Consider the following 144,179-nt stretch of genomic DNA (forward strand, 5'->3'; position numbering starts at 1 on the left):
TTCTCGCCTACCTCTCCCTGTCTATCTCTCTCTCTCTCAGCACCAATAGGAAGGCCCCTGGTGGTGCAGTGCGACCCTGCTTTGAACCTTGGAAGTGTTTCATCCTCTGCCAGCTACATCCTGTACTACACACACTGCCCCCATCTCTCCTTTATCAACCCCCTCCAGATGAACCCCTCCCCTCATCCTACACACACACACACACACACACACACACACACACACACACACACACTGCCCCCATCTCTCCTTTATCAACCCCCTCCAGATGAACCCCTCCCCTCATCCTACACACACACACACACACACACACACACACACACACACACACACACACACTGCCCCCATCTCTCCTTTATCAACCCCCTCCAGATGAACCCCTCCCCTCATCCTACACACACACACACACACACACACACTGCCCCCATCTCTCCTTTATCAACCCCCTCCAGATGAACCCCTCCCCTCATCCTACACACACACACACACTGCCCCCATCTCTCCTTTATCAACCCCCTGCAGATGATCCCCTCCCCTCATCCTACACACACACACACACACACACACACCTGCACCCGAGGTACGACAGATGAGATAAGGAGATGAAGTGTACTCTGATTAATACAGAAGAATCTCTTTCAGGACTGTAATTAGAGAGAGTGACAGAAAGGTAGAGTAGGGAGGGAATGAAAAAGAGGATGGAGAGACAGAGCGCCTGTAACCCGGGATGGAGATGAATGGATGAATAATGCATTCTGATCCATCTTTTATGGATGACTCTGTATTTGTGTTCTCCTATGGTGCTGCTCTGAAAAGAGGGAGGGTAAGTGGGGGGGGGGGGGGGGGCGGGGACACTGACAGCGGCTAGCCTGCGAATTTCACTGTCTCTCTCTCAATAGATGTGACAATCAATGGACAAGCTAAACAATTGCCTCATGCAAGTTTGAAAGAAACACAAGAACCATAAGATGTAATAATTTCCACAATCAGACTGTGTAATTCATTCTTCTAGTCGACTAGCCTAATAATTGTGTGCAAACACTGTATGGTCGGATGAAAGGTTTTGTGCCTACATTTTTACCGGTATTGTGACATTTTTGTATTGTATTTTTAGATGGCAGTAATGCTTAGTATTCATTATTTTAGTATACGGGCTAAAACAGATGCAACAAACAAATACAGTATCTCTGTTTCCTCTTAGTCACTAAATAAATGTTAACGTGCAATCAACCTTGTGCTCACAGCAGTACACAAACACAGTATCTATGGACAATCCATTAATAACAGTCTAGGAGGCCAGTCCAGGTCCAGACTAATTCCACATTGTCAATAGCCCCAGTTATCCCATTCATCTAAATTAGCAGTGTAGGCTATGGTCTCAAGTGCAGCTGTAAACGTTGTAATGATGTTATAGTAGGGTCCTGGGCCCCCGTATGTTGAAGTTTGTCCTGAATCTTGCCCTGGAGGCAGAACTGAGCCATTTCCGCTAGATGGGCCAGCTGCAAAGTCAAAATTGTCTATATCATAAAGGTTAGTTTTGGCAATGTGGTTAAGGTTAGGTTTAAAATCAGATTTTATGAATTTGTGCCTGTGCCAGCTAGTGACCACTCTGCAGAGCTGCCTCCAGGGCAAGATTCCTGACAAATGCCAACCTGCTGCCAGCTGCCCACACGTACCTTGGCATACTATCCCTAGCTGCAAACAAAACAAAGGTTAAGTGTCTTGAATATGTTGCATAATGTGGTGCAGTACTGTAACAATCTCTATGTAAGTTAAGTAGGCCATGTTAAACACTTTTATACAAAATCAACAGAACAGTTTTGAAGTTGATAATCTAGAGTGTAGGGCCCTTGGTAATTGATTGAAAGGTATTGTGCTGTCATTTGTTGCTAAGAGGGTAATAGCTTTTCCACAGCAGGGAAATCACAATGGGGTGCCCACTGTCCAGACTTATGGGTCTGATATAATAAACACATGGGCTATCCTCGCGACTGTAGTCTATAACTATAATGATGTAAAAAACAACAACACGGGGAACATAAGGTAGAACTCCACTCCCGTATGCCAAAGAGAGAAGATGAGATTGTCATTTATACGAACCAAAGGTCAAAACAGATTGAATTCTCCATGTAGAAGGGAAAGTAAAGCCAGAAATACCTTAATCTCCATGAAATGGAACTTAAAGGTTGGCTAGCTGCTCTGCTGCGAACTCCACTGGGAATTCATATCTTGGCTTACAAATATTGTGGAAACACAAAAATAGTTTTTGGCCATGCATACCCATTATCTAAGGCATCCTGGGGAATGGGTTAATTTTAATACCTCCCTCTCTCCTAACTCGTTGGTATCTGAAACTACGCTGGGGAACTGAGGTGGTGAAATGTTCTCTTATGATAGCATGTTGGACTGAGTTTAATTGACTTCACAGCTCTGACTGTCTGACACCTGAGATGAACTTTCTGAGAGAACAAGTTCTTTTTTGAGGCTCTAATTTAGCACAACTCCCTTATCTCTCAGGCTGTGTCCCAAATGGCACTGTATTCCCTTTGTAGTGCACTACTTTTGACCAGGGCCCCAATTTGGCTTTGGTCAAAAGTAGTGCACTATGTAGGAAATATGGTGCCATTTGGGACGCAATCTGTGCCATCCCAAAAGTCTCTCCAGTCACTTACATTTCATCCTTCTCCTACTACTCCATTCTTGAACCCTGAACCACCTTCTCCTTTTTTATTCCAAATGCACTCTCTCACTCTCACTCTCATTCAGGCAGTCTGTCAGGGAGAGAGGTAGCTGAGCTGTTGGAGTAGGAGACTCTACAGGTCTTAAAGGAGTGTGGAGGTCTGTACACCCTGCTCAAGAACAACCACCAGGTCTTCAGAGGTACGTGCAGTACAAACTCAGCATCCAGACTAGTGTTGAAAAATGATGACAACTTTCCCAGGGTTTTCAGTAGTCCCGGTTGGAAGACGACTGGAATCGGGTAGGAATACGCAGGAAATCCAGAATCCTCCCACCAAAATTTCAGGAAAACCTGAGAGTTTTGGGAATGTTACTAGAATGTTTTTACCCTAATCCAGACACTATCTCAACAAAGCTCTGAGCTCCATATATGGCTATAACCAGAGATGATATAGATCAAATTCTAATCAGAGATGATATAGATCCAATTCTAACCAGAGATGATATAGATCCAGTTCCAACCAGAGATGATATAGATCCAGTTCCAACCAGAGATGATATAGATCCAGTTCCAACCAGAGATGATATAGATCCAATTCTAACCAGAGATGATATAGATCCAATTCTAACCAGAGATGTATATGGATCCAGTTCCATGTAGTGATCTGGTAAGTATCCCATTTTGGCACCAAACATCATGTGAAAATAACATTATTTGCATTCTCACATGAAGGTTAATTATCTTGGAACGTTTGGTGTGAACATGATGACTATTTTGTTTGCTGCACTCTATATCAATGGTTCTGGCACTGGGTCTAACTACATGAATCATACTGAAGCAATTCAGGGATTATTGGAATGTCACACATTCAGATAAGAATGCTTGAAAAAGTAGATGGAATCTTCACCACTCTCAGCTTGAAGGAATTTTAATTTGGCAGTCTCTCAAAGCTTGCCTAAACTCTCGAAACTGGTCTAGACCTATTAGTAATATTAAAAGGTTTGTATTAAACCCCCCTCCTCTCTCCTCTCTCTCTTCCAGTAAAGGCGGTATGGTCCATATCCGGAACTGGCGGGTACAGACCCAGAGACCCAGAAGGCTGCAAGGTACCAGGACTGATGCTAAGCGGAAGCCCCTACTCTCTGGTGTCCTGAAGATCCGGGCCTGCTGGTTCAATGCCTACCACCCCCACGGATGCCCCCTGCCGGCCGAGGAGTGTGACTTTGCCCGTTGAGCCGACGACCTCCAACCTTCCACCAGACTACTCAAGAAACTGAAGAACTCAAATTAAACGCTCGATTCAGTTTAGACCGTTGACTTGTTTTTATTTATGCCATGAAACAATGGTACACAAACACCTGTGACTACAAAGTCATTTGTATATACTTGGTTGTAATTTATTCTAACTATTTATTGGACTTTTCAGACCTAAATCTGGTTAGATACGGTACTTTTGAGTTTTTAATTGGGGAGCAAGCTTTGCTATTTGTTGTGCACATCGCAAATATAACATCTAAAATATAAACATCCTATTGTCTTTATTACCTCACAAAAACAGGTCAGAAGGAAGAACATATGGGCTTAAAACTGTAAATGTCAGGGCCATTAATTATTTATTGGGTAGTGTTCGGGGGTGTCCTGTGTGCTGCTCTCTGTGTTCCCGCCTGTGTTCTTCTAACCCCTGGGCTCGTAACCCTGTGGCTCAAAGGTCATATGGAGGCAGTAGAGGGCCGACCCAGGGACCACCATGGGGTCAGGAGATGTCTACTGCCATCCAGGATCTCTACACCAGGCGGTGTCAGAGGAAGGCCCTAAAAATTGTCAAAGACCCCAGCCACCCCAGTCATAGACTGTTCTCTCTACTACCGCATGGCAAGCGGTACCGGAGTGCCAAGTCTAGGACAAAAATGCTTAATAGTTTTTACCCCCAAGCCATAAGACTCCTGAACAGGTAATCAAATGGCTACCCGGACTATTTGCATTGTGTGCCCCCCCCAACCCCTCTTTTACGCTGCTGCTACTCTGTTTATCATATATGCAAAGTCACTTGAACTATACATTCATGTAAATACTACCTCAATTGGGCCGACCAATCAGTGCTTCCGCACATTGGCTAACCGGGCTATCTGCATTGTGTCCCGCCACCCGCCAACCCCTCTTTTACGCTACTGCTACTCTGTTCATCATATATGCACAGTCACTTTAACCATATCTTTCTTATTTATTTTATTTATCTGTTATTTTACCAGGTAAGTTGACTGAGAACACGTTCTCATTTGCAGCAACGACCTGGGGAATAGTTACAGGGGAGAGGAGGGGGATGAATGAGCCAATTGTAAACTGGGGATGATTAGGTGACCGTGATGGTTGAGGGCCAGATTGGGAATTTAGCCAGGATACCGGGGTTAACACCCCTACTCTTACAATAAGTGCCATGGGATCTTTAATGACCTCAGAGAGTCAGGACACCCGTTTAACGTCCCATCCGAAAGACTGCACCCTACACAGAGCAGTGTCCCCAATCACTGCCCTGGGGCATTGGGATCTTTTGTTTAGACCAGAGGAAAGGGTGCCTCCTACTGGCCCTCCAACACCACTTCCAGCAGCATCTGGTCTCCCATCCAGGGACTGACCAGGACCAACCCTGCTTAGCTTCAGAAGCAAGCCAGCAGTGGTATGCAGGGTGGTATGCTGCTGGTATGCAGTGGTATGCAGGGTGGTATCTACATGTACATACTACCTCAATCAGCCTGACTAACCGGTGTCTGTATGTAGCCTCGCTACTTTTATATAGCCTGTCTTTTTACTGTTGTTTTATTTCTTTACTTACCAATTGTTCACCTAATACCGTTTTTGCACTATTGGTTAGAGCCTGTAAGTTAGCATTTCACTGTTGTATTCGGCGCACATGACAAACGTTGCTTTGATCGCAGTCTCTCCACAGACATCTACCTGTTTGTCAGTTGTGTTCAAAAAATGATTCTGCACATCTGTTGATTTGTAGGTCAGCCTAAGTGCCAGTCTCTTTTCTACTTAGCTATCGTTGGTTCGGCTAGCGCCTTGTACCTGTGACCGCATCACAGCCTTGCTAAAATCACATTGAAATGACATATTTGTCACATGCGCCGAATACAACAGGTGTAGACCTTACTGTGCAATACTTACTTACTTAACCTTAACCAACAACGTGGTTTTAAGAAAATATTTACAAAATAAACTAAAGTAAAAAAGAAAAAGTAACACAATAACAATGAGGCTATATGCAGGGGGCACCAGTACCCCTTCTGGTATTAAAGTTTAATAAACAGTTTTTGTGTGAATATTTCTATTGGGATTGGACATTTAGCATGAATGCAAACACACAACAAGCACTACATCTACTTGACTTTCCAATGGAGGACACATCTATTATCAATCTATGTGAAGCCTGCCACCCTCTTATTTTCCCAGCCATAGTTATCGATAGCGTGCAGAGCTCAGATTTGTTCTATTCACTCTCTTCCTGATCTGAAGGTGATGTTCAAAGGGACAGCCTGCCGGATAACCTTGCTGAGGCCTGTGGCTGTGTCTATGAATAGTAACAAAGATATATACGATTCTGCTTATAGGGGAATAATAGGATGAAAGTTGTCCCTAGAGGGCCTATAGACACTGATGTAATGTCAGTTTTGTAGGCGCCACAGGAGACGAGATGGGACCAAACAACACTATAAGCCAAACCCTCTAGCTGAGCATGAAGAAACAACGGTGGACAAAACCTAAATGATAGTGAGCTTCTCCCTGTAGGTGAAGGAGCCCTCAGGAGAATGACCTTCCTGGAAGGACCGGGGGAGAGATTCATGCTGAATTACACTACTATAGACATGATGGACATTGAATTGGCCCTGGGGGCAGATGTGTGCAAACTTGTAGTACTCATGAATGATCACTGTTTCCAGTTGTACACTGACGGGTGAGCATTAATGACCTGATCAAGCTACTACACCACAGCATCTCCACCTCCATCCCTTCTTATTTTCCTCACTTCCTCCATACACCTGAGAGAAATGAATTAATTAAGAGCCCTACCTGCATTGCAGGTCTGCCAAGATCCAAACAGCCCATCAACCCGCTGCATCACCCTGGCGAGGAGTGTGACGTGTCCAGGAAGTGGCACACAGACCCCCCACCCTCCCGTTTTTGCTCTCTCAGTGACCCATTGACCCCACCCCCCCATGGCCTTCCCGACCGGCACAACTAAGATTGATTGGCGCTCCCTCGACCGAGTTGATACCCCGGCGGTGTGTAAACAAACAAAGCATACGAGCCTGGCTTAAAAGAATGCATCACCACGCCAACTGCAACAAATAGCAGCAAATGAGTCATTGCCAAGCCTCCTTGGGTGTGTGTGTGTGTGTGTGTGTGTGTGTGTGTGTGTGTGTGTGTGTGTGTGTGTGTGTGAGTGAGTGTGTGTGAGAGACATGTCTGGCCACTCAGCTTTGAGGAAGCCCAGAGACTCAGTCTCTGCATCTGAGAAGAAAGAGAGAGAATGATGTAAAACAAAAAAGAACAGAGAGAGAAAAAAATTTGGCGCCGAGGCCTGAATGTAGGTCAGGGAGAAGTGGCCATCTTCTCTCAAAGAAAGATCACAAATGACTTTCCCCTTCATGTGTTATTCATTGTGTCACACACACAAATGTCTCTTGTTCATGGGAGCACAAACTGTCAAACCGCATCAACATCTATACTTTTTCTATGATTGCTATTTGGAGGATAGCAAGCAACCAGTTAGTTTCAGTTCATGTTGTTTTCTCAGAATGGAAGAAAGTGGTCTTGTCTGCAGTGTATATATATATTTTTTCAAGTGGTACATAGTAGATAATGTGGTATTTAAGACAAGTTCCCCTCAATGCAGCTGAAAGTTCAACATTTACCTAACTACCTACATCGATTCACTGTTCATCCCAACACGTGTACTTGTAGGCTACAGTATCGTGTGTGTGTTGTGTGCTGTGGAGGAGGGAGTCTTAAGTTTCTCCAGCTGGAGAAGGTCTCACTCTCTGGCTGGGCAGCTCAGACAGTTGGAACGCACAGCAATCCCATGTGGTCAGACTGAGGGTCATTGGCACCGAGCGGTTCACTAAACGGTGAACATCACACTCCAAAAAGACCCCAAGATTTATTGCTGGGTTGTTGTGGGGAATGTTTTTATGACTGAGGGGTTTGGCTCGTGAGTGAAATGAATGTCGTTCACACAAATAAACCTTCCTCAAAAAGTAACAGAAAATACATAAATCCCAACTGTAAAAAGATCACTAAAATATTTAGTCTACTGTTGCTTATCAGCATAAAAATAGCCACTTTTCCTAAAACAGCTAATTCTCATTTCTACATTTTTTTCTTCAGAACGAGTTAGTAGAATTCATATTTCCATCCCTTCCTAATGAGATGAGCCACAGTTTATGCAACAGCAGTAATACACCTAGTAAATATTGAATGTGAAACATGAGTCTAATGGCTTATTGTATAGGCTAACTCCACACTGGATATCCAGGGTCAGATCCAAACCAACAAGATAACAATTACAAAATGTCAATTAGTCATTATTTAATGAGGAAGTGGAGCAGTATAAACATGATTATCCATTTTGTGTGGTAAAGATGCACGAGAGATAGAGGTCGAGGTCGAGAAAAGTTCAGACACAACTCAGACGCTGTTACACAATGACCGTTTGCATTGCAGCTGGACTGGTAATATTTACACCCGTGTGGGTCCCAGTGAAGGGTTTGTAGGGTCTACTAGGCCCTGTTTCAAAACCTCGAGGAAGGAAGGATGCATTTTAATAGCATTTGAACATGGCCCTAGTTCCTCCTGTTAGACATTAAATACAGTGCCTTCGGGAAGCATTCAGACCCTTTACTTTTCCCACATTTTGTTACATTACAGCCTTATTCTAAAATGTATTAAATAAAACATATTCCTCAGCAATCTACACACAATACCCCATAATGACAAAGCAAAAAATGGTTTCGAAATTTTAGCAAATTAAAAATAAAGTATTCAGACCCTTTGCTATGAGTCTCGAAATTGAGCTCAGGTTCATCCTGTTTCCATTGATCATCCTTGAGATGTTTCTACAACTTGGAGTCCACCTGTGGTATATTCAATTGATTAGACAAGATTTGGAAAGGCACACACCTGATTAAATAAAGGTCCCACAGTTGACAGTGCATGTCAGAGCAAAAACCAAGCCATGAGGTCGAAGGAATTGTCTGTAGAGCTCTGAGACAGGATTGTGTCGAGGCACAGATCTGGGGAAGGGTACCAAAAAATGGCTTCAGCATTGAATGTCCCCAAGAACAGAGTGGCCTCCATCCTTCTTAAATGGAAGAAGTTTGGAAGCACCGAGACTCTTCCTAGAGCTGGCCGCCCAGCCAAACTGAGCAATCGGGGGAGAACGGCCTTGGTCAGGGAGGTGACCAAGAACCCGATGGTCACTCTGACAGAGCTCTAAAGTTCCTCTGTGGAGATGGGAGAAACTTTCAGAAGGACAACCATCTCCATCTCTGCAGCACTCGACCAATCAGCCCTTTGTGGTAGATTGGCCAGACGGAAGCCACTCTTCAGTAAAAGGCACATGACAGCCCTCTTGGAGTTTGCCAAAAGGCAAAGATGAACGGAGCAAAGTACAGAGAGATCCTTGATAAAAACCCGCTCCAGAGGGCTCAGGACCTCAGACTGGGGTGAAGGTTCACCTTCCAATAGGACAACAACCCTAAGCACACAGCCAAGACAACGCAGGAGTGGCTTCGGGACAAGTATCTGAAAGTCCTTGAGTGGGCCAGCAAGAGCACGGACTTGAACCCGATTGAACATCTCTGGAGACACCTGAAAATATGTAGCTGTGTAGCAACACTCCCCATCCAACCTGACAGAGCTTAAGAGGATCTGCAGAGAAGAATGGGAGAAACTCCCCAAATACAGGTGTGCCAAGCTTGTAGCGTCATACCCAAGAAGACTCGATGCTGTATTCGCTGCCAAAGGTGCTTTAACAAAGTACTGAGTAAAGGGTCTGAATACTTATGTAAATGTGATATTTCAGTTTATTTTTTGTAGTACATGTTTTTGTTTTGTCATTATGGGGTATTGTGTGTAGATTGATGAGGGGGAAAAAAACATGTTATACATTTTAGAATAAGGCTGTAACGTAACAAAATGTGGAAAAAGTTAAGGGGTCTGAATACTTTCCGAAGGCACTGTATATGCAAATGTTTTTATTCATTTGACACGGACTGTATGTACATCCTAAAGGGATAATTAGTAATTGTGCAACAATATAAAAGCCTATTTCTTTAATTTCTCAGTAAATGTATCACTATACCCTAATTATACTGAACAAAAATATGAAGCCAACATGTAATGTGTTGGTACCATGTTTCATGAACTGAAATAAAAGATCCCAAAAAGCTTATTTCTCCAGGCTCTGTCGCAGCCGGCCGCGACCAGGAGACCCATGGGGCGGCGCTCAATTGGCCCAGTGTCATCCAGGTTAGGGGAGGGTTTGGCCGGCAGGGATATCCTTGGCTCATCGCGCACTAGTGACTCCTGTGGCGGGCCGGGCGCAGTGCACGCTGACACGGTCGCCAGGTGTACGGTGTTTCCTCCGACACATTGGTGCGGCTGGCTTCCGGGTTGGATGGGCATTGTGTCAAGAAGCAGTGCGGCTTGGTTGGGTTATGTTGTTTCGGAGGACGCATGGATCTCGACCTTCGCCTCTCCCGAGTCCGTACGGGAGTTACAGCGATGACACAAGACTAACTACTACCAATTGGATACCACGAAATTGGGGTGAAAATTAAAAAATAATAAATAATTCTCTCTACTATTATTCTGACATTTCACATTCTTAAAATAAAGTGGTGATCCTAACTGACCTAAGACAGGGAATTTTTACTTGGATTAAATGTCAGGAATTGTGAAAAACAGGGGTTAAATGTATTTGGCTAAGGTGTATGTAAACTTCCGACTTCAACTGTATATATCACTCATTCTCATTATAATTATATGATGTATACATTTCAACATTACTGCAATGTTTATTTTAGCACATTTATCTGAGTTTCATGTGTATAAATCCAGTAGGCTGTTTAATCTATTGCCATGCCTTATGCCTACTGTAGTGTATAGCCCTTGTTGTTATTTACTTACCTGTGCTAGCTTATACAGCCGTGTCATTCATATTATAGCGGTGCTATAGCCTAAGTATTCTTTCTCCGCTTTCCATTCAGGAGCACATAGTTAATGCCAGTTCTCACTGGACATGATTCTCATTTATCTGAACTATGAGTGGTCTGTGGACATCTTCTTTCATTAAACTCCCCCTAACCTGGACATCCGCCTTATCCTTGTTCTGACCGGACATTCTGTAGTGGTTGCTACCGGCCTTAAGCCAGCACCTAATAATTCTTATTACATTCATGGTCCTTCGATTTTCTACAACCCTACCCCTATTTTTCAGCCAGCCATGGCTGCGCCCCTGCCCAGTCATGTGAAATCCATAGATTAGGGCCTAATGAATTTATTTCAATTGACTGATTTCCTTATATCAAATCAAAATCAAATCAAATTTTATTTGATTATGCGCCGAATACAAAAGGTGTAGACCTTACAGTTAAATGGTTACTTACAAGCCCTTAACCAACAATGCAGTTAAGAAAATACCACAAAAAAAGAGAGAAGAATAACAAATAATTAAAGAGCAGCAGTAAATAACAATAACGGGGCTATATACAGGGGGTTCCGGTACAGTGTCAATGTGTGGAGGCACTGGTGTCCAGGTAATTGAGGTAATATGTACATGTATGTAGAGTTATTAAAGTGACTATGCATAGATAATAACAGAGAGTAGCAGCAGCGTAGAAGGGGGGGTAGCCATTTGATTAGCTGTTCAGGAGTCTTATGGCTTGGAGGTAGAAGCCGTTTATGGCTTGGAGGTAGAAGTTGTTTAGAAGTCTCTTGGACCTAAACTTGGCTCTCCGGTACCGTTGCCGTGCGGTAGCAGAGAGACCAGTCTATGACTAGGGTGGCTGGAGTCTTTGACAATTTTTAGGGCCTTCCTCTGGCACCGCCTGGTATAGAAGTCCTGGATGGCAGGAAGCTTGGCCCCAGTGATGTACTGGGCCGTACGCTCTACCTTCTGCATTGCCTTGCGGTCAGAGGCCGAGCAGTTGCCATACCAGGCAGTAATGCAACCCGTCAGGATGTTCTCGATGGTGTAGCTGTAAAACCTTTTGAAGATCTGAGGACCTATGCCAAATCTTTTCAGTCTCCTGTTAGGGAATAGGATTTGTCGTGCCCTCTTCACAACTGTCTTGGTGTGCTTGGACTAGGGTTGCAAAGGGTCGGAAACCTTCCGGTAAATTTCCGTGGGAAGTTCAGCCCAGGAATTTCGGGAATTTTGCTTAAATTCATCAAAAAAAGTTAGCTTATAACAGTGAACCTTTTTTGTGGGATACACATAAGGCAATTCTAGGTCTTGTGGCATATTTTGGTTAAACTATCCCCAATTCAATGGAATTGCAACCCTCTGCATGCACAGTGCATTCTTCCATCACATGTGCAGCTGATTCTCAAGATCTTGCACACTAATGAGATGCTATTGAGCCCACACTACTACACTGTCTGAGCCAAGGACTACATGCTTTCTTGTACATTTTTATTACAGTGCTGGGTGGGGTGAATATATTTTATATGACATACATAATTTTTTTGTAACTAGTAAATAGTAGCCTACAGCAAAGTGCGTTTAAATCATTTCTAACTTGTTAACAATTTCTGCTAGTTAGTTTTAGCTACCATGTGGGTTTTAGCTTGCTTGAGCCTGCTAACTGAGGAGTGTTAATTCACTTGTTTCCATACATGTTTAATTTTAAAACATTTATCTTACAAAGGAGTTGTTTAATCTAACTGCTTAACTATTTATCTGTACATGGAATTGAATTTTATTCTTTTTTACTCATTTTTTCTAATCTTTACAGGAAAATGCCACGGGCACTATCTGATGTGTGGAGACATTTCACTGCAGCTAATGTAAAAGGAAAAGCTGTGTACATTTGCAAATACTGTGTCCAAATAATATGTAAAGAATGCAACAAAGGTGCAGAATCATCTGGCCAAGTGCATAAAGCTCTCTCGGTGCTCACAACAAGCAACCTCTGACAAAAGTCCATCTACTTCTATTCGGGGTGAAAATGATGAATCAGACACCTTATGGATAGCAACAGCTCATGGTCCTCATGGAATCAGATGTTTTTTTGACTCAAAGAAGAAACGTAGTCAGAGAAATGCTGATGAATGTCTTGCTCGAGCTGTGTATGCAACTGGTTCACCTCTGATGCTCACAGGCAATGTGTATTGGAAGAGATTTCTGAATGTTCTTCGCCCTGCATACACCGCTCCAACCAGACATGCTTTATCTACTAATTTGCTGGATGCAGAGTTCAACAGAGTTCAAGTGAAGGTCAAGCAAATCATAGAGAAAGCAGACTGTATTGCGGTCATCTCTGATGGGGTGGTCGAATGTTCGTGGGCAAGGAATAATTAACTACATCATCTCCACTCCTCAACCAGTGTTCTACAAGAGCACAGACACAAGGGACAACAGACACACCGGTCTCTACATTGCAGATGAGCTGAAGGCAGTCATCAATGACCTTGGACCACAGAAGGTATTTGCACTGGTGACAGACAATGCTGCGAACATGAAGGCTGCTTGGTCTAAAGTGGAGGAGTCCTACCCTCACATCACACCCATTGGCTGTGCTGCTCATGCATTGAATCTGCTCCTCAAGGACATCATAGCACTGAAAACAATGGATAAACTCTACAAGAGAGCCAAGGAAATGGTTAGGTATGTGAAGGGTCATCAAGTTATAGCAACAATCTACCTCACCAAGCAAAGTGAGAAGAATAAGAGCACCACATTGAAGTTGCCCAGCAACACCCATTGGGGTGGTGTTGTCATCATGTTTGACAGTCTCCTGGAGGGGAAGGAGTCTCTACAAGAAATGCCCGTATCACAGTCTGCTGAAATGTACAGCTCCACCAAGAGGATCCTCCTGGATGATGTATTTTGGGAGAAAGTGATAAGCAGCCTGAAACCTATAGCGGTTGCCATTGCACAGTGCCCCCCCCCAGAGAGAGAGCGAGAGAGAGTGAGATACTCCCGCCCATCCTTTATGTTAATTGATGTCATCAAAACATTGTGCCTCCGGCTCTGTGCTATGTTTAGAATAGAAACCGTCAAGTGGGACTGCATCATGTCATTAGTACAGTATGCTACAGACACTTTTTCTTCTCCATCTGTTCATGTTTGTGAGAATAACACCTCAAGATTTAGCCTGGTTGACAGTCTTTTAGTGCTATCATGCCAACTCCTATTCACTCATGATGCCAAACATGTTTGGCTTGACAATGGGCAATGGAGTTGGCAAGAGCACAAGCAGATCTGGTGCCCAAGCTACCTCAAGATGGTTTGCTTCTCAAATGAGAACCAGCACCGGTAAGGAACACTGCTCAGATAGAGGAAGTAGTGTTATCTACCGAATACCTAGATGCATATATGTTGCATTATGAGGAAACACTGGACTGAAAAACACAACTAGCCCTAAAGGGTAAAGAGAAAGCTATATAGTTTCATCAAGTTCCTCCACCACATCATAATTTCTAAATTTCTCCTCCCACGCTAAATCAAACAAACAATTATTGTGAGCCAGACAACCACAAAACACAGACACAATCGCAACAGTTGCACACAACACAAACCCGGGTTGTTTAGTGTTCTGACACGGGTTGTGTCCCAAGTTGCATCATATTTCTGTTTATGATGCGCTACCAGGGCCCATAGATAGTGACCTCTCTGCCGTCCATCCATTTAGCTTCACTGCTCATGTCAACGGCTCTAGTAGGAAGTTGCGCCACTCGCAAGTTCTAATTTTCAATTTTCCAAATAGTTTTTGGGCCCAAAAATATAAGCAAATGTATTGCCATAATTGATTGTCACTTTTACTTTGTGTTTTAAAGGAGAACTCGACTCAGAAATGAAAACCTTTGCTACATTAAAAAAACATTCAGCACAAAAATATTCCCTCAGTGAATATGGGTAACTGCTTATCATCTATTCCAGCAGTCTCTCTCATCCTATTAAATTGCTTTGTTGAGATTATGGATTGACGTATCTTTAAGGGATGAAATTGTTAAATGACTGTCTATTGTTGAGAAAGCCCTTGAGGCTACAAGATGTGAAAAATATTGCTCGGCTAACATTCTTCCTATTGGACTTTCCTTCCTTCAGTAGATACAGTGCCTTAAATGTATTCACAACCCTTGACTTATTCCACATTTAGTTGTGTGACAGACCAAATTTTTTATTGATTAAATTGAGAATTTGTGTCACTGGCCTACACACAATACCACATAATGTCAAAGTGGAATTATGTTTTTTGAAATTTCTACAAATGAATAAAAAATAAAAATCTGAAATGTCTTGAGTCAATAAGTATTCAACCTCTTTGTTATGACAAGCCTAAATAAGTTCAGGAATAAATATGTGCTTAGCAAGTCACATTAAAACTTGCATGGACTCACTCTATGTGCAATAATAGTGGTTCATAATTTTTGAATGACTACTACCTCATCTCTGTACCCCACACATACAATTATTGGTTAAAACTTCCTAAGGCTAGGGGGCAGTATTCGGAAGATCGGATGACTGACGTACCCAAAGTAAACTGCCTGTTACTCAGGCCCAGAAGCTAGGATAGGCATATATATATATATATATATATATATATATATATATATATATATATATATATATATATTGGTAGCATTGGATAGAAAACACTGAAGTTTCTAAAACTGTTAAAATAATGTCTCTGAGTATAACAGAATATTTTGTTTGAGGTCACAGCCCATTCAAATGCTTGTTTATGGGATATTCAAAGCAATACCTCCCAGATTGCAGTTCCTATGGCTTCCACTAGATGTCAACAGTCTTTAGAAAGCTTTTCAGGCTTGTTTTCTTTTTTAAATGAGCTAGTAATTGTAGTTTTTCAAGGTGGCTCTCATTTTGGACTGTAGTCTTGTGGTGCGCATGGATGAGGGCGCACACTTCGTTATTTATCGCCGGTACTGAACATACTACATTCCGTCTTAAATTGTATTGTTTATTTACATATTAGGGTACCCGAGGATTGATTAGAAACGTTGTTTGACTTGTTTGGACCTAAGTTTAATGGTAACTTTTGGGATTCCTTTGTATGCATGTTGAACGGGTGGATTACTGAATCGAACGCTCCAACTAAACAGACTTTTTTTGGGATATAAAGAAGGACTCTATCGAACAAAACAACCATTTGTTGTGTAGCTGCGACCCTTGGGATTGCAAACAGAGGAAGATCTTCAAAGGTAAGTGATTTATTTTATCGCTATTTCTGACTTTTGTGACGCCTCTGCTGGTTTGGAAAATGTTTTTAATCACGGTGTTGCGGGGCGCTGTCCTCAGATAATCGCATGGTATGCTTTCGCCGTAAAGCCTTTTTGAAATCTGACAAAGCGGCTGGATTAACAAGTTAAGTTTAACAAGTTTAAATGATGTATGACACTTGTATTTTCATGAATGTTTAATATTCCGATTTTTGTATTTTGAATTTCGCGCTCTGCAATTTCACCGGATGTTGTCGAGTTGGGGCGCTAGCGTCCCACCTAGCCCAAAGAGGTTTTAAGTCTCTCAGTCAAGCAATGAATTTCAAACACAGATTCTACCACAAAGACCAGGGAGGTTGTCCAATGCCTTGCAAAGAAGGGCAACTATTGGTAGATGGGTCAAACATTTAAAAAGCAGACATTGAGTATCCCTTTGAGCATGGTGAAGTTATTAATTACAGTTTGGATGGTGTATCAATATACCCAGTCACTAAAAAAAAATGCATGAGTCCTTCCTAACTCAGTTGCCAGAGAGGAATAAAACCGTTCAGGGATTTCACCATGAGGCCAATGGTGATTTTAAAACAGTTACAAATTTTAATGGCTGTAATAGGAGAAAACTGAGGATGGTTAAACAAAATTGTAGTTGCTCCACAATACTAACCTAAATGACAGAGTGAAAAGAATGAAGCCTGTACATAATACAAATATCCAAAACATGCATCCTGTTTGCAATAAGGTACTAAAGTAAAACTGTAAAAGATGTGGCAATGAAATTAGCTTTAAGTTCTGAATACACAGCATTATGTTTGGGGCAAATCCAACACAACACATCACTGAGTACCACTGTTCATATCCTCATGAGAGCCAGTTTCATCATAGCTCTTGATGGTTTTTGTGACTGCACTTGAAGAACTTTAAAAGTTCTTGATCTTTTCCGGATTGACTGACCTTCATGTCTTAAAATAATGATGGACTGTCATTTCTCTTTGCTTATTTGAGCTGTTCTTGACATAATATGGTATTTTCCCAAATAGGGCTATCTGCTGTATACCACCCCTACTTTATCACAACACAACTGATAGGCTCAAACACATTAAGAAAGAAAGAAATTCCACAAATTAACTTTTAACAAGGCACACCTGTTAGTTAAAATTCATTCCAGGTGACTACCTCATGAAGCTGGTTGAGAGAATGCCAAGAGTATACAAAGCTGTCATGAAGGCATAGGGTGGCTACATTGAAGAAGCTCAAAAATAAAATACATTTAGATTTATTTAACACTTTTTTGGTTACTACATGATTTCATATGTGTTATTTCGTAGTTTTGTTGTTTTCACTATTATTCTACAATGTAGAAAATAGTAAAAATAAAGAAAAACCCTTGAATGAGTAGGTGTGTCCAAACTTTTGACTGGTACTGTATATACAAGGCGGTGTCAGAGGAAGGCCCAAAAAATTGTCAACGACTCCAGTCACCCAAGTTATAGACTGTTCTCTCTGCTACTACATGGCAAGCGGTACCGGTTGTGCCAAGTCTAGGTCAAAAAGGCTCCTTAACATCTTCTATCCCAAGCTATAAGTCTGCTGAACAATTAATCAAATGGTCACCTGGACTATTTACATTGACCCCCCCCCCCCCCACCCCCTTTGTTTTTACACTGCTCCTACTCGCTGTTTATTATCTATGCATAGTCACTTTAACCCAACCTACATGTACAAACTACCTCGACTAACCTGTACCCCCGCACATTGACTCAGTACTGGTACCCCCTGTATATAGCCTCGTTATTGTAATGTAATTTTATTGTTACATTTATTTTTTACTTTATTATTTAGTAAATATTTTCTTAACTCTATTTCTTAAACTGCATTGTTGGTTAAGGCTTGTAAGTAAGCATTTCACGTAAGGTCTACAGCTGTTGTGTTCGGCGCATGTGACAAATACAATTTGACTTGATTTATTTGAACACAAAATGGATATTTGCCTTTCATCAAGCAGAGTGGTGGAAAAAGTACCCAATTGTCATACTTTAGTAAAAGTAAAGATACCTTAAGAGAAAATTACTCAAGTTAAAGTCAAAAGTTAAAGAGTCATCCAGTAAAATACTTCTTGAGTAAAAGTCTAAGTATTTGGTTTAAAATATACTTAAGTATCAAAAGTAAATGTAATTGCTAAAATATACTTAAGTATCAAAAGAAAAATAAACACATTTTCAAATTCCTTATATAAAGTAAATCATTTTATTAAAAAAAAATTGATTTATGGATAGCCAGGGGCACACTCCAACACTCACATGCTGACCACACCGATCAAATAAATTTTAAATAAATTTACACGCACATCTTATTCAATCATTGCACCCACACTGCTCGCGCACTCCAACGAGCGTCTACGTTGCCAGGCGCTAAAATAGAAGTTGCTTCTATTTGTGACGAAAGATGAATTGAGGTCGGTTGTGTTAATGCACCTTATTATGAAAGTTAGATGCCAATCGCCATATAAAGTCCAAAGAAGAAAAGCCTGGAAGGAGGAGAGGTGACTAGAAATGATTCGGTTGACCGTTTTATGTGTGGATTAATTGTTGGAGTAGAGGACCTTGTGCATTTCAGGTAAAATAACAACTCAATGTTTATATCCCAAGACAAATTAGCTAGCAACAGCAAGCTAGCTAGCAAGCTAGCTAAATAGGACAAAATAGCTAGAAACTGCAAGCTAGCTAGCTAAATTGCCATAAATGCTTAATGCTTTTCGACCTGTCCCCAAATTAATATAATTGGTTCAGAGTTTGTTTTGATATTTCAACCTGCGTGTCATGATCGCGTTTATTGTGGGGGGACAAAATCAATTTGCGGACACTTTTAACATAGCTGAGGAGATGGGCACACACTGGTTCGAATGCAACTCCCTGAAATATTCAGTGCAGTTTGAGGAGAGTGGGTATATGCTGCTCTGCATTAGGCTACCGTGAGATGGTGTTGAAATGATAATGATGTTAAACTGTAGAGAGCGTGGTATTGTTCTATAGGCCAACATCCTATCCAAATGTAAATCATCAAGTTATGTTATGATGACATGTACAGTATTATATAGGTTAGGTACGAGGAATGAGTTAAGACACCCCCACCACTTCCATAGCTCCTGTGCTGCAAAAATGTGCTCTGTTTAGCTTCAATATTTCTGCAGTCAGGATTGGATTGAATACCAGACTGGGTCATCTTCTGAAAGTAATTTCACAAAACCCTGATTTTAGGGCACAACCTGTATTGTAGCTGGCCACCATGTCCAGAAACAAGTCCATACTTTCTGGAAGTAACCCTGTTCAATACAATCACATTTTACCAGGATATTTTTTATAGTCCTTCCTGTTTTAACAGACTCCCCTCTTCCTCCCCTAGAGAGTGTAGGAAAGTGGGTGACGACGGCTGGAAATAGCGCCCGTCGAGAACAGATGAATGAACGCTGCACCTTGTGCTTAATTAAAGATTAACGAGAAATTGGTTGGTGGTGCGGCGGAGGTTTCTAGAAGCCTTAACTTACTTCCCTGATTAGACTTGTGTGTAACGTTGGTTAATACTGCATGGTCCTGCTGAAAAAGTAATGACATCCGAGACGGTGGCAGAATCATTCTTCTGATGACTGCCTGTGTGAAATTTAGAGCCAATAAAGTGTTCGTATGAAAACTAAAGTTGCCCCATTGCCACTACTAAATCACTTACTAAGTCAGTTTTTATGAAATTGCTTTGAATAAATAATTAGGACCTCCCAAGAAGCATGGAACAGGTTCAGTTTTTCTTCTCTCAGCAACAGTTATAATTAGGTAGCCTATGCTTGTGCCAGTGGAAAAGCTACAGTACACACTGGACCTTATTGGACCCAGTCGTTCATTGGTTTATATGCTGAACATGCTCATAATAACACTACAATATTTATGTTATATTAAATCACACTGCGAACCACACTCCAACATTCCTCGCCATTTATAACACATCCCAAATTATTATAACAGGTGACATAATGTAAGCTAGTTAGGAGGACTGTATTACGTAGGCCTTTATAATGTGTAATGATCTATTGCTCAGCAGTGTTGGAGTAGGACCTCTTACTAACTCTGGGCTGAGTCCTGAAGTCTGTATAGTAGTGAGTGGTAGTGTTGAAGTCTGTATTGTAGTGAATGGTAGTGTTGAAGTCTGTATAGTAGTGAGCGGAAGTGTTGAAGTCTGTATTGTAGTGAATGGTAGTGTTGAAGTCTGTATAGTAGTGAGTGGTAGTGTTGAAGTTTGTATAGTAGTGAGTGGTAGTGTTGAAGTCTGTATAGTAGTGAGTGGTAGTGTTGATGTCTGTATAGTAGTGTTGAAGTCTGTATAGTAGTGAATGGAAGTGTTGAAGTCTGTATAGTAGTGAGTGGTAGTGTTGAAGTCTGTATAGTAGTGAGTGGTAGTGTTGAAGTCTGTATAGTAGTGAGTGGTAGTGTTGAAGTCTGTATAGTAGTGAGTGGTAGTGTTGAAGTCTGTATAGTAGTGAATGGAAGTGTTGGTAGTGCTGAAGTCTGTATAGTAGTGAGTGGTAGTGTTGAAGTTAATGGGGTCAAATTGGGGTCATGATAGGGGCTGCACCAAATGTTTGATGTATTATAATAATTGATTTTGCTTATGTTGTATTAATAGAAGGGGAGGGGCTATGGGACCCCTCCTCCTCTACATGTATAGGGTCCTAGACTACAGATTAACAATATACACTGCTCAAAAAAATAAAGGGAACACTAAAATAACACATCCTAGATCTGAATGAATGAAATATTCTTATTAAATAATTTTTTCTTTATATAGTTGAATGTGCTGACAACAAAATCACACAAAAATTATCAATGGAAATCAAATTTATCAACCCATGGAGGTCTGGATTTGGAGTCACACTCAAAATTAAAGTGGAAAACCACACTACAGGCTTATCCAACTTTGATGTAATGTCCTTAAAACAAGTCAAAATGAGGCTCAGTAGTGTGTGTGGCCTCCACGTGCCTGTATGACCTCCCTACAACGCCTGGGCATGCTCCTGATGAGGTGGCGGATGGTCTCCTGAGGGATCTCCTCCCAGACCTGGACTAAAGCATCCGCCAACTCCTGGACAGTCTGTGGTGCAACGTGGCGTTGGTGGATGGAGCGAGACATGATGTCCCAGATGTGCTCAATTGGATTCAGGTCTGGGGAACGGGCAGGTCAGTCCATAGCATCAATGCCTTCCTCTTGCAGGAACTGCTGACACACTCCAGCCACATGAGGTCTAGCATTGTCTTGCATTAGGAGGAACCCAGGGCCAACCGCAATAGCATATGGTCCCACAAGGGGTCTGAGGATCTCATCTCGGTACCTAATGGCAGTCAGGCTTCCCCTGGCGAGCACATGGAGGGCTGTGCGGCCCCCCAAAGAAATGCCACCCCACACCATGACTGACCCACCGCCAAACCGGTCATGCTGGAGGATGTTGCAGGCAGCAGAACGTTCTCCACGGCGTCTCCAGACTCTGTCACGTCTGTCACATGTGCTCAGTGTGAACCTGCTTTCATCTGTGAAGAGCACAGGGCGCCAGTGGCGAATTTGCCAATCTTGGTGTTCTCTGGCAAATGCCAAACGTCCTGCACGGTGTTGGGCTGTAAGCACAACCCCCACCTGTGGATGTCGGGCCCTCATACCACCCTCATGGAGTCTGTTTCTGACCGTTTGACCAGACACATGCACATTTGTGGCCTGCTGGAGGTCATTTTGCAGGGCTCTGGCAGTGCTCCTCCTTGCACAAAGGCGGAGGTAGCGGTCCTGCTGCTGGGTTGTTGCCCTCCTACGGCCTCCTCCACGTCTCCTGATGTACTGGCCTGTCTCCTGGTAGCGCCTCCATGCTCTGGACACTACGCTGACAGACACAGCAAACCTTCTTGCCACAGCTCGCATTGATGTGCCATCTTACATTTACATTTACATTTAAGTCATTTAGCAGACGCTCTTATCCAGAGCGACTTACAAATTGGTGCATTCACCTTATGATATCCAGTGGAACAACCACTTTACAATAGTGCATCTAACTCTTTTAAGGGGGAGGGGGGGGTTAGAAGGATTACTTTATCCTATCCTAGGTATTCCTTAAAGAGGTGGGGTTTCAGGTGTCTCCGGAAGGTGGTGATTGACTCCGCTGACCTGGCGTCGTGAGGGAGTTTGTTCCACCATTGGGGTGCCAGAGCAGCGAACAGTTTTGACTAGGCTGAGCGGGAACTGTACTTCCTCAGAGGTAGGGAGGCGAGCAGGCCAGAGGTGGATGAACGCAGTGCCCTTGTTTGGGTGTAGGGCCTGATCAGAGCCTGAAGGTACGGAGGTGCCGTTCCCCTCACAGCTCCGTAGGCAAGCACCATGGTCTTGTAGCGGATGCGAGCTTCAACTGGAAGCCAGTGGAGAGAGCGGAGGAGCGGGGTGACGTGAGAGAACTTGGGAAGGTTGAACACCAGACGGGCTGCGGCGTTCTGGATGAGTTGTAGGGGTTTAATAGCACAGGCAGGGAGCCCAGCCAACAGCGAGTTGCAGTAATCCAGACGGGAGATGACAAGTGCCTGGATTAGGACCTGCGCCGCTTCCTGTGTGAGGCAGGGTCGTACTCTGCGAATGTTGTAGAGCATGAACCTACAGGAACGGGTCACCGCCTTGATGTGAGTTGAGAACGACAGGGTGTTGTCCAGGATCACGCCAAGGTTCTTAGCACTCTGGGAGGAGGACACAATGGAGTTGTCAACCGTGATGGCGAGATCATGGAACGGGCAGTCCTTCCCCGGGAGGAAGAGCAGCTCCGTCTTGCCGAGGTTCAGCTTGAGGTGGTGATCCGTCATCCACACTGATATGTCTGCCAGACATGCAGAGATGCGATTCGCCACCTGGTTATCAGAGGGGGGAAAGGAGAAGATTAATTGTGTGTCGTCTGCATAGCAATGATAGGAGAGACCATGTGAGGATATGACAGAGCCAAGTGACTTGGTGTATAGCGAGAATAGGAGAGGGCCTAGAACAGAGCCCTGGGGGACACCCGTGGTGAGAGCACGTGGTGCGGAGACAGATTCTCGCCACGCCACCTGGTAGGAGCGACCTGTCAGGTAGGACGCAATCCAAGCGTGGGCCGCGCCGGAGATGCCCAGCTCGGAGAGGGTGGAGAGGAGGATCTGATGGTTCACAGTATCAAAGGCAGCCGATAGGTCTAGAAGGATGAGAGCAGAGGAGAGAGAGTTAGCTTTAGCAGTGCGGAGCGCCTCCGTGACACAGAGAAGAGCAGTCTCAGTTGAATGACTAGTCTTGAAACCTGACTGATTTGGATCAAGAAGGTCATTCTGAGAGAGATAGCAGGAGAGCTGGCCAAGGACGGCACGTTCAAGAGTTTTGGAGAGAAAAGAAAGAAGGGATACTGGTCTGTAGTTGTTGACATCGGAGGGATCGAGTGTAGGTTTTTTCAGAAGGGGTGCAACTCTCGCTCTCTTGAAGACGGAAGGGACGTAGCCAGCGGTCAGGGATGAGTTGATGAGCGAGGTGAGGTAAGGGAGAAGGTCTCCGGAAATGGTCTGGAGAAGAGAGGAGGGGATAGGGTCAAGCGGGCAGGTTGTTGGGCGGCCGGCCGTCACAAGACGCGAGATTTCATCTGGAGAGAGAGGGGAGAAAGAGGTCAAAGCACAGGGTAGGGCAGTGTGAGCAGAACCAGCGGTGTCGTTTGACTTAGCAAACGAGGATCGGATGTCGTCGACCTTCTTTTCAAAATGGTTGACGAAGTCATCCGCAGAGAGGGAGGAGGGGGGAGGAGGGGGAGGAGGATTCAGGAGGGAGGAGAAGGTGGCAAAGAGCTTCCTAGGGTTAGAGGCAGATGCTTGGAATTTAGAGTGGTAGAAAGTGGCTTTAGCAGCAGAGACAGAAGAGGAGAATGTAGAGAGGAGGGAGTGAAAGGATGCCAGGTCCGCAGGGAGGCGAGTTTTCCTCCATTTCCGCTCGGCTGCCCGGAGCCCTGTTCTGGATGAGCTGCACTACCTGAGCCACTTGTGTGGGTTGTAGACTCCGTCTCATGCTACCACTAGAGTGAAAGCACCGCCAGCATTCAAAAGTGACCAAAACATCAGCCAGGAAGCATAGGAACTGAGAAGTGGTCTGTGGTCACCACCTGCAGAACCACTCCTTTATTGGGGGTGTCTTGCTAATTGCCTCTAATTTCCACCTTTTGTCTATTCCATTTGCACAACAGCATGTGAAATTTATTGTCAAACAGTGTTGCTTCCTGAGTGGACAGTTTGATTTCACAGAAGTGTGATTGACTTGGAGTTACATTGTGTTGTTTAAGTGTTCCCTTTATTTTTTTTGAGCAGTGTATATATTCATTGTAAGGTTTTAGAATTGTTCCACAGTCTTTAAGTCTCTGCCTCTTATAAAGAAATGGGGGGTCTGTGAGAAAGCATTTCAAAGATAAACATAGAGCCCTGCGGGGGAGTAGAAGAGATATGAGGCTAGTCAGACATACCTCTATAAATCAACTTGGGGGAGTGGACATTTACTGCTGAGGCCTTAGAAAACACTGGAACTATTGTATCTCTTGCAAGTTTGTATAGCTGTGTATTCATGGGCTTGTCTGAGGAGTAGCAGGTCATGACGTATGCAGAGACATCACATGGGGGTTGACTACAAGCATGATAAAAGCAACTTGGACTTTCCTATGGGGCAGAACTCATGAGACATCAGTTGTATATGTGATGTTTGATCTTTGACTTCTGTCTACAGCTGTATTTTGATTAAAATTGTTATGATTTATAAGTGCACATTTTGAGTGTTCCTTATTTGTTAAGTAAATGAAACGGAACACAGAAAAACAGAACCAACAAAGTCTGTATAGTAGTGAATGGAAGTGTTGAAGTCTGTATTGTAGTGAGTGGTAGTGTTGAAGTCTGTATTGTAGTGAGTGGTAGTGTTGAAGTCTGTATTGTAGTGAGTGGTAGTGTTGAAGTCTGTATTGTAGTGAGTGGTAGTGTTGAAGTCTGTATAGTAGTGAGTGGTAGTGTTGAAGTCTGTATTGTAGTGAGTGGTAGTGCTGAAGTCTGTATTGTAGTGAGTGGTAGTGCTGAAGTCTGTATTGTAGTGAGTGGTAGTGTTGAAGTCTGTATAGTAGTGAGTGGAAGTGTTGAAGTCTGTATAGTAGTGAGTGGTAGTGTTGAAGTCTGTATAGTAGTGAGTGGAAGTGTTGAAGTCTGTATAGTAGTGAGCGGTAGCGTTGAAGTTTGTATTGTAGTGAGCGGTAGCGTTGAAGTCTGTATAGTAGTGAGCGGAAGTGTTGAAGTCTGTATTGTAGTGAGTGGTAGCGTTGAAGTCTGTATAGTAGTGAGCGGTAGTGTTGAAGTCTGTATAGTAGTGAGCGGTAGCGTTGAAGTCTGTATAGTAGTGAGCGGTAGCGTTGAAGTCTGTATTGTAGTGAGCGGTAGCGTTGAAGTCTGTATAGTAGTGAGCGATAGCGTTGAAGTCTGTATTGTAGTGAGTGGTAGCGTTGAAGTCTGTATTGTAGTGAGTGGTAGCGTTGAAGTCTGTATTGTAGTGAGTGGTAGTGTTGAAGTCTGTATTGTAGTGAGTGGTAGTGTTGAAGTCTGTATTGTAGTGAGTGGTAGTGTTGAAGTCTGTATTGTAGTGAGTGGTAGTGTTGAAGTCTATATAGTAGTGAGTGGTGCCCAGTGGCTTTGGGATATGACTTGTGCATTGTTCCCTCGTTAGTTAACAGTGGCCCAGCACTTCACAGGGGCCCCAGTCGGACCCGGGAACAGAGTGGCCATGTCTCTGTGGCGTTGATGGATATCTTGATGGATGGCTTAAGTGGCGCGGCTGTCAATGGAGTTATTCTGTGTTAGATGCAGGCCAGTGTATAAGTGCCCGCTAGGACATCTCCTCCCCCTGGGTGGCGTTGTATACTGTACGTTGTGAAAAGGTAAAGAGGGAGATGGGGGGGGAGAACGAGCAGAGCAGATGTGCAAAATGCTTATTATGGGAAGAGCTGAGGGATGTTTCTTATAATTATTTTTTTTTACTCTGCAGCCCAGTAAATATGGTGTGTGTGTGTGTGTGTGTGGGCTTGTGAATGTGGGGGTAAACAGGTGGTGAAATGATAACACTCCTACATATCCGCTGAACAACAGAGAAGTGAGAGGAGGGCTCTTTCAAAGCACACCTGCTCTGCCTTTGTTCCCCTTGACAATTTACTGTCAGAGGTTGTAAAAGCCAAATAAAACAGAATTTCTCCAAACAACGAGCCCACAGAAAACAACACTAGAATATCGAGGACCGTGATCAGAAACCAGTGCTCAGGTAACATCATCAAATGTCACTTGTCAGGCATTAGAACTCAATCATAATGAAATGACACTTGTCAGGCACAAGTAATCAATCATCATCAAATGACTCGTCAGGCATAAGTAATCAATCACCATTAAATCTAATCTGCAGTCTTCCAATCATAGAATTCTATTTCTATGCTTACAAAAACCTGACTATGATGTAATGCAGACAGAAGAACAACATTCATCTATGTTACACTGAGCTCTGTTCGACATAATGATATAATTGCAGGGGGTTGTTAGGCCATAAGTCATTAAGTCATAATGTGAATGGGATCAGTATCGTGAAGAAGATGACAGCGTTGACCCGCACTTCCATTCCACTCCCTCTGTTGCACCCCCAAATGTAATATAGCCTACTGAACTTTTCTTCAAAGGCAATTAACATCTGCCAGATATTTCAGGTGGACAATCGGTATTTCAATCTGTATTCAAACAAACACATCAAACTTTGACGGTGGCCGTGCGACCGTTAATAAAACTCAAAACTTTGTCACTCCCACACAAATTACATGAGACATACATAATCCCAAGTGCCTCATTATGTCATTACACCATCCCCTTTTTAAAGCTGTTTAGTGGTGTTTTCTCCATCACTGGTCTATTTATTTTTTATTTTTTATGAGGCCCTTTTCATTGCCTTCTGTAGAAGCTGTTTGCGCTGCCTGCCTGCATGCCACTCCTGTCTGCTAGTTGGTGCCTGGGCTGGCTTCAAAGAGCTCCTGTCTCCTGGTGATAATGAATGCAGCGTGTCTGCCTCTTCGTGCCATGGCCCACTGTCAATCTGTTCCCACAATCTCCGTTTACACACTGTTACTGTGAGCTCAGCCCTCATGGTCCTCTTTCACTGTGTAGCTGCTATTGGGTTTTCCAGTTACCTTCGGAGTTGTGTTAATTGTGTTTTGAATGTCTTTTGTTGTCTATTTTCCTGTAAAGTGTATGAGGATGTTCAATCCTTTAATTATATAAATGTTTTAATGCTCTTTGAATATAGTTTGATTTGTTCACTTCCATGTTTGCTGTTAATGGTCAGTCGCTGAATGTACTCACTTCAACGCCCATCATGGCATGAACTTCTAGCAACTCTATGCCTCACAGGGAGTCAAGAGGACACAGTAAATATGGTGAGTCAGAAATGTGAGCTAATTCTATCCAATTAAAACGACTGTCTGTATGATGTCAACAGTTATGACCGGTCAAGACAGAGAGTAGGCTAATGCAGACGTATGGTATTAGCTAGAGTTGACTGAAGAATGCAACACATAGATAGATGGAGAAATAAATGAATAACGTAGGTAAACCGAGTCATCAAAACAAAAAAGGATCCCTTTCAAAAGTGACCACACTGTGTTATTGCCGGGTCGAAGGGATCCAACTGAAAAGGCATTATTTATGCCTCCTGCCCACCCCTACCTGCTAGCTCTCTCCACTCTGTTTGGTCTCCACATAAAAGAGGGTTGCCAGGTGAACAAAGCAATGGTTTGACAGGGCTTTGGCCACCTGTGGTTGACCAAACCGTTCAATCAGCAAGGAGTTGAGTGAGGCTGTAGTCATGCATGTAACTTACAATAAAGTAATTGGGTTATTAGAGAGAATCGTACCTTAGCAGAGGCTAGTGATGGTACCGTTTAATTAGAGAACTGTTATGAAGCGATGAAGTGATTCAAATATGATGTGTAATGTTTAGATAAAAGGCGTGGTTATAGGCCTTCAGGCTTGTGGCATACAAACAAACTTCTCTACCTGCGCCACTTGTCATACATACAGTATATTCTTAGTGCCACAGAATACTGTCAAAAGTTCCCCTGTTGCTTAGATACAGTAAAGATTAACACACATTGCTTCAATTTCACCATCTCAAGATTATGAGGGGTGAGCTGGTGACATAGGAATTTGAGACAACAGAGATACCTAAGAGAGGTCTCAAAATCTGTCTCAGTGAGAATAACAAGACCATAAAAGATATTTAGATCGACATCAAAACACAAATTCTTCTCTGACTCCCGTGTTGCCATGGGAACATGACTCATCAAAACAACTCACACAGCTTACCTGTAGCAGCTGGAGGCGACTCATGAGAGCTATTTTCACACTGCTTTGTCTGCCAGGACACTGTTAGGCAGTACTAAGCTTTGATTTTCAATAACATTTCACACCAGATGTCTCATAAAACACAGAAGAGACACTCACTCCAAAACTACTGGCTGGAGTGAAGGTTATATGGCTGTTAAGAATATTATTCTGTCAGCTGAGGTACTGTTCTGTTCTATGATTGTTTAGACTAGTTAGGACAGTTTGGGGTAAAATAATGATACGAAGTACTCTCAAAGGTGAGAAGCAACAGTCAAGGAGTGTGAACATGTAATGAATATGACAGGATTTCTCACTCCACATATCAGAGAGCCAATGCTGTTACACAAAATATCTATCTGTCTGAACATTCCACATGGTTGTGCCCTGTTGAATGTGGCCCAGATCAAAGTCCAATTTTGGGGTGGAATTCCCCTTTAAATATAGAATGCAAGGACTTCATTATTTTTAACGGATTGTTGTGTTCCAGTCTTTCTTCAAGTCTTTGTTATGCCATTTGCCTCTTTCAAGGTAGCTATTTAAAATGACAACCCGGTGTCTTGTTCACAGTCAACTGACAAATAAACAAAGGTTAAATAAAGTGTCACACATCTATGTATAGGCAGTTAAATGTCAGTATGCTAGACTTGGAAGCTGTTATGAGTTTATTGTTCTAGTGTCTGGGGTTTCAGGTATGTTGTCATACACTGCTCTGTAAGGTAGATATACTATAGGCAGGCCTCCCTGGCTGCTATTTCCTGTAAACAATACACAGAGCTGCCAATAAACATCAGCCTACCCCAGAGCCATATATTTATATGCTAAATAAATACCTATACAGCCAAGAGTGTGCAAAGCTGTCACCAAGGCAAAGGGTGGCTACTTTGAAGAATCTAAAATATATTTTGATTTGTTTAACACTTTTTTGTTTACTACATAATTCCGGATGTGTTATTTCATAGTTTTGATGTCTTCACTATTATTCTACAATGTGGAAAATAATAAAAATAAAGAAAAACCTTGGAATGAGTAGATGTGACAACTTTTGACTGGTACTGTACATTTTATGTAAATATATGGCTCTGGCCTAGCCTGTCTATAGCTGCACTCCCATTGGCTACGTTTCTATTACTTTCCATTCAGGTTCGAATGGCATAAGATATACTGTATGTTAAATCAGTGCCTTAGGAGGATGTTGATTGTATGTCAAAACATGACATTTTGTTGACTTCCTATAAGTGTATGGCATGCATCCTAACATCAATGTCTAGTATTGAGCTGTCTTTCCAATGCGGACTCTGACAACATTGATGAAAAACTGAGTGATTGGATGATTCCATAATAATCAAGTGAAGTATGACCTTCATTTGCAGAACTATAGGCCTACTTTCAAAGTGTCTCAAAGATCAGACGTTATGGTGTCATGTCCCTTGAGGGTGTGGAAGAAATGACAGGCATTAGGGTTAAATGACCTTATAACTTTATATCCCTAGCCCTCAGTAATACCTCTATCTCCTGAAACTGGCTCACTACTACATGGGCGGACCTCTGACCCTTTTGATTGGCTATATTATAAAATAAGCAGGGCCTCATCTTAGTTTATAGATGTGTGCCCTGAATGGTCCGATAAGACCTTAGACATATATTGGATTCACCTACTGTGCCCTCTGTAATTATTTGGAGACTTTTATTACTTGGCTCTATTCTCCAAAAGTTTGGATGTGAAATCAAACAATGACTTTGAGGTTAAAGTGCAGACTGAGCTTTAATTTGAGGGTGTTTTCGTCCATATTGGGAAAACCGATTAGAACTTACAGAACTTTTTGTACATAGTCACCCCATTTTAGGGTGCCAAAAGTATTTGGACAAATTCACTTTTTTGTGTACCCGATACGGTTGAAAATGCCCTCAAATTAAAGTTGCCAGTCTGCACTTTAACCTCATAGTCATTATTTGATTTCAAATCCAAACTTTGAGTATAGAGCCAAAATAAGAAAATATGCTTAACTGTTCCAATAATTACAATGTATTTCTAACTGTTTTATAATGTTTTTCAAACATTTATTATTTTATTTAATCTTTATTTAACTAGGCAAGTCAGTTAAGAACAAATTCTTATTTACAATGACGGCCTACACCGGCCAAACCCGGGAGACGATGGGCCAATTGTGCGCTGCCCTATGGGACTCCCAATCACGGCCAGTTGTGATACAGCCTGGATGAAGAAACGTGTCATTTTCCTATTGCCACTAGGAACAGACAGGGGTAAGGCATGTCACTTTTCTAACAGGCTCTAAAGTGTACTCTGCTGTAAGGGGATGCTCATGCCAACTACACTTGTAAGTTGTATCTATCTACATAGAGGCAGCTTTTCTTGGAATACATTTTTTGTATACTGTTGATTCTGTAGGTTTTCTCAGAAGCCTGCTGTTCTATAGGGGACTTCCCAAGATACCTTTTCCTTGACCCTAAAAGGGTTCTTCAGCTGTTCCATAGGATAACCCTCTGAAGAACCCTTTTTGGTTCCTGGTAGAACCCTTTTGGTTCAGGTAAAAACCTTTTGAGTTCCATGTAGAACCCTTTACACAAAGGGTTCTACATGGAACCCAAAAGAGTTCTACCTGCAACCAAAAAGGGTTCTATCTGGAACCACAAAGGGTTCTTCAGAGGGTTATCCTATGGGACAGTTGAATAACCCTTTTGGAACCCTTTTTTATAAGAGTGTACTTTCATGTACTTCACAAAAGGCTTCTATGTTAAGGTTGCTACAGTATAGGTACACACCAAATTACATCCCAGTTACATTGTCAGCCTTCGGGGAATAACGGGGAAATAACGCCACTTCTTTTGGTCATCTGAAGCACTTTAGTTACTCTACTAAGGTGCCATGTCTGTTGGTTTGTGTGAAGCTCAACCATGGTTACAAAACAGCTAAAGTACATTGTCTCACACCTGAATGGAAAGAAAGCCTGAACACCATGATGCACATTGCAAGCAATATAGAAGTGCAAACTCAATGCATTGTATTGTCTGACAGACACCTCTTCATTTCTGAGATCCATTTTTAGTTGGTGCCAACTGTGTGAATCCACCTGCTTGCTTAGGGGACATTACACATCCACTATTGTAAGTGGGGTGATGTCAACCCACTGGAGGCAACCTGCCTAAATGACTACAGACCCGTAGCACTCACGTCCGTAGCCATGAAGTGCTTTGAAAGGCTGGTAATGGCTCACATCAACACCATTATCTCAGAAACCCTAGACCCACTTCAATTTGCATACCGCCCAAACAGATCCACAGATGATGCAATCTCTATTGCACTCCACACTGCCCTTTCCCACCTGGACAAAAGGAACACCTATGTGAGAATGCTGTTCATTGACTACAGCTCAGCGTTCAACACCATAGTACCCTCAAAGCTCATCACCAAGCTAAGGATCCTGGGACAACAAACTAGATTGGTCCAAACACACCAAGACAGTCGTGAAGAGGGCACAACAAAGCCTATTCCCCCTCAGGAAACCTCCCTCTACAACTGGATCCTGGACTTCCTGACGGGCCGCCCCCAGGTGGTGAGGGTAGGTAGCCACACATCTGCCACGCTGATCCTCAACACTGGAGCTCCCCAGGGGTGCGTGCTCAGTCCACTCCTGTACTCCCTGTTCACCCATGACTGCATGGCCAGGCACGACTCCAACACCATCATTAAGTTTGCTGACGACACAACAGTGGTAGGCCTGATCACCGACAACGACGAGACAGCCTATAGGGAGGAGGTCAGAGACCTGGCTGGGTGGTGCCAGAATAACAACCTATCCCTCAACGTAACCAAGACTAAGGAGATGATTGTGGACTACAGGAAAAGGACCACCGAGCACGTCCCCATTCTCATCGACGGGGCTGTAGTGGAGCAGGTTGAGAGCTTCAAATTCCTTGGTGTCCACATCAACAACAAACTAGATTGGTCCAAACACACCAAGACAGTCGTGAAGAGGGCACAACAAAGTCTATTCCCCCTCAGGAAACAAAAAATATTTGGCATGGGACCTGAGATCGTCAAAAGTTTCTACAGCTGCAACATCGAGAGCATCCTGACCGGTTGCATCACTGCCTGGTATGGCAATTGCTCGGCCTCTGACCGCAAGGTACTTCAGAGGGTAGTGCGAACGGCCCAGTACATCACTGGGGCAAAGCTGCCTGCCATCCAGGACCTCTACACCAGAGGAAGGCCCTAAAAATTGTCAAAGACCCCAGCCACCCCAGTCATAGACTGTTCTCTCTACTACGGCATGGCAAGCGGTACCGGAGTGCCAAGTCTAGGACAAAAAGGCTTCTCAACAGTTTTTACCTCCAAGCCATAAGACTCCTGACAGGTAACCAAATGGTCACCCGGACTATTTGCATTGTGTGCCCCCCCCCAACCCCTCTTTTACAATGCTGCTACTCTCTGTTTATCTTATATGCATAGCCACTTTAACTATACATTCATGTACATACTACCTAAATTGGCCCGACCAACCAGTGCTCCCGCACATTGGCTAACCAGGCTATCTGCATTGTGTCCCACCACCCGCCAACCCCTCTTTTTATGCTTCTGCTACTCTCTGTTCATCATATATGCATAGTCACTTTAACGATACCTACATGTACATACTACCTTAATAAGCCTGACTAACAGGTGTCTGTATATAGCCTTGCTACTCTTTTTTCAAATGTATTTTTACTGTTGTTTCATTTCTTTACTTACCTACTGTAACGGCTGTCAATGTCGTTCTCCTCCTCGGACGAGGAGGAGCATGGATCGGACCAAGATGCGGAGGGATAAGTGTTCATTATTTAATGGCAAACCAACAAACACTACAAATTAACAAACTCTACAAACGTGACTAACCTGAAACAGTCCTGTGTGGCCCAAACGCTGACACAGGAACAAACACCCACAAACCACCAGTGAAACCCTGGCTGCCTTAGTATGACTCTCAATCAGAGACAAACGATACACACCTGTCTCTGATTGAGAATCATACCAGGCCGAACACAAAACCCCACATAGAAATAGAAACCTAGACCAACCCACCCAATTCACGCCCTGACCAACTAAAACAAATACATAACAAAGGAAAACAGGTCAGGAACGTGACAGAACCCCCCCCTTAAGGTGCGAACTCCGGGCGCACCAGCACAAAGTCTAGGGGAGGGTCTGGGTGGGCGTCTGTCCACGGTGGCGGCTCTGGCGCTGGTCGTGGTCCCCACCCCACCATAGTCAACCCCCGCTTCCGTGGCCTCCTCCCAATATTCACCCTCCATGTCAATCCCGCTATTCCAAAAGGCAGTAACAGACTGAGGGGTAGCAGTTGACTGAGGGGCAGCACCAGGATAAGGGGCAGCACCAGGATAAGGGGCAGCACCAGGATAAGGGGCAGCACCAGGATAAGGGGCAGCACCAGGATAAGGGGCAGCACCAGGATAAGGGGCAGCACCAGGATAAGGGGCAGCTCCGGACTGAGTGGCAGCTCCGGACTGAGTGGCAGCTCATGACTGTAGGGCAGCTCATGACTGTAGGGCAGCTCATGACTGTAGGGCAGCTCATGACTGTAGGGCAGCTCATGACTGAGTGGCAGCTCATGACTGTAGGGCAGCTCATGACTGTAGGGCAGCTCATGACTGGAGGGCAGCTCATGACTGGAGGGCAGCTCATGACTGGAGGGCAGCTCATGACTGGAGGGCAGCTCATGACTGAAGGGCAGCTCATGACTGAAGGGCAGTTCTGGCAGCTCCTGACTGGCTGGCGGATCTGGCAGCTCCTGACTGGCTGGCGGATCTGGCAGCTCCTGACTGGCTGGCGTCTCTGGCAGCTCCTGACTGGCTGGCGTCTCTGGCAGCTCCTGACTGGCTGGCGTCTCTGGCAGCTCCTGACTGGCTGGCGTCTCTGGCAGCTCCTGACTGACGGACGGCTCTAGCGGCTCCTGACTGACGGACGGCTCTAATGGCTCGGGACAGACGGGCGGCTCTGAAGGCTCGTGGCAGACGGATGGCTCAGATGGCGCTGGGCAGACGGATGGCTCAGATGGCGCTGGGCAGACGGATGGCTCAGACGGCGCTGGGCAGACGGATGGCTCAGACGGCGCTGGGCAGACGGATGGCTCAGATGGTGCTGGGCAGGCAGGCAGTTCAGACGGCGCTGGACAGACGAGCAGTGCAGGCGGCGTTGGGCAGACGGCCGACTCTGACCTGCTGAGGCGCACAGTAGGCCTGGTGCGTGGTACCGGAACTGGAGGCACTGAGCTGGAGACACGCACCATAGGGAGAGTGCGTGGAGGAGGAACAGGGCTCTGGAAACGCACTGGAAGCCTGGTGCGTGGAGTAGGCACTGGTGGTACTGAGCTGGGGTGGGAAGGTGGCGCCGGATATGCCGGACCGTGAAGGAGGACACGCGCTCTTGAGCACCAAGCCTCCCCAACCTTACCAGGTTGAGTGGTCCCCGTAGCCCTGCCAGTGCGGCGAGGTGGAATAGCCCGCACTGGGCTATGCAGGCGAACCGGGGACACCACCTGTAAGGCTGGTGCCATGTACGCCGGCCCGAGGAGACGTACTGGAGGCCAGATACGTTGGGCCGGCTTCATGACATCCGGCTCGATGCCCAACCTAGCCCTCCCAGTGCGGCAAGGTGGAATAGCCCGCACTGGGCTAAGCACGCGTACTGGGGACACCGTGCGCTTCACCGCATAACACGGTGTCTGACCAGTACGACGCCCTCTCACTCCACGGTAAGCCCGGGGAGTTGGCTCAGGTAACCAACCCGGCTTCGCCACACTCCCCTTTAGCCCCCCCCCCCCCCCCCCCCCAAGAAATTTTTGGGTGAGCCTCTCGGGCTTCCAGCCGCTCTGCCTTGCCTTAGCCTCATACAACCTCCTCTCCGCTTTCGCTGCCTCCAGCTCCGCTTTGGGGCGGCGACACTCCACTGGCTCTGCCCAGGGTCCTTTACCGTCTAGGATCTCCTCCCAAGTCCATTCCTCTTTTCCCCATTGCTGTTGTTCACTCCGTCCTTCTCCAATCCGCTTGGTCCTGGTTTGGTTTGGTGGGTGTTTCTGTAACGGCTGTCAATGTCGTTCTCCTCGCATGGATCGGACCAAGATGCGGAGGGATAAGTGTTCATTATTTAATGGCAAACCAACAAACACTACAAATTAACAAACTCTACAAACGTGACTAACCTGAAACAGTCCTGTGTGGCCCAAACGCTGACACAGGAACAAACACCCACAAACCACCAGTGAAACCCTGGCTGCCTTAGTATGACTCTCAATCAGAGACAAACGATACACACCTGTCTCTGATTGAGAATCATACCAGGCCGAACACAAAACCCCACATAGAAATAGAAACCTAGACCAACCCACCCAATTCACGCCCTGACCAACTAAAACAAATACATAACAAAGGAAAACAGGTCAGGAACGTGACACCTACACACACACACACATACCTTTTTTCCCCGCACCATTGGTTAGAGCCTGTAAGTAAGCATTTCATTGTAAGGTCTACACCTGTTGTATTCGGCGCACGTGACAAATAAACTTTGATTTGATTTGATTTGACACAGACGTCAATTCCACGTCTATTCCACATTGGTTCAGCGTAATTTCATTGAAATGGGATGGAAACAGCATTGATTCAACCAGTGTGTGCCCAGTGGGAAGTGTGCAATCCCCATTAGACTAGCCTGTCATACATGTACCGTCTTTTATGGATTTATGCACTTTCACTCTTCAGTAAGTCCTCATAGATCCTGTGAACAAAGAAAGACCATCAATCAAATTGCAGAGCCCTCCTTTAACGAGGTCACCGTCAGTGTAAACTCAGAGCTGTTATTACTTCAGACCTGTTGTCTTTAAATAGCAGGGCTAACAAATCCAACTACGTGAACTGTGCAATACCACACACACACACAGGACCCTTCAAATTGTGTCTCATTACTGCTATTGAGGAGTTATGTGAGCTATAGTACCTTTACCTCACCGGGGCTGGTGATATTACTAGTCTACAGTAACTAGCAGACTGGTTCAGAACTGGAAATGTTCAAGATTCAAGATTGAATACTTCATTGCCATACCAACTGAAGTGGTTGGGAATTTGACATAGTGCAGCTCATAAAAACCGATACAAAAGATTCATATTAATTTGCAGAGCCTATACATACAATAGCGACAGTACATGGTATTGCATACTGTATTTTATATTTTAACAGTACATTTACCATATTATTGATTGTAATGATAAGAGCCAGATGGACTCTGTGGGGGCTGGATTTGATTACGCCTTGTGGAATAATAACAAAAATGAAAAATACAATTGGACTAGCGAAAACCATAGCTATAAGAGACTGTCTGACCTTTATTGGACCCCATTGGCTGATGACTCATATCAGTCTGTTGTCCATTACAGTGCTGCTATTCTGGCTTTTGGAGTTCGGTAATATCAAAGCTGTTAAACTTCACTTTATGTTTGATAAAATATACTGTATTTACATCATTGAGGCTGCCGATGAGGCTTATAGTAGTAAGGTTGCACGTCATCATCATCATCAGGATGGGTTTTTCAGATCCCCATAGAACATTTACTTCATGAGCATCAGTGATGAGTTAATTAGTCTCTGGCATGTAAATCATGCTAGTAGGCTGCTAGGGATGTGCTCTACTTTCCCTCCAGATGAGGTAAGAGTCATCATTTTTAAATGGTAGGCCTCTCTTTAACATGCCCATCTCCAGTGAAATATTACATCATATTATAATGAAGGAATCTAACTATTGTGGCTGCATGGTTTTAAGCAATGAAGTCATGTGCCTTCTCTTCCAACCATTACTTCCTAATAGGCCATTATTGGTGATATGCATTTTTTTTTTACTACTAAACACGTGAGACATATTTCAGTTGTAACACCCTTACACAATTGTTCAGGGTTAATGAATAATTCATGGAGGTGAAACATATATTAGCCTGTTACCTTACGCGCCCCTCCAATGTGCACAGGGTGCCCTTTGCCCACGGGAGACGCACCAAATTATTGGATATCCCTCATGTAGGCCTATCATTGCGTCATGTGTCGCTTCGCCACTATCGACTTGGGAAAGTGTCATCAACAGATACGGATGAAGGGAAGTTGTTTCTGTGAATTAAACATAATCATTATATCTGTGTTCTGATGTGTATGACCTCACAAACACACTAGCAAATGACTAAAATAACGAATGAATCAATGGAGGAACCAAAATAACTTCCCAATGTTGTAAAACTCCATGGATGACGTCCTATTTTTCCTCACGTGATAGCTAATTGTAATATTAACATTCAAACGAATTTGCACTAAACAGGGCAGGCTCCAAACAGTCATCTTGTTTAGTACGCATGTTCTGCGCACAAAGGCAGTGGCGTGCGTCGCAGTCCCACTGTTTTCATGCTGAGGTAGTCGTAGAAGGGAGCGGAGATAAGAAACATTTGCCCATGTGTTACCCAAACGCTCAGTTACACATGCCATCAAATTCTGTTACAAATACTTGTGTGGTGTGGGAGTAGACAACTCTATTCCGTTAAAGAAACGAAATGGTCTGGCGCTCGAGGGGCGCGCGCGGTCTCCTCACTTCAGCACTCTGGACAGCGCTCCACCAACTTGGAGACGGCGAAACTTGGAGTTAAATTCTGGAATGAGGACCTTGGAGATAAACGACGGTGGAATCATGGTGGATATTAAGTGTATATTATCTACAGGTGCATGCAAAACGCAAGTGGACTTTTTCAAGTGAGACATGGACTTTGCGGAAATTATCTTCACGTTGTTCATTGTTGTGGTCGCAATTGTCTCGTTGTTGTCGAACTTGCTGGTGCTGCTATGTTTTGTCCAGAGCACCGAGATCCGCCGACAGGTACCGGGTATATTCATCATGAACCTGTCTTTTTGCAACATACTTATCACCCTTTTAAACATGCCATCGACATTGGTGGGGATTGTCAGAAACCACCAGCCTTTTGGGGATTGCCTTTGCCATACAGTGAGCTTTCTGGAGACCTTTTTGACTGCGAACACCATGTTGAGTATGGCAGCACTCAGTATAGACCGGTGGATAGCAGTGGTGTTCCCCTTGAGTTACTCCAGTAAAATGCGCTACAAGGACGCAGTGATCATGATGTGCTACTCGTGGCTCCACTCCCTCACGTTTTCCCTCATCGCCCTCCTGTTCTCCTGGGTTGACTATAGCCACATTTACGCCTCGTGCACATTGCATTTGAGCGAGGAGAGCGACAGGATCAAGTTTACAATTTTCACCGTCGTTTTCCACGCCAGTAGTTTCCTGCTCTCCCTGCTGATCCTGTGCTTCACCTATCTGAAGGTGCTAAAAGTTGCCCGCTTTCACTGCAAGAGGATTGACGTTATAACCATGCAGACGCTGTTCTTGCTGGTGGATATTCACCCATCGTACGTATGCTCCTTTACTTAAGGTGTGCGATCCATAGCCGTTACAATGGGCAATGTTAGCTTTACAGTAGGCTATAGGTTATAGATTCAAACCTGGGGAAACATGCTTACTGTAGGTGTTCATTTAAAAAAAAAAAAATCAATGTAGAATGTTTTGTCATTTATTCTGCTGGACTAATATCAGTTAATTCCTATTTTCAGTGTGAAACAAAGGTGTCTGGTAGAACAAAAGAGAAGGAAACAGAGAGCCACCAAGAAAATCAGCATTTTCATTGGGTCATTCATCATCTGTTTTGCTCCCTATGTTATTACGAGGTAAGTGGGTTTCCAGTCAACTGGGATACAGGCAGCTGAACAAACAGGAGTTTCATGCACCTACCTTAAACACATTATTAAATGGGTTATTATAGAGGTTATGAGATTAACACATCCCCAGGTGAACACACTTTGATAATAAAACTGGGTTTATGAACAGTAAAGATATAGGCTATCATCAAAGGGTTTACTCTGTTTAATAACTTTGCCACCCAGCAAAATAACAGAAAAATGATCAACAAAATTCAGTTGAAAGGTGAGGCAGGTCTCATGTAAGGTTGAGCAATGCACAAATAAAGCTTTAATTCAATTTCACCCAATGAGTTTTTGTTGTTGCGCGTTCATGATCTCCATCTGCATCTGATACATCCTTCATTAAACCATCAATTATCTGTCGTCATGTCATTTCACTGGACCACCATGAGATGACAGTTAGCACACAGAGGCATTCATTTCCACCAACACACAGCATGACCTAGAGCAGCTGATTCAAATAACCAATTTGTCATCAATCTTTGATTATTTGAATCAGCTGTGTTGTCATGGAGCAAAAACAGAGTTTGGAAAAGCTTGGCCTAGAGGGAATATAGTATTGTAGTTTACATTTGACATTTCAGTTATTTAGCAGACTCTCTTATGCAGAGTGACTTACAGGAGCAATTAGGGTTAAGTGCCTTGCTCAAGGGCACATCGACAGATGTCTCCTAGTCAGCTCGGGGATTCAAATCAGCAACCCCCCCCCCCCCCCCCCCACACACACATATTGCAAGCAAAACAGTTTAGTGGCACCCCTCTTGATAATGGAGATAATTTTGTTTAGTTTAGAGTTCATTTTGTGCAATTCTACACATTTTGCCATGGGCTGTAGAGAAAATGTTGCTATTTTAAAGCAAGTTTGCTGCAATTCTGCACATTTTGCCTTGAGGGGAGAGGAAAATTAGCTGTTTTACAGCTAATTTCCTGCAATTCTACACATTTTGCTATGGGGTGGAAATAAATGTTTGCAGTTTTAATGAGAATGACTAACAAAATCAAATGGGGGACCCCGGCCGGTAATTTGATAACACGTTTAGATAGCTGGCCACTAAACTAACTTAGCAATCAAACAAATGTCAGCTGACATGGGCTAATTGACTGACTGTCAGTGACTGACATAACAAGAGTAAAACTGCTGATGCACAACCAAATTTAGAAATTGCACCTCATGTATTCTACTATTCTGAGTCCCCCCCCCCCCCCCCCCCAAAAAAAAAAAACTTATTTGGGAAAATGATCCGAGGGCTTTCAAAAGGGGGGGCCGCCAGTTGCCCATCCCTGGTGTAGATAGTGTGTGGGTGTGGGGCTGAAAGGTGGGGTCTAGAGGGGGTTGGGGGTGGAATAACAAAACAAATGATGGAGAACAAATATAAGAGTAATTGGCATGACCTTTCACCCTCTGTACACCCTCTGGAAATAGTCAGAATGACCTGAAGAAGGGAAAATAGAGGATAAATCCTGGAAATAAGCAGCTCTCACTCAACTGCTTCATTGGCATTCCTGCATATACCTATGGGCAAGAATATAGTAGCAATGTTTAGTTTATACATATTTATTTTGAAGAAATATGTTCATACATTGTTATTTCCTAACGTATAAGGCTTGTTGCCAAAGCTTTTTCTGGCCCATCCGTAAATCCAAATGTATTCTATTCTACCTTGTAACCTTCGAGCCTCATGGCATTTCATAAAATACCAACTGAATTATCACCAAACACTCTCAAAAGCAAACAGAACAACTGCCTGCAAGATAAATACCATGCTTTGAATATTGGATAACTTTTGCCCTTTCTAAAAGGCTATTTGCGAACTCTAACTTGACCTCTGCCTTCTCCTCAGGTTGACCGAGCTGCTTCCCTTTGTGGGCATCAACCGCCACTGGGGAATTGTCAGTAAGTGCCTGACATACAGCAAAGCGGCGTCTGACCCCTTTGCCTACTCCCTCCTGCGTCTACAGTACAAGAAGGTCCTGGTTACCGTCGTCAACCGGTTGCTGCGCCGTGACCTGTACCCCTCATCTGGCCACAACAGCTCTCTGGACACGGAGAACGACTACTCTCTCCAGAGGATCAGTTAATGTCACCATTATGGACATAACAAATATACCACAGACAGACCCAAAATAAAGGTTTCCTCATGGAAAGAGGGAGGGAGGTGAGAGAGAGAAGGAAGAGCGCAAGAGAGAGAGATGGGAGAAAAGGGGATTGTAGGAAATAGGAGAGAGCGAGAGAGAGAGGGAGGGAGGTTGTGGGAGGGGAAGAGGTGGATAGAAGGAGACAGCAGGAAAACAGGCGGGGTAGACGGAGGAAGAGAGGGCAAGACGGATAGACTGCACAGAGAATGATCGCGTTCAGGGACGTTTGCTCCAGACGATATTGGTAAACAAGGGAGTCTGATAATCCATGATTCACTGGCAGAGCCACACACACACACACACACACACACACACACACACACACACACACACACACACACACACACACACACACACACACACACACACACACACACACACACACACACACACACACACACACACGCCCAGAGCCAGAATCAAATGAATCAATGTTATTGAATCAGCCAGGGGTTCGGTCGATTCATAAAGGGAGGGATCACTCCACTAGAGTCTGAATGCTAGTGGGCTCTTATAACATAATAACCTCTTTATAAAGGAGATGTCATAGCCACATTTACAGACCTTTTGACACCCATATAGAATATATGAACGTGCTATTAAGGTTATTAATCTCTCGTGGACAGATGCACGTAACATAAATGGTAGTAGAAGCTGTTGACAGACTGTGGGATGCCATGACTAACGAGGAACTTTGTTCCGGTACACTGATTTTTCATCACTGACCACTTGGACAAATCACGATTTTGCAGGTGCTCGCATCATTCGAATTTCAGAAGGGGAGGGGACATTTTGGGCCACAGACGTGCCCGTAACTGGCTGAGAGTTTTCATATAGAGGGGTGGAGACTTTGCTGGTCTCATTAATATATTTTATAACACATCTCCCCCAGAACTTAATGGAGGATCTGACAAATTTCGCAAGATGTTCTTTCTGGGTGTCCGAGGTTATGTACTGTCAACGGTACAGAGTGGAAGACGGGAAAGCTTAGCTAGCGGCTGACCAGTAGCCATTCGGGCACTGGTGCAATTTCAAGGGGCATCAATTAATTTCTTGAAGTTAAAATGTGAACTTTTCAATGAATGGTACTTGCTGTGGCAAATGCTGCCAACTAGATAGCCATGTTATGTAGCCTATGGACTGTGTTTTAGACTTCTACTGCAGTTGCTCACAATTTCACATCAATCACTGGATATTGATGCACTTTGTATTTCTCTCAGAGCTACTAGTTATAACAGCCAAAGGCAAATGCCATCATGTTTACTATGATAGCGTGTTGTAACTGAATGTACTGCAGGTATTAAGATAATTTTGACTGAAATAGATTTGTACTATTGTGTATATTGTAATACTTTATTCTGCCAGGTGATTGCTGGAAATGTTTATATGGATATTTATAAATAACAGATGTTATCTTTATCAAACTATTTTGCACTGTATGAGAAACCATAATATGTATTTGTTTAAATGATCTTCAAATAAAAAGAGACGTTCTATAGCAGAAGAATGTTATGTTATGTTCAAGTAAGTGCTTTAAAACACGTTATTGTGTTCGTGCCAGAATTCAATATATGACTGTTTGGCTTTTCAATAGTTGCTTTATCAGAACCTGATTATTTTTAGATGCACCAAGCACACATGTATTTCATTATGCAGGCCTATGCCACTTGCTGTACTTTGGCAGTGTGTGAGTAAAGCTGTTGGTGAAAAATGTACAATAAAGCTGTCAAATAACAAGCATCCTTTGATATATATATGGCCATATGACAAGACATGTAGAAGCATATTTAATATCTAATGCCAATCTGGGGATTTCATGTTGACAGATTCCTCACCAGCTATTTTGCAGGTGCGTGCCAGAGGCTGTTCAATGTTTGTGCCACCACACCTCAAATAATCCAATAGGAATGTCAAGTAGTAGGATATGTAGGGGAGAGTGGGGTAAATTGGACCATTTTTAAATTTTACATTCAGCATCACTCCTTCAAGGGCGATATAGTGTTCTTTCTAACAAAGATATATATATATATAGTGCCCTCCATTATTTTGGGGACAGTAAAGCATTTTTTTCTATACTCCAAAAGCTTGGATTCGAAATCAAACAATGACTATGAGGTTAACAGTCAGACTGAGCTTTTCATCCATTTCGAGTGATCCGTTTAGAAATGACACTTTTTGTAAATTTTTACGGGAGCAAAATCATTGGGACAAATTAACTTGTATGTGTATTAAAGTAGTCAAAAGTCAAGTATTTAGTACCATATTCATACCACACAATGACTCCATCAAGCTTGTGACTCTACACAAGCTTGATGGAGTCATTGATGGGGTTGGCAGGTAGCCTAGTGGTTAGAGCGTTGGGCCAGTAACCAAAAGGTTGCTAGATCGAATCCCCGAGCTGAAAATCTGTCGTTCTCCCCCTGAACAAGGCAGTTAACCCACTGTTCCTAGGCCGTCATTGTAAATAAGAATTTGTTCTTAACTGACTTGGCTAGTTAAATAAATATGCATTTGCTCTATGCTTTGGTTGTGTTTCAGATTATATTGTGTCCAATAGAAATGAATAGTAAATCATGTATTGTGCCATTTTGGAGTCACTTTTATTTTAAATAATATAGTATGTTTCTAAACACTTCTACATTAATGTGGATGCTACCATGATTACGGATAGTCCTGAATGAATTGTGAATAATGAGTGAGAAAGTTAGACACACAAATATCATACCCCCAAGACATGCTAACCTCTCACCATTACAATAACGGGAAGGTTATAATTTTTGGGGGGTATGATATTTGTACAAGAAGGTCCTGGTTACTGTTGTCAACCGGCTGCTGCGCCGTGACCTGTACCCCTCGTCTGGCCACAACAGCTCTCTGGATACGGAGAACGATTATACTCTCCAGAGAATCAGTTAATGGCAACATTTTGTCCCTTCTACTTTTGCTCCCCTAAAATGGGGGGATTATTTACAACAAGTTCTTTAATTTCTACACGGTTCACCCGATATGGATAAACTTCAACCTCATAGTCATTGTTTGATTTCAAATCCAAACTTTTTAAGTATAGAGCCAAAAGAAGAAAAATGCTTCACTGTCACAAAATATTTCAGAGGGCACTGTATTTCAGGATGTTGTGTATCCCTGGAAATCAGAATTAATGTAAACATTACAGATTTGAAAACATAGCTTGTCCAAAAAAAAGTGGTCTCTTGGCACAACATACCCTGTGTATGGGGTAAGTTAAGCAGCACGACAGGGTAAGTTGAGCAGCGGGACAGGGTAAGTTGAGCAGCAGGACAGGGTAAGTTGAGCAGCGGGACAGGGTAAGTTGAGCAGCGGGACAAGGGAGGGTTAAGCAGCGGGACAGGGTAAGTTGAGCAGCGGGACAGGGTAAGTTGAGCAGCGGGACAGGGTAAGTTGAGCAGCGGGACAGGGTAAGTTGAGCAGCGGGACAGGGTAAGTTGAGCAGCGGGACAGGGTAAGTTGAGCAGCGGGTCAGGGTAAGTTAAGCAGCCTACACATTTCTTAAAACCATGTCTATCAGAATCGGGTTTTCGTATTTTAATAACTACACATTTTTGTTCCGTTCCACTGTTCCGACCTGCAAAATAAAGTTCTGAACCGGTTCGACTTCGATCCCGAAAACAGAACCGGTTTACATTGTTCCAACTGTTCCTTTTTATTAATTGTTTTGTAATTTTACCCCATTTTTCTCATGATATCCAGTTACAATCTTGTCTCATCGCTGCAACTCCCCAACGGGCTCGGGAGAGGCGAAGGTTGAGTCATGCGTCCCCCGAAACATGACCCACCAAGCTGCGCTGCTTCTTAACACCTGCTCGCTTAACCCGGAAGCCAGCTGCACTAATGTGTCGGAGGAAACACCGTTCAAATGATGACCAAAGTCAGGTTGCAGGCGCCCGGCCCGCCACAAGGAGTGACTAGAGCGTGATGAGCCAAGTATAGCCTGCTGGCCAAACTCTCCTTTAACACGGACGACGCTAGGCCAATTGTGCACCGTCCTATAGGACTCCCAGTCACGACCTGTTGTGACACAGCCTGGGATCAAACGCCAGGCTGTATTGACACCGCAGCACTGCGATGCAGTGCCTTAGACCGCTGCGCCACTCGGGAGGCCCCTAACTGTTCCTTTTTAAACCTCTGAAATATATTTTTACATTAGCTCGACATCAAATTACTTCACCAATCAGTTCGAACAGAGCAGCTTGCTAATGAGTGGGCAAGCTATTGTTTACATGCGAGATGCGACTGAAATTTTGCGGGTGGGGAGAGAGTGGATGGAGGAGGAGACTTGGCCCACATAATTATACCTACGGATGAGTGGCTTCTACGGAGGACCTTTGAATATCTTTGAACTTCCAAGAGTTGGCTTATTGTTGGACCAGAGCTAGCTAGCTAACAAGCTTGTGTGTGTACAGCAGCACCAGAATGAAAAACACTTCTTACCTTTCTGTTGTTAACAAATTCAATGTGAAACGTGACAACTAACATTGAAACAGTTCATCCATTCTTCTCTAATTAAAAATCTATCCCTAATTTCTGAATCATGCTTGTAATGTCAATAGGCTACATTAGCCTAAGCTTCTGAGGGGAGGGGCAGGTAACCTACACACATACTGGCAAAGATTTCAGCTGGCAGGCAGACACTGGAATAAGTTTCTGAGTGACAGAGTGAGGGCTTTGCATAGGTGCCTTGTGGGACTTTTTGTGGGACTGAAAAAAATGCCCGGAATGCAAAATAACATTATTAACCGGTTCCCATGCTTTTAAAGTAATGGTTCTGTTCCAGAACAGTATAGATCACTTTTATTCCCAGTTCTGATTCTGTTCCTCAAAAAAACAATTTGTTTTTTGTCCCTGAACCGGCTCCAACCCCTGATTAGCCCACACAGCTACAAGGATGCACTTTCATTCTAGGTTTAGGACCTCATATTAAAGCTCATAGAGACCCCAACTGATGTATGCAATCTAAAAATAATTTACTTTGGTTTAAATACAAGCATCATGAAACCCATAACACAATAAATTCATTTGATTTGGTAAAAATCTGTTCTTTGGACCTAACTTTTTCCATGTAGTTTCTTCCTTCACAGACTCCATGAAATAATGATGTCTTCCTAAATATTTGATCAAATTATTAATTTTGTGTATGTTTTCCATTGAAACAAGTTGGCTCTATTTACCACTTTGGTCCAATTTACCCCACTCCCATATCCTGACATTCTTCAAAGCATATTGCCGATTGGTTGAAAGGGATCAAAGGACTGTCTCGAGTAAGGACTAAAGGACTGGAAAAATGTGCCGAGAAAACAATAAGTCGGTGCTATTCGAAATCATTGGGAAGTCCCTACCCCATTGAAGGGGGTTATGTAAGGGTTAAGGTGAGGGTTATGGTTACGGTTACGGGTAAGGGTTAAGGTTAGGGGTCGCCCCAATGATCCCGGATAGCACTGACGGAAAGAAATAGTGGCCTATTATTTTACAGTTAATGTCCACTGTTCACATAATCCAATACATACATTTAGAGGTAAGAAATTAAAAGGTTAACATTGAATAAAAAGGTGGTGGAAATGGTTGCGCAAGACGGTTTATTGTATAGGAATTGGTAACAGGTGTATTTCAGAAAGTTTACTTGCGCAAATTACTTGTTTTCAGGCACAATTCCACCTCCATCCAGCCTTCCATTTCCGTCCGGAACATTTTCCTTTGTAATTTGATAGTCGACCGTAATTCGTGTAATAAACTCACTTTTTAGGGAAGCCCAAAAAGTTTTCGTGCAATTAAGCACAGTAGCCTTGAGGTGCCACATCACAAAATATGGAATATTTTATACGGAGGAAAATGAAGACTATTGTTTTCCTGAATGCACTGGCAACAGTTGTTTGGTGTGCCCCTTCGCTCTGCGACCCCGAAGACGAATTTCTAGGTAAAGTAGGCCAACTCTTATTGTTTATGATAACGCACATGGTGTGTTTTATGCATAGGACGGACGTGATGGTGTTTAGGCTAGTTCTGAAATAAAAGTGCATGGTTCAGAAATATTTCATTATATCTCAGACAAGACATGCAAACTGTGATGCTTCTATTCACAATGTTTATTTACAAGCCAACGGGAACAACAATAAAAAATAACCTCGTGTCACAAATTAGTGCGAAATAAAGTGCTTATTTTTCTTTAGAGAATTATTATAGAACTGTAGACTATAAAGATTGAGGTAGATATTCATCACTAGTGAGAGGTGACCTGATCCAAAGAATGACAATTCTCAGCATTAATACGTTTTTACTGAAAGATAGACATTTGGGAGGAGAGATCGTGAAGCAAGATGAGAGGGTTAATAAAAAGCAGATTTTATAGTGCCACGATAACGCTGGTGATAAATGCGATTCTGCCATCTAGTGTTAAATGCATGACAGCAACTAACAATAGTTTTGTCTTTCAGGTATCTTTTGCAAAGAACCAGAACCAGAACAACGTATGTACATTTTATTTTTTTCAATAAATCCTTCAACTCATGTATATGTGTTGTTTGTAAAGCCTTGGTGACAACATATGCTAAGGTTATTATGACTTTAGGACCAACTGACTATTCTAAACCAATTGAAAGCATCCTAACATGATGTGTTCATTGCACCACAGTTAGATAGCTTAGAACTTACTGTTCATACCGAAAGAAGGCCTAAAGGACTGTACATTTATACAATTTTATCAAACCACAGGCTGAACTACCTATCACACTTTTGAAGATGCAGTTTTACTAAGTGATTAGGCTAAATGGGATATTATGGCCTTAAGGCCTCTCCGAGCTATCAAGTGTATTTTTGGATGATAAATGGCTGTATGAAATATTCACATTTTAATCTCCACTGATAATAGAAATATTTGAACTTGATCATTTTCGGTACTGCAGAGAGGTAGCTAGCTATATGAGACAATAAAGAAGTTTTAGACCAAGGGGTGGATTCTTCATGCATATCCATATGACTTCTTAATATCAGGTTTTGTTCATTTTCCATGCCAAGGATATGAGTAATGAGCCTTATTGTGTACTGAGCATCTTAGCTAGGTTTCTTAAACAAATTAACTGAGAACAAATGTAAAAGTACAAGAGAAAGAACAACCTGGCCAATACCCCTAAACATACTGATTTACAATGGAGAGAACATATGGTCTCAAAGCAGCATCTTGCAAGCAGGTTAACACTACGCCTACCTGAAAATAATTTATAACAAACCTATTGTTCTATGAAAATGTTGCCACCCACCTTACAAAAGCACCCAAAGGTCTCACCGATGTTAATTGCAAAGATTTCATGAAATTATGAGACAATAAATGGTATTATAACACATTGCATAATGATGAACCTATTGATATAACGGTATCTATTCTATACTTTGATGATTCAACACGGTAAGCTACATTCAGATAAGTCACTCACCATATAAGCTACATTCAGATAAGTCACTCACCATATAAGCTACATTCAGATAAGTCACTCACCGTATAATACTGAATTTGTCCTGCTCCTCGGTTGGCTCTTTCCTCTACTCAGCCAAGTGCATGGACATCATGATGAACTACTGCGACGACATGTCCTACACCCACACCGTGTTCCCCAACATCCTGGGCCACAGGACCCGCGAGGAGGCCGAGCTGGGCCCCGAGTACCTCCTCGTCAGTGTGGTCCACAACTTGCTCAATGGAGAGTGCACCCCGGACATCCGCATGCTAGGCTGTTCAGTGCTGGTGCCTCGCTGCGAGAAGGAGAAGGTTTGATGCTAACAAAGGATAACGTAATAATACAAATAAATCAAAGAAAATTGCACTTTATATATGTTCCCAACAATTTAATGGGTAAATCTAATAACTAACATTTTGATAATGCAGTGCCTTCTTCAGTAAAAAAAAAATCCCACTTTCAATAATTGAATAACGTTTTTCTTTTATAATGTAAGGTGCTGAAGCCGTGCAGGAGTACGTGCGAGGCTGTGAGGAAGAACTGTTACCACGCCTTCGAGGGCATCGAGATGGCCTGGCCATACTTCCTGGACTGTGACCGCTTCTTTGTCAGTGACCAGGAGGGCTGTTACGACCCACTGGAGGGCTTACGAGGTAACGACCACAGTTTAACTGGTGTGTCATAAAAATGACTATCAATATATGATAGTGACAACAGTATGACACTAACTGTGCAGTATGATGTTGGCTCAAATAATATTTTCATGCATAAAACAATCCCTTGAGCAAAATGTAAAACTAGAGAGAACCATGTGTGTCAATATTATTACAAGATTATGTCATTATAAAGAAAAATAACACCCCAAGCCCTCCTAATAACAGAAGTATATTGAGTGGTAACTGAGAATGCAGTTTCTATCCAGATTAATCACCTGGTTGCCACATGACTCCTTGTGGCACACCTCAAGAATGTACTTAAACTATTTATAGGTCAATTCAAATGCCTTTTTACATGAACATTCACAGTTTTTTGATGATTGTATTATGCCACAATCCTCTCAACACATTTTTTTAATGAACCTTTATTTAACTAGGCAAGTCAGTTAACAACAAATTCTTATTTACAATGACGTTAACATATCTGCCAATAATATCTTGCCTCCTACAAGATATGCGTTTTAACAAGTCTATGAATTCACACTGATAGGAGACAGAGAACTGTAGTATATGTTCACTAGAGCAGTGATCAGTCTAACTTGAGTTCAGTACAGTTTGTTTCTGCCTGTAGCTGCAAACAACCAACCATTCCAGCTGTGTGATTGCTCTGTGTTCATGAGTCCTCTCTTCCTGTGTACTCTCTCTCTCTCTCTGTTTATCTCTGCAGCTGCTCTATGCCACCATAAACAAGTCCTACAGGAGCCTATACTGACACAATAACAGTTAATGTAGCCATTTTGCTGAAATAAATCATAGATATGCATATTATATATATGATATGGGTGTAGATATACACACAGATGGTGGTACCACATTTTGCATAACAGCTTTTAGTGTAGTATGAAATCTGTTTCAAAAAATATATTTGATTCTAACTGAAACACAAGATGTCTGGCAAGCCTTGTAAGCTATGTAATTAATTCCATGCTGATATTTATTTTGAACAGATGTCTCTGGTCTTATGTTTCAACTTCATTCAGTTTCTTACCTTTTAGGTCTTGCACATTTCCCTAAATGAGCACATTTATACAGGGGAGACAGGGGCGAGAATGTAGACCTTTTCCACTTTATGTAATTTCTCTGTCTCCTGACATTTTACAGGGCTCTACTCGACATGAGATGAAAGACTAAGGCCTCATTTAATAATGGGGTATCTCGATATACACCCGATGAGGCACTTTATTGACGCATGGTTACGCTTTCAAATGTTAACTTTTCTAGGACACTGAGTCAAAAGTCACACTTGCTAGTTAATACAAAGTGTCATGAACTGGCTTGGAACACTATTGACCTTTATATCTTTGGTTACACTTCATAATAACTTCCACAAATAAGACATTACACTTATAACTGTTCATAGATGCTTATAAATGCTTTTCAAATCCTTATCATACAGTGTCACCATCTCTTGTTTATCCTAGCGAAACAGGAAGGTAATACCCCTGAGAAGCCTCATACTGTCATCCAGTTTAGCTATCAGTCTAATGCCCAGATGAACAGCATCCTGAAGAAGACTGCAGCACGATGCTCCGAAATCGCCATGACCTACAGCATTGGCCGCAGTGTGGAGGGCAAAGACCTGCTAGTGATAGAGTTCTCAAACAACCCTGGAGTACATGAATTGCGTAAGTACTAATGGTCCTCGGTGCACTACAGTGTGAGTCCTGGGAATGTTATTTCTTAAACGCTGTCATATGTCTCTCAATTAGGGGCTGATTCCAACATAGGAATTTACGCCATTCCTACGCACTTCAGTATTTGGTATTCAGATGTACCTTATTCAGTCACGTAACGCGCCATGCAGGTGCTACCTTGCACGCTCTGAATACATTTAATTAAACTGCTGAAAAGCCAGATAGATATATATACTTATTTAGGTTTAGGAAAGTATTTATGAATCATGAATTGGTTTGGAGAGCCTTTACGCACAAAAGAAAGCAGTGGTTTGATTCATTCTGAAAATGGCCACTTTCAGTTCAACCCATGGTAATGTGGGAACATTAGTGTACATAGAATTATAATAGGGAGAATAGTGTACGATACTAGACTATACCCTCGTCTGTTGGTTGCACTAACCATGGAACTGTGTAATGACACGGCCAAGTATTGCGGCATGCATCGGGTTCAAACTGTTACGGCTTGGTCTGCGCTCCGCTCCATAACAATTTCATTTGCTTACATGCCATTTTTTGTATATTATCGACTGTTACTAATGATCCTTAGCAACAACCACACGGCCATGACCGAGGAAGCAAAGGGAAACGATACAATGAAATTAAATGGAATTAATGTAGGCTAAACTAACTGGGAACTAACAGTAAATTGGCAGTTGAATATGTGTTTGTTATTAGGCCTACTGATGGTCGATACTGATAGTGGCTAATTATTAACATGATAGAAATAGGAGACAGAGAAAGCCGGAGTAGGCTATAATTAAGACATTCAGTAGTGCCTATCCCTGCAAGTTAAAAGACTGCAATTTAAACTCTGCATAATGGCACAGCATTTCATAAACTTTACTGTGGTAAAGTTGATATGCTTCAGTTTGCTGCCATATGACTGGTTTCACATTTATCTCCAGCAATTAAAACAAGTGTCATTTAGCCTATATTTACAATTCCTTTATCCAAACGGATTACTCATTTACCTAGCTCTTATCAAGTTGTAAATTACAGTGCCTGGAGAACGGTGTTATTTAAATCAAAAAAATTTAATAGATGCTTCTTCCACTTGAAACAGGTAGGTTCGCTGGACTTTATTCATGGTTTTCTCACACGTAAAGGTAGTGGAATTCCTCTTCTTTTGTGTTTATTTTATCAGGTAATTTGACTGAGAACACATTTTCATTTACAGCAACAACCTGGGGAATAGTTACAGGGGAGAGTGAACCAATAGGAAGCTGGGGATGATTAGGTGACCATGATGGTATGAGGGCCAGATTGGGAATTTAGCCAGGACACCAGGGTTAACACCCCTACTCTTAGATGTGTCATGGGATCTTTAGTGACCACAGAGAGTCAGGACACCCGTTTAATGTCCCATCTGAAAGACAGCACCCTACACAGGGAAATGTCCTCAATCACTGCCCTGGGGCATTGGGATCTTTTTCTAGACCAGACAAGAGTGCCTCCTACTGGCCCACCAACACCACTTCCAGCAGCATCTGGTCTCCCATCCAGGGACCAACCAGGACCAACACTGCTTAGTTTCAGAAGGAAACCAGCAGTGGGATGCAGGGTCAGAATATGGCGTTTCTGTACACACATCCGCCACACCGTCAATTATTCGAGCTCCACTCCAAACAAATAGCGGGTGAATAGCATGCTATTCTAATGCTTAAGTACAAGGTCAGAATGGACAGAGAGAAAAGTGCATCAAAAGGGGATTATGTTCCATTCCCGCACACTTAACACGGGTCAGAATCGGGCCCTTAATTATTATTTTGCCTATGTCCACAGTTCAACCAGGGACAATGTAACTTTTCTAAATGTTACACATGACTGTAAGCTGCTGTCTTGGTTAAGTCTCCATGGAAAACAGATCATTCATCTCAAGGGACTCTTTGGTTGAATACATTTAAAATAAGTCCCTATCCTGTCACCTTCTATCAACAGTTGAACCAGAGATGAAGTACATAGGAAACATGCATGGGAATGAGGTGCTGGGTCGCCAGCTGTTGATCTACCTGGCCCAGTACCTGTGTTCAGAGTACCTGCTGGGGAACCGGCGCATCCAGACCCTGATCAACACCACGCGTATCCACATCCTGCCCTCCATTAACCCAGACGGTTACGAGCTAGCTGCCGCCGAGGTCCAGGACACCATCGACCCTGAGAACGAGGAGGTAGGTTGAATCAACGTTGTTTGACACGTCATTTTAATATTTTGTTGTTTTATCACTGTGTAAAACAAATTGCATTTGCCAGAAAGGTATTAATGTATGTAATCAGTTTCCCAGCTTTTAAAAAAATTCAACAACAGGCCTCAATATTTGGTTTAAACTATCGCTGATTTCATATTACTTGACAGCGACGATCCTACAGTATGCTTTGACATGTCTGCTTTGACTCACATACCAACCTGACTACCACTGTATGAACCCTACAGGCTCAGAACTACAACAGCTGGACCCTGGGTCGAGGCAACGCCCAGAACATTGACCTGAACAGGAACTTCCCTGACCTGACTACGATCGTTTACAGCCGGCGCAGACACAGACGTTTCCGTAGCAACCACATCCCAATCCCAGACGCTTACTGGTTTGGTAAGGTACAGTATGAATTCCTAGCCATCCATGCTTGCATTTCGTGTGGGATTTTATACTTGCGGATAATAATACATGCATCAAATATTGTGCAATGATGACTGCTTTCAATGTAATTTGGATTTACATTTACATTATTTTACCTTTCCTATTTACAATGACGGCCTACCAAAAGGCAAAAGGCCTCCTGCGGGGACGGGGGCTGGGATAACACATTTAAAAAGGAAAATATAGGACAAAACACACATCACGACAAGAGAGACAACACCACATAAAGAGAGACCTAAGACAACAACATAGCATGGCAGCAACACATGACAACACAGCATGGTAGCAACATAACATGACAACAACATGGTAGCAACACAACATGGCAGCAGCACAACATGGTAGCAGCACCAAACATGGTACAAACATTATTCTGCACAGACAACAGCACAAAGGGCAAGAAGGTAGAGACAACAATACATCCCGCAAAGTAGCCACAACGGTCAGTAAGAGTGTCCATGATTGAGTCTTTGAATGAAGAGATTGAGATAAAACTGTCCAGTTTGAGTGTTTGTTGCAGCTCGTTCCAGTCAATAGCTGCAGCGAACTGAAAAGGAGTGACCCAGGGATGTGTGTGCTTTGGGGACCTTTAACAGAATGTGGCTGGCAGAACAGGTGTTGTATGTGTAGGATGAGGGCTGCAGTAGATATCTCAGATAAGGGGGAGTGAGGCCTAAGAGGGTTTTATAAATAAGCATCAACCAGTGGGTCTTGCGACGGGTATACAGAGATGATCAGTTTACAGAGGAGTATAGAGTGCAGTGATGTGTCCTATAAGGAGCATTGGTGGCAAATATGATGGCCGAATGAGAGCACCCTTACCTGCCGATCTATAATTTACGTCTCCGTAATCTAGCACGGGTAGGATGGTCATCTGAAATCAGGGTTAGTTTGGCAGCTGGAGAGAAAGAGGAGCGATTACGATAGAGGAAACCAAGTCTAGATTTAACTTTAGCCTGCGGCTTTGATATGTGCTGAGAGAAGGACAGTGTACCGTCTAGCCATACTCCCAAGTACTTGTATGAAGTGACTACCTCAATCTCTATGTGTAATGTATCTTCAATGTTAAATATCAAAGTTTGAATTGAGTTTTGATTACCAATCATCAAGTTTTAATTGAGAAGTTGACGATTGGTAATTGTTGTTAACCGTCACCTAACCTCACCTGTAGCCTGTTATGCCATCATTTCTTAAACCTGGGTTTTATTGATGTGCCCAGCTCAAGATGTTGACTGTAATTGATATGCTTGTCTTTATGTGTGTCATAATGCAGGTAGCTCCAGAGACATACGCAGTCATGAAGTGGATCAGATCCTTTCCCTTTGTGCTCTCAGCTAACTTCCACGGAGGGGAGTTGTTGGTGTCCTATCCCTACGACCTCTCCAAACACCCACTAGAGCAGAAGATGTTCTCCCCAACGCCAGATGAACAGGTAGGCGGGACTGACAGCAACATGTACAGTCAATAGGACAACAGCACACTCCAAAATGGACTCCACTCTATGATCTGAAGTGTGTCTGTTGCAGAGAGAAGGCCCGTTGATTGTTCATGCTCTACATATATAAAGATGAATTGTAATTTTTATTTCCTCGACAGTCGTCATGTAACATACATGTAAAGAAAGAAGAAAATGTATCTCAGCTGCTACCAAATCAAACTAATGTAACATATCAAATTTAAAGGTAAACGAAACTACCCATTATATTTTTTATGAATACGACAAAGATAATATATTTTATTTTTGGCTACAGGTATTCAAGCAGATAGCGAGAACATATGCAGATGCCCATGCCACCATGTCAGAAGGAAACTCTGGATGGTGTGAGAACTTTGGCAGCATCGGCCAGGACGGCATCATAAATGGAGCAAGGTGGTACAGCTTTGCCGGTGGTAAGTTTAAAAAAAAAAACGGTCAAATTTAAAATACAGTCCAGGACTGTTGAAGTGACGATATAGCGAGCGGGTGGCTGGTGGCACCTTCATTTGGGAGGACGGACTCATCTTAACGGCTGTAATAGAATGGTATCTATCCATTCATTCCATCACAGCTATCATTATCAAATCAAAGTTTCCTGGTCACGTTCACAGTTTATAGCGGTGCAGCGAAATGCTGATGTCACTAGCTCCCACCCATGCAGTCAAATGTCAAACAGCTAGAATGTAAAGAAAAGCAAGAAATCAAGAATGGTGTAACGGATGTGAAATGGCTAGCTAGTTAGCGGTGGTGCGCGCTAATAGCGTTTCAATCGGTTACGTCACTCGCTTTGAGACCTTGAAGTAGTGGTTCCCCTTGCTCTGCAAGCCGCGGGGCTTTTGTGGAGCGATGGGTAACGATGCTTTGTGGGTGACTGTTGTTGATGTGTGCAGAGGGTCCCTGGTTCGCGCCCGGGGCGAGGGGACGGACGTAAAGTTATACTGTTACAATGGCAGGAAACTGTTCTTATGAACCATTCTCCTGTGATTGAAATAGCTGATGTAGGCTCAATGAACTTAATAGGCAAGTTATATTATGAACTATGATCTTTAGTTATAGAGCTTTTAGTTATTGTCACTAGTTCGATTATGAAGATGGCGGTTTGTCGTTTCTATCACTGGTACGTTGTTCTTCCTGTCATGTGATCAGGTATGCAGGACTTCAACTACCTCCACACTAACTGTTTTGAGGTGACGGTGGAGTTGGGCTGTGATAAGTTCCCAGCTGAGGAGGAGTTATACACTGGCTGGAAGGACAACAAAGAGGCTCTGCTCACATTCATGGAGTCGGTGAGAGACTTTAAAGCCAGCATTTCATTCCAAAACATCACTCCTTTTCACAAATCTGAGACGAGTTCTCCACTAACCCTGCGTCTCAATGTTTACCAGGTCCACCGTGGAATAAAGGGAATAGTAAAGGATGCGGACGGGAATGGAATCAAAGGGGCAAGGATATCTGTCAGAGGAATAAGGCATGACATCACCACAGGTAAAGTCAGCCTCTCCGATTGGTCATTTTCACTAGAAAATGTCAGTATGATTCTGGGTGGTAAGCATTTGAAAAAAAACATCCTCACTCTCTCTCTAGCTGAAAACGGAGACTACTGGCGCTTGCTAACCGCTGGCATCCACATCCTGACTGCGTCTGCACCAGGCTACACCAGAGCCATGAAAAAGATCCACCTCCCGGCACGCATGCAGAAAGCAGGCCGGGTGGACTTTATCCTGCAGAAGGCTGTGGTGGAGCCTGACATGGAGGAGGACTATAGAATCCCATCCATGGGGACCTATGAGGACTTCGACCCCTACAACCAGTTTGAGCGCTACACCATTAGCGAGCAGAACCAGAACGGAGAGGAGGGGCAGGAGAAACCGTGGTGGTGGAGCTACTTTAGCCACGCCCATGGCTCCGCCCCCACCTGGCTTCTCAGAAACTAGCTCATCCCCTAAATATACATAGAATCCTCTATGGCTCCCACTATAGCCTCCTTTCTCAACTCTGGTCCCCGATTACCATCAAGGGTTGCACATACCTCCTACAGGTCAATACTAGCACACCTAATTAAATTAATCAAGGGCTTGATGATTAGTTCAATCACGTGTGCTTATATAAGGGTGGAACAAAAATGTGCAACCCTGGGGGTACTCCAGGACACTGCCCTACATGATCAAAGACTGGTTACTATTTAAGTTGAATATGATTTACATAATGCTATCATACAAGTGTCACATTTTAGTATTACAATTATCATCCGTTGCTGCAAACCTGTCGTAACTGAAGCAAAATATAAAATAGCTAGTTGTTCATGATAGCAATATGTAATCTTAATAAGTCATAGTTCATGTAAAGTGTTTTCTCCAAAAGCTAGCCTCCATTTTACAAACTTTTGCCCTGTTAAACTGCTTCACTTTATGACCATAATGCAACACAGGAAGGTTGAAAGGCTTCAACGATTTGTCTCTCCACCCGCACATATTTGTACGTGTTTATAATAAAACATTATTAAAGAACATTCATTAGTTACTATTACTGCTGTTTATGGAGTCCCACCCTACTGAAACTTTGTTAAAGAGAAGCGTTCTTAATGAGTGTGGTGCTTTCTAGTTCAATTTGACCTCACTTGCAGATTTCTACTATGAAGTAAGTTTACTTCATGATAATACGGTAAAGTATCTTCTTCTCAGATAGTGACTGTTGTACTTTACAATAATTGCCCCTGAAGTGTATTCACATGGCAGTAAATGGGAAACTTGTGTGACCGTCGTCTCCTTTAAAATATGTAATGAAACAGATTGGCCACAAGATGGCATCCTAATTCCATTTGTTTTCGCCCATGTTACATTTTCAACTGAACTGCCTTTCCAAGAAAAGCAAACCTTTCCAGCCAACCAATACTGTATCCCCAGTTCTGCCACATGGCAACGTATAGCATCTGTTAAAGAACCAGAGGCACCGTCAGTCTCTTATACCAGTCAACCAACCATGCTTTAAGAACCGGAATGTGTGTCATTTCACATAGCGCTCTGCAGCACTTTCTCCAGTGGATCTAGTTGATATCGTCAGTGTTTGTCTCACATTTTACCTAGATATGTGTCATTTCACATAGCGCTCTGCATCACTTTCTCCAGTGGATCTAGTTGATATCGTCAGTGTTTGTCTCACATTTTACCTAGATATGTGTCATTTCACATAGCGCTCTGCATCACTTTCTCCAGTGGATCTAGTTGATATCGTCAGTGTTTGTCTCACATTTTACCTAGATATGTGTCATTTCACATAGCGCTCTGCATCACTTTCTCTAGTGGATCTAGTTGATATCGCCAGTGTTTGTCTCACATTTTACCTAGATATGAATTGATCTGAAAAAAGTGTCAGTTCTATCTTGTAAATTGTTTTGCAACATGTTAATTTCTGAATATCATTCTGCCTACCCCTTTACAGTGCGCCTGTGCCTTGAAAAAAAAGAGTAGGATATTTGTTGTAAATGGTAGGATGCAGTATAGTCTTGCAATAAGGGATCGTCAAGGAGTGGCTATGCGTTCTATGGAAAATAATGAACGACGCGCTAGCGGAGTGGAACTGACCTTCCACTGAGTTGCATTATTTTCCAGAGAACGCACAGAGCCCGGGGTTGATTATCCCTTTTATACCATGGCTTGCAATATCTTACATTATTTAATACCATGGACACCATTCCACAGTATGCAGCTAGCGATGAGAATAAATGTTTTCTTCAATCTTCCCTCCAAACATTTGAGATGATGTTCAGTTCTGATATTTAGTAAACGGAGGCCTAATCTGATTTGTGTTTGTGTATATTTCCAGATGTCAGCACTTCTGGCATATCAATCTACAGTTGAACTGTGGCTGCTAGGCTGTTGTCACTTGACCCAATCTGACCAAACACCATCTCCTAGGATCACAACCCAAGGCCAACTCATCACTTATTGAGCAGCTAATGGTTATAATTTATAGGCATTTCAATAATGCATAAATATACATTCTGTGTCCGTGAAAGGGATTCTATACACAAATAATTAAATGACTTTAGTGTTTCTTTACATTGAAAGTAAAAGGCAAGGAGAGATTGTGACCCACACCTAGCCGTACATGGCCTCCCACAAACCCTAATGCATTCGTGACCAAATATGTTAGAGTGAATGAATCCCATATATAACATGTCATTATTTGCATGCACAAATCATACATTGCATAGTAAAATGAATACATTTGTATCAACAATATTGTAATTTAGGTGAACTATCTCTTGCTTCAGAAATGTTGTGCATTTATCATTTATGAAATTCAGTCTGTTATAAATAAAATAATAAAATACACATTGTTAAAGTAATCTACATAGTGGTAGGGTACTGTAAATTAGAACATAATTTATTCGTTTTTGTTTAAAGAGATACTTAAGGATTTTGGCAATGAAGCCCTTTCTCTACTTCCCCAGAGCCAGATGAACTCATGCATACCATTTGTATGTCACTGTGGGCAGTTTGAAGTATCCCTTTAAGTCTGGGGTGTAAACAGGATTATCAACTCCACTCTGTGCAGTTCTATGGAAATATACCAATTCCCAGGATCCGTATCACCCCCTGAATCATGGTATATTTCCATAGGACTGCACAAAGCATCATTGATGATTCCTTATGTAACGGATGTGAAATGGCTAGCTAGTTAGCGGGTACGCGCTAGTAGCGTTTCAATCAGTTACGTCACTTGCTCTGAAACCTAGAAGTAGGGTTGCACCTTGCTCTGCAAGGGCCGTGGCCTTTGTGGAGCGATGGGTAACGATGCTTCGTGGGTGTCAGTTGTTGATGTGTGCAGAGGGTCCCTGGTTCGCGCCCGGGTCGGGGCGAGGGGACGTACTAAAGTTATACTGTTACACTTACATAACACAAGAAAATATAGCATAAATTCCATGTAATTATGCACTGTGAACACCAGTGGCGGTCGGTGCCGTTTAAGATGAAGGAGGATGATTTTTTTCATGAGCATGGCCTTATTTCTATTACAGCACGTTGGATGACTGTCATTCATATTCCATTTACCCAGTTCAACGTAACATTGATAGGTTTAGGCTACGGCCAGTGGTGGAAAAAGTACCCAATTGTCATACTTGAGTAAAAGTAAAGATACCTTAATAGAAAATGACTCAAGTAAAAGTGAAAGTCACCCAGTAAAATACTACTTGAGTAAAAGTCTAAAAGTATTTGGTTTTAAATGTACTTAAGTATCAAAAGCAAATGTAATTGCTAATATATACTTAAGTATTAAAAGTAAAAGTATAAATACTTTTCAAATTCCTTTTATTAAGCAAACCAGATGGCACAATTTTCATAAAAAAAATAAAAAAAATGACACATAGCCAGGGGCACATTCCAACACTCAGACATCATTTAGAATCAAAACATGTGTTTAGTGAGTCTGCCAGGTCAGAGGCAGTAGGGATGACCAGGGATGTTCTCGTGATAAGTGTGTGAATTAGACAATTGTCCTGTCCTGCTAAGCATTCAAAATGTAACGAGTCCTTTTGGGTGTAAGGGAAAATGTATGGAGTAAAAAGTACTTTAGGAATGTAGGAATGAAGTGAAGTAAAAGTAAAAGTAGTCAAAAATATAAATAGCATAGTACAGATACCCCCAAAAGCTACTTAAGTAGTACTTTCAAGTATTTTTACTTAGTACTTTACACCACTGGTTACTATATGATCTAAAAATGCCCCTATACCCATCATGAGGTTTCTACAACCTAGCCTATGAATGAAAGTTTACAACGTAGGTGTACATAGGTCAAGAGAAAGATTTGAGGTGAGTTTCGAGAGTTTCTATTGGACAAATTATGTTATGTTTATTTCCGTTTCATTCTGTTTACTTCCGTTTAAGAAACGTTTTTCAACAGAATTGTCAGAATGAATACATCCCTGATCACACGCAAATAGTTCACTTTCATAGCCAAATACAAACAGCTTGTTGTATTCCTTCTCGCATCTATGTGCTCTCCTCCTCTCACCTTTTCCCTTCACTTGTGGAATTCAATGCACAACACATCAGCTGTCTGTGACCAGGCAAAAAAAACTTTCCAAGCCAAACCTTCAAATCATAACCGCTACACACAGCTTACATTGTTGTCACCATATTAGCTAAAGTGATGTCGTAGTCAACTTAGCTAATAGAACTAACACGTTAGCAGTTACACCGGCGGGCCCCGGTGGCAATAAAGTAGTCAAACCAAAAGTGTATCTTGACTTGGAAGAGTTTCAGTTTTGGATAGTCATAGCCAGCTGGCTAACATAGCATCCCTTTATTTGGCCTGGGTGTTTGAGTAGGTAGGGTAAACTAGCTAGCTGCATTTGCTAGCTAAGAAAGTGAAAGTGAAAAGAAATGACAAAATATATCTATTTATCTCTTTCTCACTCTTGCTCCTCCATTTTTTAATAAATAAATTCATTCAAAACTGTTCAACTATTGTCTTTCTCTCTCTTTGAGTCAGCTACTCACCACATGTTATGAAGAGCACTGCTAGCTAGCTGTAGCTTATGCTTTCAGTATTGGATTCATTCTCTGATCCTTTGATTGGGTGGACAACATGTCAGTTCATGCGGCAAGAGCTCTGATAGGTTGGAGGATGTTTATTATTACTGTGTAAGTCTTTGGATGTGGGTGAGAACCATGAGCCTCAAAGGTTTGTATTGAAGTCAATGTACCCAGAGGAGGACAAAACAGGGGCGGAGCCAGAGGGGTGTCCGGGGTGGCACTGGACACCCCTGACATCTGATTGGCCACCCCGGGTGCCACCCCAAAATTTCATTCGCTACTGGCAGTTTGATGCTGATTGACATCTCATTTCACCTCTTGTTGAAAGAAGACTTTATTTTGACCTTCGACGGCGCATTTTTCAAATCGAGGAAGAGAGAATATTAACGTTGGTTGCGAAATACAGAAGAAGAAGAATAAGAAGAACATACAGAAGAAGAGAGAATATTTCCACAGCTCCACAAGCTCTTTTCGCGATTGGCGAAAGCATCATATTTGAAGTAAGTTTTAAGGTTTAGCATCAGGTTTAGGTTTCCTGAACAACTTTTACGAAAGTTGAGTCACTGTGTAAGTTAACGTTAGACCTTTGGCTCCATTAACAGACAGTTAATCAGATAAGAGAGATCGGTTCCCAATTTATCCTAACATTATGTTTACATCTGTGCTAGTAATACACGCATATACAGTTCAGTGTTGTAAGTTACAGTATACAAATGTTTAGTTCATGTGGGATAACTAGTAGGCTACAGCTGTCAGTGTTCTGCAAGTTAACATTCAGCAATTTGAAATCCATTAACTCAGTTAGATTTCCGTACTTGAACTCAACACGAACAATTGTTATTATCAATCTGTTAACGTTACTCAAAAGATTACCACATTTTGCAGATAGCCTGTTTGTTATCGTAAAGGTGTAAGAAATTATAGCTAGATAAATTACTTACTGCAGCGTAGGGCTAGACATGATCTAACTAGTAACTTAGGCTGGTAGTTGATTTTAAGGTACAGTTATGATAATGGGGATTTGTAATTAAGATTGGACTAAAATGTGGGTAATTGGATGCTTAGATGTAACCATAGACTGTCTTATTTTTTTGCATAGGGTTAATTCAACATGAAAAGAAAGGGTGAGATATCAGACTTCTGTTCCAAAAGGACCCAATGGTAGGCCAGGCCTATACTTTAAACTACACATTTTAGATAGCAGCTGTTAGTATCTAATCTAGTGGATCCCTTAATTATACATTTCCATAGAGATATGACACATTATTTAACGTGTATTTCAGACATTTCAAGATCCAGAGAACAGGGTCCTGTACAGCTGTATTTGAAAACATTTCCCAGAACTCAGCATGGTACTAGGAATGGGGCTTTCAACAACTCCTGGTATAAGGACAATTCATGGCTTGAATATTCTGTAAGTCAAGATTTTACTTATTGTTTCACCTGTAGACATTTTTCCCTGCCCAATACACCTGAATCTGCCTTTACATCACAGTCAGTCACTGTTTAAAGATTCTGGGTTTAAGCTCCATTCGAAGGCAGAGCATCATATCAATGCTATGTATGCTTGGAATCAGCATAAAAGTGCTATTAACAGCAATTCATCAATGTTAGATGTCATAAATGAGGACCGGAAAAAGAAAGTGGAGGAAACCTGTACTTACATTAAAGAAATTGCAGATGTACTCCTATTAACAGCCACTCAAAATATAGCGCAGAGAGGTCATCGAGAGTCTGATGACTCTCACAACAAGGGTCATTTTTTGACAAATAGCAAAGCATGAACCTCTCATAGAGAAAATGATGAATACATGTGGCAATGCTAAGTACACAAGCCACCAAATCCAGAAGGAAGTTCTTGAGGGCTGAGCTGAGATGGTACAAAGTAAAGTAATAAGAGAAGTAAAAGAAAGTGAAGTTTTTAGTGTAATTGCAGATGAAACAAAAGATTTAAAGAAAAAAGAACAAATGTCTTTAGTTGTGAGGTACTATTACAACGGGGCCATCCACGAAAGCTTTTTACACTTTCAGTCAGCCGAAATCTCAGATGCAGCAGGTCTCACAAAAATGATAATTGATTGCCTTGAAAAACATGGTCTGGACTACAGAAATAATCTTTTGGGGCAAGGCTATGATGGTGCATCAGTCATGAGCGGAAACCATTCTGGTGTGTTTGCACGGATTAAAAACAGTGCAAGATTTGCATTTTATGTGCACTGTAATGCACATTGTTTGAATTTGGTTCTTGTCGATGCTGTAAAATCTATGCCTGAGGCAGTTAACTTTTTTGCTCTCCTGCAGAAGCTTTATAACTTTGTATCTGGCTCGTACGTTAATCTCAAGTGGCTTGCAGTTTAGAAAGAGCTGTATCTACAGCAGCAGTCCAGGGAACTACAGAGACTTACGGATGTAAGGTGGGCATGCAGATACAGTTGAAGTCGTAAGTTTACATACACTTAGGTTGGAGTCATTAAAACCCGTTTTTCAACTACTCCAGTTGAAAGTCGGTTAGGACATCTACTTTGTGCACAAGTAATTTTTCCAACAATTGTTTACAGACAGATTATTTCACTTATAATTTACTGTATCACAATTCCAGTGGGTCAGAAGTGTACATACACTAAGTTGACTGTGCCTTTAACAGCTTGGAAAATTCCAGAAAATGATGTCATGGCTTTAGAAGCTTCTGATAGGCTAATTGACATAATTTGAGTCAATTGGAGGTGTACCTGTGGATGTATTTCAAGGCCTACCTTCAGACTCCGTGCCTCTTTGTTTGGCATCATGGGAAAATCAAAACAAATCAGCCAAGACCTCAGAAAAAAATTATAGACCTCCACAAGTCTGGCTCATCCTTGGGAGCAATTTCCAAACGCCTGAAGGTACCGCGTTCATCTGTACAAACATTAGTACGCAAGTATAAACACCATGGGACCACACTGCCGTCATACCGCTCAGGAAGGTGACGCATTCTGTCTCCTAGAGATGAACGTACTTTGGTGCGAGAAGTGCAAATCAATCCCAGAACAACAGCAAAGGACCTTGTGAAGATGCTGGAGGAAACAGGTACAAAGTATCTATATCCACAGTAAAACTAGTCCTATATTGACAAAACCTGAAAGGCCGCTCAGCATGGAAGAAGCCACTGCTCCAAAACCGCCATAAAAAAGCCAGACTACGGTTTGCAACTGCACATGGGGACAAAGATCGTACTTTTTGGAGAAATGTCCTCTGGTCTGATGAAAAAAAAAATAGAACTGTTTGGCTATAATGACCATCGTTATGTTTGGAGGAAAAAGGGGGAGGCTTGCAAGTCGAAGAACACCATCCCAACCATGAAGCACGGGGGTGGCAGCATCATGTTGTGGGGGTGCGTTGCTGCAGGAGGGATGGCATCATGAAGAGAGAAAATTATGTGGATATATTGAAGCAAAATCTCAAGACATCAGTCAGGAAGTTAATGCTTGGTCGCAAATGGGTCTTCCAAATGGACAATGACCCCAAGCATACTTCCAAAGTTGTGTCAAAATGGCTTAAGGACAACAAAGCCAAGGTATTGGAGTGGCCATCACAAAGCCCTGACCTCAAACCTATAGACAATTTATGGGCAGAACTGAAAAAGCGTATGCGAGCAAGGAGGCCTACAAACCTGACTCAGTTACACCAGCTCTGTAAGGAGGAATGGGCCAAAATTCACCCAACTTATTGTGGGAAGCTTGTGGAAGGCTACCCAAAAGGTTTGACCCAAGTTAAACAATTTAAAGGCAATGCTACCAAATACTAATTGAGTGTATGTAAACTTCTGACCCACTGGGAATGTGATGACAAAAATAAAAGCTGAAGTAAACCATTATCTCCACTATTATTCTGACATTTCACATTCTTAAAATAAAAGTGGTGATCCTAACTGACCTAAGACAGGGAATTTTTACTAGTATTAAATGTCAGGAATTGTGAAAAACTGAGATTAAATGTATTTGGCTAAGGTGTATGTAAACTTCAACTGTACATGGCATGCCGTAATCTGAGGGACAGGCTTCCAGTGCTACAGGATATCACACTTGAAAATAATGGCGAAAGATCAGTGGAGGCAAGGGGCCTTCTTTCTCAGATATATTTACATTTTACGGGGCTTTTGGTTACCTTTTGTAAAGTGCTTGGTGATGCCAAATGTCTTTCTGACATGCTCCAATCAAGCTCTCTTAACCTAGCAAGGGCTGTGGATCTAGTAGGTGCCCTTACAGACACATTACAGGACTACAGAAGTGAGGGTTACTTTGGAGAACTATGGAAAGAGGTTGAAAAGATTGCAGAGCACTGCGAAATAAGTGTACAAACAGTGTGTAAAAGACAGCGTTAAACAAGCTTAAGATTTCATGACTCATTGATGATGGGCACTGTAGGACAGAAAAATAGTGACCAAAGTGATGGTGAGAGCTTCCAAAGAGCTATCTTTTATCAGGTGCTTGACAGTCTCACAGCTGAGCTGCAGAGGCGTTTTTCAAAGAAGAATTGCGAGACAATGGAAGGGTTCCAGTCTCTCAACCCAAAGAGTACAACATTCTTGAATGAGGAGCCTGTGTTTGCCTTTGCTCAGACCTTTGACTCAGATTTAGAGGACCTCAAACATGAGGTTCATCAAACCAAGCGGCTTCTTGATAGGAGAGAGAAAAGTGGAAGGGACAGACCATCTTCCTTGACTTTGTTGTGTTTCTAGAACCTTATAAAGAGGTCTTCCATTAACTATTTTGACTTTATAAGATTTCTGTTACACCAGTCAGCACTGCTTCTTGAGAGATACGCTTCTCAGCTTTAAAACTGATTAAAACCCACCTTAGGACAACAATGGTTGATGACAGGTTAAGTCACCTCGGAATTCTCAGTGTTGAGTCAAGGAGGGCACGCTCCCTCAACATGGATGAGTTTGTGAAACATTTTGCCAGTTCTCACCAGAACCGCATAATTATGCTGGTTTAAATCTACCTAGGATAATTTGGCACTTAGGCAGTCCCTCTGGTCATGATTAAAACCTGCACTGTATACTAGCTAGTACACTGACATTCTAAAATGATAAATCCAAAGGGTATCATGTCCCACAGATTTAATTTGGTCTTGATTAGGACAATTCCAAAACTTTTCTTTGCTATTAGTTAACATAATGTATATGAGCATAAATATGATACTGTAAGTTTAATATTGATGGGTACCAAATGTTTTTTTATTTTTCAAGTCCATTTCTGCTTGATACCTGGTGTATCAAATTGCAGTGTTTTTTTTGTAAATAAACTATGCAATGTATGTAACACACAAATGCTATCTTATCTCCTTGGTGCTTGAGCTTTATTTTCTGAAACTATTGTGGATGTTCAACACTTATAGACCCAGATTATATATTCATCAAAACAGAGTGACCCAAGTCTCTCCAGTATGTGTGTGTGTGTGTGTGTGTGTGTGTGTGTGTGTGTGTGTGTGTGTGTGTGTGTGTGTGTGTGTGTGTGTGTGTGTGTGTGTGTGTGTGTGTGTGAGTGTGTGTGAGAGAGAGAGAGAGACAGAGAAAGAAATTGAGCTGCAGTTCCGAGGTAGAGACATTGACTATTCATAGTATGTTAAAGAATTCTAGTGAAGTAAACCTTCTGGACCACACTATCTGCCACATTGAAGAACTCCGGGTTAAGTGAATTATCACTTCTACCTCTAATCAGCAATCATAGAATTCATTCATGCTCCTTAGATGCCAGGTTAGGGTTACACACTAATTTTCTGTCATGGTCTATGGACCCTCTGAAGTAGCCTTGGCAACCCCCTGGCCACCCCATGTATAAAACTCTAGTTCCGCCACTGGGACAGAAGCTAGCTAGTCCTCCGACTACACCATGGTGCTACTCTACAGAGTGCTGTTGAGGCTACTGTAGACCTTAAATGCAAAACTGCATTTTAATAAATTATTTGGAGACGTGAATATATTTTGTATAGTTTTATCTTAATGTTTCACTGTGTTTTTATGAAATTCACTGAGGAGGATGGTCCTCCCCTTCCTCCTCTGAGGAGCCTCCACTGGTGGACCCAGTAGACACAGAAGCACTGCAGGCCTACCGACTTTTCGGCCTACACTGGCATTGATGGGCTGTTCTTGTCCGTCTGACTGGACTGATGCTCAAGACAAACTGAACAGTGTGCACTGTTCAAACTGCAATCTCAAGGGCATGATGCCAGCCAAGGCCTTCCTTTCCTCTCTAAGTAAAAGAGAGGGAGTTATGGGAAGGTCACATGCCTCCTAGTGGGTCTGAGGACAATACTGTATGGGACCTGCCCTCCCCCAGCTACCCATGTGAGGTGGGGTCCTGGTTCACCAATTACTTAGGAAGGCTGAGAAAGTTGCGTGGAGCTGCCCTATACTGCCATGTTATATTAGCATCAGGCTGCTTAGGCCGGTAGAGGCTATTGCAAAGTAAGGCTTCGGTGCAGTTCAGTGAATCTGCTGCTTTTATTCCCAAAGCAGTTGTCTCTCCCCAAGCCATGTCTACATTAGGACTAATTATGAACACAACTGTCTAGATAGTTAGAGCTTTCAGGAAAACTATGAAGTATTTCACTATTGGTATTTAGATTCAATGCGAGGATCACATTGATAAATAGAGTACTGTAGACCTACTGGGGATGTAAAAACAAAATAAGACATAATTTATGGTACAATAAGGTCATGTTTATAATAAGTTGTGACTTCATGTTTTCACATTTTGGTGTGCAGAGGCTATGCCCTAACCCTTTCTTGTTTATAAGAATGTGATGAACTCAGTTGCCCACACAGTAAAAACAAACAAACAGTCTCCATATATACTTCCATACATTTTTTCAACTGGTACCCGGGGGACCTTCAGACGAGTCTTGTGAGGCCTTTCCTAGAGCAAAACATGTACGTGTTCGTGAGAGTCTCCTCTTTCCATAGGGGTTTCATATTAGTTTGTAAGCCAACCTGTTTGGACGCTACAGACGATTTTGTGAGAATACCGATGTCTCCTGGTCTGACAAACACCGCTCCAGCTCTGTCACCTTTCGCCGCAGATGCAGTAGAGCGACATCAGCGGATGCAGTGGATTGAGAAGCATCCAATGCATCGACCTTAGGGGTTAAGGCGCAGTGCAGTCAAAAACGTGATTTTATATACATTTCAACACTATGAGGTTGGAATAATACTGTCAAATTGTGAAAATTATTATAATGCCCTTTTAGTGTAAGAGCTGTTTGAAAAGACCGCCTGCATTTTCAGCCTGTTTTGGTCAGATGGAGTTTTGTAGCATCCAAACGGGTTGGCTTACAAACTAATATGACCCCCCTATGGAAAGAGGAGACCAATAACAAAGAGAGTTCCAAACCTCTCTGCCAATAACAGATAGATTTTAGTTTTCCCCTCCCCACTTGCATTGCTCTTTGTTAAGAAGCAATTTTTGTTTCTTTTTGAAAATTTTAATTGAAAACAATCACAGTAAGATACGTAATTGTTACCCAGAAATGATTAGATATTGAGATAAAAACAGCTGCATTGGACATTTAAATCTGTGGTGGGGATGTGCCTTTAATTTCCAGACCACCATTTCACTCAACCCCCCCATTCTATTCACATTCAGAGGCACCACCAGTCTGGGTTTGGTGGAAAGTGGAGCTCCGAGCCGCTCCTCTCAAACTCTCCCTGCGGCCTCATTGTCCTTCACGCGGTACCGCTGAAGCCCTGCGATTGTGGCTAGATTAACTTTTTATGAGCTTCACAAGGGCGATTCACTGTGCTCAGCCAAACTAATATAATTGCAAAAACAGCATTTGATTTCCTAATAATGGCTCAGTGTCACGTCCAATTCAGTCTGCTTGTTCAGCGGCAGCAATTACTGAATCGTACATGTGCAGACAACTCCTCCAGCGGGCGATAATAAGCCACTTTCTTTGTTAAAGACCCTGAACAAACTTGGGCGAAACATGTGAAGCAGAGATAATGCGCCAAGTCGAGCGTGAGCTCATACAAAACCAGCAGATCATTCGTTGTTGAAAACTCCTCAACTATAACAAAAGCTGGTCCAACTGGGTTAAGGTGATTCCACTTTAATAGTGTTGGGATCCCTGACCACAATGGAAATATAACAAGAGAAAATGCCGCTGCTCGTTTATGAAAGTCACTTCCTTGAGAAACTAAAGAGGGCGCTTACGGCTTGATTGACCACCAATGGTTTATGAACCGGGAAGGCTTAAGGAGGGTGGGTTTCTATTGGTTTATTTGGTGTTCCCTCCAGAAGCGTGACGGCCGGAGGTCACTGTGCAGAAAGGCCTGTCCATACGCGACCCTGAGACTAATTCGACCCCCTTTTGAATGATCACTGAGATCCATCCACCATGTTTGTTGACATACGGGTCTTTATTACGTTTGTTTTGATTTGTCTTTGAAACGCTCTGCTACTTCTTCCTTGTTCTGGATCAAAGACAAAGGCGAGGCCCTCCAACGAGTGGGCCCTCGTTTCTTTCCCCCAGGCCCGAACCTGACCTTAGTACCCCCCTCCTCTTGGCAGAGGAGCCTCTTAAAAGTGTGAAAGATTAACATTAACACTGACATTGACATGTTAACCCCGTTCAGGTTTACCTACTTATTTCAATTGGTAACACACTCAAAACCCTCTGAAATGGGAGGTATAATTTGAATGAAGGATTCATTTAGCCATATTGTACTCTCAGTTTATACACAGTAGGCCTATGGGTTAGGTGGATTCAGAATACACATTTTACAAATTCATACCTTTCTGAATTTAATGTGAAATGAATTTTTAAGACAAGTCCCCATTGTCTGCCCAAGCCCCATAAACTACAGAGAACCTTAGCGGTAGAATTTGGTTTCAAAAAAGTTTTTCATAGGAAATAGAATACTGCTGGAATGTGTGGAGTTACGCGTAGTTAAGTATTTGACTGATGACAGACACACAGCATCAAACTACCTCTCTGTAACGTAGACATTCTATTATTCTCATGTGAGATCCCCCTTGAGACAGATACTATAAAACCCAGAGGAAAATTACTACAGTCTTCCTCCATCTGACAATAGCTGTATGCCGTACGATACGTCCAGACATTTTACCAAACACCTGAGAGGGCACTCAGTTCACAGAACCCAGATGGCAGCAAGGCGGAGCAGTCTATCCCAACAGAAGGTCTGAGGGACCTTAGGCACGACCACTTCAGATCAGTTTGCAACAAGAGAAACATCCTCACTGACTTGAGTCTATAATAGCTCGCTGTTGGAGAGTAGTGTGTAGCTAGCTTTATTGAGGCTAACTGGAAGAAGGCATATATTCCTTATAAAGAATAAATTAATGGTTCGTAAATGTGACATGTGATGTTGTATAACTATTGCTAGCAATTCAAAGTAACTTTATGTTAAGCATTTATAAAGCATTCATAAGTGAACTCTATAATCATTAGTGAATCATTTTGTCTAGGAAGATGCAATGAATGATCCCACTGAGCAAGTATAGTATTTCATTGTTTAAAATAACAGACGCTTTGAAATCTATTTACATGCATCCACAGTCCAACCAAATTCACCAAGGTTGAATAGATCCATGCCTCGAAGCAAATGAAGTTCAAACAATAAAAATGGACTCTGAAGGCCGTGGAAACATTAGGGCATTGGGGAAGATAGTAATTAATGCATATGCGGAAGGTAAAAAGTAATCATTGGATCATATGCTTGAGAGAAAATAAATTTACAATTAGTAAAGTAAACATAGCATGAGATGAATTCCACAGTCCACTGTGCCTCTATCCTTGGTGTGTGTGTGTGTGTGTGTGCAGGCTGTGTGTATATATATATATATATATATATATATATATATATAAAATACATGAGCATGTTAAAGGATTATACAATACACCCCTAAAAAAATGCTATTACAATACACAGCCATTTTGGTACGGTAAATAAGCTGAATTCCTTATTAATAGATCTACGACGTGGGTTATGGTGTTTTGCAATAGAGTCCTATTTACATTAAACACTTTTGATCAATAGGGCGTACTTTTTGCCTTTTATGAATGTACTTGTGCATTAAATATTCAATTCAATTGGATCCAGCCCTGAGGCCAATGGTGTTCCAGCCCTTTTTGATCACAGAAGTTCTCACGCACTTACATAGCACATTAACCTTCCACATACATGCTTGTGAACATTATGCTTGCTTTTGAATACAGTACATTTTTATTTCTTTAGGCTATGCATTGTACTGAACACTCAAGAGTGTGCACTTTTCCCACAGTGCAATAATGAATAAATGCTGACTGTATAAAACACCTAAAAGGTAGATGATTAGCCTTTATTGGTAGTGTCAATGTGCAAAATATAAAGTGATTACTTACCATATCACCGTTTTTGTCAGACATGTATTACATTTTACAAGCGGTTTTAGTGATTCCAGGCAGACATTCGGTCACTTTTCACTAGAGCCACTTTGGTGACCTGTTGTTGTGGTGGACTTGGCATCAGATGGAGTCCTGTGATGCACTGAGATCGGAGATCAGGTGTCAACAGTCTGTCTGACAAAGATTTACAGTGTCTGCTAAAACTGGATCCTCTTTTTGGGGAATGCCAGTGCCTGCAGTATTTATATTTTGGCTTTTCTACATCAGGTTGTATTCATAATTGTTGGAGAACGCAGAATATTCTGGCATGTCACCAACAGTCTTCTATTACAGCCCCCATTCATGTTCAGTTTCTTGCTTTGGCTTTAGGGTTTAGTGTTCTCAATATCTTGACATGTGTAAAAGCTTTAAGATCGTGATGATATCAGTCTTGTCTCTATCTTCGCTGGCTTTAAATAAATCAGTGCCAGACAATAATGGCCTTTATTTCTTTTAACATAATGACAACATTCTGCTATGGTATGACCGGAATGTATCTGAAATTACTTTGGGTCTAATCCAGTGTCTTAGAGAATTTTTATTTTACCTTTATTTAACTAGGTAAGTCAGTTAAGAACAAATTCTTATTTTCAATGACGGCCTAGGAACAGTGGGTTAACTGCCTGTTCAGGGGCAGAACGAAAGATTTGTACCTTGTCAGCTCGGGGATTTGAACTTGCAACCTTTCGGTTACTAGTACTAAAATGACCGATTGGGAATGGCTATGTGGTGTAGACATACTTGTTATTTTGAGAAAAAGGCCTATACCATTCACCTGGCAAGCTTCCTAAAATGCCTTGTAACAAATTACAACAAGTAAATTGCCATAAACTGACATGAGCTATGATAAGGATAATGACAGGTGTCATGTCATCTATAATAGAGTCGACTAGGTGAGAAATCTGTCGATGTGCCCTAACCCTAATTGCTCTTGTAAGGCGCTCTGGATAAGAGTGTCTGGTAAATTACTAAAATGTAAATAATACACAGTCGACTCACAGTTGATGTCAAATGTTAGTGTTCAGGCGTTTGAATGGCCTGAATGTTCCCGAGGCAGCCCGTAGCTGTGACTGTGTCATGACTGAACAGACGGTGCAGAGGTTTGCCTGTCTGAATAAGCCATAGGGGCTAAAGCAAGAGCTGACATATGTGTCCTCCCAACATCAAATGCATCACGTACTGTACAGCACTTCATCCTCTGAACTCAGCCCCTTAGCGCATAGGCCTGTGTACATTTAGTCTTTTTGCATAATGACATGTTGAAATCTGTGGAGGAGGATTTCTCAGTGACCTCTGATTTTCAGAGCGAATAACTAAATACGCATGGGAGGGACTGTGCTAATACACTGAAGCGCATACAGACAACTGCTTTCTCTTTGTGGGGTGCTCTCTCCTGCATATGTGAGCTATTCGAAGCATGGCACAGTCTAAACACGGGCAAATGAAGGGGCCGGAATAAAACATAAAGCGCAATCTAAATAAGTGTTCTTGATCTTAATGCACATTATCGCCGTGTCCCACGGATAAAACACTTAAAAGTGAGTCAGGAAGAATAGAAAAGCCGGAGGGCTTCGGAAGCTGGGTACATGTCTATGATGCACCAGGCTACTTTAGCTGTCATGCAGCAATATCTCAGTGCATTCGCTGTGTGCAGTGAGGCTTGGCTTAAGCCATTTAGCAGCGCCCTGGTTAACTGAAACCGACAAAACTTCTGATTCCAGCCTGGTCTTAGAATAACACCCCTGGCGAGTGTGAAGCTGTCTTTGTGTATTTCGTCCCAGCATAGCCCCATAAGTGCATTTGTAGCTGACAGAAATACAGATGACGATGCCTTATGATGTTACCAATGTTGCCCAGAGAGGGAAAGTAGATGACAAATACTCTAAGAAAAGGAGGAATCATATCTGGCTGATATAGTTGTAAGGTTTGGGATGAGACTTGTACAATGGCCTGCGGAGAATGCAAAGCCAAGGCTCTGAAAGTGCCATAACAAAAATAAAATAAGATGGCATTTGGAGCCAATGGGTGCTGTATAGGACAAAGGTGTGGCTAGTTTCAGCCAAATATTGGCCAAGATTTGCCTGTTAAATAGAGTAGCCAGATCAGTAAATCGTAAGATGTGATGTTTACAATCAACTGGGGAAGTATAATGGTCCAATGTGCATGTGAAATGAATTTATCAAGCACTAAATTTCCCTGAACATAACAAACAGAGCAAGTGGTACAGTAGTTAATGAAGTAAAACCACCAGCCAGTTGAGTAGATTACTTTAAACTGTGGCTGCTAAGGCTTACAGTAATGTCCACCGCAGCAAAGTATACATACGTGCTATTGAGTTCATTTTGTCAACTTTCCTTGGCAATCTCCTGATTGTGTTAGATAAGAGAGTGAAAATGGTACTAATGATGTAGTGTTAGTGGAGTACATTAGAAATGTGATGATAGCTACAACAGCAGGGGACCCAATACTGAGCCCTGTGGGTCATCACTGTTATAAGGCTGTTAAGCCAAACGTCTGCATATAATCCCCCTGTGCAGTGAAACTGATTTTTAAAAATCAGAAGATTAAGCAAGCTCTGCCTACATCTCTTTGTGTGCGGAGTGCGGACCTATTATATTTGTGACTTGTTTCAGGAAACTAAGTGTATGTCGCACGTCACAGGAGAGGCATTTAAAAGTAAACATGTATTTTTTATCAAAATGCGTTTTTGTCATTAATGCCTTCTGGAACATGTGAACTTTCATGTTCCTTAATAAAAAAACATGTATGCCATTTGTAAAGACCAATAAAATTGTTAAATTATGAACCTAGTTGGTTTAGCCACGGAAAAATACAGGAACCTTCCCGGCTAGCCATGATAGGCTGAGATAATGGATGGGCTGGACATGCTGAGAGATGAGTTCGGATTGGTCTGCCATGTAGCATGCTTCCGTCTATAACATGAGCTGTTCAGTATGTGTAGGTAATCCTTCTACAACAGCTTTTTTTGAAAAATATAATTAAGAACTGTAAAAGTGTTGCTACAGCTCTCCACTTTCTTGGGGACGATCGTGCCATGCTGACTCTCTCTGACTCTGAAAATGAATCAGACGATGAGGAAATCCCTGATTTAGGTAAAAACTTGTTCATGAACCAGACATTGTAGAGTCTTCTGAAATGGCAATCAATAGTGTTATTGTCACGGAAGAAGTTGACCAAGTTTTGAAATCAGTGGAATGCTGGTGGAAGCAGAGTATGATAGCTAAGGAGATGGAGAAAATTCTGGCGTTTGATTGCAAATACGTGGAGGGAGTCGAAAAGAAAACACACATTAGGCTGTTGTATAGAACACCTCCAGATTACATCTTCAAACTAAGGGCAACTATGGCACCCGTGACAGAGAGGGAGAAGCGATCATCCATGTATTCGGGTAAGAAAGTGTAGCTAGCTACATTTGGAGATATTATACATTTCTAATTTTGTCAGAAAGTTGTTTTAATTTCAAATTAAAGTGTACTGTTTGCTAACTAGATAACGTTAGCAGGCTGGCCTTGCTAGCTAAACGTTACATGTATGATCTGTGTAGTAATATTATTCCTATCTCAGCAACCCATTTGCATTGCTAGTTATAGCCTAATGTTAGCTAGCTAGCTAAAATTGAATCTAGTTGGTAAGCTTTAGCTACCTGCAGTTTCATGCTTGGTGGCTAGCTATGACAATCAATTTGTATTGTTAGTAGTATGGGTTGGGATTATTGCCGCATTCAAAACAACTGGGAACTGGGAACTCTATAAAAATCTCAGACTTACGACTTCAGTGAGTTCAAAACAACTGGGAACTCTGGAAAAAAACTAGCTCCAACTTGGAAAAATAGTTTTGAAAAAAAAAAAAAAAAGTTTTGATCCAACTCTGAATTCCAACTCGGGAACTCAGGCCTCTTTTTAGTGCCCCGACCTTCTGCCCTGAAGAACACTGGTGTCATGATTTGACTTTGTATTTTTCCAAGATCCCAGTTGTCTTGAAAACACCATTAAATTCATTATTTATCTAGCTAGCTACATGTCTTAACAAAAGACTCTTCGCCAGATGATTACATGACCCATCAAGTTAGCCAGGTGTGTCTGGGGGTGATTACGGTCATCTATTGTATTTCATGAACATGTGTACACTTAGCAAGATGTGGCTGGTGGGTGGTTATAGCATTTATTTCACATGACCCATCAATTTAGACAAGTGTGTCTGGATAAGAATCATCTAATAATATTTATACAATATTTATCTGGACACTTTATTTTTGATATTGCTACTATGCAAGTAACCATTTTACTGTACCGTTTACACCTTCAGTATCCTGTGCATGTGACAAATAAACTTTGATTTTATTTGATATAGTGTGTGTTTACCAGAGACAGTAATGTGAAGAACACAACGTGCACCAAAGTCAGATTAGGCTATACACTATATTTACAAAAGTCTGTGGATACCCCTTCAAATTAGTGTATTCTGCTATTTCAGCCACACCTGTTGCTGACCGGTGTATAAAATCGAGCACACAGCCATGCAATCTCCATAGACAAACATTGGCAGTAGAATGGCCTTACTGAATAGCTCATTGACTTTCTAACAAGTCAGTTAGTCAAATTTCTGCCCTGCTAGAGCTGCCCCTGTCAACTGTAAGTGCTGTTATTATGAAGTGGAAACATCTAGGAGCAACAATGGCTCAGCCGCGAAGTGGTAGGCTACACAAGCTCACAGAACGGGACCGCCGAGTGCTGAAACGCGTAATAATAGTCTGTCCTCATATGCAACACTCACTACAGAGTTCCAAACTGCTTCTGGAAGCAATGTCAGCAAAATAACTGTTCGTCGGGAGCTTCATGAAATGGGTTTCCTTGACCGAGCAGCTGCACACAAGCCTAAGATCACCATGCGCAATGCCAATCGTCAGCTGGAGTGTTGTAAAGCTTGCCGCCATTGGACTCTGGAGTAGTGGAAACGTGTTTTCTGGAGTGATGAATCACGCTTCACCATCTGGTAGTCCGACGGACAAATCTGGGTTTGGCCAATGCCAGGAGAACACTACCTTACCCAATGCATAGTCCCAACTGTAAAGTTTGGTGTAAGATAAATACTGGTCTGGGGCTGTTTTCATGGATTGGGCTAGGCCGCTTAGTTCCAGTGAAGGGAATTCTTAACGCTACAGCATATAATGACATTCTGGACATTCTGTGCTTCCAACTTTGTTGCAACAGTTTGGGGAAGGCCCTTTCCTGTTTCAGCATGACAATGCCCCCGTGCACAAAGCGAGGTCCATACAGAAATGGTTTGTCGAGAACGGTGTGGAAGAACTTGACTGGCCTGCACAAAGCCCTGACCTCAATCCCATCGAACACCTTTGGGAGGAATTATGAACCCCGACTGCGAGCCAGGCCTAAATCGCCCAACATCAGTGCCCAACATCACTAATGCTATTGTGGCTGAATGTCTCCGCTGCAATGTTACAACATCTTGTAGCCTTACCAGCAGAGTGGAGGCTGTTATAGCAGCAAAGGTGGGACCAACTCCATATTAATGCCCATGATTTTGGAATGAGATGTTCGACGAGCAGGTGTCCACATACTTTTGGTCATGTAGTGTAGGCCAGAGACTAGATAAATAGTATTTTTGCTACTATTTTCACCACTTTTAGTTGTGGAATCTTTGGTTGTTTACTACACTACCTTACTCTGTTCAGCACATGGCCTCACATGTGAATCCTTAAAGAGATGGGTGTGGATAAGGCTTAAGAGGATGTGAACGATGCTGAATGGGTGTAGACAAAGAAGAGCTCTCCAGTAGGTGTACCAAAACATTCAAAAGCCATTTTCTCAAAAGTGGGGTTACAAGATTATCAACTTTCAAAGCAGAATTTCTTTCCCAATGTTCCTCAACTGCAGTGTATGATATACCATGTTCTACCTCCGAGTCTCTACTTTTAACCAATATATCAAAACAATTGTTTTTATTTTTAATTTTGCTACATATGATCGAGCCGGTCGGTCACATTTTTTGTTTATCACTTGTTCTGTAAATTCATCATAGGAGCTGAAATGAGTACTGACTGAATGTGTTTATCATGGAATAGTCCATTGGCCGGAAGTGCTGCTCGTGGATCAGCTTCCTCTACCCAAATCCAACCTTACCTGATTTACTTAACAAAAGGCACATCTCAATAGGTGGTCCAGGTGTCCTCTGACATGGCACAAGTGGGGAGGGGCCTTTCCTGTTTTGTCCTTAACTGCTCCTTTATTGTTCCCGCAAACAAGGGAGGAGGCCAATGATATCAGAGCGTACCATCAGACCAACTCCCTGATTTGCCAACAGATTTTGGCAATGAGGCGCTTTATCTACTTCCCCAGAGTAAGATGAACTTGTCGATACCATTTTTGCCTTTTTGTCCAGTATGAAAGAAGTTAGACGTAGTTTCGCGAGCCAATCCTAACTAGCGTTAGCTCAGTGACTGGAAGTCTATTGCTATTTGCTAGCAGCTAATGCTAGTTAGCAACTTCCTTCAAACTGCACATGGAAATAAAAATGGTATCCACGAGTTCATCTGACTCTGGCAAAGTAGAGAAAGGGCCTCTGCCAAAATCCCAAACTATCCCTTTAAGTGTGTGTATATTACGTAATTTATACTTTGGATATAGTTTAAAAATTAATAGTAAAAAAAAAAATTGCTGGATACATCTTTAATATTAGGAGCTGGACCAGCTCTTAAAGACAAAATACCTATGCCGATTTTAAGGCAATAACTTTGAATATGCACCAATTGCAAAGCCTGGCATAAACTTCAATGTACACATTTGTCTAAGCATCAGTTTCTTTCAGATACACTCTTACTTCCTGTTTTCTGAAGTTTAAAATATAAACAAGATAATGATATTGATGAGGATTTTTAGGTTGTGATAAGAGACAAAAGTAGTACTAAGTCCTATTCCTTAAAAAACTAAGAAACATCGACATGGTTGATATAATGTTAAGGACGGCACCTTTAAACCATTCCAAACGCCCATCACTTTGACACAGAATGGCTGTACTTGTCAAAGTATCTCATCTTAACTGTTGCCATGCCACCCTGTAGTTGTTATAAAGGCATAACATAACACACAAGCACTGAACCCAAACAATTTGTAATATAAATATTGTAAAAGAAAAAGAGCTAATGCTCGTCGTAGCGTGCACAAGCTAACAAGTTAATTAAGCGTAATCCTCTGCACATGAACTTTAAGCTCGTATTATTAGTCAAACGCAATCTGCCGTTAGGTGCAGTGAACTAATTATGTGATGATAAATCTTCTACGGCGTGAGGTCATTTCTCAATGCACTTTAAAGATCGCAGAGGATATGGCAGATAACTGCTTGAAGCCTTTGCGAGTCAGGCTGCGGCTAGGCTAAATGTGTCAGCCAGTGTCAGGCCAAATCAATATACGCTTCCCAGGGTTCCTTTGGTGCTGTAATCCAGGCCTTGGTGGGCACTGACCCCAGGGGATTCCTGAGCGCTTGTTTTCTTGACCCTTTTTTTCCAAGAGCAACTACACTTATGAATATGATGACAATGAGCAGAAGCTAATTACTTTTAAAAAGCACAGTTTGTCTGTGCGCTAAATCACTTAGCTCATATCTGAGATACTATTAACCTCCCGTTTTACCACTGGACAGCTAACGTAAAGGGCTGCTCATGGGAAATGAAATATAATGGTATGTTCTGCTTTACACATTACACTTTAATTGTGAACATGGTATGTCAGGAGTACAGAACATGTGTGCACCATGTTAGGCCAAAGAGCCTAATTTGATGAAAATATACTTCAGACAAGGAATTTGAAGGACTTAACAGAGCACATGAGGATAGTTATGGGAACATGGAGCCCCTCAATTGTATGCTATGTACTGCATTCACTTGTTGCTACTGAAGCAATTTTGTGTGTAAAATATCCCCTTCGGACATACATTAGTGGTTAACCGCCTGCTCCCAACTCTTCGTACCAATGTCAGTGTGTAACAAGAGGGTGCACCGTAGTCTTAATTTGAGCTATATAGATATGAACTGCACGTTGCAAAGGCTTACCATCCCGGGCACATATTTATTTGAGAGAGCGACCCATTATCTTCCATCTGATTTCACAGATCCCATTAAGCTATAATCTTGTATTATCTGCCTTAAAATAACAATAGAACAGTGTGTGATGCATCATTTTTGTATTAACCCTATGAAACAAGAACACGCTTATAACAAATAGCCTATGGAAAAAAATGCATCCAGCAAACAGAAGTCAAACAAGGTCAAACCTTGGCCAATTACACTCATTTAAATGTTGTATGCTAGAAAAAAAATTGATTCTAAAAGTTGAAGTGCAAGTGAGAACAGATTATTCAAATCATTCATTGCAACTGGAGTTTATCTGAATTTGTCCTCAACGGACAGCCAGAGTTTCATCCTTTATTTACCAAAATAAATAAATGGTCACACTTTATTTGGATAGATGCTCTACAGATCATACTATCAACAAACTATCTGTTGATAAGCAACTGCTTGCTATGGTTATGGTTAGGGTAAGGTTTAGAATAAGGGCTAGATTAAGGTTAGGGCTAGGGTTAAAGCAGGGTTTAGTGTTAGTAGATAGTTAGTTGAAGTGTTATTGATAGTCTGTAGAGCATCTACAGATGGACTATCCAAATAAAGTGTTACCAAATAAATTAATCCATCAGGAGGGATTGGAGGCAGGGAGAGAGGGTTTCCTAGAATGTTACAACCCCCCTTGTAAGTGCTACTCACCCACTTAAGCCATCAGCTGTGTCATAAAAAATGTAAAATTCACGATTTTAAAATGGAACATGATTCTGTTCCGTGCTCTGGGGGCACTGAAGCGCATGCTTGCATATGGAATGCATTTGGTCATCTCCCTGGCAACAGGGAAGGAAAGGTGCACTAAGTGAAACAGGAGAAGATTGTTTTTATTCTTTATTTAAAGAGTTATTCTAGCCAGTGAGTCATACTGATGCCCTGCTGATGTAAATCTACCTTGCTCAATTGAGGCTTTTGTGGAGTGAATGTCTGAGGCATACAGCAAGGCTCTGTGGGAGAGTAAACCTCTTCATTCAGGGCTGCCCGTTTGTTTTCAGACAGGTTTGTATTATGGTGAGGATACTACAAAGCTACACTAATCACAATGACAGCAGCTCTGGAAGTGTGATGAGGTTATAATGAGGTTATAATCTCATAGGTTATGATGTCACATTTGGTAATGTTATTACCAGTGGCGTGTAAGGGAGTGCGTAACTGGCGGCAGGGAAGTCAGGCGCAGGAGAGCAAAACTGGGGAATCAACTGTGCAGTTTTATTCATAAAACCACCGGAAACCAGAACATCAAACAAATGGGTACAAAACCCGTCGCGCACCAGAGAAAACGTAAATATGCACTTACAATAAACAATTCCGCACAAAGACATGGGGGGGAACAGAGGATTAAATACACAACATGTAATGAGGGAATTGAGACCAGGTGTTTGGGAAGACGAGACAAAACGAAAATGAAAAGTGGATTGATGATGGCTAGAAGACCGGCAATGTCGAGCGCCGCCCGAACAAAGAGAGGAACCGACTTCGGAGGAAGTCGTGACATGGCGACCTGTCATTCGGGGCAGGTGGGGCAGAACCCCACATTTTTGGGGGGCTTGCCTGTTTTGCATGTTATTTTGGCATTAATACATTTCACATATCAGTTTGCAAACAATGTAAAAAAATAAATATATCATTGAGTTAATAAAGCCGCATACAAACATGGTCTTTTTTTGTTTTCTTGAGTAATGCAGCTCCAAAATGCAGGTGTTTCAGCCTAGCTCAGTGCTTTCTGTGGCGGTGGGGCAAGCCAGCAGAAAATACGGAGCTTTGCGCCGTGATTGGCTCAGTGTTTTGTTACTTATAGGGACACTACGTCACTGCCAAGTCTAAGGGTAGAGCTCTACAATTCTAGCCCCTTGAGTGCTGCCATAGAGTTACATTAGAAGTGCCCATCCAAGAAGGCTCAAGGTCATTGGCCACAGATAAAATTACGTTATATCTACAGTTGCTTTGATTGGATTGATTATGTCAACATCATACTTTCAAACTCTTAGCTAGCAGTCATCAATATGAATCAAGTCGACAATCTACTGGCAAATCCTATTTAATCCTTGTCATATGAAGAGAAATTATAGATTAAATGTATCGGTGCTCATCGGCCATTGGAAGTAAACATTACACAACAAGTTGGAAATCGCAAATTCAACAATGAGTGGTTTGGAAGGAATCAGTGGCTAACTGCAAGCATTGCAAATCAATCATTAGCCAGCTATTCAGTGGAGTGGCTGTGTGGTCACAAGTCTAAGATTAAGGGTCTCTTTTCCTATTTTAAAATTATACACATTCAACATTGGCCATGCTGTCAATGAAGCATGACTTGTGCCGTGCTCAAAACAACTGTTAACACGGAACTGCAAAATCTGACTTTAGTGAGTTCAAGACAACTGGGAACTTGGGAAAATAAGTTTTAAATTTTCATCCAACTCGGGCAACCCGGGTAAATAGAGCCCCCCGGCCTCTTTCTAGAGCTACGGCCTAAAGATCACTGATGTCATCATGATTCAACCTTTTTTTTCTCCAAGTTCCCAGTTGTCTTGAAAGCACCATAAATCCAGAGAATGCCAGACATTGATGACAAAATAGTGGTGCACATGTAGCCTATAACCTGTTTTTGAGAAATGTAATCATTTAATATTGTAAGAGCTTTCATTGTCTGCTTATATGCCCCCTTTATTTATCCTATGGTTCTGACTTGATGTACAAGGAGAACACTAAGAACGGCCCTGTCGCTGTACATTTCAAAAGTGCTGAACAAAGTTATATTGACTACGTCCGTCCTAGTTCGCTCATTAATGTCTTAATCGAAATTACGGATTGCCTCTTATCCGCTTGTCATCCACTTATGCCATAGTTTGTACATCTCAATTGTCAGTAGAAACCACATTTGTTTAAGCAAGTCAGCCATATCAGCTATGTTTTGAGTAAATGAGGCAGTAAATGAGGCTGAATGAACTGTTTTGCTGCCAGACAAGGCTCCGCTGATAGCCAGGTGGTGGTAGTGGTATAGTGCAATGGTATAGTGCAATCAATGTATTGTTTAGTGTTGTGTTGTGGCTTTGCTACCACCAAGATTTACCTGCTAGAATCGCCACTGGTTATTACACTGGTCGGTGCTAACATAGTATGGCATTGGATGAAGCGCAATGTTAAATTCAAATCTCCCTATCATCATATCTAAGCCAATATGACACCAAAATCGATGAAAATTCGCAAATCCACTTGATTGGACAACACACTCCTCACCTCTGGTCATGAGAACCGAGAACCACATACCGGATTTTAACAGGGTCATTAGCATTAGCGGGAAAAAATGATAATATGGGCCGACCTAACTCAATATCTAGGTGTTGGATAAGAACAAGACTACAGCATCCATAAAGTGAACCATTAGACTTGTCACCTTTCAGAAATAATTAGTTTGTAGGGGCAACAGTTTTGATTAAATATATAATTTATCGCTCTCACATGCTCAATTTTTCCAACGATGTGCTACCTTTTGTACCATCTCTGACAACACTGACATATAGGTACAGTCGTGGCCCAAAAAATTGGCACCCTTGCACTTTTTTCAAATAATGCACCAGAAAACTGTTGAAATTAAAACATATTTTGGTGTCCACATATGTATGTCTTCGATGTGCAGTTGAGAAAAAAAAAACACATTCGGAATAATTGACTAAATCTTAGCTAATTCCACAAAGAAATCCTAAAATGACCTGGACAATATTATTGGCTTCTTCTAGAAGTAGTTAGAAATAATTAGATTTCAAGCAGGCGATTCTCATTTACTTTAGAATTGAACTCACCTGTGGTGAGTTGAAGGTGCGTGCAGTATTTAACCAGTTTGAATAGAGAAAAGGACTCATTCTCCTATTTTGTATCACTGTGTGTACTGCAATGAGCATGGACAAAATAAAGAAAACCAGAGAACTACCTGAGGAGGCCAGACAAGATTGTAGCCAAGCATGGACAATCTCAAGGCTATAAGTTAATCTCCAGAGATCTTGATGTCCTTGTTTCCACCGTACATAATGTTATCAAGAAGTTTAAGGCCTATGCTGTAGTCAACTTCACTGGACGTGACCGCAAGAGAGAACTTGATGGAAGATTGCAGCGAAGGATTGTTCGAATGGTGAAGAAAGCACCTCGGTCAACTGCCACACAGATTCAAGCTGACCTTCAGACACAAAGTACGACAGTTTCAACTTGCACCATCCGTCGCCACCTCAATGAAAGGGGGTTATACGGTAGGAGACCCAGGAGGACCCCACTGCTGAGATAGAGACATAAGAAAACCCGACTGCAATTTGCCAAAACACACCTGAGCATGCCAAAATCCTTCTGGGAGAATGTCCTGTGGACAGATGAGACCAAATTAGAGCTTTTTGGTAAAGCACACCATCTCTATGTTTACAGAAAACAAAATGAAGCTTTCAAAGAAAATAACACCTTCCCTAAAGTCAAACATGGAGGAGGGTTTAGTTTTGGGGTTGCTTTGCTGCCTCTGGCACTGGGTGCCTTGAATGTGTGCATGGCATCATGAAATCAGGTGAATACCAAGGTATTTTGGAGCGCAATGTCAGAAATCTGGGTCTACGTTGAAGATCATGGGTCTTCCAGCAGGACAATGACCACAAACACACTTCAAAAAGCACCCAGGAAGGGTTCAAGACAAAACGCTGGACTGTTCTGAAGTAGCCAGCAATGAGTCCAGATCTAAATCCCATTGAAAATTCACGTAGGACGTAGACGGCGGAGGACGTAGGACGTAGACGGCGGACGTAAAGGTAATGGCGGACTGAACGAAGTTATGTAGAGCACCTCAAGATAAAACATAATATTCGAAATATCTGCTAAATTAGACTAAAATATTAGCACTAAATAATCTGGTGGGTGATAACCTTCAATCTGGATAATAACACAAAACAAATCCTAAGACTAGAGACATTTATCGACAAATATTACGAAAACAAGCAACACCCAAACATGACGGAGAATAAGACAGGGGAACCGAATCAAAAACGAAAACGTGACTCCTCAACCGACACGGATGATCTAATATTCTCAACACCAGCAATGGTAAAGGTCGAAACCGATCTGTTAAAATCAATAAATGACAAACTGGGTATACTTGAATTAGTTAGTAAAGATATAAAAGACTTGAAGGCAAGCCTAGAGATGAGTGATGAAAAAGCTGCGACATTGGAGAAGGAAACACACGCGCTAAAAGTGACGGTCAATAAGATTGAAACCGAAATGAATGAATTTAAAAAGGAGAACAACGTTCTGAAAGAATGCTTACTGGACATACAAACTAGATCCATGAGAGAGAATTTGGTACTTACAGGTATCCAAGAGAAAGAAGGAGAGGTTCCTGAATCTGTAGTTAGAGAGTTCCTTTTTGCAGCGCTTCAGATTCCACGCGAAGTTATCGATAAGATCCAACTTGAACGTGTACACCGCCTCGGACAGAGAGGGCAGAGGTACGAACGCCCAATCGTTGCCAAATTTGCTTCATTTAAAGATAAAATAATGGTTAAAAGCCTGGGTAAAAGACTTGCTGGGACCAAAATTGGCATGAATGATCAGTTTCCGAAAGAAATTGCAGAACGGCGCAAAGTTCTGTATCCAATTTTCAAAGAAAATAGATTAAAAGCGAAACGAGTAGCTCTCGTCGTGGATAAACTATATATTGATAACCAGTTGTTCAGAGACACAAAGATTACTCCATGGTTATTTTAAAAATTACAAAGTTCTCATAGATGAGGAAAATAAACACAATTCAAGCCCGGTTACTGATTGTAACAATACAATACAAAATATAGCTTTTCTATAAATCTTCACATATAACTAATTGAACACAAGCACTATTTCTACATAGTGAAGATAAAAACTAAGTAAACAGAAGGCACAGTATGTGTGGATGGTGTGGTGTGTGTTTATTTTTATTTGTTATGTTTGGAAAGTCGAGTGAGTGAGTAATGAAATAGTTGCATATCCCAGAGCCAGTGTATTGCTGTGGGCCGGGTATGAGAGGGCTTTCAATGTTGTTCAAATGATGGATATACTTTTATAATGAATTATACGTCTTATTTATTTATTGTCCTATCATGGGGAACTACATTTTTAAAATAAATTATATCTAATTATTTATTATCCTATTTTAATGGTACGGTCCATGGCCCTATACCCTAGACACCCACATGAATGGCCCAGATACTAAGGAGAAGTCCCTAACTGTTTTATGTGCATGCTGTAAACGGTCTGTATGCAGCCAAAATGAGGACAGGGACCATGAGCAGCACTGCCCCCTCAAGATTCTGAGCCTGCTTGGCAGGGTTGGTCCTGCAAAGCCAAAGCCCCCTAAAGGGAGAGCATAATAAACAAGGAAATTCTCAAAGCTGCTAATGAGAACCTTGACGACCTTGTACCTAGCCGGTGGGGATTCCGGTGGGGTGCCCCCACCCAGGCAGTGGCAGTGCTGGCAACACTAGCTGCAGTAACCCATGGGGAGGGGGTCACACTCGGACATTCAGAGAGGGGGTATATTATTGTGCCCCTGGTGGCACGAAACCAATCGGACTGCATGGAGATGCTTGGGAACATGGTCAAAATGGATGACCGTATTGTGGGTGTTTCAGGAAGAAGGTGTACATTTGACCTCCATCATCTAGGATGTGACAATGGTAAATAAATCTCTACATTTATGCTCATTTTTTGCGCGGTCTTGCAGGCCTTCTCATGCAGCTGCAACTGCAAGTACATTTGTAAATCATGACCCATCTTGAGTTGGGCTCTGGGATGGTGCAATTGTTGAGAGGGTGAGCTTATGGTTGTGTGGGGGTAAGGGCTGAATGTGTGTGGGTGTATGTGTGTATCCCACAACTGTTGCGAAGGAAGAAGTAAAAGATGTTAGGGACTATAGAGGATGATTCACAGCAATATGTAATAAAAATCGAGGTGAGGGCGATGGAAATGCATTTGGCAATGGATCTGCTTCGGTTCGGTGGATGGTGCTGTGTGCACTTTTCGAAGGATGGATCCCAGTCGGTCCGGGGCTGTGCGATGCGGGGGGTCGGGGGTGGTCTGCCGGGCATTGGGATGACAACCCAACTCGAGATGGGGGCTTTTGGCGGGTGGAATAGTGGGGACCAATTGGAGGTTTGCTTAGTGGAGATGCAAATGTCATGGTACAACTATATAGACACTCAATCATTATGTTACTTTTTAATAGGACGTTTACAAACATATATTTTGATAAAAATAATTGAAAGGTGTGTCTCATTATGGTAAGTGGTGAAATAAGTATAGCCAGTTACAATTGTAATGGCTTAGCAGATAATAAGAAAAGACGATCAGTATTTACCTGGCTAAAAGAGAAGGATTATAATATCTACTGTTTACAGGAAACCCATTCGACAGTTTTAGATGAAGTTTTGTGGAAAAAGAACTGGGGGGGCAAAATATATTTCTCCCATGGACAAAGAAATTCAAAAGGGGTGATGGTTTTAATTAATAATAACTTTGATCCAAATGTGCAACTTGTCCAAACAGATCCTCAAGGTAGATGGATTATTTTAAATATGTTATTGGACAATAAACATATATGGCTTATTAACCTATACGGTCCGAATAATGATGATCCAAGCTTCTTTGACAATATATATAAGAATGTATCAACTCTACAAGCAACACTAGACTCTATTATTATAGTGGGAGATTTTAATACGGTCTTAAATACCTCTATGGACCGGAAAGGAAATCACACTACAAACTATCACCCTCAGGCACTTAAGGAAATCAGGAATGTCATGGATGTATTGGAATTAGTGGATATATGGAGACTTAAATACCCTGACCTAGTGAGATATACATGGCGGAGGCTTAATCAAGCTAGTCGCCTTGACTACTTTCTTATATCATTCTCTCTGGCACCAAAAGTTAAAAAGTGTTTGATAGGGGACAGAATGCGGTCGGATCATCACATAATTGGCATATATATTACTCTTACAGAATTTCCACGTGGGCGAGGATATTGGAAATTTAATCAAAGCCTACTAGATGATAAATTGTTTAGAACTAGGACAGAAGAATTTATAACTGACTTTTTTAGACATAACATAGGTACAGCAGATCCCCATATTGTATGGGACACTTTTAAGTGTGCCTTTAGAGGCCATGCAATTCAGTACTCATCTATAAAACAAAAGCAATTTCGATCAAAAGAGTCCATATTAACAAAGGAAATTGAAGGACTAACAGTACAGTTAGATAACAATAAAAACGGTACCATAGAGGCACAGAATAAGTTAGAGGAAAAACAAAAAGAAATGGAGGAACTTATTCAAGAAAGATCCAGTGTAATATATTACAAAAATAAAGCGAACTGGATGGAATATGGGGAAAAATGCACCAAATTCTTTTTCAATCGTCAATATAGAAATGCTACCAAAAAAAACGTATTAAAACTTGTTACAAATGATGGAGTCACGCATGATTCACCAAATGATATTTTGAAAGAGGAAGTAAAGTACTTTAAGAATATATTTTCGTTTCAGGCTCCTCCATCTCCACTAACTGAAACTAATTGTATGGATTTTTTCCCTAATAATAATGTAAAATTAACATCTGTACAGAAAGACTCATGTGAAGGCCTAATTACAGAGGAGGAACTACTTGATGCAATTGGGGCCTTTAAGGATGGGAAAACTCCAGGACTGGATGGCATACCAGTGGAAGTATACAAACATTTTTTTGATATACTCAAAGGACCATTATTAGCTTGTTTTAACCACTCCTATATAAATGATAGATTATCAGACACGCAACAAGAAGGTGTGATATCATTATTACTGAAACAGGACCCAAGTGGTATATATAAAGATCCAGTCCATTTAAAAAATTGGAGACCTCTTACACTTCAGTGTTGTGATGCAAAAATCCTAGCAAAATGCTTGGCGCATAGAATAAAAAAAGTTTTGTCAGATATTATTCATCCTAATCAGACAGGTTTTTTACATGGACGATACATTGGAGATAATATAAGGCAAGTACTGGAAACAATGGAACACTATGAAATATCGGGGACACCAGGCCTGGTTTTCATAGCTGATTTTGAAAAGGCTTTTGATAAAGTACGACTGGAGTTTATATATAAATGCCTAGAATATTTCAATTTTGGGGAATCTCTTATAAAATGGGTAAAAATTATGTATAGTAACCCTAGGTGTAAAATAGTAAATAATGGCTACATCTCAGAAAGTTTTAAACTATCTAGAGGAGTAAAACAAGGTTGTCCACTATCGGCATATCTATTTATTATTGCCATCGAAATGTTAGCTGTTAAAATTAGATCAAACATTAATATTAAGGGATTAGAAATCCAGGGCCTAAAAACTAAGGTGTCATTGTACGCTGATGATTCATGTTTTCTTTTAAAACCACAACTAGAAACTCTCCACGGCCTCTTAGAGGATCTAGATACATTTGCTATCCTCTCTGGATTAAAACCAAATTATGATAAATGTACCATATTACGTATTGGATCACTAAAAAATACACATTTTACATTGCCATGTAGTTTACCAATTAAATGGTCTGACGGTGATGTGGACATACTCGGTATACAAATCCCAAAAGAAAGAAATGATCTCACTCCAATAAATTTTTATAGAAAGTTAGCAAAAATAGATAAGATCTTGCTACCATGGAAAGGAAAATACCTGTCTATTTGTGGGAAAATCACCCTGATTAACTCTTTAATCATATCACAGTTTACCTATTTGCTTATGGTTTTGCCTACACCTAGTGACCTGCTTTTTAAATTATATGAACAAAAAATATTCAATTTTATTTGGAACGGCAAGCCAGATAAAATTAAAAGGGCCTATTTATATAACGAATATGAATTCGGAGGGCAGAAATTATTAAATATTAAAGCATTAGACCTCTCACTAAAGGCATCAGTCATACAAAAGTTATACTTAAATCCAAACTGGTTCTCTAGTAGATTGGTACGAATGTCTCATCCTATGTTCAAGAAGGGCCTTTTTCCCTTTATTCAGATTACACCTGCTCACTTTCGGTTGCTTGAAAAGGAAATAATTTCCAAAATATCTTTATTTTTTAAACAAGCCTTAGAAAGTTGGTTGCAATTTCAGTTTAATCCACCTGAAAGGACGGAACAAATAGTACAACAAATCTTGTGGTTAAATTCAAATATAGTAATTGATAAAAAAACTGTATTTATCGAAGAAATGTTTAAAAAAGGTATAATTTTTGTGAATGATATCATAAATAGGACTGGTGGAGTAATGTCACACATGCAGCTAACACAGACATATGGAAATGTCTGCTCTACCCAAAATTACAACCAATTAATTGCGGCATTACCACAAAAATGGAAGAGGCAGGTGGAAGGGGATAAAAGTAAGGGACTTGTATGTCGGCCTTATATTAAAGAACATAAATGGTTAAAGAAAAGTGTGATAAATAAAAACATATACCAATTTCATTTAAGGACCAAAAAACTTACAGCTGTGCCATATAAATTGCAAAATAGTTGGGAAGAGATTTTCGATGTACCCATTCCATGGCACATGGTTTATGAATTGATACGCAAAACAACGCCGGATTCAAAACTTCGAATTTTTCAATTTAAATTATTGTACAAAATTCTTGCAACTAATAGAATGTTATATATATGGGGGATACAATCTTCCCAGCTCTGTAGATTCTGCTGTGAGGAGGCAGAGTCATTAGACCATTTATTTTGGTATTGTCCGCATGTAGCTCGTTTTTGGTCACAGGTCCAGGAATGGTTGAAGAATTGCAACATTTGCGTAGAACTAACGCTACAGATAGCAATACTGGGGGATTTGAAAAGCCATAGTCAATCAATCAATAATATAATAATTATTTTAGCAAAAATGTTTATTTTTAATTTACAATCCGTGGAAGCTATGAGAATAGGAAGATTCAAATCTTTTGTGAAGCATCACAGCACAGTTGAAAAATATATGGCAAATAAAAATCCGAAATGGATGATGTTGGAAGATAGATGGGAAAGGTTGAGTGGAGCTGAAGGGTGGGACTAATAACAAGATAAACAATGTAGGGCATACGGGATCTGTGAAATGTGTATAGGTGCGGAGCTATTGTGAAATAGCACAGTTACAAGTGGAAATCAAACTGGATGGACAACAGAAATAGAGGAAGGACTAAGAACAAACAAGAGAGAACTATTATAAAGTAGACTGTGTCTGTAAAATGTGTATAAGATGTATAAATTGAAGGTAAAAACAGAAATGTTTATCAGTTTACTCCAATTGGGGGATCGGTGGTAGGGTTTGCGGGGAATAATAATAAAGGTATACTCTTTAAAAAAGTATGTATGTCTATGTAGGTATGTGTATGTATATGTATGCATACGTGAATGGATATATATATTTACCCAAAAAAATATGGGGGATTGGAAATGATGCAGACAATTACATTGGAAGCAACATTCTTTCCGCAATATTAAGCTGATCCACCCCCCAAAAAAAAAAAAAAAAAAAAAAAAAAAAAAATCCCATTGAAAACTTGTGTAGAAATCTGAAAACAGCAGTTAGGAGAAGGCCCCGTTCTAATCTGAGAGAACTGGAGCAGGTTGCACAAGAGGAGTGGGCCAAACTTCCAGTACAGAGGTGCAGGAAGCTCATTGATGGTTATAGGAAGCGCTTGATTGCAGTTATTTTGACCAAATAAATTAAGTCTAGAGTGTCAATATTTTTTTCAATGCCATTTCTGTTTTTTATGATTTAAATGGATATATTAAGTTCTGAATAAAAAACAATGGTTCTGTAGTATTAACAGTGCAATACAGAATTGTGGAGACCAAATACTTTGTTCAATTTCAACTTATTTTTATGGAAAACTGAGTCACTTGAAAAAAGTGCAAGGGTGCCAATATTTTTGACCACGACTGTAGGTAGTTAGCTAACAGCCATGGAAGAGGGTGAAAGGATTAGCTAGCACTTCCAGCTGTCAGATAAGGAAGAGTAGGCTACTCTGGATAGGGCAGGTACATTTCTGGATAAGGCAGGTACCTTTTGTGGGAGGACATTATGAAACTATTCCCCAGTTCCAGTCCCTAGTGAGAAAAACTGAGGACAGAGAGATATAGAAACATAATATTCAAGGCTGTCTAACTTGAGTATAATGCAGCCTGCTTCTTTGTGATGTTTTCTGTCCTCATATACAGAGAAACCCTGTCTGCAGATGAAGAGGTCACAAAGAATGTCCCAAGAGAGTAAATGAACATTGTTGTATGCCGTGGATTATGTGTACCTATGTTAGCAAATTTTGTGAACAAAAATACAATTTCAAATCAAATCAAATCTTATTTGTCACATACACATGGTTAGCAGATGTTAATGCGGGTGTAGCGAAATGCTTGTGCTTCAAGTTCCGACCATGCAGTAATGTCTAACAAGTATCTAACAAGTAAAAGTCACACAATGTATAAACCTATTACAACTGGAGCATGCCAACCCCGCTGAGTGTGTACGCTTCTGTTCCAGCCCAATACTAACACATCTGATTCAATGTATCAAAACGAATTAGTTAATAATCAAGTGTGCTATTGCTGGGCTGCAACAGAAGTCTGCTCACCAGTAGATCAGTGATCAGTGGAGCGAGGTTGGACACCTCTGGTATTTACTTTTTTTTGTTCACCTGAAATTATTTTACTAATAATAGCCTACTTGTTACTAACATTTTGAACTTCTACATATGCGTTAACTTACTTGTACACTTTGAACTTATATAAAATTGTTGATTCTTTGAAGTTAAGTTAACAATAAAAAACAGTTTAAAACTTAACTATTATTCAAGATGAACTCGTGTTGATGTTTATTAATCACAGATCACAATCCTGCAATAAAAAGGGGAATGGACTCTGTGTCTAATTTGTCTGTATGTCTGTGTTGTATTCTCAAATGAACTTGACCTTTTTGTTCAGTCATAAGCTCTCCAATTAGTTTTATTTGATTGGTACTATTTTTATAGGATATCAGCCATGTAAACCCATTTTGCATCTGATAATGGCATGCAACGCCAATGCAGCCATAGACCTACAGAGGTGGTTCCCAACTCCAATCATCCAGTACCCCCAACAGCCCAACTCGTCCTCCAGTACCCTCAACAGCCCAACTCCAGTCCTCCAGTACCCCCAACAGCCCAACTCCAGTCCTCCAGTACCCCCAACAGCACACTTTTGTTGTAGCCCTGGACAAACATACCTGATTCAACTCATTGAGGGCCTCATGATTAGTTGACAATTTGAATCAGGTGTGTTTGTCCAGGGCTACAGTACAACTGTACTGTTGGGGGAACTCGAGGACCGAAATTGGGAACCACTGGCCTACATTATGATGGCATCAGCCTTATGGGCATTTGCAATGCACCCCTTGACATTGTGCATCTGAAGCAGAGAATAGCTTAACTCACACACTTTTTTTTTTTTTACATATTGTTCAGCTATATGTTTTCAATTTAAAAACGATACCAGTAGACAATGTATATGAGGCGTATCATTATACTAGATTTTGTACACGCCTTGTGCTGATGTAATGGGAATTCTAATGTTTGTGCTGTTCTGCTAACCAATTTCGGTGTTCATGCAAGTGGCTGACTTTACAAATCCTCAATATCAGTGGCTGCAATTTGGCTGTATGCCCAGACCGTGTTTTGAGAATGAACGAACGATATCTCAGTTTCAAGGTATCAGCTTAGAGAGAAGAAGCCTTGTGAGGTGTTGGTCTGTCACATGAATGAAACAAAATGGTAATGATGAATTAAATAAGGCTAAATCATGCAAATATAACTTGTCTGTGTATAGTCACATATAAGACAACTGTTGGGTCTGCCCAGGAAGAGCTCCTGATTTACATGTGTACTATGGTGCATTGAGTTGGTTGGAACCTCTCCAGCGAGCCGACAAACAATGATTCATTTAAGATTGACTTCGAGTGTCCCTGTGTAAGAATTTTTCTGCAACACTGACATTACATTTTTTTGGTGCAAATCCAACCCTTGTAATCTAGGTGGTGAAACGTCTGGAAGCAGGAGATGGGTTCCTTATCTTAAAACACACACAACTAGTACTACCAAGTCCAATGCCAGATACACTTGGTGGTGCCACTGTGATAACGAAGATGGTTTGCCTAAGACTACCACAACAATTACATTGTCTATGCATAATGTGTCACAAGTGTAGAGAGGAGTAGGCAGTCGCAGGTTTAGACCTACTGAGTTTATTAAAGCACTATATATAAAAAGCTGGACGAAAACCAAAGTGCAAAATTAATCAAGTACTCAGGAAAATAGTACGAGCGATTCCTCTCAGGAAAACAGAAACATTTACAATGACTGACAAAGACAAATGACAGAGGGAGTATATATATACAGGGATAGAGTGGGGATTGGAACCAGGTGTGTGTAAATCAAATCTATTTATATAGCCCTTCGTACATCAGCTGATATCTCAAAGTGCTGTACAGAAACCCAGCCTAAAACCCCAAACAGCAAGAAATGCAGGTGTAGAAGCACGTGTAATGATGACGAGACAAGTCCGGGGTTGATGAGTGAAGGGCGTTTGCCAGCAGCAAGTTTGGCAGCAGCTAGAAGGCCGGCGATGCCGAATGTCTGAGCTGGACAGGTGGGGGAGCCAAAGCGAAGGCTGGTGTGACAATGTGTTTAAATTGTAAAGAAAGAAAATTGTTGGTCATTTTTATTCAATGGGGCACGGCAAAGCAGAGATGACAAAATACTTTTCAATTCACCCATTAAACATTATAGCCTATTATTAAAGTACAGTATGTTTACAATATCATAAACAATACTCTAACACGTTCCAAATGACATTTTATATATTCATATGGTTTAAGGGGGCACTTTCTTCATGACGACTTGGTGAAGGTGCTCTACTCAAATGGCACAACATAATCATTCATAATCACAATACAGTATATACAGTGCATTCTGAAAGCATTCAGATGACTTGACTTTTTCTATGTTACAGCCTTATTCTAAAATGGATTCAATATTTTTTTTAAACTCATCAATCGACACCCAATACCCCATAATGACAAAGCGAAAACAGGTTTTTAGAAAGTTTTGCAAATGTATAAAAAATAAAAAAACAAAATACCTTCTTTACGTAAGTATTTAGACCTTTTGCTATGAGACTCGAAATTGTGCTCAGGTGCATCCTGTTTCCATTAATCATCCTTGAGACGTTGCTACAACTTGGAGTCCACCTGTGGTAAATTCAATTGATTGGACATGATTTGGAAAGGCACACACCTGCATGTCAGAACAAAACCCAAGTCATGAGGTTGAAGGAATTGTCTGTAGCGCTCCGAGACAGGATTGTGTCAAGGCACAGATCTGAGGAAGGGTACCGAAACATTTCTACAGCACTGAAGGTCCCCAAGAACACAGTGGCCTCCATCGTTCTTCAATTGAAGAAGTTTGGAACCATCAAGACTCTTTCTAGAGCTAGCCGTCCAGCCAAACTGAGAAATCGGGGGAGAAGAACCGTGGTCAGGGAGGTGACCAAGGACCTGATGGTCACTCTTACAGAGCTCCTCTGTGGAGATGGGAGAAACTTCCAGAAGGACAACGATCTCTGCAGCACTCCCCCAACCAGGCCTTTATTGTAGAGTGGCCAGACGGAAGCCACTCCTCAGTAAAGGGCACATGACAGCACGCTTGGAGTTTACCAAAAGGCACCTAAAGGATTCTCTGGTCTGATGAAACCAAGTTTGAACTCTTTGGCCTGAATGCTGAGCGTGAAGGGGTCTGAATACCTTCTGAATGCACTGTAAATATATAATTTTAATAGCAGGACACTGTAAAGTCCATTATTCCACTCAAGAGTATGAATTAGGCTGTTTGAGAAGGTTTTAATCTTAAGCAACCTGTATACACATTGTTTGAAGTACAATACCAACATAGTTATTACTCTAGTAGGTCAAAGCTGTGTGCTGGAAAACCTTGGTAGAGCATGGGTGGAGTAGGTAATGTGGTGCTCATGTGAATTGTTTTTATTTTTCCGGCTTCAGACCAATGCCTACTTCTCACTTAAAACATTGTTTTTTGTTTTTAATTGATATGGTTTTTACAGTTTTTATTTATTTCACCTTTATTTAACCAGGTAGGCAAGTTGAGAACAAGTTCTCAATTACAATTGCGACCTGGCCAAGATAAAGCAAAGCAGTTCGACACATACAACAACACAGAGTTACACATGGAGTAAAACAAACATACAGTCAATAATACAGTAGAAAAAATAAGTATATACAATGTGAGCAAATGAGGTGAGATAAGGGAGGTAAAGGCAAAAAAAGGCCATGGTGGCAAAGTAAATACAAAATAGCAAGTAAAACACTGGAATGGTAGATTTGCAGTGGAAGAATGTGCAAAGTAAAGATAGAAATAATGGGGTGAAAAGGAGCAAAATAAATAAATAAATAAATACAGTAGGGGGAGAGGTAGTTGTTTGGGCTAAATTATAGATGGGCTATGTACAGGTGCAGTAATCTGTGAGCTGCTCTGACAGCTGGTGCTTAAAGCTAGTGAGGGAGATAAGTGTTTCCAGTGAGGTGATTATGCAACATTATTATACAAATCAAATGTATTTATATAACCCTTCTTACATCAGCTGACATCTCAAAGTGCTGTACACAGCAATATTTTAAAGTAAATGTACACAATAATGCAACAGTAATAATGTAGTTATTAGTATTTATTTCATGTTATAGCTGATTTTCCAGAGGGAAGCGAAAAACCAGAAACCCATTTAAGCCAGTATGGAGTAAACTGGAAAATACTTCCCTGATATATTTTAACAAGGCAATCGAGCAAGCTCCTGGAAAATGCACAAATCTTCAACATATACCCATTAACTATTTACATGAAAATGTACTTTAAAGTTAACTGAAGAAAGGCCTAGTACTGAATTAACTCCAAACAAAAGTGAATTAATACAACATATAACATCTACAACCAAACTTACATTCATCAGACAGCACATTCTGGCCAAACAATTCAGGGATGGCCACAATTTCTCTTGAAGAGCTACGCAGTTTTTTTTGGTTCATGCCCAGTTCTACCACACCTGATTCTACTACTCAAGGTCTCGATGAACAGATGAGGTTTTGCTTAACAGCTGAGGAGTAGAATCAGATGGTGTATTGCTGGGCTTAAACAAAAAAAAAACTGCATAACTCATGATACAAACACTGTAACAAATGCCAAATGCCAAACTGCTGAGAAACATCTGTAAAATACAAAGTCATTAGACAAGTACAAAACCCTTAAAATGATAAACATATTTACAAATCTGAAATTGGAAAGGTGCTCTAAATCCCTGAATACAAAACTTCAGCTACAAATGTCCTAAGTAATGCTGTGCACAGCTGTCCAACTCCAGTAAAATAGCACACGTCCTCATTTACAAATGGCAGTATAAATATGAAAAAGGTGAGAGTACTAACAGATTTGGAACACAACATACATTTTAAGTATTGATAGTGTGCAACGTACCATGTGTACTGCGTGCATTTTAATCGGCATAAGCTGTTTGTTAGCTCCACATGGGCCAGCCTGACAAATTTCCTAGCTTCTCGAATGCTGGAAAGTGGTGCCAGAAAATAAGAAACATGAAACTGACAAGGAGAAACATTTGCAGCATGGTTTGCTGCAATCTAAGAGTCTGATTTTGTCCATTTAAAGTAAAACGGATCAAACATAATTTCTGACTGGATGACAGCTAACGTTGCCGTGATGTGTTAATAGCATAGACTAATGCTTTCGTCTTTCACAATGCTCATTATCAGTCGCTCACCACTGGTCTGTTTGCATATTAGTTGGCTGTCTGGGCGGGTGAAACTGACATACTAGCCTACTACTGACTGTATTTAACTTACCTGTAAAGGCTCAGCTAGGTCGTTGTATCTTCTTCAATAAGATGATTCCGGCCTGTAAAAAATTAATCAGATATATGTAGGCCTAGTAGGTCTACATATACGCCTAGACAGCTAGCTGGTTAGCTGCTAGCTAGTAGCCTACGCCAAATCAATTCAGATCTGCTAATTATTTCAACTGAACTATATCAGACAAATCTGAGTAATCTGAAAATACAATTTAAAAAAAATTGTGAATATAACCAGAATTTTCTTGTATGGTGATGATTCATCGTTTTATGAGTCATTTTATGAGTTGTTGGTGGAAATGAGAGATATCAGAGATAAGGGAGAGAGTGAAAGTCTGACAGGAGATCCTCTCAGAGCAAAGATAACACCTCACAACCATGCACATAGAAATACAACAGGTAGAACAGATTAGACTTGGTGCTTCAATGGGAATGTTGTCTATAATTTTTTTTGAAACATACAGAAACTTGTTTATTGTCCTTGCAAGTCTAAATTGTACATTTAAAGCTGCCCTGGAACGGGAGGAAGAAAGGAATCTGTGTATGATATTTTTCAATTGGAATGACGTTCTATTTATTACACATCTATACTAATGTCAGCATGAAAACTGTGGCTTTTTGGGAATTTGTGAATCCAATGGTTGGAGAAGCATGCCAGGGCGGTCAGAAAGCATCACAACCTCTCCCTTGACTACTGTCACATTAGGTGGCTCGGAGAGCAAGGAATGAAGTGGGGCAAACTGCTCCATGTTCTGTGCCAGCAGAGTGCCTGTGCTGCTGCTCCCCATGACATCGTAGTCCTCTACCTCGGTGAAAACGACTTGGCACACAAAGGGGACAGCCCTGGTGAGTCAGATGCACACTGATTTGGAGGTAGTCATCCAAATGTTCCCGGGACAACGGTGGTCTACTCTGACATTGTGCAGCAGAGGAGTTGGATGTTCCAGTGGGATGAGAACATCAACAAGTGCACAGAGATGGCCTGGTGCTCTGTCAACCAGCTGGTTGCATTTCTCCTTGACAGGCGCATGCCCACAATCCGCCACCCTGCAGTGTGTCCCTGGGCAGTACCGTACAGATGGCGTGCATCTCACGGATGAGGGCAATGACCTCTTCCTTGAGAGTCTGAGAGCTGGTCTCTCCACCGTCCTAGCAAGACGCAAGCAGTAGTACACAACACCACACTCACTGTCACTTGCCTGCCTCTCCACAAACCCAAAGGCTCTTTTAATAAATGTAAATAAATGTGTGACGGGAGGGAGGGGGCTGTCAAAACTATGAATTAAAGAATGGTCCAAATGTCTCCATTACATTATGAAACCTGTTCTTAACACATTGACTTCGACAGACCATTTAAATGGACAGTCTGGAAGCGTTCGTTCAAAAATTATACTTTTTTTTTCTCACTCAGTACTGATTACACATTTATTCCTCTTGCTTGGTAAAAATACAATTGTCTAAAACACTTGATTTGTTGAAAACAGACTAATTTCATCAAGTAGCTAACCAAGTTAGCAAGCGTACATTTTTTTTTGATTGCACATAGCAGGTCAAGCCAGCAATCAATGATTCTAATATTGTAAAATACTTGAAAGTACTTCTTAAATACTTTTTTTGGGGTATCTGTACTTTACTATTTATATTTTAGTTATCTATTACTTATACATTCCTAAAGAAAATGATGTACTTTTTACTCCATACATTTCCCTGACACCCAAAACTAGTCATTACAGGAAAATGGTCTAATTCACAAACTTATCCCTGGTCATCCCTACTGCCTGTGATCTGGAGGACTCACTAAACACATGCTTCGTTTGTAAATTATGTCTGAGTGTTGGAGCGTGCCCCTGGCTATCCGTAAAAAAGAAAGAAAATGGTGCCGTCTGGTTTGCTTAATATAAGGAATTTGAAATTATTTATACTTTTACTTTTGATACTTAAGTATATTTTAGCAATTACATTTACTTTTGATACTTAGGTATATTTAAAACCAAATACTTTCAGACATTTACTATAGTAGGATTTACTGGGTGACTCTCACTTTTACTTGAGTCATTTTCTATTAAGGTATCTTTTACTCAAGACAATTGGGTACTTTTTCCACCATTGGTTTTACCTGGATGCACCATGTGCAGCATCTGCATCCCCTGACTACTTTTTATTTGTGGATGGCGACTTCAGATTTTCTGGGAACACACTGAAAAGTAACTTGACACTGTGTTGACCAGTCAGCACAAATGTGGATTAAAATAACAACACGAAGGCAGGAAAGGGAGCCGGAAATTAAATTAAACATGTTTGAAAAAGCAATGCTGTCAGTCGAGTCTGGTAAATTGTCTGATGCTAGCATGCACAACTGAGGTTCTGTTTACATGTGTGTTTGGGGTTCAACCATTGACTATATGCAGTTCAACATAGTGTGAAGGATGGTTTTGTTCTCTTTTTAACAAAAATATATGCCTTATAGAAATAGGACATGTTAATCACAAAACATAGCGTGACTGCTGAATAACAAGAAAACAGGAACTGAGCAGTGTAGCCACCGACGAATCAGCTCAAGCTTCACAACAAACACTTCCGGATATCTGGATCCTGTGTGCTGTGAGGCTGGGACCAGCTTGGGCACCACCGATAGGCTAGCAAGTTTAAACCACGCTAAGCCTCTACTGTGACAGGCCAACTCTAAAGTTGGAACTACATCTGTCACAGTATAAAAGAAGATGTCTGTACTATTTCAGTCAGTTCTCTGCTTTACCGTGGTGATACAGTTATGTTAAATAAAAATACTTAAAGTATATTCGGTGACTTTGAATCACATTTTATCCTGATACCAGATTCGATTGACGCAACCTTTTACAATAGCTAGTTTATGGTTTCTTAACAAAGTGATTTGTTTTCTCGACTATAGTTTGTCTTGGGGCCTTGCTTGTTCTTAGTTGAGGAAATGTAGCATAGCTAACTGCTGTGTTTGTCCTGCCAGAAATATGTCTACCTCGTCTTACTGTAGCTTGGTCTGTTCAATACAAATGAATGTGAGTAGTGTGGCAGTTTCCCAAAGTTTAGTAATTTGAAACTTAACGTAACTAACTTTAGCACTCTGTGTTTTGTGTAAGAAAGTATGATATATTGTGGTGCATGAACTGACCATACGCGTTAGCTAACGTTACAGTCTCCATTTACTGCATCTTGCCTATGCCGTTCTGTACCATCACTCATTCATATATCTTTATGTACATATTCTTTATCCCTTTACACTTGTGTGTATAAGGTAGTAGTTGTGGAATTGTTAGGTTAGATTACTCGTTGGTTATTACTGCATTGTCGGAACTAGAAGCACAAGCATTTCGCTACACTCGCATTAACATCTGCTAACCATGTGTATGTGACAAATAAAATTTGATTTGTCTTATGCTGGCTAATGTTATCTAGCTAGCTAACGTTAACTGGCTATCATAGCAGCCAAGGAGGTTCGCTAGCTTATTCATGCATATTTGTTTGTTCTCTGATTACATGCAAGTGTCTAGGTCATCAGTTTAAACATGATCACCTGGCAAAATATAGCTAGCAAGCTTTCCTCGCTTGTTGGCTAGCTACCTAGTCAACGTTAGCACTCAGACTGATATAACCTTACATTAGCTAGCTGGATAGCTACCTAGCTAATCAAAACAAAACCACATTCATTGGCTAGCTACCTACATTTGCCTGTTCGTTAACTAGCTAACTTTCAGCTTACTGGTCTTAGCTAGCTACAGAGGCTAGCTGCTAAACTTTGGACAAGCAAGCTAATGTTAGCTAGGTAACGTTAGCTAGCTAGCTACCTAGCTAATCAAAATATATGTTTGCATTAATTGATTAACCTTAGCTTGAAAACCACCATATAAAGGGCTTGCAGTTGATGTACGATGACTCCTGGTGGCTATGTTGGAAGACCACCGCATTCATTCTTCTGACAACAACAGCCAAGTAGCTACCCCAAACTGAATGATAACAGTGCCTAAAACTATTTGATTACCCGCCACAGTAATTTTCTGTCAAGTATTTGGCTGCTCTAACAAGACAGGAAAGACAACTGTAAAAAAGATATGTTTGCAGATTCTCCGCAATCATGAAACACCATGTGACACCAATGAGATGACTCAAGAACTGTCAGGAAAGCGAAGAAACCTTTTTGCCCGTTAACCTCTAATTCCTCCCAAACCCGGATCCGGGAGCACCCCCATCAGTAAAAAAGCTGACTAGCATAGCCTAGCATAGCGTCACAAGTAAATACTAGCATCTAAATATCATTAAATCACAAGTCCAAGACACCAGATGAAAGATACACATCTTGTGAATCCAGCCATCATTTCTGATTTTTAAAATGTTTTACAGGGAAGACACAATATGTAAATCTATTAGCTAACCACGTTAGCAAAAGACACCACTTTTTTTACTCCACCAGTTTTTTACTCCATCAGTAGCTATCACAAATTCGACCAAATAAAGATATAAATAGCCACTAACCAAGAAACAACTTCATCAGATGACAGTCTGATAACATATTTATTGTACAGCATATGTTTTTGTTAGAAAAATGTGCATATTTCAGGTATAAATCATAGTTTACCATTGCAGCCACCATCACAACTCTCACCAAAGCGACTAGAATAACTACAGAGACCATCGTGTATTACCTAATTACTCATCATAAAACATTTCTTAAAAATACACAGCGTACAGCAAATGAAAGACACAGATCTTGTGAATCCAGACAATATTTCAGATTTTCTAAGTGTTTTACAGCGAAAACACAATATAGCGTTATATTAGCTTACCACAATAGCAAACATCACAACAGCATTGATTCAAGCCAAAAATAGCGATAACGTATAAACCACCAAAATATATTAATTTTTTCACTAACCTTCTCAGAATTCTTCAGATGACAGTCCTATTACATCATATTACACAATGCATATAGAGTTTGTTCGAAAATGTGCATATTTAGCGGCACAAATCGTGGTTATACAATGAGAAAAGTTGCCAAGCTGCCCAGAAAATGTCGGGAGAAATCTTTGGAGAGGCACCTATTCTAATCAATAAATAATCATAAACTTGACTAAAAAATACAGGTTGGACAGCAAATGAAATACAAATTAGTTCTTAATGCAATCGCTGTGTTAGATTTTTAAAATTAACGTTACTGCGCAATACAGCGTGCACTAAAGCGAGACCGCACCATAATTCATGGCGGAATTATTATTTGACATTTGTCAACATAAGTACGAATTAACAGCATAAAGACTGCTTACTATTTGCTGAGCTTCCATCAGAATCTTGGGCAAGGTGTCCTTTCTCCAGAACAATCGTCTTTTGGTTGAAAGATGTCCTCTTGTCCTGTCGAAATAGCCGCTAACGTTAGCTATGTGCCGGTAAGGTGTCCAACTGGTGATAGCGCGTCACAAAGAAATCCCAGAAAATCGCAATAAACTGATATAAACTGCTATAAGTCGGTTTAAATTAACTACCTTATGATGTCTTTAACAACTATAACGAATAAAAACATGACCGGAGATATAGAACTGCTAAAACGAAAGCTTTGCAGGACGCCATTGTGATGTCCCTGCTGCGCCAGGCGCCCCGTTGAAAAGAACGGTACTTCCGTTCCACGGTCTTATATAGGGCCCCAGATGGTGCAATCCACTCCATTCAAATTCTCACCGCTTACTGACATCTAGAGGAAGGCATATGCAGTGAATGTAGCCCCATAGCTTGCATGGGGACTTATAAACTGACCCCAGAACAGGGACCTCGATTTCAGAAATCTCACTTCCTGACAGGAAATGTGCTGCAGAATGAGTTCTGTTTCGCTCAGAGAAATAATTCAAACGGTTTTAGAAACTAGAGAGTGTTTTCTATCCAATAGTAATAATAATATGCATATTGTACGAGCAAGAATTGAGTACGAGGCAGTTTAATTTGGGAACGAAATTATTACAAAGTGCAAATAGCACCCCCTATTGCCAAGAGGTTTTAAGACCTGAACCCAGAAAGCTGTCAGTAACGGGTCTGCTACGATCATTTCAGCACTGGTATTTCAAGTCTGATCGATTTTGAGTTTAGTTTAGCTGTTATGCTAACCAGGAGTTAACAACAACAAGTTAGCCAAAATTAGCTAGCTAACTAGATACCAGAGGTGGGACCAAGTCATTGTTTTACAAGTCACAAGTATGTCTCAAGTCTTAGCACTCAAGTCCCAAGTCAAGACAGGCGAGTCAAGTCAAGACCGTCAAGTTTCGAGTCCTAAACAAGTCATAATGTGCTCTTCACCAAATGTAATAACATTCCATATTTTTAACAAGAGGAATAGTATATTACATTTACGCAAATCATGAATGCTTTAAAAAAAATATATATATATATATTTATTACTTTCCAAATTAACTTTATATTTCCATGGAAATACATGGGTAGGCATGAGAGACACCCCCCAATAGTGATCGACTAGCGAGGATGGCTATGGGGCGCAATCGGGCGATGTAGGCTTGTACACAAACGCCCAACCTTAACACACACACACACACACACACACACACACACACACACACACACACACACACACACACACACACACACACACACACACACACACACACACACACACACACACACACACACACACACACACACACACACACACTCTCTCTGTGTGTGGTTACAGTAGGCTAATGTATGTCAATGGTTTTAGGAACAGCAGTAACATCAGGCAGGATTTAGGCTACCAACTGCCTAGCCAGTTGTAGCTCAATCTTGGGTGCAATGATCCCGTTCCCGCACTGACTGACTGTGTGGAGGCTCATTGATTTAACGTTACGCTAGCCTACATGATACACCAGTAAAGTAATAAAATATATAGCTTTCGGCTATATTAGCCACAATTTACCGTTCTTTGTGCAGCTTCAAATGTCGAACAAAGTTGGAAATTGTTGCGCCTCCGTCTGTAATTTTCATCCCGCATGTTTTGCAAATTGCAATCCGTTTTTTGTTGATACAGCGTCGTCTTTATAGCCGAAAATAATAATTTGAGGTATAATCTTTCCAAGTGCACCTTCTGAATTCACCCGCCGACGTTCCTCTGCACTGCCACTCACAACTTTTTCTCAGCTGGCACAATTTGATTGGCTGCTGCCCGATTCAAACTGTAATCCGTTAAATGAAGAGTTGATGTGCTGCACACTTTTTTTAATAGCATAATTTTTAATATTTGGGCTTGGGGCGGGTATCAAGTCAGGTCGAGTCATAAGGCTCAAGTCAAGTCACGAGTCATTGGTGTTAAAGTCAAAGGCGAGTTGCAAGTCATCATATTTGTGACTCGAGTCTGACTCGAGTCCAAGTCATGTGACTCGAGTCCACACCTCTGCTAGATACACTATATATACAAAAGTATGTGGACACCCCTTCAAATTAGTGGATTCGGCTATTTCAGCCATACCCGTTGCTGACAGCTGTGTAAAATTGAGCACACAGCCATGCAATCTCCATAGACAAACATTGAAGTAGAATGGCCTTACTGAAGAGCTCAGTGACTTTCAACGTGGCACCGTCATAGGATTCCACCTTTCCAACAAGTCAGTTAGTCAAATTTCTGCCCTGCTAGAGCTGCCCCGGTATGTTGTAAGTGCTGTTATTGTGAAGTGGAAATGTCTAGGAGCAACAACGGCTCAGCCGTGAAGTGGTAGGCCACACAAGCTCACAGAACGGGACCGCCGAGTGCTGAAGCATGTAATGTGTAAAAATCTAAAAATGTCTGTCCTCGGTTATAACTGGAAACGGAAACGCGTAATCTGGAGTGATGAATTACGCATTCACCATATTTTCTCATCAATCTACACACAATACCCCATAATGTTGCAAATTTATCAAAAATAATAAGCAGAAATACTTAATTACATAAGTATTCAGACCCTTTGCTATGAGACTCGAAATTGAGCTCAGGTGCATCCTGTTTCCACTGATTATCCTTGAGATGTTTCTACAACTTCATTGGAGTCCACCTGTGGTAAATTCAATTGATTGGACATGATTTGGAAAGGCACACACCTGTCTATTTAAGGTCCCACCGTTGACAGTACATATCAGAGATAAAACCAAGCCATGAGGTCGAAGGAATTGTACATAGAGCTCCGAGACAGGTTGTGTCGAGGCACAGATCTGGGAAAGGGTACCAAAAAAATGTCTGCAGCATTGAAGGTCCCCAAGAACACAGTTGCCTCCATCATTCTTAAATTGAAGAAGTTTGGAAACACCAAGACTCTTCCTCGAGCTGGCAGGCCGGCCAAACAGAGCAATCGGGGGAAAAGGGCCTTAGTCAGGGAGGTGACCAAGAACTCGATGGTTACTCTGACAGAGCTCTAGAGTTCCTCTGTGGAGATGGGAAAACCTTCCAGAAGGACAAGCATCTCTGCAGCACTCCACCAATCAGGCCTTAATGGTAGAGTGGCCAGATGGAAGCCACTCCTCAGTAAAAGGCACATGACATCCCGCTTGGAGTTTGCCAAAAGGCACCTAAAGACTCTCAGACTACAAGTATCTCAAGAAGATTTGAGGCTATAATCGCAACCAAAGGTGTTTCAACAAAGTACTGAGTAAAGTGTCTGAAATCTTAAGCAAATGTGATATTTCAGTTAAATAAAATAAATTACAAAAATGTTTAAAAAACTGTTTTTGCTTCTTCATTATGGGGTATTGCATGTAGATTGATATAAAAAAAACGTTAAACAATTTTAGAATAAGGCTGTTAATGTAACAAAATGTGGAATAAGTCAAGGGGTTTGAATACTTTCCGAACGCACTATATATATATATATATATATATATCATTAGGCTGTAAATATATTTAGATATAGGCGTATTGTAAATGTGTATTATTGTAGCGTCACCATCGTAATTACAAAATAAATACAAATACAGACATAACTTTAAGCTACATATTAATTTGACAGAGGTAATAAACTGCCCATTGATCAGCACAGCAACTGATAGAACAGGACCATGTTTGCAATACAAGTGTTTCTGAGCTGATGTCAATATTACACAGGTAAGCTAACATTTCCAGAAATCAGGAATGCAGACAGGCTCTATATATGAGTGGCTGTGTCCAACACACCACAACCTGGTGTTATGTTGGGTACCTAGTGACCAAAAACATATGGTACCATTTTTTTTCTCAATGACATGTATTGCTAAATAAAAATGTTTAAGGAAATACAGGCAGGCATCACATTATTACAAGACTAAATAACTTGTTCAATCAAGCATGATGGTGTTGTAAGTATAAAAGCAAAGCTTGCTTTCATATAATAAAATAAAGCTTGAAACAGTAGTGGAAGGGGATTAGCGTGGTGTGTGAAGAATCCAATACTTTAACTTGTATGCGGTACAAATCACATTATTGTGGGAGCACCTCCTCTAAGAGTATAAATTAGGCTGTTTGAGAATGTTTGAATCCTAAGCAACCTGCATACTGTACACATTGTTTGAAGTACAATAGACCAACATACCGTAGCTACTGTAGTAGGTCAAAGCTGTGTGCTAGAAAACCTTGGTAGAGCAGGCATTCTGGTGATTGTGAATTTCCTTTATTTTTCGGCATTATTATTATTATTATTAAAAATTATTATTTTTCTTCAGACCAAAGCCTACTTCTCACTTAAAATATAGTAAAAAAAATAAATAATAATATATGAGGTCTGAGGAACCACTTTGAAATGTTATGATTCCTTGTAGCTGTTTGATGTTCTCTATGCATAGAAAAATAAAATGCTAGTTTTGTTGGTTTGTTATAAGTTCTATGGAGGTTTGTTCTAGTGTGCTACTTAGTGTGAGGAAGGACTTAAAAAAGTAAGGACTTTTTAAAAAGAATCATGTCATGACATTACTAATCATGTTTATAATTGACTCCTCAACACACCGGAGGTGAGGTGAGCGTGGTCATTGTTGGGCGCCAGCCTGCTTGGCCACATGGTTTTGTTTTGCCTGCAGTTGTGGGATCTCTAGATGACTTGATTAATTATTCATGTATTCAAGTGCAATATTTATTTGTATCACACTAGTGTTACACTATACTGAACTGTAATGAATTTATATCCCAGCACTAGCTGCCCTTGGATTGTGTGGCTATTTATTGTCGTGTGTCATTATGCCTACATTACATTTCCATTTCAAAATGAAGTTAAAACTCTTTTTAGATGACTGTACTATGCTACTTACTTGTTTTACTGTAACATATAATAATACATCATTATAATTCATTACATTCCAAAACAGATGATATACTTTAAGGTTTCAAAATAAGAATACTTACTCACTGGGAATGTAATGGAACGAATCATTTCCCCCTCTTGTCATCATCAATCATAATTACTTAACAATTTCATCACCTTGGATCAATTTGTGCTATTGAGATCAAACAGTAGTGTTAATGGGGTCCCAGGTCTCCCCAAAGGTAATGTATTTCATGTGGGGTGACTTGTTTCAGTAGCTGTGCAAACCTCTACCATTGCCTTCATCATGCAAGCTAACTAGTTATTTCCCCTTTGGGTTGACACTGAAATATCAACAAATTGTTTATGAAGTATTGTGTAAATACATAATTGAATCCTATACTGGACATTATTAGTCAGTCCTTTAGATGACAATGGCCATTGGCAAAGTGCCAACAAGTCCACTTTATGTACATTAGCATTAATTATCTAAATCCATTTTTTACCACTACAAATAAGCCTTGGGGGTGTTTTCTAAAAGCCCTAGTTAGCTTTTTACCCTTTGTACTTAATGGAGGGATCTGCTTTCTAAGTAGGAATGTTATTCTTTATTGCTAATGACAAGTGAAAGGGGTCCTTAAAGTAATCAGTGCCAGAGAGTCTTAAAGGGCAATTCCACCACTTTTCAATGCCATTGTTTGCATATGTGAACAAGGGGCATTTCAAAATTTTCTAGAAAATAAATTAAGTAAAACAAGTTCTACCCGATGACATCATCAAATGTTAAAACATTTTAAAAACAGATTTTTTTTAACAGTATAAGATTTGCGGTGACGTGGGGAGACATAAAATAACCTCCCTCTGGCTAGAAACTCGTCACAGGCTTTGAAAATCACAGTTTTTCTTGTTTTTTCTACACTGTGATGTCCCAGAGAAGCATTTGTTCTTCTTATCTTTTTAAACACAGATCATAGAAATTCGCCGTTTTCACATATTGTATGTAGACACTGGTATGGTGCTGGAGATAATGAGTATGAGGTTGAAAAGTGGCAGAATTGCCCTTTAAGATAAACTAGGTCTTCAAAGCTTTCTTCCACACTGTAATTATTACTAATTGTCACTGCAGGCAGAGTTCTGGGAAAGAGTGTCTTGCTGCTCTCTTAAAGCCTCGCAGAATAGCACTGATGGTGGTCAGTTCCCACAATCCAACAGCTCACATCAAAGAGAACACAAAAGGAAGTTGGTTCTTTGAGGGCAGGAAATGGAAAAGTGGTGTAGGTATAGCCAACGGGGCTGATGATCAGTTTGAATTAAACACGAACTTGAGGCCTGTAATAATTCTTCATCTACACTGAACAAAAATATAAATGCAACATGTAAAGTGTTGGACCCATGTTTCATGAGCTGAAATAAAAAAATCCCAGAAATGTTCCATACACACAAAAAGCTTATTTCTCTAAAATGTTGAGCACAAATTTGTTTACATCCCTGTTAGTGGGCATTTATCCTTCGCCAAGATAATCCATCCACCTGACAGGTGTGGCATATCAAGAAGCTGATTAAACAGCATGATCATTACACAGGTGCACCTTGTGCTGGGGGACAATAAAAGGCCACTCTAAAATATACAGTTTTGTCACACAACACAAGGCCACAGATGTCTCCAGTTTTGAGGGAGTGTGCAATTGGCATGCTGACTGCAGCAATGTCCACCAGAGCTGTTTCCAGATAATTGTATGTTCATTTCTCTACCATAAGCTGCCTCCAATGTCGTTTAAGAGAATTTGGCAGTACGTCCAACCAGCCTTACAACTGCAGGACCTCCTCATCCGGCTTCTTCATCTGCGCGATCGTCTGAGGATGGGGGGTGGTGCTGAGGAATATATCTGTCTAATAAAGCCCTTTTGTGGGGAAAAAACAAATTCTGTTGGCTGGAACTGTGAACCCCTAGTGGGTGAGCCTGGCAGCCAAGTGGGTGGGCCTATGCCTTTCCAGGCTCACCCATGGCTACACCTCTGCCCAGTCATGTGAAATCCATAGATTAGGGCCTAATTAATTTTTGTTCAATTGACTGATTGTCTTACATGAACTGGAACTCAGTAAGATCTTTGAAATTGTTGCATGTTGAGTTTTTGTTCAGTATAGATTGCAAGCGATTACAACATTTGGAGGTACTGTACAATTTCTTGTGTTTGAATAGGGGTATTCTGGGCCTTGAGTTTAAATTTGAGGATATTCAGCCAATCATCACACATTCAACTTCTTGTAAACTAACAAAAGTGAGAGTATTAGAAATGGCTAAAATGGAATTACCATGTTCATGCCTAAGAGACGTAATGTTATAGTGTTGAGGAATATGAAAGAGATGAAAAAGGCATTGGCGCCCATTCACTATGTCACATAATATGTTTGTGGTTAGCCTAGCGAGAGATGCTTGTTTCAGACCCCATGTACTATAGTTTAAGCAGCATGTCAGTTTAAACTAATGTGAGTTGAAATTTTGCTGGGGGACTGCTGGAAAAGCTAATGCCTTTGGGAGTCGTATCCTGTGGCTATGTGGCTAAAATCAAACCCAGATAGCCACGAGGAAGATCAGAGCTGCAACAATGCCACTAGAGGAAGAAGGGTGCCTCATAATGAAATCCTTTTGAAAGTCCAGCTTTGATCATAAGGCTTGGTAATTCGCCATTACGTTACCTACACATCGTTTGTTGTTGATATCGGTGCCCATGAGGATGTCTACCATAAATATATGATCATATATCTTCTTCTGTAGGTGCTTTGTTAGGTTTATTATACCGTACTCCTTTGAGTGTACTCCTCCTATGCCCCAAACCAAATCTTAATTGTGACAGTAATATTTAATAATTTATTCCCATGAATTTTTTTTTTTTTCTCTCACTCAAATAGTGAGAATCAAACACCTATGGGCCATTTGAAGTGAAATGTCAGCACCAAATCAGTGTTAGCTAATGTTAACTTGCGATTGACATTTTTGAAGACAGTTACACTGTCACGTTCTGACCTTAGTTATTTTGTTATTTCTTTGTTTTATGGTCAGGGCGTGAGTTGGGTGGGTTATCTATGTTTGATTTTCTATGTTTGGTTTTTCGTTTGGCCTGATATGGTTCTCAATCAGAGGCAGGTGTTAGTCATTGTCTCTGATTGGGAACCATATTTAGGGAGCTTGTTTTCTATTGTGTTTTGTGGGTGGTTGTCTTCCGTGTCTGTGTGTTCCACACGGAACTGTTTCGGTTTGTATTTCACGTATTGTTTTATTTCTGTGTTCGTTAATAAAGAGCATGAACACGTACCACGCTGCACATTGGTCCTCCAATCCTTCTTACTACTCCTCAGCAGATGAGGAGGACAGCCGTTACATACACATAGTGCCTCAGGCATGTCTTATGATAAAGGAGGTGTTGCTGTGGAAACCATACTTTTCCTGCTGACCAGTCAGACTCTGAATTTATAGGATTCTTTAACTGGGAAATGTGTTTTGAAATGAAGTGAGATCAGGTAACTGATGCTTTTGACAGTATCGATCTTTGTCTGCTGCTGGAAAAACATATGTGTTATGGCTTTACACCCCCTGCTATATTATGGCTAAAGAGTTACTTGTCTAACAGAACACAGAGGGTGTTCTTTAATGGAATCCTCTCCAACATAATCCAGGTAGAATCAGGAATTCCCCAGGGTAGCTGTTTAGGCCCCTTACTTCTTTCAATCTTTACTAACGACATGCAACTGGCTTTGAGTAAAGCCAGTGTGGGTATGTATGCGAATGACTCACCACTATACACGTCAGCTACTACAGCAACTGAAATGACTGCAACACTTAACAAAGAGCTGCAGTTAGTTTCAGAATGGGTGGCATGGAATAAGTTAGTCCTAAATATTTCCAAAACTAAAAGCATTGTATTTGGGACAAATCATTCACTAAACCCTAAACCTCAACTACGTCTCGTAATGAATAATGTGGAAATTGAGCAATTTGAGGTGACTAAACTGCTTGGAGTAACTCTATATTGTAAACTGTCATGGTCAAAACATATTTATACAACAGTAGCTAAGATGGTGAGAACTCTGTCCATAATAAAGCACTGCTCTGCCTTCTTAATAACACTATCAACAAGGCAGGTCCTACAGGCCCTAGTTTTGTCGCACCTAGACTACTGTTCAGTAGTGTGGTCAGGTGCCACAAAGAGGTAAAATTGCAGTTGGCTCAGAACAAGGCAGCACGGCTGGCCCTTAAAAGTACACGGAGAGCTAACATTAATTATATGCATGTCAATCTCTCATGGCTCAAAGTGAAAGAGAGATTGAGAGATTGATGTCATCACTACTTATTTTTGTAAGAAGTGTTGACAATCTGAATGTACCGAGCTGTCTGTTTAAACTACTAGCACACAGCTCGGACACCCATGCATACCCCACAAGACATGCCACCAGAGGTCTCTTCACAATTCCCAAGTCCAAAACAGACTATGGGAGGCGCACAGTACTACATAGAGCCATGACTATATAGAACTCTATTCCACATCAGGTAACTGATGCAAGCAGTAGAATCAGATTTAAAAACGGGTAAAAATACACCTTATGAAACAGCAGGGACTATGAAGAGACACACACACAGGTACAGACACACGCATATGTATACATTGTAATATTGTTGTATGGTGGTATTATACATTTTGTATCGCACATTTTGTATTGTAGATACACTACCGTTCAAAGGTTTGGGGTCACTTAGAAATGTCCTTGTTTTTGAAAAAAATAAAAATAAATTGTCCATTAAAATAACATCAAATTGATCAGAAATACAGTGTAGATATTGTTGATGTTGTAAATGACTATTGTAGCTGAAAATGACTGATTTGTTAATGGAATATCTACATAGGCGTACAGAGGCCCATTATCGGCAACCATCACTCTTGTGTTCCAATGGTACGTTGTGTAAGCTAATCCAAGTTGATCATTTTAAAAGGCTAATTGATCATTAGAAAGCCCTTTTGCAATTATGTTAGCACAGCTGAAAACTGTTCTGATTAAAGAAGCAATAAAACTGGCCTTCTTTAGACTAGTTGAGTATCTGGAGCATCAGCATTTGTGGGTTTGATTACAGGCTCAAAATGGCCAGAAACAAAGAACTTTCTTCTGAAACTCGTCAGTTCTGGGAAATGAAGGCGAGAAATTGCCAAGAAACTGAAGATCTTGTACAACACTGTGTACTACTCCCTTCACAGAACAGTGCAAACTGGCTCTAACCAGAATAGAAGGAGTGGGAGGCCCCAGTGCACAACTGAGCAAGAGGACAAGTACATTAGAGTGTTTAGTTTGAGAAACAGATGCCTCACAAGTCCTCAACTGTCAGCTTCATTGAATAGTACCCGCAAAACACCAGTCTCAACGTCAACAGTGAAGAGGTGACTCCGGGATGCTGGCCTTCGAGGCAGAGTTCCTCTCTCCAGTGTTTGTGTTCTTTTGCCCATCTTAATCTTTTCTTTTTATTGGCCAGTCTGAGATATGGCTTTTTCTTTGCCACTCTGCCTAAAAGGCCAGAATCCCGGAGTCACCTCAACTAGACACTCTAATGTACTTGTCCTCTTGCTCAGTTGTGCTTTTGAACGGTAGAGTATGTAGTGGTGTAATAATGTTAAATGAAGTACTGTTTTATATATAATGTAAGTGCTTTAATGTGTTGGACCCCAGGAAGAGTAGCTGCTGCCTTGGCAACAGCTAATGGGGTTCCATAATAAATACTAATACAAATGACACTTCAGTTACGTCTGTTAATACAGACATAATGGAATTAGTATTCTATATTCATTATGCAACAAGTAATGTTTGTTGGTTACTATTGGCTAACTAAACAATTTTTGGGATATTTCGCTGTAAAGGGATTTGTAACGAAAGTCGTCGGGAGAAGGAGAGGAGGACCAAAGTTCAGCGTGGTACGTATCCATAATACTTTTAATCAAAAATGAATTCACGAACAAAAACAACAAAACGAACAGTTCTGACAGGTGCAACAAACACTAACCAGAAAATAACCACCCACAAACACAAGTGGGAAAACAGGCTACCTATGTATGGCTCTCAATCAGAGACAACGATAGACAGCTGCCTCTGATTGAGAACCATACCAGGCCAAACACATAGAAACAGAAAACCTAGACCTACAACATAGAATACCCACCCACATCACACCCTGACCAAACTAAAAATAGAAACATACAAAGCAATCTATGGTCAGGGCGTGACAGGATTACCGTTAATTTGATAGTAGCCAGGCAGCTTGTTGGCAAGTAAAGTTCTGTATTTCATAGTACAGTACACTTACACTGTAATATATATAAGGTATCAAAGCAAGTACTGTGTACTGACACAAAGTATAATACTGTAAAATGTACTGTATATACAGTAAAAAAGTTGATGCTACAGTAATCATAATGAATTAATGGATTAATTAAATTCATTGAGGGGAGGGGGTTGTGTTTCACAGTATTGTACTGCTATTAAAAGGGATTGGTGCAAGAAACAGAAAACCTAGACCTAATACATAGAATACCCACCCCTGACAAGGTGGAAGTCTGTTGTTCTGCCACCGAACAAGGCAGTTAACCCACTGTTCTTAGGCTGTCATTGAAAATAAGAATTTAACTGACTTGCCTAGTTAAATAAAAAAATACTTTTTAAATTGATGGGGCACTATAACGATATACGAGTTAAATTGGGACAGCGTTCTTACTCACTGGTGCAACAAATGTAGCCTCGTACAAAGCATGACTCAATATATGTAAATTTTTCCCACAATGCACCATATTTTACAGTATGCTGCAGTAAAACATTTTAGTGTATTTTACTGTTGATAATACAAAACATTTGCGTATAATTTACAGTTTTCCGTTACAGTGTTTGATATACCAGTTTAGGCGACATGTTGACAATAAACAAGAGTAGTCTTTCTGTGATATCTACTGTATGTGCTGACTATTATACAGGAGGAGACAAAAAAAGATGTACGACATTCCTCTGAAATCCTTAATAATGTTACATCACTCTCTGTTTTTACACCCATTTTCTTCCACTCCTATACCCGAATAACTGGTGCAAATTACCAGTGTGTAGGCAACTAATGAGGCCTGAGACATTTTATTTTCCTGCTACTGCTGTCTACAAAATATTTCTGTTGAGCGTAATCGTGCTACGCTATCTGGCACAAACACTCTCTGGCGGCAGCGAGGCAAAACCTGCAGCCCAGAGCTGCTCCACTTAATGCAGCGTGATGTGAGAGGAGCAGACAGGCGAGAGTGGAGGGCCCTCTAGTCATGCAAAATGCAAAAGAAATACGACTTTATTACAGCCCCCTAATGGTGACACAACAATCTGTGAAAGCACTTCGGCAAATCTCAAAACATTCAATGTGAAGAAAAAAATGGGGTTTTGAGGATGGCATTGGGGGCGTTATGGTTTGATGTAACCTTGAGTAACTACTGGTTTGATTGCCTGATTGAGAACAATTGCTCTTAGACAGCTACAGTATATTATGTGTTTGTTGTACACAGTATGTATGTGTAAAAAATAAAGCCCCAGATATATGACAGGGATAACTTACATAACCCTACATAATGTGAAAACCTCATATTCTCAACCTTACAATTTGAGGCAAATATTTGTGTATTTAACCTCTACTACTGACATCTGTATTAATCAAAATCCACAATGATGGAAATGGTAGTGTGTCTGACGTTTTAAAGCTTTTTACTAACCAGGGGAAAAGTTATTGCTGGTGATACTTTCACACACGTCCCCAAAAAGTAGGCTACCTACTTTCAAAGACTTCTTTGTGTGTTTATTAACATCTTACACTAAGTAATACATGTCAACCTGCCAAAATCAAGTGCAGTATAAATGGATAATGGAGTGAAAAGATGAGAAACCACTCAACTTCAAAGATTTGTACTAAATGTACTCATATGTAATGTACTTTGGGGAACGCTTGAAATATATATTAGACTCTCCATCTTGGGATTTACGTTAGTTCAAAGCTCCTCGTTTTAGCCCTGAAAGTACAAACGTGAACTCATCAAACTGCTTGTGATCTCTTTTTTACTGACCCTGTTTTTCAAAGCTAAAGTTCTGGAAAGGCCGAGGATTGGTTTAATAAGTTGTTGTTATCATCTGTTCAGGGGCACCATACAAATCGTACACATATGGTCAACGGTCCAATACATATTTAATAGAGAAAGTTTCATAGAGTTCTATTCATGGAATTAAGAGATAAATAAAATAAACACAAATTTCATGTTCTCTTTTATAGGCCCCTGAAATTATTGTGGGAAATAATGGATGGTTGAAAGCATCCTATGGTCCAGTTGCATCTGTGATTGGATACAAGGGGAGGTACTGACACACCAAGTGAACACTAAAAATTGTGTTGTTTATTGTTGGAACAAAAGGATATTCTATCACTTAACCCTAGCCTTTGTAGAGAATAAAAAATTGCCAAAACTAAAGGGAAGTTTCCTTTGTCCCTGGTGGCCCTTTATTTCTCCCAGAAAATGTTTTTTCTCCAGTCTTATGATTAGCAGAGCATAGAACAGAATGACATTTTGTAATTGACTTTTGGAACGAGAAAAGGATATTGTAATATAGGCAGAAAGGGTGTATTAAACACACACATTGAGAGGTAAAAATATATATTTTTAAGGCAGTAAATCAGAATACTGGGACATAATTCAATTGATGTATGTAATATGTGAACTAAACAAGAGATATCAGTTGGTTGGCATTTTCATTTTGTCTATTATATCTATACTGAACAGAAATATAAACACAACATGCAATATAAAAAAAATGTTGCAATTCATTTTAGGAAATCTGTCAATTGAAATAAATTCATTAGGCCCTACTCTATGGATTTCACAAGACTGGGCAGAGGCGCAGCCATGGGTGGGCCTGGGAGGCCATAGGCCCACCCACTTGGGAGCCAGGTCCACAAATTGGGGAGTTGGAGGCAGCTTATGGTAGAGAATTGAACAGTCAATTCTCTGCAACAGCTCTGGTGGACATTCCTGCAGTCAGCATGCCAATTACACACTCTCTCAAAACATCTGTAGCGTTGTGTTGAGTGACAAAACTGCACATTTCTGAGTGGCCTTTTATTGTCCCCCAGCACAAGGTGCACCTGAGTAATGATCATGCTGTTTAATCAGCTTCTTGATATGCCAACTAACAGGGATGTAAACAAATTTGTGCAAAACATTTGAGAGAAATAAGCTTTTGTGCATACGGAACATTTCTGGGATCTTTTATTTCAGCTCATGAAACATGGGACCAACACTTTACATGTTGCATTTATATTTTTGTTCAGTATATATTTCTATATATATATATGGGGAAATAGTGTGCTCCTTTGTCTATATGACATACTACAGTGTTTGTCCCTGGCTGTGCAGGGTGTACAGAGAATCTTCAAGGCAAGCTCTGGTGAACAACCTATATTTAGCATTCTGGTAAATTTTCTATGTCGTTAAAATAATTGTGTTCCTTTACATTTCTAAAATGGCTGCTGGCACAAAGCCTAATGTTCATGAACATTATGTTATTCCAGCTCCTGTTTCTGGGTACTATGCTGAAAGTCTGGACTCATTTCATGTCTGATTTATTGATAAAGCTGGGTCAAATTGAAAAGTTTCACAGAAAATATTAAATCATTCTGTATATCTGTTGCTATTGTTATCCTGTGTTTTAACATGTACAAATGACTATCATTTGTTGATTGCCCGTGTAACGGTGAACTTTGAGCTTTTCGGAACATCATTCAGCCCCGTGTGTAGATGACTAACGCTGATAGTCATGTTAATAGTGGCATGACTAGGTGATGACAGATTGGATGATCGTCTCCCGAGCTTCTCTCCCCAGTGTGGATTATGATGATAACACAACCTCAGACTGCTGTCATGCTGTGTTTACTGCCTAGATTAAATGTAGTGTGAGGAGGTTCTTGGTGACTTCCTGCAGTGACTGACTACAGTTCTTTGGTAAGTTTGCCCCGAGCCAGAGATTTAAGTGCGTTTGGGAATAGGAAGCGACAAGTGACATTATCACACTCAACCCTTACAAAAGGTGTACATAACATATTAATTATAATGCGTAATACATTTAACATTTAGCCTATACATACATGTTCACATTATATAATATAATGCCTGCATAGTGTGTAAAATGATATTATTGGGAAAAGTAATTGTGGGCACAGTAAGTCAATTAATTGAATAATATCTAAGCCAGGGGTGTCAAACATACAGTCTCCGAGCAGGAACCAATATGGCCCATGAACCCAATATACTTTAGAATGACTAAAACCAAATGGAAACTGTGTAGTTATGATAATGGACCTACTGTACATTCATATAGTTTCTTGACTGTACTCAGCTTGCTAATAATCCATGAAATTAAAGCTAGACAGTCAGGGAGCATCAAAAATTCCCAAAGCGATGGATAGAGGACTATTTTTAGCAAATAACCAATTTTCAGTACCGCCCTCCAGACCTCGTTGAAGACTGAATGTGGTCCCCTGGGGCAAAATTAGTTTGACACCCCTGATCTAAGCATAGGTTACGGCCAGCTCATAGGACCCTTGTATAATGTGGCGTCTAGTTCTGTCGCACCATCTGCATGTGTGTATTAGTCGAAGGCATTGGATTTGTTTCAGATGAGTGGTTCCAACCAGAATAGCTGAAGTGTTACAAATTCTGTTTCCCTTGGATTCCAGCGAGGGCCAAAGGACTGGTGAACGGTTCACAGCCCTGGCACAGAGGCACCATTACGTTGACGGCGATTTGAGGAAGAGCACAGCTTTGTGAACGGTTATCGGTGGGCAGAGTGGAATGGCACATTGTTTATTAGTTAATTCATCATTGATGCAGATTCATACACAAAGGGTTCCAAAGGGTTCTTCGGCTGTCCCTATAGGAAAACCCTTTTTTGGTTCCAGGTAGTTATCCTATGGGGACAGCCGAATAAGCCTTTTAGGTTCTAGATAGTACCTTTTTTTCTAAGAGTGTAGGAACAAGAGGTGCATATAGTGCCTTCGGGAAGTATTCAGTCCACTTGACTTTTTCCACATTGTTACGTTGCAGCCTTATTCTAAAATTGATTTAACAGTTTTTTTTCTTCATCAAGCTACACACAATACCCCGTAATGACGAGGCAAAAACGTTTTTTTAGAAATGTTTGCAAATAACTTAAATATCAGTTATACATAACTATTCAGACTTTTTACTTTGTTGAAGCACCTTTGGCAGCGATTACAGCCTCGATTCTTCTTGGGTATAACGCTACAAGCTTGGCACACCTGTATTTGGGGAGTTTCTCCCATTTTTCTATGCAGATCCTCTCAAGCTCTGTCAGGTTGTATGGGGAGTGAAGCCGCACAGCTATTTTCAGGTCTCTCCAGAGATGTTTGATTAGGTTCAAGTCCGGACTCTGGCTGGGCCACTCAAAAACTTTCAGAGACTTGTCCCAAAGCCACTCCTGCATTGTTTTGGCTGTGTGCTTAGGGTCATTGTCCTGTTGGAAGGTGAACCTTTGCCCCAGTCTGAGGTCCTGAGCGCTCTGGAGCAGGTTTTCATCAAGGATCTCTCTGTACTTTGCTCTGTTCATCTTTCCCTCAATCCTGACTAGTCTCCCAGTCCCTGCCGCTGAAAAACATCCCCACAGCATGTGCTGTCACCACCATGCTTCATCGTAGGGATGGTGCCAGGTTTCCTCCAGATGTGAAGCTTGGCATTCAGGCCAAAGAGTTAAATCTTGGTTTCATCAGACCAGATAATCTTGTTTCTCATGGTCTGAGAGCCTATACGTGCCTTTTGGCAAACCTCAAGCGGGCTGTCATGCGCCTTTTACAGAGGAGTGGCTTCCGTCTGGCCACTCTACCATAAAGGCCTGATTGGTGGAGTGCTGCAAAGATGGTTGTCCTTCTGGAAGGTTCTCCCATCTCCACAGAGGAACTCTAGAGCTCTGTCAGAGTGACCATCGAGTTCTTGGTCACCTCCCTTCTCCCCTGATTCCTCAGTTTGGCTGGACGGCCAGCTCTAGGAAGACTCTTGGTTGTTCCAAACTTCTTCCATTTAAGAAGGATGGAGGCCACTGTGTTCTTGGGTACCCTTCCGCAGATCTGTGCCTTGACACAATCCTGTCTCTGAACTCTACGGACAATTCCTTCGACCTCATGGCTTGGTTATTGCTCTGACATGCACTGTCAACTGTGGGAACTCATATAGACAGATGTGTGCCTTTCCAAATCATGTCCAATCAATTGAATTTACCACAGGTGGACTCCAATCAAGTTGTGGAAACATCTCAAAGATGATCAATGGAAACAGGATGCACCTGAGTCTCATAGCAAAGGGTCTGAATACTTAGGTATTTCTGTTATATATATTTGATAAATTAGCAAACATTTATAAAAAACAGTTTTCACTTTGTCATTTAGGGGTATTGTGTGTAGATTATCATTTTTTTTGTTTAATTCATTTTAGATTAAGGCTGTAACGTAACAAAACATGTGGAAAAAGTCAAGGGGTCTGAATACTTTCCGAATGCACTGTATTTAAAGAGAGAACAATGCTATGTTTCAATGGCCATACTAGCAAACCACTTTTAATTCATTCCCAATAAATTGCTTCATTCGAAGTGGTGCACGAGTGTGGATATTGTCACAGAGCCACTGTTTGACATGTTAATTCATATCACATAGGATTGTATAAATGTGAAGGATAAAGCTGGTAAAGTTTGATTCAGCAGGTAGAATATATATTTCTTGGATTTATTTTTTATTTGAAAGATACAGTATATGGAGAAAGGCCTTGTTAATCCTATTGTCCATATATGTTAAACGGTTTACAAGCTGGGATGACGCAGCCTGTAAACGAGCCACAGATGCATCTACCTGGCAGTATATCACTTAGACTAATTACCCACAATCCAATGAGTTCTATTTGGGTAAGTAGGTGATTGCCTTTTCTCTGAATCAACCAGAGCTCTTCTCGTGTTCCACTCAGCTGGTGATTGTTCAGTGATATGTATTTCCCAATGTTAAATTCCCATGACTCTGCTGTTGCGCCTGTGATATGAAGCTGTCACACGGGATTGAGCCTAGTGATGCACAGCTGCTAAGCCCTGCGGAAGGGTTGGCTTGGAGCACATGCAACCGCTCCGGCTGAAGTTAGCGTAAATGGCTTCAGGAAAACCCGAATTACATTCCTGTGTTATGAGATGTGGGTCAGGTTACCGTCCCCATCGCCAATTGTCTGGAAGGGGAATGGTAAATCAACAGGAAATACGTCAGCTGCCAACGATTGAATGGCATTCACTCTGTCATAAACGAATCAGCACATTTCTCCATTACTCATCAGGTTCCATTACAGGAAGTCATAGTTGGAGATTATTTGACCTCTGGAAGTAAAAAAAAGGGGTAATTTGTATTTTACTGCGTACCTTTAAGCACCTCTCGTTAGAAATTGGTTTAGGTCCCACCGGTGACACCAGTGGACCAAATGTGAGGTTCATGCCAACCTAGTATGCTACCATTTTAGTTGTGTCACAAATCTTGAGTGAAACCCTACTACTGCTAGTATTACCACCATTACCATATACATATACCACAAGTAGTTTCAAGTATCCAGTTTTATTAGTCGTATGTACGGTGTACGGATGGTATACACCATCCAACAAAATGCTTACTTGCAGATTCCTTCTCGACAATGCAACAACAATAAGAAATAATAAAAGATATCAATACAAACATAAAGTAAATGTCTCAGTAGAGTAGAATAAACATTTTAGCATAGATATAATACAGGAAGTTACAATTTATAGTCCAATATTTACACCTGTATCAGGGAAGGGGGGATTGGGGGCAAGTATTTAAATTGAGCAGTATATTAAGTCTGGTAGCAGCAGTTGTGATGTGTGTGTAGCATGAATGTATATGTGTGTGTGTATGTCTGTGTGGGTGTGTGCATGAGTGAGTGCATGTGTGCTAAGGTGTGGAGAATCAGAGCAGGTGGTCAGTCCAGTTCAAGTGTTCAGCAGTCTGATGGTTTGTAGATAGAAACGGTCTCTGAGCCTGTTGGCATCAGGCCTTATGCTCTGATACCGTCTGGCCGACGGTAAGGGAAAGAACGGCTCGTGGCTACGGTGTGTGGGGTCCTTGATGATGCTGCGTGCCTTCCTCAGGCACAGTTTCGAGTAGTTGGGAGCACAGTGATGACAACGCCGAGAAACGTAAAACTTGTGACTCTCTCTACTGCAGTACCCGTTGACGTGGATCGGGGCATGTTCCCTCCTCTGCTTCCTGAAGTCAACAATCAACTCCTTCATTTTGCTGACGTTGATGGAGAGGTTGTTGTCATGACACCACAATGCCAGTTTACTTACCTCCTCCCTATAGGCTGACTCATTGTTGTTGGATATCAGGCCTACAACCGTGGTGTGGTCAGCAAACTTAATGATGGAGTTGCTGTTGTGCAAAGCCACGCAGTCATGGGTGAACAGGAAGTACAGCAGAGGACTGAGGACACACCCCTGGGGGGCTCCTGTGTTAAGAGTTAGTGTGGAGGAGGTGCTATTGCCAATCCTCACAGCCTGTGGTCTGCCTGTCAGGAAGTCCAGGGTCCAGCTGTAGAGGGTGGTTTCCAGACCCAGGGCTCTGAGCTTGGTGTCGAGCCTGGAGGGAACAATAGTGTTGAATCCTGAACTGTAGTCAATGAACAGTATTCTCACATAGGTGTTCTCTTGTCCAGATGTGTTATGGCCATGTGAATAGCAATGGAAATAGCATCTTCCATGGATCTATTGAAACGGTAGGCAAATTGGAGTGGGTCCAGTGTGCCTGGCATGCTGACCCTGATGTGGGCCATGACCAGCCTCTCAAAGCACTTCATGATGACCGGGGTGAGCGTGACAGTGGGATAGTCATTTGGGCATGTCACCTTATTTTTCTTGGGCACTGGGACGATGGTGGTTTCCTTAAAGCAGGTGGGGACTACAGCCTGGGATCAGGACAGGTTGAAGATGTCCGAGAAGATGCTCACCAGCTGGTCAGCACACACTCTGAGGATGGCGGTTTTGTGAATATTCACTCATTTGAGAGTATTCCTCTCGTCAGCCTCAGAGAGCGAAAGCACCTGGTCATCCGGAGCAGCGAGAGTCTTCCTGAATGGCTCGGTATTGTCTGCCTCGAAACGAGCATAGATTGTGTTAAGCTCATCTGGGTGGGAGGCTTCGGTGGTCACCGCACAGCTGGATTTGCCTTTGTAGTCTGTGATAGTCTGTAGTCCTTGCCACATGCAAAACGAGTCTGAGTTGTCGAACATCAATACAAGCTTGAGTTTATATTGCCTTTTTGTGTCGCTAATGGATTTACGGCGCCCGTACCTGCTAGCCTTGTACGTGTCTTGCGCCACCAAGTCATCAGGGTTTGTTCTGCTGACATTGAATGCTGCAGTATGGGCTCTAAGGATTGTATCTTCGTTCATCCAGGGTTTTTGTTTGTGGTTTGTCCGGATTGTTATTGTGGGTAAATCAGCAACACATTTCCTAACGAAGCCCGTGACTGACGATGTACACTGAGTGTACAAAACATTAAGAACCCATGCTCTTTCCGTGACATAGACTGACCAAGTAAACGCTATGACCCTTTATTGATGTCGCTCGTTAAATTCACTTCAATCAGTGTAGATGAAGGGGAGGAGACAGGTTAAGGAAGGATTTGTAATCCTTGAGATAATTGAGACATGGATTGTGTAAGTGTACCATTCAGAGGGTGAATGGGCAAGACAAAATATTTAAGTGCCTTTGAATGGGGTATGGGAGTAGGTACCAGGCACACCAGTTTGTGTCAAGAACTGCTGCTGGGTTTTTCACGCTGAACAGTTTCCCGTGTGTATCAAGAATGGTCCACTGCCCAAAGGACATCCAGCCAACTTGACACAACTATGGGAAACATTGGAGTCAACATGGGCCAGCATCCCTGTGGAACGCTTTCGACACCTTGTAGAGTCCATGCCCTGACGAATTGAGGCTGTTTTGAGGGCAAGGGGGGGTGCAACTCAATATTAGGATGAGTTGCACCCAATGTTTTGTACACTTCGTGTATATTCCTCAATGTTGATGGATGAGTCCTGTGTGGATGAATCTTTGAACATATTCTAATTAGTATTCTCAAAAACAATCCTGCAGCATTGAGTCTGCCTCCTCTGTCCAGTGCCTCACTATTCTCTGTGTTGGTGGCTTCCTCTTGAGCTGCTGCTTGTTGGCGGGGAGTAGGAACAGAGATACATGATCTGATTGGACGAAGTGGGGCGGGGGATGGCTTTGTACATGTCACGGATGTTTGTGTATACATGGTCAAGCACGCTGGATCCTCTTGTGGGGCAGGTTACATGTTGGTGATATTTTGGTAAAATCGGCTTGGTTAGCCACCCGCGACAATAAAGACTGCTTCCAGGTGAGAGGAATCTTGCTGGCTAATGATCTTGTACAGTTCGCTGAGTGCCGCCTTGGTGTTTGCTTGTTAACACACGTGAATTCCCTCTGTATATAGTGGGGTGGGTATTTTTGGAGCAGGAGCTCCAAGTACTAAAATAAAAGGGGGTTAAAGTAAGAAATGATCATTGATGTTCATCCATGCAGACAATAACAGTGTTCTACAGTATCACAATGTCATGGGATGTTATTCTAGTCTCATAGACGGTTGTGTTTGATGCTCAGATATGTAGGTGGGATGCCAAGTGAATCCAATTAAGAGTTTAATTTGGCCAGTGTTTGTGTTCACTGTGGCACCAAACAGCACCAGGGAATGCAGGGGAGGAGGCCAGTTCTATCCCCTAATTACTGTATTTTACTTAATACAGTATGTAGCTAGCAGGGCACAACTGTAGTCCCACTAAGATCATGTCAAACCCTCTATGTCAGCTAGCTAGCAGAGCTGAACCATACTTCAACTATAAACACATCACACCGCTGGCAACATTGTCCAGCTCCATAAAACTCAGTGAGCCAAGTAACTGTAATCTTTCAATAGACGAGACGCAGCAATTCATCTAAAAAGGAGTTTAGGATGATGCATGTTCTTTAATGAAAGTATTCTTATTTAATGAACCACTAACGGTCCCCTATTGATCAGAGAGAAAAGAGAGGGGCTCACAAGAGAGATAAGAAACAGATATGTCTACAACCACACACACACACACACACACACACACACACACACACACACACACACACACACACACACACACACACACAAACAGTGCACACACACACACACACACACGTGCACACACACACACACAGTGCACACACACAGTGCACACACACATACACACACACAGTGCACACACACAGACACACACGCAGACTTGGTGCCTCCTGGTGACATGCTATAGTCATAGTAGCCTCCTAGCAGCTCCAGTCGATAGACTTCCATTAGGAGGGGATAAGCTGTCAAAGCAACCCATGACCTCCTCTCGCCCCCTTGGAGGCCGCTGGCCTCTGCTGTCCGTATCAATATGAATTTTAGCCCCTGCGCCTGTCACCCACAATTCCTTGTGGCCATTAGTCTCCAGTATCTGTTTCCCTCAACTTGTATTATGGATTTCTGTTGGTCTTTTGTCCAAAGTATGAACGATGATCTTAAAACAGGGACAATTTGATGTGTTGAATGGATTTATATCCACTGGGGAATTGGAGTTCTTGTATATTCTACTCTTTTAATGATTTTTAAGGCTCTGTAACTCCGCATATTTGCATTATCTTATCGCCTTTTTGTAATTGCCTTAATAGCAGCTATATATTAAAGCATGCTAAACAGATGTGTTAGATGAGATAGTTAGATGAGATGTGACAGACATGGCCAGATGACAGGACTTTTTGGAAGTTGGTGTGAAGGGACCCTAAAGGTCAAGCTATTTCATCGCAGTGGACTAGATGAAGAGAGATGTTGTCATCGACATGGCAGAATGTCACTGCAAATCACAATGTGGTTATTATCTCATGAGATGCTGGGAAATCCCCATAGGGTATGGTATATATCTTTGTATTGAATAACAAAATAGTCTAAAAGCCTTGTGATAATGGACATATTGTAAAACAGTGTTTTTGTAAAACAGCGGGAACTGCTATATTCACTCTTTTTCAGTTCTATTTTTTAAATTATAATTTGAGGATGATAGAAAAAATTATGATGAGCAATATCTCGTTACTTATGTATCTTTAAAACAAATATGGTGTTTTGCTGGCACTCCTTGTCTTTCATTGACAAAGTGGACCAGTGCCAGAGACAGGAAGGTTGAATGACCTTTGACTTTATTTTCATGTCCCAGGCATTTTTTCTCAGATAGGGTCACTGTAATCCCTTAGCCCCCATTCAATTTACAGAGGCACTGTGTCACCAGGCCACTAAAGTTGACTAAATGAATGGATCAATAAGCCATCTGAAAGCCTATGGGAGGACAAAGATTCCCCTAGTCGCTATCGGCTTACTGGTCATAATGAATGGGCTGTTGTTTATGTTGTAAAGTGCAGTGTCATTAACTCCTTTGAAAAATAACCCCTCTTCCGACCTTACCACTATGGAGACGCTCCTTGGGCCTTGAATATTGGAATATTGGCTAAAACTAATTGCCACCTAGAATACATATAAAGTCGTGGCCAAAAGTTTTGAGAATGACACAAATATTAAGTTTCACAAAGTCTGCTGCCTCAGTTTGTATGATGGCAATTTGCATATACTCCAGAATGTTATGAAGAGTGATCAGATGAATTGCAATTAATTGCAAAGTCCCTCTTTGCCATGCAAATGAACTGAATCCCCAAAAAACATTTCCACTGCATTTCAGCCCTGCCACAAAAGGACCAGCTGACATCATGTCAGTGATTCTCTCGTTAACACAGGTGTGAGTGTTGACGAGGACAAGGCTGGAGATCACTCTGTCATGCTGATTGAGTTCGATTAACAGACTGGAAGCTTCAAAAGGAGGGTGGTGCTTGGAATCATTGTTCTTCCTCTGTCAACCATGGTTCCCTGCAAGGAAACACGTGTCGTCATCATTGCCTTGCACAAAAAGGGCTTCACAGGCAAGGATATTGCTGCCAGTAAGATTGTACCTAAATCAACCATTTATCGGATCATCAAGAAAGTCCAGCAAGCGCAAGGACCGTCTCCTAAAGTTGATTCAGCTGCGGGATCGGGGCACCACCAGTACAGAGCTTGCTCAGGAATGGCAGCAGGCAGGTGTGAGTGCATCTGCACACACGGTGAGGCAAATAGTTTTTTGGAGGATGGCCTGGTGTCAAGAAGGGCAGCAAAGAAGCCACTTCTCTCCAGGAAAAACATCAGGGACAGACTGATATTCTGCAAAAGGTACAGGGATTGGACCGCTGAGCACTGGGGTAAAGTCATTTTCTCTGATGAATCCCCTTTTCGATTGTTTGGGGAATCCGGAAAAAAGCTTGTCCGGAGAAGACAAGGTGAGCGCTACCATCAGTCCTGTGTCATGCCAACAGTAAAGCATCCTGAGACCATTCATGTGTGGGGTTGCTTCTCAGCAAAGGGAGTGGGCTCACTCACAATTTTGCCTAAGAACACAGCCATGAATAAATAATGGCACCAACACATCCTCCGAGAGCAACTTTTGCCAACCATCCAAGAACAGTTTGGTGATGAACAATGCCTTTTCCAGCATGATGGAGCACCTTGCCATAAGGCAAAAGTGACAACTAAGTGGCTCGGGGAACAAAACATCAATATTTTGGGTCCATGGCCAGGAAACTCTCCAGACCTTAATCCCATTGAGAACTTGTGGTCAATCCTCAAGAGGCGGGTGGACAAACAAAAACCCACAAACTCCAAGCATTGACTATGCAAGAATGGGCTACCATCAGTCAGGATGTGGCCCAGAAGTTAATTGACAGCATGCCAGGGCGGATTGCAGAGGTCTTAAAAAGAAGGGTCAACACTGCAAATATTGACTCTTTGCATCAACTTCATGTAATTGTCAATAAAAGCCTTTGACACTTATGAAATGCTTGCAATTATACTTCAGTATTCCATAGTAGCATCTGACAAAAATATCTAAAGACACTGAAGCAGCAAACTTTGTGGAAATTAATATTTGTGTCATTCTCAAAACTTTTGGCCACGACTGTACATTTAGAGACTTGTGTGTTGTGGTAACACTTTACTGCATAGTGTTCCTGTACGTACAATGTAACAACCACTGTAAACACTCATTGTAACGTTGTACTTACAGCTTTAGCCCTAACAGTGTAATACTTCATAATAATTGTTGCACTGTACTTACAGGGCTAAATATACAATCATAAGAATACTGTAAACTGTGACCTTACCACATTGAATACACAAGGTGTAAGTTCGAAATTTGGCTGTGCATAAGCAGTTTTCTCTTGTTTTGTCAGTCAATGACAGTCACTCGATTAGCCATGTCAGCGAACAATTTTTATATTGGTAAGTTAGTCTAGCCAGTTATCTAAACTTGTAGTAATCATGGCTGAATACCGACCGGGCATGCAGGGCACGTGTCCAGGGGCCCTGACCTCCAGGGGCCCCCTTTGATGTTGTTATTCACTCTCACTCAGATATCATTAACATGGCATAAGTTATCACAAAATGTGTAGAATTACAGGAAATTATCTTTAAAACAGCAAAAATGTATCTCTGCCCCATTGCAAAATGAGTAGAATTGCATGAAATGTGTTAGAAAATTGCTAAATGTTCTCTCCGCCCCATGGCAAATTGTGTAGAGCTGCAGAAAACATAATAATTGTTACACTGTACTTACAAGGCTAATTATACAACCATAAGAATATTGTAAAACTGAAAAAAAATTATCTTTGCCCCAAGGTCAAAATAAGTAGAATTGCATGACATTTTTTATAGAATTATAACATTTTCTCTCTGCCCCATGGTAAAATGTGTAGAACTGCAGAAAACTTGCTTTAAAACTGAAATATTTTCTCTTTACGTCATGCCAAAATTAACTTTAAAATGTTCACTACCGTTCAAAAGTTTGGGGTCACTTAGAAATGTCCTTGTTTTTGAAAGAAAAGTAAAAAAAAATGTGTCCATTAAAATAACATCGAATTGATCAGAAATACAGTGTAGACATTGTTAATGTCGTAAATTACTATTGTAGCTGAAAACGGCAGATTTTTTATGGAATAGCTACGTAGTCGTACAGAGGCCCATTATCAGCAACCATCACTCCTGTGTTCCAATGGCACGTTGTGTTAGCTAAACCCAAATTTATCATTTTAAAAGGCTAATTTATCATTAGAAAACTATTTTGCAATTATGTTAGCACAGCTGAAAACTGTTGTCCTAATTAAAGAAGCAATACAACTGGCCTTCTTTAGACTAGTTGAGTATCTGGAGCATCAGCATTTGTGTGTTCGATTACAGGCTCAAAATGGCCAGAAACAAAGAACTTTCTTCTGAAACTCGTCAGTCTATTCTTGTTCTGAGAAATGAAGGCTATTCCATGCGAGAGATTGCCAAGAATCTGAAGATCTCGTACAACGTTGTGAACTACTCCCTTCACAAAACAGCGCAAACTGGCCCTAACCAGAATAGAAAGAAGAGTGGGAGGCCCCAGTGCACAACTGAGCAAGAGTTGGACAACAAATGGACAACAAATCCTCAACTGTGGCTTTTTCTTTGCAACTCTGCCTAGAAGGCCAGCATCCCGGAGTCGCCTCTTCACTGTTGATGTTGAGACTGGTGTTTTGCAGGCACTATTTAATGAAGCTGCCAGTTGAGGACTTGTGAGGCGTCATGGCTCTATGTAGTACTGTGCGCCTCCCATAGTCTGTTCTGGACTTGGGAATTGTGAAGAGACCTCTGGTGGCATGTCTTGTAGGGTATGCATGGGTGTCCGAGCTGTGTCTACACTGTATTTCTGATCAATTTGATGTGATTTTAATGGACAAAAAAAAAAATATTTCAAAAACAAGGACATTTCTAAGTGACCCCAAACTTTTGAACTGTAGTGTAAATGTTTCTCTCCGCCGTCAAGAGGGGGGCCAGTAAAAAAGGTTGCTGGCTTGATGGGAGGCCCCCAACCAAATCTCACTTAGGGCCCCGAAAAGACAAGAGCTTAACCCTTAATGGAACGGAGTAAAGCACATTGTTTTCATGTATCTGATGTGTTTTGTATCATTCCATTTATTCCATTCCAGCCATTACAATGAGCCATTCCTCCTATATCTCCTCATACCAGCCTCCTATGCTGATCAGTTTGCAGTTACAGTAGACATGGCTTATCGGGTGAGGATTTGCCTTTTGAGTATAGGCCTATTGCTAAAGAAACTGATTGACAATATCTCAGTTCCAATGCACTTATAAACGTGACAAGCACAACTAGCCCTAATTGCTACTGGTTGATTTATCAATTTCACTATACCCAAAGGCTGCTCTGTGCATTACTAATTAGTGTTAATTTTAGATCCGATAGTAGAATACACTGGTATTGCTTGAGAGTAGTGCATTCATCACTGAAGTGTGAAAAAAATATGATTTACACATTATTAGGGTAATTGAGTGTCTGTTAATAAAATGCTCACTGCCTGGCAACAACAAGTTAACAAAAAGCTCACTGCCTGTTGAACGAAATGGTGCTGGAATGGACAGCTGACGTTTTACCAATTCTGCTATTTTGTGTGTTTTTTGATGCTGATCTTAAAAACATGTGTACATAATGTTTCCAAAAAGAGATTCTGGACATTAGAACAGCGATCACTAACCTTGATTTGGATGACAATTTGTACTTCAACGAGTCTGCCACGCAGGGCACACTGCTCACCCCGGACCAGGCTCTTATCTCTGAGACTCGAAAGAGAAAGGGAGAGAGGACGACGTGTGGGAACCCTGACGAAACTACGTCGGCGAGTAAATAAACTGCCTCTACCCTCCATTCTATTGGTGAACGTACAATCACTGGAGAACAAAATGGACGAGCTCCGGTTGAGACTATCCTATATTATGTTATGGCTTACGATCCTGTGTGGCTCAGTTGGTAAAGCATGGCGCTACAACACCAGAGTTGTGGGTTCGGTTCCCATGGCAGTCTGAAGAGCGTATGATAAATGTGAAATGTAAATGTTTCTTTCAGTTGTGTCTGAACAGGACATGGATAATATACATCTAACTGTTTTTCTATGCAGGACAGAACGGCAGCTTCGAGTAAACTCAAGAGGGGAGGTGTGTATCTCTTTGTTACAACAGCTGTTGCGCAATCTCTAATATTAACTTCTTAAGGAAGACTCGAGGTTCTGCTCGCCTGAGTTAGAATACCTCTTGATAAGCTGTAGACCATACTATTTACCAAAAGAGGTTTCACCTATATTTTTAGTTGCTGCCTATTTATTACAAACTGATGCTGGCACTAAGACTGCACTCAATGAGCTATATAGGGCCATAAGCAAACAAGAAAATGTTCATCCAGTAGCGGTGCTCCTAGTGGCCAGTGATTTTAATGCAGGGAAGCTGAAATCCGTTTTACCAAATTTCTACCAGCATGTCACCTGTGCAACTAGAGGCAAAAAAACCTCTAGATCACCTTTATTCCACACACAGAAACACATACAAAGCTCTCACCTGCCCTCTTGGCAAATGTGACCATAACTGTATCCTTCTGATTCCTGCTTAAAAGCACAAACACAAAAAGGTAGTGGTCCAATGAAGAGGCTGCTAAGCTGCAGGACTGTTTCGCTAGCACAGACTAGAATATGTTCCAGGATTCATTGAGGAGTTTACCACATCAGTCATTATTAAGTGCATCGACGACGTCGTCCCCACAGTGACTGTACGTACGTACATATCCCAAACAGAAGCCATGGATCTACTAAGATAAAATATAAAATTGTTTTAAGACAGTCATACCATGGATTAATTAGCTTTTTGATTTAGAATTTTAGGACCCCTGTAGGTATCATTATTTATTATTTGATCAAATAGTGAATTTGGCTTTTACTACTATAGCCCATAGAAATGCATTGAATAACACATTCATAAATGCCAAAACAGACAGTCCAAAAATGTATAATAACCAATACATTTTTGAAGTATCTTGCCTATATCTAGGAATTTATTTTGGGGGGACACATATTTAACCCCTTTTTTTGTTGGCACAAACTACCTCCATACTTCCATAAAATTTTTTAAACATTCAGACGAGTCCCGTGACACTTGTGGTGGTCTGTAGCCCAAACGGTTTGGACAATACAGACAGAAGTTGGCACATCGGCGGTACCTACCAGACAAGCAAAATGCCCTACTTCGAGGCAACACTGAACCATGCATGAGAGCACCAGCTGTTTCCACAACTGTGTGATCACGCTCTCCGTTGCCAATGTGAGTAAGATCTTTAAACAGGTTAACATTCACAAGGCCACAGGGCCAGATGGATTACCAGGAAGCGTACTCAGAGCATGCGCTGACCAGCTGGCAATTGTCTTCACTGACATTTTCAAACTGTCCCTGACCCGGTCTGTTATACCTAGGTTTTAAGGAGACCCCATAGTCCCTGTGCCCAAGAACGCCAAGGTAACCTGTCTAAATTACTATCGCCCCATAGCACTCACATCTGTATCCATTAAATGCTTAGAAAGGCTGGTCATGGCTCACATCAACACCATCATCCCAGACACCCTGGACCTACTCCAATTTGCATACCACACCAAATGATCCACAGATGATGCAGTCTCTATTGCACTACACACTGCCCTCTCCCACCTGAACTTAAGGGACTGTAGTGGAGCGGGTCGAGAGCTTCAAGTTCCTTTGTGTCCACATCACTAAGGATCTATCATGGTCCACACACACACCAACACAGTCATGAAGAGGGCACGACAACGCCTCATCCCCCTCAGGAGGCTGAAAAGATTTGGTCAAAAGGTTCTACAGCTGCACCGCTGAGAGCATCTTGACTGAGAGCATCACCGCTTGGTATGGCAAGTAGTGCGTTCGTCCCAGTACATCACCGGGGCCGAGCTCCCTGCCAGCCAGGATCTCTATACCAGGCATGTCAGAGGAAGGCCCTAAAAATTGTCAAAGCCTTCAGCCACCCAAGTCATAGACTGTTCTTTCGTTTACCGCACGGCAAGCGGTACCGATGCACCAAGTCTGGAACCAACAGGACCCTGAACAGTTTCTACCCCCAAGCCATAAGACCGCTAAATAGTTAGTCCAGGTAGCTAGCTATTTGGTTCACTATCTACACTGACCCCTTTTGCACTAACCTTTAAAAAAAAATATTCATCACATATGCTGCTGCTACTGTTTATTATCTATCCTGTTGCCTAGTCCCTTATTCCTAGTTATATGTACATGTACCCCTTCACATCGACTCAGTACTGGAACCCTGTGTATATATCGTTACTCATTGTGTATTTATTATTACTTTTATTATTCCGCGTTATTACTTTTCTATTATTTCTCTATTTTCTTTCTCTCTGCATTGTTGGGAAGAGCCCGTAAGCACTTCACTGTTGGTCTACACCTGTTGTTTACGATGCACGTGGCAAACACAATTTTAATTGATTTGAAGGCAATTGACAAGGCTTGACATGGAATCCTCGATCCAAGTTGTCCCTCTTAGCTAATACAAATATGATTTAGCATGACAACATTGGCTCAGGACCTCTGATATAGAAATGAGACATTATGACACATTGGTTTCTGTAGAAACAAGAAGTAATCTCAATGTCTATAATGTAGAAATACACCACACACACACACACACACACACACACACACACACACACACACACACACACACACACACACACACACACACACACACACACACACACACACACACACACACACACACACACACACACACACACACACACACACACACACACACACACAGAGAGAGAGAGTTAGCCTGTGTTTTAGATCAGTATAGTCATGTACACCCCTTGGCTACTCTGGCATTCATTGCCCACTCAGTGTTTTCGACGTGATTCAACCTGACTTTTCCAATCTTCACAGGAATATGGGAGCATTGCAATGAGAAGCTGTGATATGACCAAAGAAGTTGAACGGTGCTGTGTGTTTCTGTTTAAGTTATAACAGGGAAGCATTTTCATTTTAGTGGCATGAGAAAGACTCACGCCACAATGGTTCAACGTGACCGCATGATCACTCGCGATTCGGGATCAATGATCTCAGACAATGCAGTAAAAAAAGTTATATTTGAACACGGAATCAGAAACATGTGCTCTGTGGGGTACTCATGGTCAGATCTGAGAGAAGTACTGACAGTTCTGGACAGCCTAGAGCTGGACAGCCTAGAGCTACAGCCCAGAATAACTCTAAACCAAACTCACGGTGTTATTTCTCGATAGAAAACCCCTCCTTTGTAAGCCACGTCTGGCAGGAAGTCAATAGCATGTATTAAACTACCCATAATGCACCCCAGTTATCGATAGCCCTAAATGAGTGCATATGGTGTCTTGGCATTGGATTATTTTGATCAGGTTAAGATTTTAATGGATTTTTTGTCACCTCTCACTGACAAGTCCCGGCACAAGCAGACTAGAGGGTCATCTGAACCTTGTGGTTTGGGCGCAGAGTGCTTAGATACAGAGAGTGAACACTGAGTTGGCAACCGTCAGACACTGGGAGAGTCAGGAAGTCTGGCGACTGTAAACCCCCCCCCCCCCCCCCACCCCTTAAACACACAAACACTCTCAGACACACACATGCATGCACACGCACGCATACACACACACACACACACACACACACGCACAAGCACATACACAGAGACACACACACACACACAATTTACACATAGTCGCTCACACAACCCCATCCCAGACGTGCGTGCGCTTCATTTCATCAATAGGGATCATATTACTATGTTTGTGCCCAAAACCTGAACTTTTTTTTGAGAAAACATGTGCTGTGTCAATCTGTCATTGATTGATAGCATTTATCATATGTATCCTGATTCATTGACCAAGAGACTAAAAAGCAGTCTACTGTACTTTTTTCTTAGATTAAATTACAATATATTTCTGTAATCCACATGTAAAAACAATTGTCCATTACAGCACAACTAATCTGAGTCGAACTAAACTAAGTGAAGTACTACTAGTCAGAGTTTTACTAGTACTTTTCTGAGTTGGATTAGTAGAATTAAACCATCACCTGCTGCCTGTTGGGTAAAGAGAGAGTATAATCCAATCGACCAGATTGGCTCCAACTGGATCAAGGAGATATATGAAATGACTGACATGGGATTTTGTTTGGATGAGAGACTGAATGTGGATGTGTCTCGGTCTGGATAGAGGACCTTTGACGGACTATTGAGCCTTACGTATTTACATAGGGACAGTTAACTTTTGCATATAGAGGGTTCAACAGAGAGAGAGCCAGCTGGTGGATGAGATTAAGGGACAGTAAGGGACAGTAGACTATTTACATTGGGGAACTCTGCACTCATAAGGAGATGTAACATATATACATATATATATATATATATATATGTGTGTGTGTGTAAGAGAGAAATATGTATATATGTATATATATATATATATATATATATATAACTTGACCCGTGCAATGATAACGCTTTCCAATTTCAAGGGTTGCAAATGTTGTATTATTTGCTAATTAGTATTTACTTATTTGCTTATTATTTATACATATTTTCCAACTGCTTATAGACTGTTTATAACACTGTGAAAGTGGTATATTTAAGTATGGTTAATTATGTAGTGTTTGTGTTAGTATTTCATTTATAAATGTCACTCATGTCAAAAATATTTTGCAGTTATTGCCATTTTTCTCGGTCATAGGTCTGCACAGACAACCTTCATTCACAGTATTCCTTCGCTATTAAAAGGCACCAATGAGTACTGGAGGTTCACCATGTGTATCCCACTGATAATCCCACTTTTCATGAATGCAATTATGGGTAAAAGATCGGACAAATTCTACTATATGTCTGTTCCATCTGTAATAAACAACCTTGTCACGTTTTTATTATCACTTCCCATTTCACTTGTTATTTCTTCACGTTTTGAAAGGGCCCATGTGCTGTTGGAGTGTTCAGTCTTTAACAAGGGATGAGAGGTTGGAATTTAGTAGAGAAAACAACTGATTTGAGTGCAGACTAAGTGGTTGAGTGAACAGGTTAACAGTGGCAGGCCGTTGAGCGGCTGTGACAGGGAGAAAGCAGCGCGAGGCTCTGCCACTGAAGGGGTAGGTGACCCGGAAACACTGTGGAAGTGCAGCCAGCGTGGCCCTTTAGGAAAAATCTCTCCACAAGTCGCTATTGCCCTTCTCTATGCAAATACCCATGAAGCACCATATCTCCTCTTCTTTCTCTTCTTCATTGTTTTCTTTCTTTCTCTGTTGCAAGCACATAATGCACCATTACACACACACACGAACGCAAACACACACACACACAAAGCAGAAAATAAGGAACATAGATCATCATAAAAGCACACACACACACACACACATAGAATAAACAGCAAACACACAAGGTTACACATGAATTAACCATCATTTGACTCTCCGATTATGTCCTATATTGAAACAAGCAACCCCTGCATGGTTTTTGGGTAGTGCACAGAACTGAACGTCTGTCACTTCTCTTACCATTCAAGTCCTACTTGCTTATAGTAGTAGTTATATAAAATAATTTAGACCCTCAATTGAGGTTAAACTCTATTTACATGCTAATTACATTGCAAGTAAAGTGCAACTTCAATGTTGATACATTGTTCCTCTTACAACTGTTACTGAAGATATCTGTGTAACCTTAAGCAGTAATGGTTGCGTAAAGGTGAACCGAATTAATTCCAGTTTGCTTGAAAATGTAATAAAGGTTTAAATGGGTAACTACACAAACTGCAGACAGGCATCCATATGTTACTTCAGAGAAAATACTTGAGAGAAAAAAACATAAAGCAATAACATTAATACTTATTGAAGCTTGCCATATGAATGTTGAATATCTGAAGTAATATACTGAGTCCAAATGTAATTCAACAAGCTCAGAAATTGCAAACGTTACAACATTTTTATTGCATATTATCATCTTCATGATATAAGTCAACAGCTTTATAATCTGTCATTTGAAATGCTTTTAGATAATAAGATGAAATAGTTTTAGACAAATACTGTATTTCAAATGAACATGGAACTGCAAAGGTAAGGCCATATAAATTAAACGCTAATACGACTTCACAGAGAGAAAGATATGTCAACAATTCAAGACAGAGTATAGCTATAATAGTAAGAAAATCTTATATGGAACTATAGGAAGCAAGTAACAACTAACGGTGCTGATAATAACGTTGGTCTAATAAAGTGAAGCAATGGTTCAAACATCAAATACCAAGCAAAGCATAAACATACATTCATTCAAATGCCATTAATGTACAAAATAATATGGATCAAAGTCCAATAGTTCATGCATAGATCCTACTTTGGTATGGTGTGTATTCATAGACGAAATAACTGTGTGAAGAATATGAAAAATAATGATAATGCTTTATAATAATATAAAATAATACTAACGTGTAGGCTATCTCGATAATATAGGCTCCCCTTGTGCCAAATTCTTTAATTCAACTCGAAACCATATAACGTTGTACTAACTAAATGTTTTGCAATTGTGAAGGACTAAACTTGGCACATGCATGTCGTGCTTTGGTCAATGACGCAAATGTCACGAGAGCTACCATAAACTGGAAGGCTTATTAATATGTGTGTACACTGAAAAAAGTGGGCATATTCAGTGATGCTTCATTTGTATTAACATCCTTGAAAATGAAGTTAAAAAATAATAAAAACATTACTAACGCGTGTCAGTTGGCGCTCTAATTCCAAACGTTTTTGACTGGCATGGATATCGACTGGGTAGCGCTTTCCAGAGTTGGCTACGTCCCTAAAAGTCAACCGTCTGCATCGAAAATGCTAAAATATTTACCAGCGTTTGAGAAATAAATGTAAGGCGCGCTGTTTCCTGGATACATAACAGGGAAAGGCATTGGTAGTAAACATCCACCCAATATGTTGCGATCTTTGTAAATAGTTGGTAATTGCACATTTTTCCCGGAATCTGAAAAGTGGTCGACTGGAACTGGTCCTTCGATGTCGGTGGATAGCTGTCGCTTCAACTTATTCCGGCGATTCTGGAACCAAATTTTCACTTGAGTTTCGGTAAGTTGTAAGGAATTCGCCAGACATGCCCGTTCTGCACTGCTCAGGTATCTTTTCATGTCAAAGGTAGATTCCAGCTGAAAAATCTGCCTCTTGGAGAATATAGTGCGTGTTTTCTTCTTTGCCATTGCGTTGGTTTTCGAGTTTCCTTCATGTTGCTCAGATACGTCGTCGCAGCTGCTCGTACTCTCTGTCCTTGGACGAGTGTCAATCATCTTCGTTGCGTCGACGTCCTCCGCACAGACTGAACGCACACAAGCTGCATCGTGGTGGGCGCTGTTTGTTTGCGCTGTGAAATGAAGCGATAAAACTTGTTTTGATGCAATGCTGACACCAACTCGAATATAATATGTGAAACCCACTGGATCACAGTAAGTGGAATATGAAAAATTACATAACTCAGACTTTGAAGTAGCCTGGGCTAGATAGTGTTTTAATTGCTCAGCTGTTATTGTTTACCAGTAATGAACAAATGCAAAACATTAAAGGGCTATTTAAACCCAACCAACTATGGGCTCACCTGTTTCGTGGGTTGTGTAGTCTGACTCATGACTTCTCTGAACATCGTAGTCCTCATATCGGGGCGTAAAATAATTTGTACACCTTGTGTCGCTCTGTCCTTTTGCATCATATGCGTCTAAATTGCTCTTGTTGTTTTGCTTCAGATTAAGAATATTGTCAATAGTGAATTTCAATGAAGCAGTCCGACAGGGAATAGCCTCCTTGTTCATATTCCCCGAAATTTATAATTTTCCTTGTGTTCTAAATGGTGAATTGAGTTCCCCAAAACATCGAAGCCTAGATATACTCCAAGCACCATTGCTCCTCGATTGCAACTACACCAGGGCGTAGGATAGCGTTATTCAATGAACCAGAAGACTGTGGTTTAGCCGTTTTTGATTGGTGAGATTGCGAGGCAGCGTGACGCCAAATATCAGATGATGGCGGGAAGCATCCTTAGGCAAGACTAGAGTTAACCTCCTGGATTGTTTCCTTCGGGGGAATATTCACGATACAGTTAAGTAGTGTCCAAAGATTTTTGTTTAGATGTTTACCAATGGTTTTCAGAATTACATGAAGAGTTGGCATATGGCTAGCCAAAATATATATTCTAGGCCTATATGGAGTGGAAAACAATATTTGTTTTGTATTGTTAGGTATTACTGCACGGTTGGAGCTAGAAACAAAACATTTCGCTGCATCTGCGGTAACATCTGCAAAATATGTGTAAGCGACCAATAAAATTTGATTTGATTTGAAGTGGTCACATTCATACAATTGAGACTGTTATGAACCAGTCAGCTATGTAGGCCTATACTTTATCACTTTTGCTCCCATTAATCATATGCATTGAAACGTTAATGCGTTATGCGGGCACTGATATTAACTCTACAAAAGATGAATCATAATTACGTCTTGTAGTTTCATTTTATTTTGAGCATACTAGGGAGATTGAGGTTTTAGGAATGTAATAGGTTAATTAATTATGTTAGGATATCAGGCCTATAGCCTATATTCTAAATGTTTTATTAAAATGTCCTAATTTGACAAAAATCAATTTCCATTATCTCTATTGTGGTTAATTTCATCTATTTAATTTAATGAATCATTTTACACAACTTTATTGACAATTTCAGTCTGATGATAAGTACCATATAGGCCTACATTCAATTCGAAGTGTCAAAAAACTGTAAAACGTTCCATTACCTGTGCCCCTATATCCCACTGAACCTAAAAAAATACACTGATAAACTATAAGAAGAAATGTCTTTTCAGTCGTCACTTTAGAAATCTGTGTCTACTCAACATTGGTGTGGAATTTCGCAAATTAGGCCTAAATGCAGGGGCATAAACATTTTGGCCTTGAAAATATCCTGGTGAATGTTTATGTATTATGAAAGGGAAAATGCGTATTACTGCGGTTGGATTAGGTTTTCAGTGTATTTTCAATGGACATAGGCCTAGCCACTGGTCAGACAGAATCTTAATGAGACTAATTATCAACATAATATACCTTCGTGCTAATTATGAGAATACAAAGCAGGCCTTTTCGTCAACACAATAAACATGAAACATGGTGTGCACTTTATCTATTTTATTTACATTGATCAGACAACTCTTGTGTACAAAATGTCAACTGAAACCCAGTTTAAATAAGAAATATGAAATATGAAAGAATACAGTTCCCGTAACCCCATGCTCATAACTTGCATATTAAAATAAAGTAGTTGAGGCTATATGCTACACAGGTTGCTCAATGAGTGTCATCCCCTTATGAATGTGGCTGTGATCTTGGTGATTTGCAATAAAGTCACCCTCAGCAATAAACTCTTGAAGGGATTGTCTCTACTGTGTCCAATACTCAAATTGTTAGTTTAATATAATACACCAATAATGTGTGCCTCACACTAGGCCTGTCATTTGTGATCTTATAAAAGACATGGGGTGGGTGAACTGGGAGATGGGAAAATTCACAGTACTCGAAAAACCCACTAAGGGTGGCGACACCTGTGCCAGGTTTGCGTTCAGTGTCCCAGGTGAAGCGTTCTCGTGGTAAAGAATAGGAACCCTGACAATCCTTTGAGCCGAAAAGGCGATACTCGTGGACGCCATGTCGGCAGCTAGCTGTCTCTTCCACTTGTTCCTGCGGTTCTGGAACCAAATCTTGACCTGAGTCTCGGTAAGTTGTAGAGAAGCGGCCAGCCCCGCCCGCTCAGTGCTGCTCAGGTAGCGTTTCATGTCGAAGGTGGACTCCAGCTGGAACACCTGACTCCGGCTGAACACGGTGCGGGTCTTCTTCTTGCGAGCTGCTTTCGTATCAGGTGTGTCACTATCGTCTCGCGCGAAGCAGGAGGATCCTGTTTCGTCATCCTTGTCGTCTGTCTGACTGCACTCTGCCCTCTCGTTCCGTTCGTCGTGGTCTTCCACTGGCTCCGGTAGAGCCGGGGAATCCCGGTCGCTGGTTGGTAGGGAGTATCCGGGGTCATCTGAGTTGCTGGAGTGGCACTGCGGACCTGAAATAAACGGGGAGTATCATGAGGAATGCCATTGGTAAACTGTTTCTGCTACATTTTTCGCACCGGCCAATAGAGATGAATACGTGCATGATCATCTCTCAATCATGATATCAACCCTGATACGTCATTGCATTTTTCGATGGTAGTCGAATTTTTTAAGTGCTGCGGGCAGGCCACATATCGACTTGAAAAACGATGACCTATAGCTTGTAATGAAACTTGTAATGAAACACAGTAGCCTTGCAAATGTATAAGCACCATAATTCTGGTTTATAAACTCAATTTCCAATCAATGTTACGTTTGAAATGTATTTGAGTGGCGTGCCATACCCCGTGTAAAGAGGAACCGCATGGAGATGTTTTACGCACCGGGTAAGAGCGAATACTGTGTGCTGTTATGGTTTGTTGCAGGATATATGGGCTATGCATGACAAAAAAATGCTATGTAATGTTGTCTATTTTTACTGCCATGTCACCATGTATTGTGTATTGCCATTGAAAATGACGGCTAACATTACGCACAGCAACCTCCAAGCATTGTAGATCACAGCTCGTTCAAGTTGTTTTTACCCTCATTATCTGAGGAAATGCGTAGGCTATCCTCACATGCTCCTTGTTGAGCGGATCAGCCTGAACAGTGTAGGCTATCAGCTAGTAGTAAGCAAGCTACAGTTTGGTGTGCTTTTAGGCTATGTCTCTTTCATACAGGCATAAACATAAGGGCCAATTAACAAAAGTGACACTTACTCTGTAAATCGCTGCAAGCTTTATTGGGCGATGTCCCACACCAGTCTGAAATGCAACCGGCTTCAGCAAGGCGTTGGGCGTTTAACCCAAAATAGGACACTTGACGCTCCACTTGGCCCCAGCGGCTCTCAATGACAGCGACTTGGTTGAAAGACAGTCCCGTTTCTTTATAAAAAAACACATCTTCGGTCGTAGACCGCCTGTCTGTAGTCCTGGTAGTAGAGCGAAGTAAATTCTCAATTGAAAATGATGAGCTTCTTGACGTTGGACCATGATGTTGAGACTCCGGTTCCTTATCAAGCATATTTCGACGTTTTCAAACCACCTAGTCACCGATAAATAAATAACTTTTAAATACTTACGCTCTGTTTAGACATTACTGGATGTATCTTTTGCTTTTTTCAGTTATGCCTACTATTTCTATCGAAGTCTGTCGAGCTATCCATGAGAGCTCGAGTGAAGAGTGTGAGACCTTGAGAGAATCCGCAGATAAACTACTGTAAATTCAACCGCGCGAGATCCAAGCGTAGCAAAGAAATTGCGTCTTGCGATTGGACAGTGGGGGAAGCGAGCAAGATTACTATAGAAAATCAGATAGTTACTCGCATTGAGCTACTACACTGTGTTATAGTCTGCCTTGAGGAGTTGGAGGGACCCTGTCTCTCAGATACGTTATTTAGGTCAATTAGGGAGCAAATCAAAGCAGAGATACGGCCGTGTCCCCGGGCAGGGATGCATGGTAGAAGAAGAGCCCACATCTTGGAGAATGACACAGTACCTCCTATTGGCTACTTCTGTCTATGCAAGCTCTAGCTTTATTGTCCATTCATATTTGCATGCATGCATTCGTTCTCGTGCAATAATTATTCAATTGATAGGAGGGTGGCCACGTGCAATTCATTGAATATCGATAGAATATCAACAGCATTTCACAATCAATTCAGTTTAGTTAAGCATTTTTTAACCCCATTCTCTAAAAGGTAATAGAAAGTCCAGGTTTAGGATTTCGATATTGCAGGAATTAATTTAGCATTATTTGTCATTTTGGCCAATGATAACTTGGCATTATTTAGCAGGAAATTGAAGCTATTGATCTGGGACTAGGTTTCCTCTATTTGAAAATACTTATTATGTTGTAATATGTGGTCAACATGTTTTAGTTTTTTTATTTGGCCTACGTTTAACAGTTAGGCCTACTTTAGTGTCCAATATGTGTCCCAAGTTATCTCAGTCAAATAATGATATCGCAGTTATTGTAGGGCTA

At 41.3% G+C, this 144,179-nt stretch overlaps 3 protein-coding genes and 2 long non-coding RNA genes across 5 annotated transcripts in view; 4 read left to right on the top strand and 1 right to left on the bottom strand.

Moving 5' to 3' along the window:
* LOC120049622 overlaps positions 1-4,191 on the top strand; it is a 5,348-nt gene extending 1,157 nt beyond the window's left edge. The window contains exons 3-4 of the long non-coding RNA XR_005477126.1: positions 2,767-2,880; positions 3,722-4,191. This is a non-coding gene — a long non-coding RNA (uncharacterized LOC120049622). The remainder of the gene's footprint in view (positions 1-2,766; positions 2,881-3,721) is intronic.
* A 34,131-nt stretch (positions 4,192-38,322) lies between these two features.
* Positions 38,323-41,497, top strand: LOC120049226 (G-protein coupled receptor 26-like). Its single transcript, XM_038995462.1, has 3 exons — positions 38,323-39,070; positions 39,272-39,385; positions 41,260-41,497. The coding sequence occupies exons 1-3, from the start codon at positions 38,403-38,405 to the stop codon at positions 41,495-41,497; spliced, it is 1,020 nt and encodes a 339-aa protein (XP_038851390.1). The 5' UTR covers positions 38,323-38,402.
* A 5,825-nt stretch (positions 41,498-47,322) lies between these two features.
* LOC120049623 (carboxypeptidase Z-like) lies at positions 47,323-58,051 on the top strand. The gene is made up of 12 exons (XM_038995935.1): positions 47,323-47,501; positions 48,019-48,051; positions 49,129-49,346; positions 49,532-49,688; positions 51,173-51,376; positions 53,366-53,595; positions 53,859-54,020; positions 55,337-55,495; positions 55,815-55,953; positions 56,687-56,826; positions 56,926-57,025; positions 57,125-58,051. Exons 1-12 carry the CDS (start codon positions 47,393-47,395, stop codon positions 57,472-57,474), a joined length of 2,001 nt encoding a protein of 666 aa, XP_038851863.1. The 5' UTR covers positions 47,323-47,392; the 3' UTR covers positions 57,475-58,051.
* A 4,410-nt stretch (positions 58,052-62,461) lies between these two features.
* On the top strand, positions 62,462-93,531 carry LOC120049227. The gene is made up of 4 exons (XR_005477096.1): positions 62,462-62,579; positions 63,179-63,240; positions 63,363-63,493; positions 92,895-93,531. It is a non-coding gene; the product is annotated as an uncharacterized LOC120049227 (long non-coding RNA).
* Positions 93,532-141,554: 48,023 nt separating this feature from the next.
* LOC120049481 (homeobox protein HMX1-like) lies at positions 141,555-142,520 on the bottom strand. The gene is made up of 2 exons (XM_038995746.1): positions 142,499-142,520; positions 141,555-142,165 (listed from the first exon to the last, which is right to left on the bottom strand). The coding sequence occupies exons 1-2, from the start codon at positions 142,518-142,520 to the stop codon at positions 141,555-141,557; spliced, it is 633 nt and encodes a 210-aa protein (XP_038851674.1).
* Positions 142,521-144,179: the final 1,659 nt, after the last annotated feature.

This window comes from Salvelinus namaycush, chromosome 6, assembly GCF_016432855.1.
Source record: "Salvelinus namaycush isolate Seneca chromosome 6, SaNama_1.0, whole genome shotgun sequence".
Taxonomy (NCBI): Eukaryota; Metazoa; Chordata; class Actinopteri; order Salmoniformes; family Salmonidae; genus Salvelinus; species Salvelinus namaycush.

Coding starts and splice junctions, on each gene's coding strand:
- LOC120049623 (XM_038995935.1), top strand. CDS start 47,393: ATGGAATATTTTATACGGAGGAAAATGAAGACTATTGTTTTCCTGAAT. Junction 51,377..53,365: donor CCCTGGAGTACATGAATTGC/GTAAGTACTAAT, acceptor TTCTATCAACAG/TTGAACCAGAGATGAAGTAC. Junction 57,026..57,124: donor AAGGCATGACATCACCACAG/GTAAAGTCAGCC, acceptor CTCTCTCTCTAG/CTGAAAACGGAGACTACTGG.
- LOC120049481 (XM_038995746.1), bottom strand. CDS start 142,520: ATGCGGTTCCTCTTTACACGGG. Junction 142,166..142,498: donor GCGGTTCCTCTTTACACGGG/GTATGGCACGCC, acceptor CGTTTATTTCAG/GTCCGCAGTGCCACTCCAGC.
- LOC120049226 (XM_038995462.1), top strand. CDS start 38,403: ATGGACTTTGCGGAAATTATCTTCACGTTGTTCATTGTTGTGGTCGCA. Junction 39,071..39,271: donor CTGGTGGATATTCACCCATC/GTACGTATGCTC, acceptor TCCTATTTTCAG/TGTGAAACAAAGGTGTCTGG. Junction 39,386..41,259: donor GCTCCCTATGTTATTACGAG/GTAAGTGGGTTT, acceptor CCTTCTCCTCAG/GTTGACCGAGCTGCTTCCCT.